This window comes from Pogonomyrmex barbatus, unplaced genomic scaffold, assembly GCF_055798465.1.
Source record: "Pogonomyrmex barbatus isolate J1 unplaced genomic scaffold, ASM5579846v1 scaffold19, whole genome shotgun sequence".
NCBI lineage: Eukaryota > Metazoa > Arthropoda > Insecta > Hymenoptera > Formicidae > Pogonomyrmex > Pogonomyrmex barbatus.
Genome location: NW_028297115.1, coordinates 1762577 through 1906755, shown reverse-complemented (window position 1 = coordinate 1906755; position 144179 = coordinate 1762577). Strand labels below are relative to the sequence as shown.

At 37.3% G+C, this 144179-nt stretch overlaps 12 protein-coding genes and 1 long non-coding RNA gene across 24 annotated transcripts in view; 7 read left to right on the top strand and 6 right to left on the bottom strand.

Annotated features, from left to right (window-relative positions):
• The window catches only part of IKKbeta (inhibitor of nuclear factor kappa B kinase subunit beta), a 9196-nt gene extending 8556 nt beyond the window's left edge, over positions 1–640 (bottom strand). Inside the window, exon 1 of the mRNA XM_089075494.1 lies at positions 535–640. The gene's annotated coding sequence lies outside the window, so the exon portion shown is untranslated. The remainder of the gene's footprint in view (positions 1–534) is intronic.
• On the top strand, positions 32–2164 carry LOC105422128 (uncharacterized). Of its 3 annotated transcripts, none has more exons than XM_089075504.1 (6): positions 32–163; positions 225–415; positions 785–944; positions 1430–1618; positions 1769–1927; positions 2005–2164. In XM_089075504.1, exons 3-6 carry the CDS (start codon positions 885–887, stop codon positions 2113–2115), a joined length of 519 nt encoding a protein of 172 aa, XP_088931630.1. In that variant the 5' UTR covers positions 32–163; positions 225–415; positions 785–884; the 3' UTR covers positions 2116–2164. The 3 variants fall into 3 exon arrangements, with proteins under 3 accessions (XP_088931630.1, XP_088931631.1, XP_011629686.1); XM_089075505.1 differs by having other exon boundaries at positions 34–163; positions 230–415; XM_011631384.3 differs by having other exon boundaries at positions 39–415.
• Positions 2165–2220: 56 nt separating this feature from the next.
• Positions 2221–4933, top strand: LOC105422129 (polycomb protein EED). Of its 2 annotated transcripts, none has more exons than XM_089075501.1 (2): positions 2221–4579; positions 4695–4933. In XM_089075501.1, exon 1 carries the CDS (start codon positions 2221–2223, stop codon positions 3496–3498), a length of 1278 nt encoding a protein of 425 aa, XP_088931627.1. In that variant the 3' UTR covers positions 3499–4579; positions 4695–4933. The 2 variants fall into 2 exon arrangements, with proteins under 2 accessions (XP_088931627.1, XP_011629687.1); XM_011631385.2 differs by having other exon boundaries at positions 4671–4933.
• Positions 4934–5062: 129 nt separating this feature from the next.
• Positions 5063–6589, top strand: sel (canopy family protein seele). Its single transcript, XM_011631382.3, has 5 exons — positions 5063–5280; positions 5374–5458; positions 5543–5658; positions 5834–6040; positions 6115–6589. Exons 2-5 carry the CDS (start codon positions 5374–5376, stop codon positions 6316–6318), a joined length of 612 nt encoding a protein of 203 aa, XP_011629684.2. The 5' UTR covers positions 5063–5280; the 3' UTR covers positions 6319–6589.
• A 736-nt stretch (positions 6590–7325) lies between these two features.
• Ehbp1 (Eps15 homology domain containing protein-binding protein 1) lies at positions 7326–17740 on the top strand. Of its 4 annotated transcripts, none has more exons than XM_011631377.3 (18): positions 7326–7947; positions 8481–8688; positions 8756–8937; positions 9148–9359; positions 9578–9713; positions 9952–10182; positions 10705–10894; positions 11029–11195; positions 11302–11524; positions 11674–11835; positions 12703–12792; positions 12942–13055; positions 13174–13386; positions 13463–13612; positions 13755–13972; positions 14099–14287; positions 14367–14490; positions 14851–17740. In XM_011631377.3, the coding sequence occupies exons 1-17, from the start codon at positions 7844–7846 to the stop codon at positions 14446–14448; spliced, it is 2871 nt and encodes a 956-aa protein (XP_011629679.1). In that variant the 5' UTR covers positions 7326–7843; the 3' UTR covers positions 14449–14490; positions 14851–17740. The 4 variants fall into 4 exon arrangements, with proteins under 4 accessions (XP_011629679.1, XP_011629680.1, XP_011629678.1 ...); XM_011631378.3 differs by having other exon boundaries at positions 11674–11844; positions 13174–13374; XM_011631376.3 differs by having other exon boundaries at positions 11674–11844.
• Positions 17741–17905: 165 nt separating this feature from the next.
• LOC105422123 (unconventional myosin-Ie) lies at positions 17906–51648 on the bottom strand. Its single transcript, XM_011631375.3, has 21 exons — positions 51277–51648; positions 44713–44838; positions 44520–44609; positions 44351–44445; positions 43974–44151; positions 43700–43862; positions 43482–43589; positions 43169–43297; positions 42671–42867; positions 42077–42244; positions 24753–24923; positions 23979–24145; positions 23104–23314; positions 21689–21919; positions 21285–21569; positions 20974–21129; positions 20753–20892; positions 20510–20661; positions 19351–19695; positions 18700–19047; positions 17906–18606 (listed from the first exon to the last, which is right to left on the bottom strand). Exons 1-21 carry the CDS (start codon positions 51277–51279, stop codon positions 18530–18532), a joined length of 3540 nt encoding a protein of 1179 aa, XP_011629677.2. The 5' UTR covers positions 51280–51648; the 3' UTR covers positions 17906–18529.
• On the top strand, positions 30355–41215 carry LOC105422122 (uncharacterized). Its single transcript, XM_011631373.2, has 3 exons — positions 30355–30621; positions 38023–38235; positions 40390–41215. Exons 1-3 carry the CDS (start codon positions 30590–30592, stop codon positions 41093–41095), a joined length of 951 nt encoding a protein of 316 aa, XP_011629675.2. The 5' UTR covers positions 30355–30589; the 3' UTR covers positions 41096–41215.
• A 2775-nt stretch (positions 51649–54423) lies between the features above and the next one.
• Positions 54424–92934, bottom strand: Frmd5 (FERM domain containing). 2 transcript variants are annotated; one of them, XM_089075342.1, is made up of 12 exons: positions 92480–92934; positions 82520–82624; positions 79097–79139; positions 74717–74893; positions 72267–72478; positions 68111–68266; positions 67371–67385; positions 66502–66590; positions 63314–63540; positions 62471–62638; positions 61244–61768; positions 54424–59910 (listed from the first exon to the last, which is right to left on the bottom strand). In XM_089075342.1, the coding sequence occupies exons 1-12, from the start codon at positions 92573–92575 to the stop codon at positions 59483–59485; spliced, it is 2241 nt and encodes a 746-aa protein (XP_088931468.1). In that variant the 5' UTR covers positions 92576–92934; the 3' UTR covers positions 54424–59482. The 2 variants fall into 2 exon arrangements, with proteins under 2 accessions (XP_088931468.1, XP_088931469.1); XM_089075343.1 differs by lacking the exon at positions 67371–67385.
• Positions 72473–74790, top strand: LOC148936873 (uncharacterized). The gene is made up of 3 exons (XR_016138880.1): positions 72473–73599; positions 73703–74354; positions 74654–74790. It is a non-coding gene; the product is annotated as an uncharacterized LOC148936873 (long non-coding RNA).
• Positions 92935–95411: 2477 nt separating the features above from the next.
• LOC105422121 (uncharacterized) lies at positions 95412–122931 on the top strand. Its single transcript, XM_011631372.2, has 6 exons — positions 95412–95557; positions 96023–96074; positions 116680–116738; positions 116982–117319; positions 117688–117996; positions 119663–122931. Exons 1-6 carry the CDS (start codon positions 95488–95490, stop codon positions 119669–119671), a joined length of 837 nt encoding a protein of 278 aa, XP_011629674.1. The 5' UTR covers positions 95412–95487; the 3' UTR covers positions 119672–122931.
• A 128-nt stretch (positions 122932–123059) lies between these two features.
• LOC105422120 (putative SERF-like protein) lies at positions 123060–125154 on the bottom strand. Of its 3 annotated transcripts, none has more exons than XM_011631371.3 (3): positions 124615–125154; positions 123748–123859; positions 123060–123664 (listed from the first exon to the last, which is right to left on the bottom strand). In XM_011631371.3, exons 1-3 carry the CDS (start codon positions 124670–124672, stop codon positions 123583–123585), a joined length of 252 nt encoding a protein of 83 aa, XP_011629673.2. In that variant the 5' UTR covers positions 124673–125154; the 3' UTR covers positions 123060–123582. The 3 variants fall into 3 exon arrangements, with proteins under 3 accessions (XP_011629673.2, XP_011629672.1, XP_011629671.1); XM_011631370.3 differs by having other exon boundaries at positions 125009–125151; XM_011631369.3 differs by lacking the exon at positions 124615–125154 and adding an exon at positions 124165–124569.
• A 381-nt stretch (positions 125155–125535) lies between these two features.
• LOC105422118 (Ribonucleoside diphosphate reductase large subunit) lies at positions 125536–130105 on the bottom strand. The gene is made up of 11 exons (XM_011631368.3): positions 129899–130105; positions 129479–129567; positions 129059–129236; positions 128583–128946; positions 128213–128508; positions 127953–128115; positions 127446–127834; positions 127173–127360; positions 126793–127101; positions 126519–126707; positions 125536–126363 (listed from the first exon to the last, which is right to left on the bottom strand). The coding sequence occupies exons 1-11, from the start codon at positions 130005–130007 to the stop codon at positions 126088–126090; spliced, it is 2550 nt and encodes an 849-aa protein (XP_011629670.2). The 5' UTR covers positions 130008–130105; the 3' UTR covers positions 125536–126087.
• Positions 130106–131268: 1163 nt separating this feature from the next.
• LOC105429340 (fatty acid synthase-like) lies at positions 131269–142467 on the bottom strand. 3 transcript variants are annotated; one of them, XM_089075447.1, is made up of 20 exons: positions 142275–142467; positions 142013–142203; positions 141083–141333; positions 140772–141003; positions 140151–140569; positions 139432–139725; positions 139136–139340; positions 138898–139058; positions 138292–138609; positions 137660–138159; positions 137252–137559; positions 136767–137168; positions 135604–136622; positions 135253–135494; positions 134434–135127; positions 133539–134370; positions 132813–133279; positions 132450–132704; positions 132032–132280; positions 131269–131957 (listed from the first exon to the last, which is right to left on the bottom strand). In XM_089075447.1, exons 2-20 carry the CDS (start codon positions 142176–142178, stop codon positions 131853–131855), a joined length of 7119 nt encoding a protein of 2372 aa, XP_088931573.1. In that variant the 5' UTR covers positions 142179–142203; positions 142275–142467; the 3' UTR covers positions 131269–131852. The 3 variants fall into 3 exon arrangements, with proteins under 3 accessions (XP_088931573.1, XP_088931572.1, XP_088931574.1); XM_089075446.1 differs by having other exon boundaries at positions 142013–142467; XM_089075448.1 differs by lacking the exons at positions 142013–142203; positions 142275–142467 and having other exon boundaries at positions 140772–140999; positions 141083–141202.
• Positions 142468–144179: the final 1712 nt, after the last annotated feature.

Here is a 144179-nt window from a genome sequence, read left to right as displayed (position 1 = left end):
ATTGGCAACCATGATGCAAAACACAGTCCGACTCTGTTTCGTAGCTGTGTTGAAATGTGTTGTGTTGTGTCGTAACAGGAAAGCACGTATAGCGACACTGTGACTTGGTTTATACCCAGCCGTTCAATCCCGATTCACTTCGGAATGAAATAATATTTCTTAAGTATAAACGAATTAATTTTGATCCACTTTAATTCTTTCTTTAATTCTTCTTCTTTTCTTAGCGCAGTAAGATCAATCCGCTGTAACGTAATCCGTGTAAACGCTCCCTAAATCCACTTCATTTTGAAGTGAACCGGGATTAGACGGCTAAGTGTAAACTAAGTTTGTGTTACACTGTATCGCTGGAAAGCTCCCCTTAAATATAAGAACGGACTATGAATACCAGCCTATATGTCAAAATTTGTTTACATAGGTAAGAACAATTTTGAAGCCATAAATAAATCGACCAATCACAGCCAGATATTTTCACATGTAACCAGAATGTTTGATTATAATTGGTTGATTTGCTTACAACTCTACTAAGCTACATACGTTAAAACATTTTCACATGCAATGGTCTTCTGTTTTACAACACTGGTCATAGCCACGGCTCACTAACTCTGGTTAAGTTAGACAGCGCAGTTAAATTTGAGAACTGCCAACTGCAAAAATAAAAATTCATCATTTCTAACCTAATTTCTTGTTATAAACATTTGTATTTATATTTCAAAGCATACATTTATATACTACTTACTTTATTATAATTCACACTCTACAACTACTTTCTCTTTGTTATGAATAGATTAGAAAGTACAAGACCGATTTTGGATTTTTTGCTGTTGGCAATTCTGCTGGCAAATTAACCGATAGCGTTAACCGGAGTTAATGGCCCTCAGTCAATCATGGCCGAAATCTTCAAAAGCGGCTTAGTTCGGAGAGATGAGTGTTTGATTGCTTTTATGGTGAGTTTAGATGGTAAAAAAAAAAAAAGAAGAACACTTTTGCATACTTAATGTATATGTGTTTTTTCAAGTAAAGAATAAAAATTGTCATTTTTGACATATTACATAAAATTTGTAGACTTACATTAATAAATTAATTCATTGATAAACTAACTAATTAATCTGTTTCTTTTTCATTATAAAATTATTTGATGCGCTTTTTATCTTTTTATTATAATTAACGAGAAGCGAATATATATAACTTTAATTTTCCGGCGAATTTTTTAATAAGATTTAAGATTACAGATTATTGTGCATTTGATTTATATAAAAGAATAACATATTTCTTCTATTTCTAATAAATTCTACTATATATTAACGGTGCTTCTTATGTAAAAATTAATAAAAATATGCAGATGAATATTATGATTGTGATTTATTAAATATTTTAGCGATATTGGTATACAATTGTTAATATGAATATATTAAATAGAAAATTCTTTCAGATAGTAGGATCAGCTGAATTATGTGACAAGATATCAAAGGGTTTACATCAAAGTGCAAAGAAAAGAAAGTGGCATATTTGTATACATCAGTGTGAATCTATTGTTGATGTTATAAAAGCAAAATTGGAAATCTCTGTGGATTTTATTATTTTTGCTTTTAATTTAAGAATTTTGAACACCTTGTCAGAAGTAAGTCTTTGATCTTTATGCAAATTATTTTTAAAATCATTATATAAAATTGTTTATCTTATATTTTTATATTATTTATAAATTATTATTAATCATTGTTTATCGTATGATGTGATTAATTACTATTAATGGCCATTAATAATTTTCAAGATAGAAGCTAACATAGCCATAATAGATGAGAACTACATCACTTCTGGTGCAGTTTGTTTGGTGAATTGTAATGGGATATCTAATGTTACGGGATTAATCTATAAATCGAAGAATCTTTGTCATAAATACAATATTCATTTTCTCTCTACTAATATTTCTGTGAGTTTGTTCTCAAGACTATAATCATTTATATATAGTGTATGATTCAAGTATTTAAGAAAAACTTTTGGTTTTAGAATACACAAGCCTGCATATATTTAGGAAGCAGAATTTTAAATATAACAGAAGGAGTATTAGGATTAACCAGTGGTATACCAGTTATTGGAACTGTAGTAAAACACAATTAAAATGTACATACAGAGAGCTGAATAATTTATTGATAATTTAAAAACAGAATGTTATATTTTGTGAACCGTTGCATCAATAATATTTAGATTGATAAAATCAGCAAGATGAAAAAATCGAGCAGTAAGACATATACTTCCAGTCAGGAGGACAGCGAGAATGACAGTGATGTAACAGAATGCAGCATTGGAAGCAATTCCACTGCTGGCACTCATCGCAGTGATACACCTACTCGCAGCGCCCGTTATAAACGGAAAGGTCGTCGAAGAAGTAAAACAGCGAAGTATAAACCTTCTATAGATAAACCATTATACAAATACTGCTGTAGCGTCAAGGAAGATCATGGGCAACCTTTGTTTGGTGTACAATTTAATTATCACTTAAAAGAAGGTGAACCGTTAATCTTTGCCTCTGTGGGCAGCAATCGCGTCAGTATTTATGAATGTCCACAGAGCGGAAATATACGGCTACAACAATGTTATGCTGACCCGGATACAGAGGAGAATTTTTATACATGTGCATGGACTTACGATGATTCTGGAAAACCCTTGTTAGCTGTGGCAGGATCACGTGGGGTCATCCGAGTTATCAGTCCCGCGACAATGACTTGCATCAAACATTACATTGGTCACGGACATGCGATAAACGAATTAAAGATTCATCCGAAAGATCCAAACATTCTGTTGTCTGCATCAAAGGATCATGCTTTACGATTGTGGAACATCAAGACAGACGTGTGTATCGCGATCTTTGGTGGTGTCGAAGGTCACCGAGACGAAGTCTTAAGCGCTGATTTCGACATAAAAGGCCAAAGGATTATCTCGTGTGGAATGGATCATGCTCTTAAGTTATGGTCCTTGGACAAACCAGACATGCAAGAGGCAATAAAGCAGTCTTATCATTGCAATCCCACTCGCAACGGCAGACCCTTCGACTCAATTCTCCAACACTTCCCTGACTTTACCACTCGTGACGTGCATCGGAATTATGTCGACTGTGTGAAGTGGTTCGGCGACTTTATTTTGAGCAAATCCTGTGAGAATTGTATTGTGTGTTGGAAACCGGGTAGACTTGAGGATTCGCAGCTACGTAGTGGAGAAACAAGCGCGACAGTTTTGCATCGTTTCGAGTTCAAAGAATGTGATATCTGGTTTATACGTTTCTCCATGGATTTTTGGCAACGCACGATTGCATTGGGGAATCAGGTTGGCCGCACTTATGTTTGGGATTTGGACGTGGATGAACCTGGGCAAGCGCGTTGCTGGTCTCTTCAACATCCTCGTTGTACCGCGCCAATTCGTCAAACCAGCTTAAGCCGAGACGGTTCTGTATTGTTGTGTGTTTGTGATGATGCAACAATCTGGAGGTGGAATCGTGATCATTAATTTTATTCATTTTATTTAGGATTAAGAAGAAGTGCCTTTGCACATACATCTCAAATCGTATTGGATAATCATACTTTTTGTAGTTATTTTAATTTAGATAAAGCTTGATAATCTATTAGACTAATTCAAAATTTTCAAATCGAAATGTATATATGATGATAAAAACTTGCATTCCTGTCCAATAAATTGTCAAACTTCTTTAACATATGTGCCGTAATCCGACATGTGTTAACGTATCTATTGGAATTTTATAATTGGAATTTTATATTAATATAAAAAAATATTAGAAAGATTCTTGTTAAGTAGAATGTGAAACAATGAGGCAAATGAGAATTAGCGCTGTTGACAGTGCGCAATTAACTCTTTATTACAAACTTTAATATGTAATACGGACGTTTTGACTCAAGTTTGAATCATCTTCAGTGGATGTAAATTAAAGATCCTGTGTTCATCTGATGAGCTCATCAATGATAAAATCGTTGATTAATTATTATGTGTATATATTTATGTCATCTCTAAAAAAAACGAGATAATAGTCACCAACAGGCTGTCAATCATCAGGTGAACACAATTCACACTGAAATGGAGAAAACAGTGCAGGATTACAACATAGTTCGCATCAAGCGGCACCTTGCACAGCGTGTCCATACTTGAGCTCCAGGCAGTAACTGAACACAATGACTGATGATTAAAGTTTGTAATAAAGAGTTAATTGCGCACTGTCAACAATGCTGATTCTCATTTGCCTCATTGAATATAAAAAAAAAATCAGAATAAAGTGCAAAAGTATCTTTAGAATTTTAAGTGAATTAGAAAAAAAGAAAAGTCTTTTATAGCTATGTAAATAGAAAACGTTTTTCAATATTTTTTACTTTATTACAAGCGATATTTATATATAGAGAAATTAATTCTTTTTTTATAAGCTCGTTTTTTTGTAATCTATCATAAAAAATGACAAACTGCCTATGTAATAATAATACAATTTTTACATTAAATGTGACTTAAGATTAGATAATGTGTAATTCGTTACTATTTTTCGATTGTTATAAACAATATTTTAGTTTAATTTTGAAGAAATTATGTACGTGTGAATGTGTGTACATATATATATGTAAAAAGCGAGATCAAGGTTAAGTTAAGGTTAAGGTTAAATAATATATATTTCATTGCAGTTTTTTCCTTTTTCTTTCATACAGCCGTAACTTCCTTATGGACACAGGCCATGATTCATACGAAAAAGTAAATCAAAACGATAATTGCGAGTAAAAGCCGAAAGGTGACGAGCAATAGCGGAAAGTACGTGATGACGCAATACAAGGAAACTTTCTATAGGGATAAAACACGATCCACTGAACGACTCGAAGCGACTATTAGTAGCACTTAAAATTTCATTTTTATATTTTTGTAAAATAATAAAACAAACAAATTACTCATATTGTTTGTATTGTTATTGAGAATCGAATTGCAGTTGCTATATTTATTTATATATTTTGACAGAAATGTGTCTTCTATAATAAAATCATTTCAAGTTGAACAGTTGGCATCATCGGAATTACACGTTACGAACTGTCATTCGTTTATACAAATGTCACAATATATTTTACACATCATCATGTGAGATTAGAAGATGCACATTATACGTGTCGCATGTCGTGGTGCTCAGAATTTTAGTTATATTATTATTATAAAAAAATATCACTGAGAAAGTCTCACAATTTGTTCAATACTCTACACACAAAATAAGAATATTTTTTGACATTGCATACGTATAAAAATCGTACAGTGAGTATAATACATTTATTTTTATGCTATTTTAGCTATCAAATATATAATTCAAAATTTATGTACAATATTTGTACATTTACTTCCTTGTAGATGAAAACCTTGCTTTGTGGTCTGTTTCTGATAATCGCTCGGATAGAGGCAAAAGAAGTTGATTTAAAGCATCTAAAATGTTTAGGTAAAACTCAATGTCAAAATGACAGTTTCATTTTAGCCATTAACAATTCCAAAATTGATTAATGAAAATAATTTTCCTTTACAGTTTGTAGGGCAACTATGAATGAAATAGAGGCAGAGGTATTAAAGGCTAATCCAAACAAATTAGTTGACGTAGGTAATTTTAGAATGGATGCTGAGGGAAATACTATACGTAAGAAGGTAACAAAATGAAAAATATGATCAAGAAAGAATGAAGATCATTGATATTAAATTTACTAGAGATTAGAAATATTTTTGCTTTTTTTTCTATACTTATTTCCTTTGTACAAAATTCAATTTTATTTACTTTGTACATTCAATTTTGATAATGTAATATGGAATTTGATATTTTAAGATTCCATTAGGCCAATCTGAAGTGCATATTTCGATTTTGCTGGACAATATCTGCGATAAGTTGTCAGATTATGTGAGAGCAACGAAGAAGTCTAACAATCAATTAACAATTTTTAATCTCATGTCTCCATCAGGTGGAATGAATCCTATGATGAGTGAAGTAGATATAATTCAGGATGGTGACTTAAATAAAAGCCTTCAACATTATGTAAGTACTGTTTATTATGTTTTATATTGATTGGAGATATATCTTTTATTAACTTACACACTAATGGTTTTCAGTGTAGTACTATAATGGATGAATTTGAGGAAGATATAGTGTCGTTATATGTTGATGGTGTAGAGAATAAAAAAGAAGAACTTTGTACGAGAATTTCAAATATTTGCATTGAGAATTATATTGATGATGATGATTATGATAACAACAATGATAATAATAGTCAAGACTATGATTTAAATTTTGACGAAAAGAGAGATGAATTATAAATGCATTTAGGATAACTTTTATAAGAAGTTTATTGTTAATAGAAATTGTTAAATCAATTCAGCTTCTTCATTGTGTAAAAGAATTTTGTGAATAACAAATATCTTGCATTTACTGTTGTCACATATTATGCAATATATTTAATGCATTAATGTTACAGAACGTAAGCACAATATGTTATACAATTTTATAAAATGAATCAAATATATTTTATGTATATATTGATGGAATATATATTAAAATGTTACGTATTATTACGTATTTTTTCATGAATTCTATTATTATATCTGTATCGACATCTCATGTATTACATTTTCTTTTCAACTGTAATATTTCCCAATAAAACATTAGCGTCAGAGTGTCATATATTTCAAGATTACGTCTACAGATTTTTTAACATTATTTATATGAGGTTTATACGAATCATTTTCATATATGTATATAACATAAACATGTAAATTATAAATTACAATGCGAAGATACAACACAGGAAAAAAATAATTACGATACAGAATATAATACAGAAAAATAATTAAATTTTAAAATTATTAATATATTTGAGTTTAGTATATTGATAATAAAAATAATATTAAAAATTAAAAAATAGTAAATGATATCAAATTTTCACCATATTACATGTCAGGTTCAAATAAAAATATCAATTTATTTTAATTAATTTTATATCATGTATGTATTTATTATACACATATATATCTAAATAAAATATGCTACATATGTATAACAATCTTCTATCCATATAGTTTGCATAAATGATATACATAATTTACGTATGTTACGATATTTTATACGTAGCTTACATTATTTATACGTAATGTAGACTATTTATGTTTTATGTTTACGTGTAGACGTACAACTCTGGTAGCGTTCACCAAATCCTTCAGGCCACGTGGGTTCCTGCAAGACCGACGAATGTAAATGACGAGACAGCAACGCTAAGAGCGATCCCCACTTTTTCAAGAGAGAACCTCGACGTCCGAGTCTCTCGTGGTTTCTCGGCTGATTTCGTCAGAAGGGGACGGGATTCAGGAGCGATCTTGGGTGAGAGGGTTTCCAGGCCTTCCAGCCGCCTTGGTGTATTTCGGCGCGTCGCGTGTACGTGCGTGCGTGCGTGCGTGCGTGCGTGCGTGCGTGCGTGCGCGCGCGCGCGAGAGTGTACGTACGTACGGACGCGTGTGAACGATGACAGTTCGCTCGTTCCGGAAACGTGTGCGCGCGTGAGCCGAGCAGAGAATCCGTCCGTCGAACATATGAGCGTAGCTCGCGGGGGGCGCGCGTTGAGGTGAGAACGTCGTCCGGGCTCCGGGAAGTGCGCGATCGTCCGTCGTCTTCCGCGCTCCGTCCTCGCGGCCGCGACCTCGGCCCTCGACCCTTCCGCGGCCCGATCGCGCGCGTGCGGTTCGCGGAAATGACAAAGCGCGCTCCGCTCGCGCGTCAGCAGCAGTGAGAAAGACCCGTCGTTCGCGAGCCGAGTCCCGATCATCACGAGCGGAAGGAAGAAGCGGCAACATGAGTTCCGTGTGGAAACGCCTGCAGCGGGTGAACAAGCGAGCTGCCAAGTTTCAGTTCACCGTCTCTTACCACGAGGTCACGCTCGAGACGACGACCAAGTGGTGAGTTGGACGCTGATTCGCGTTCCCGAGTCGAGCGCGAGTTTTTCTTTCGTCGCGCTCCTCTCGATCGCGCGGAGCGCTATCGTTCGAGCAAAAATTAACGCTGTGTCCTTTTTCATTTACACAAGCATTTATTTAGCAAGTCGAGAGTCCGGGTATAATTGTTATGTTAATGTCTTATTTTTAAAAACAGAAGCAATTATGTTTACGAATGCGGGGGAGGGAGGGGGGGGGGGAAAGGGAGCTATTGGGATTTTTTTTGCTCTAATGTTAGGCATCTTTGTGTTATAATTGCTTGTCACATGTTTATGTTTATGATAACATAATATGATATAGTATATAATTTAGATATGTTAATTTTTAATTAATTTAATAATTTAAATACATTAAATAAATTTTAATACACATTTTAAATGAACGAGATAATTGCATTCTATTATAAAACTAAGAAGTTTAAAAAATAATTCTATAAAAATATACCAAGCATGCTCTAGAGAAAGAATAAATATACAAAGTTATAATATGTTCTTTAGGAAACCAAATAAACTGAGTGTTGTTTGGACAAGACGCAGTCGAAGAGTTAGTTCAGAACCTTTAGATTGGGAGCCATGTTTGAGCGATCCCTTGAAGGGTATTATTAGCTGGGCAGTCCCTGACAATCATACAGTTTCCGTAACACTGTTTAAAGATCCACGAACGCACGAGCTAGAAGATAAAGATTGGACGTTTGTTATCGAAGATGTAAGCTGATATATTTACAAAAAGGCATATTATAAGATATTTGGATATTATTTCTTTTCTCGAATAGGTATCATCGACGGGAAAGAGACGCCATGTGGCTGCCACCAATATAAATATGAAAAAATATGCGACCTTAGAATCTAGTCAGCAACAACTAAAACTGGACCTGAAGCCAACTTCTAAAAAGATTGTTAGTGCTACACTCGAATGTACTTTGTCATGTGTGTTTCTGCGAGAGGGCAAGGCGACGTAAGTGTACAGTTTAATTTCATTGACACATTGCTAATTAATTTTGTAAGCTAAGCAAAGGTTTTGCCATTTGTATAGCTAAATTTATTTCAAATAAAAAAGATAATACGTTCCAAAGATAGTATGCTGAATGTATATTAATCTTTTTAAAATATTTATTAAAACATTACTTATTTATCAGAAAATATTTAATTGTCTTTATTTTTCTAGGGATGAGGATATGCAGAGTATGGCTAGTTTAATGTCGGTTAATAATAACAGCGATATTGCACCATTAGATGATTTTGACAATGAAGATATACCTGAAGATGTTGAAGAAGTATCGGTAAAAAATTTGGATGAAATTTTAGATATTTCAGCTCAGCTTGATTTAATGACGAGTAGTCTTACTGAAAGTGAATTACCTAGTACTCCTATAAGTGGTGAGTATAATTCTTGCTTCTTATTATTATGAAATTGTGTCCAAGAATAATTATAAAATATGTAATTAATTATAAATAGTTAATATTGTTATACTTTTTTATATTATTATACTTACTATTATAACTTATATTGTTTTGTTAATTTTATTAATTATTAATTAATTATTAATTATTAATTTTATAATTTACAAAATTTATGAGATGTATATTTGCAATAGTGGCAAGTTTATCAAAGGATGATACAACTCCTGTAAACGATGGAGAACATTTTATACGCGACATTAGTCTAACAGGAATTGGGGATTCTTTAAAGGAAAAGTCACCCATAAAAGACAATGTTGCTGTTCAAAATGAGTACGTACAATGTTATATAAACTAACATGCGCGCATATGTATTTGAAATACATTATTAATATAATTGGCAATAATAATTTTTTTATACAATTAGCAATAATTTTATATATTATTTTCACTAAAAATTTTCAATTTTTATTTATTTTACTTATAAGAGACAGCAGAATTGTTACTCTTATTTGTTATCCTATATAATATATTAAATAATGCAATAAGAATGAATTTAATATCTTTATAGTAAAAACATTGAACACAGCACATTGAGATTGCCGCTGCAACCATTAGATCTCAAAAAGAATGACGCAAATGTTCCAAGATTGAAAGAGATCACTCCGGGCCAAGATTTGTTGGAGTGGTGTAAAGAAGTTACAAAAGATTATCCCGGTGTCAAAGTCACTAATTTGACGACATCTTGGAGAAATGGAATGGCATTTTGCGCGATTATCCATCATTTCAGACCTGATTTGATGTAAGTATTCCTATAAAGATTATCTCAAAATATAATTATCATAAAGTGTCTTGTTCTCTTTTCTTGAGATAAAATGTCAATAGATAATCTTGGCAATATGCCGATTATTTTATTCGTGTATTTCCATTAATAAACACTTTGAAATCGTCATTGTCTTGCATCAAGAGACTTGTGCCAACATTGTGATGATTATTTTTGACGTTGGAAAGGTCAATGCATTTGTATATTTTTGTATAATAATATGCAATAATTATTACGTATAATGATGATGAAAAAATGTAAAGAAAGAAGAATACACGTTTTATAAAATAATTGTTAAAAATAAAATAATATAAAATTTAAGAGATTTATTTTAATCAGATAAAATTATGTAAATATGCTTCTTCAATCTTTTCGGCATTAATTAATTCTTATCGATGTGTCGAAAGCTAATTATATAAATAATCTTGTTATTGAATTAAGTCAAACATTCGTGAGATTTTTTCGATTGAATTTAATTGAATACAAAGTAAACACTTGTAGAGACATCGATTCTTTATTGCCGCACGATGTAAAAGGCAACTGTAAGAAAGCGTTTGATGCGGGCGAAGCTTTGGGCATACCCAGAGTTATTGAACCAGCTGACATGGATATATTAACAGTACCTGATAAATTAGCTGTGATGACATATTTGTATCAATTGAGAGCGCATTTTACTGGTCACGAACTGGAGGTATTTCAACCACATTTCTTTATGTGTAATAACTTTATTTAATTATTGCACTTGTTTTTCTTCTCCTTTTTATATAATACTACTACATAATATTACAAAGCATGGTATGATACATTACTGTTTTCAAAATCTAGGTACATCAAATAGGTAAAACAACAGACGAATCCTCTTACATGATCGGCAGATTTAACACAGACAACAATACAGATGTGAGTGTGCAGCTATTTGGTCAAGAGATTATTAACTTACGGAAGAAGGAACAGATCGATCAGAAAAACAATAAAACGGAGAGCAATAGACGGTAAATACATTCAACGACATTGTGTAATCTGTCAAACTGCCAGTTCTAAGCACATTCCCGATAGAATATCAAGATCAAGATTAGAAACTGCGATTCATTCTCGTAGGTCGAATCCGTTCGATAACAAGAAGGACGACATTTGCATCGATTCATTAAAAAACAAGCTGCACTTGAGTCTAAACACGGACAATCAGGATTACGATCAATGTAACAAAGACAAATCACCATCCAGCGTGAAGGAAGTCAAGGACATCATATTGGCTAGTTCAAAGAGCATTTTGGGCAAAGTGCTGTCACCGACCAAGGAAAAGTATTCGTCGAGAGAAAAGGTACGTAGAAACACACGAGATGAGCTCGAGTGAATTTTGATGTTGTGCGTTCCCGAAAATTATCCAGAGAAACGTCGCGTATAATATCCAATGGAATTCGCGCGTAAATTCCTTTCGTTGTGAAGAAATGAAATATCAATTCACCGCAGAGCAAATCTCCACCGAGAGTGCAACAAGCGCAGCAACGTCCGATACTTATGACACGCCGGCAATTAACCGATCCGTTCGGATCCGACGACGAAGAGGAGAACATACAGATTATCGATGACAAATGGTCGCAATCGATCTCGCTTACCAAATCGCAAAGTCCGGTCCGTGATGTCAGTATATACGAGATTGCGCAAGCTGTCGCTTTTTATGCATTCCTTCTGTTATACCTCGCTACATTAATAATAAACCCATAACGCGCACTGTGTTGTACCTATTTCTATTATTACTTCTTACCATCGACGAATTATAACGAAGTGCATTGCCTTCTAAAAAAATCTGTTTCATTACTTTTCGTTTACTACAGGCGAACAAATTATAAACCGTGCTTCTTGACGGCCGAAACGCCTACATTCCATTAACTGCATGTAAAAATCTATGCATGAAGAAATCGCGCGAATAATTTGTTCCGCGATGCACGAAATGTAGACTTGTATGAGCTGTCTTATAAGCTTCTCTTGAAAAATTAGTGTTACTTTAATTTCAACGATTTCATTCTTTTAATCAATTCTAATGTACTCATAATTTTATAATTTCTTTTTTTTACTATCAAAGTATTTAATATTGAAAATTTAAATATTATAAAGAATATTTCTAAGAGATAAGAACTTTTTTGCAAAATCTTGCACTTTTATAACAAAAACGTTCGGTAATATGCGAAGAAAATTATAAATTATTTTAATAATATTTCTTTTCCCTGCAAATTTAAACTATCTTTTCGATATGTTGTTTTTAAAAATAACATAAATATTTTTTACTTTGTAATGCCATAATTATAGCATTTATAATAACTTGCAAGTTTAACAATTTTATGCAATGTAATCACATTGTCGCTTCAATAATTTGCGTTCGTTTATTTTTGTCGCGTGCGAAAATATTCTTGGTCTGTATTGTATATTCATGAAGAAGCTTTGCAACAATACCTTGACGCCACAACGCTCTGCATACGTATTGAGAACAGTCTTTTGTAGGACTCGGTAAACTCTGACGATAGAGGAAGTCGAGGTAGTTCCGAATGTCAAGGTGCATCACCGCCGTACGGAGACCAACGTTCACAACATGTAATTAACAACATTTGTGCTTTTAATATCGCTTTTAATGTCATATATCTCAATAATAATATAGAACCAAAGTTATTCCAAATAAATGAAAGGAAATTTTATAAATGTACGATGGTCGCACTCTTTTACATTTACTTCTCTTTTATTAGCCATTAGTTAGCCGACATGATGAATTGCGAGAACGGGCGAGGCAACTCTTAGAACAAGCCAGGAATCAGACGAAGCCATCCGGATTTGTTTCCGCTGCAATCAGTCCCGTCGAGGTTCTATATTTTTATTTACATAACGTTAAAGAATTTATTTGTTATTATTGTTATTATTGTATCAAGAATATATATATAATTTTGAGCGGCTGTGAGCATATAACACGCATGTTTATAGACACAGAACGACGATGAGAGACAACAGCATCTGCGGGAAAGGGCGAGACGATTGATAGCAGAAGTAAAAATGGGTGTTGCTGTTACTCCGAGTCAACTGAATGACGATAATAACAGTGATAGACGATCGATAGATGATCAGAATAACAGTCCTAGACGTAGCATTACACCGTCGACACCTGGTGATCGGCTCAGTATAAAGGTAATGCAAGAGGTACATGCGATATCATCTATCTTTCTCAACATTTTTTATTATTCACTTGTTAAACAAATTATAACTAACTTTTTAGTCAGAGTATAATGGAAATATACTGGGAAACTCGAGTGTGATAGATGGAGAAAAGAAAACAGGTTCTCCTTTGTATTCCTTCTCCAAAATTATTGAAAGAATCTCACCTGATAAGGGAAGCCCTGACAGAACTCCATATACACTTCGTGGGGTATGTTAATTTGAATGTATTTGAAGAAATTGTGAAGCAATATACAGTACATACTTGAAGTAATCTTATTACTCATGTTTAATGTTAAATTCTAATGATGAGTTATTCATCTCTAACGCTACTTGATAATTCGACGTTCTAGTTGGGCAAAGATATGACGTCATACATTCAAAACGAGCTCGAAGCACTTGAAAGAGAACAGAATCAGATTGACATTCAGGCTGGAAAGCTTGAAAAGCAATTGAGAGCAGCCATGGAGAGCGATAACGAAGATGAAACAGAAAGATTGATGTCTTTGTGGTTTACTCTTGTTAATAAGAAAAATGCGCTCTTAAGGAGGCAAATGCAACTGAACATATTGTAAGCGATTTATTGATTCACAAGTAGATTATTTACAAATCTTTAATCTCAATTTTGATTAAGAATCGGATAAGATGCAATTATTGCAATAATTTCATTTCATTAAATGAAACTTTTTATCTTTAGAGAGAAAGAAGATGATCTCGAGCGAAGATTTGAACTTTTGAATCGCGAATTAAGAAGTATTCTCGCTGTAGAAGATTGGCGAAAAACATCTGAGCAAAAAATGCGTGAAAATTTATTATTGGAAGAATTAGTATCTATTGTGAACAAAAGAGATGAATTAGTACATCATCTCGACACGCAAGAGAGAGCGTAAGTATATAAAAAACTATACATTGAGTTATATATTTTTTTAAGATTATCAAATTTTGTTTTCTTGAATAATTTTTAGCATTGAAGATGATGACGAAATAGAGCGTGATTTGTCTCGCGCTGGATTAGCTCAACGAAACAAAAATTGTGTTGTGCAATGAGAAGTTAATTATCTATTGCGTTTTTCTGATATTATTCTGAAGGTAAATTATATTATATTATAACATTATATAATTTTAGGAAGTGAAAAAAATCAATAAATTTTATTTATTATTTATATATGAAAGTACTTAAATTCTAATTATTTTATTTCATCAAGTTCTGTCAGCAAATAAATTTTAAATGCTTTTATCTTTATTTATTATATTTTTATTTGATAAATTTTTTACTTTTATTATAGTTTTTTATTTATTATAAATAGCTTTTTAATCAAAACAGATTATTTGTTAATATGAGACAATTTATATTAAACTTTTTTTATTTATTTACTGAATCTCATATTTTCTTAAAAGCCTTCAATAAAATAATAATATGCAAAGATATGAATTTTTTTACATTTACAGGCATGACTCATGTTGCTATGGAGTTGCCAAAAGATCGATGAATTTAGATATTGGAGAGTTAAGTGTGATATTTCATGGTTTACAAACAGGTCGTTTTTAGAAACTCATTTTTTATTATACATTGTAGATTAGTTCATCAAATGATAGAGCAAACAAATTATTGCATCTTCTTTGCTTTTAATATAAACTCAACTTTTAATTGGTTCAGCAATGAAAGGAAAGAAAAAATTAAAATCGAAAAATATTATATATGCCTTATCAGACAAATATTAATGATATTTTATATGTCATCGAGCTTTATATTAATTATTTCATATAAATATTTTATCCTTTTAAGATAATGCGCGTTAATAGAACCGCATACAAATATATAAAAATAATATGTGCTATTATGGAATAAGAAATCATGCTGAACAGTTTATAATCAGTAAATAAAAAAAGATCTTTTTTAATAAAAGATAAAGCATTAACAAAAAAAAAAATGAATGCAAATGCAAAGAAGCTCGCAAAGTATGAAAGTTAGTGATAAAGATATGATTTGACGAAATTCAAAATCTAATTACGAAGCTATTTAGTATAAATTTTAAAAGATTCCGTTGAAGTATAAATTGATCATTGGTTCAAGAGAGTATATAAATAGAATGCAATTTTTAATCATTTGTAAATGAACTCTAGACATTTACTTTATATGAAATATTATTTTGTGGCTTAATTACCAAAAGATTTATTATTGGGAAACCAAAGAAAGTTAAGGTGATTTGTTACGCAGGAGTATGCGAGAAATATGTAAAGAGCAATTTAGCATATATATATGTATCTCGCGACATTCGATCCAAATCACAAACGGTTGATCATGATACTATTATGGAAAATGAATTACGTCAACGTTATACATAGTTTTCATATTCGTAATGATCGTTCTCATCGAGCATTCGCATGTACTCTATTTGTGCCATATGAACGTTGATATACTTTTTACATCCTTCTGGACGGATTTGTACGAAAAAGAATGCGCGGGAATGCATTAAAGACAAATCCGACAATCTTATTAACGGTTCGCAATTTTAAAAGGAACCGCAATAAGATTAATTTTTACTAAGACTAATTCTTATATGTGGTATATTTGCATATAATAGGAATATTGTGTTGATTATAAACTTTCTATAACAAAATGCTGCGTTATATCCAAGTGTTTGAGCTAATGTTACATGCAATGAAAAGAAACAAATTCGTCTGCTCAAAACTTTTTCGTTTTAGCACATATTCGGCTTAACGGATCTCGAGAAAATTATAATGAATATTTATTATATTCGTTGTGTAGCATGTTTCAAACTGACTGGTAAATAATTACTATTATTTTATAACGGTTACAAATACGAAATTATTTACGAAGAATACATTTTTAGCATGTTTTACATGTTTACTCCGCAAAATAGAGCATAAGATATCGAATAAGCTTTATCTGCTGGAAGCAATATATATAGGATATAGGTGTATACCTATCTCCCATAATACAAAATAATGTTATTTCTTTATTTTTTTGTGATTTTATTATAAAATCACAAATACAGATATTAAAAAATATTCTAATTTTAATTAAAAATTTGTTTTATTAGATATTTGTAGCATAGTGAACACATTTTTGAAAATTTATAATTTTTATAAAATTCATGAAAAACAAATAATTAAAAACAGCGTGTGGAAATTATGTGTATTATGCTTGACAATCACAGTGAGTGTTACTCAAATTTTCCAACAAGGGATTAGAAGCTATGATTGTGTTTATGCCATTATCTATAGTTTAATGTAGCATAATCTTCGAAAATTAACAATATGTTGTCTCTCTGAATAATTTTTATTTAAATAAATTGTGAATTTTACATTAATATATGTAAATTTCAACATGCATACTATATAATTATTGCTAAAAATTTATTATAGTATATGTATTGAAGATATTCATATCATTCGAATGCTTGAAATATTGAAACGTTGATAATGATGCAATTGAAAACAGCATGACAATTGAGTGAATATAGATATATGTATATATGTTCCAAGCAGATCATATAAAACTCTCCCCTGCCTCCCTAAAGGCATGATGCAATTATCGAAACGTATTTAGAGTACGCAATTAAAGTTTAGAAAACATGGAAGAATTATCTCTTTTTGACATCGTAATATGTATCTATAATTAAATATGTATCATAGTATTTTAAATAATTTTACATTTTTATCTTCTTAACTTTACTTTTCATATGTTTTTTTCGCAAGAAATCCGTTAAGCTAGAGTCATAGAATATTGCTGAAACTGGTCCTTAGCATTACAAAAAAGGAGGAAATATATATGATTGGAGCAATGAAGAACAAGAGATATTCCGAGTTGATCTCTACTCTGTTAGACCGAATAAATCGCTCATAACACGATCTCACTATGAAGTTCAATGCATTCTAAAATCTAAATAGGCAATTGTAAACCAAATATATATATATATATATATATATACATTATACTGGCTCCAACACGGTAATTAAATTTTACGTGATCTAGGTAAACGCGATTAGGGACTATTGATAAATAATTTAGCAATAATTTATTATTCTAGTGCCTATGAATACTTGTATGTTTATAAAAACTGTAGCGCACTGAATTAACTTTAATTTATTTTACTCTGTACTAAAGATAATTATTGTAAAGATAATCGTTCTTGCCAATGCTGTAGTTTTGTGGAGATATGCTCTTCTATTTTCTTTTGCCGATGTTAATTGTAATGTATGTGAGAGTGCGAGCGAACAAAGGAAAAAAAAACGCAATATTCGACATTAATATGGGAAGACTTATAAAGCACTGCTGAAGGACATAATAAATATGATGTTGATGATACTAAAAGTGTCGTTTTATTCTTATTATAGATTCTACATAGAATCAATCAATTCTGGAATAAATCAGGACTTTTATGTAATATCTTGCATAAATAAAATATTAAACTGCTCAAGATAACATATAATCTTGCATAAAGTACAGGAAATTGTTATCGTTAAAAAAAAAAACATATTGATATAATATAATTTTATTAATATATACTTGTGATATGATAATGATATGTACACCATGTATTGTTACGCAGTTATGTAATTTAAATGATTGCTCATCACCTCCATATTGGTAAACGTAACAATGTGTTGACTATATAAATATTCATCGCGCTGTACATTACGAAAAGTTAAACAGATTATGTATCTATCGTACACTAATCAACGACAAGAGCATCATACTTTCCCGACATGTATTGCTCTTAAATTTTATAACGGTAATTTAACCTTATCGGCTAAAGTTTAACAAACGAAACACCAAATTGTGCAACGTGGAAAGTTTCTTTGGATACTTAGGTAATCATAGGTTTGAACGGTAATATTATCGTTTTACAACCATTATGATGACTCACATTAATAATGTTTGCTAAATAATGATGTCTTTACAAAATTATCATGCTTTTATTGAATTACAAATTCTTTGACTTTCCTTGGCTTTGGCATTAATAATAACTTCTGATTAACATACAATTAAAGATTTGCACAATATTATGGTGCATGAAAACAGCGAATAACAGGTACGATGTATTTATTAAAATTACGTTCCGATTTCATGTAATTCGATAGGATTTTTTGATTGGAAAATTCATATCTTTTCTACGTAGTTGGAAGGGAAAAGACCGGTTTTCCCTTTCAGTCTTCCGTGCCACCAACCGCCCTCATCTGAAAAATATATCGACATCAAAATATATCAAAGCTGACTTTCCTACATAAATTTAATATTTATTACACAAACAAAAGATCGTAACAACTCACGTTCTTTGAGTACTTCTACAATGTCACCTTCTTTGAATCCTAACTCGTCCAAATCCTGTGGCTCATAATCGTATAATGCTTTGACTTTTGGTAAACTTGGAGGCGCCGGCTTCTGAGGAGGCACCTTTTTGTTGGCTACCGCGTATGCGACATTATCTTCCTTCGTCCTTTCTCGATTCAACGTATTATTATTTTGTTTCACGATCCATTCTTGGGATGTTTGCATTCCTTTATTGAGAAGACCAGAAACTTGACCATTATGTTCGTCATTAAGGGATGGTAACTTGAATCTTGTAGGCTCTTGCGGTGGTGGTGGCTCCGTGGGTGGTGGAGGAAATTTAAGCAAACCTTTGAATTCAGTTCAAAAACAGATATATTTAACGGAACGCGAACTTTTACAAACGTTAACAGTATTATAACGCATTATAATAAAATATTATCAAGGAATACGCATTAGTTAGATAAGATAAGAATTTTTTTATTTATAATTTTCCTGATTTAATACGCGTTATCCATTTTTTTCCCATAAAAACCGATTAAATATTAAAGCGATTAAATACGCAGCAAATTATCTTCTCTTCCCTTCAATTGGCCAGGTGTTTCGCCAATTTTCTTAAATATTTTTTTCAAATTGTATTTATTAGAACTTACCACGTGGTCCAGCATTGGGATTGATAAACATGCCCATCATGGTTTGCTTATCGCGCAATTTGTTCACATTGTTCGTCCCATTTCTCATATCCTTTTGAAGTTGCGTAGGTTGAACGTTTGGACGATTTGGTGGAATGTTCGGTCTACCGTTTGGAATAGTTCGCGAAGGAGTTACAGATCTAGCAGCTGCCACCGGGCGAAGAGGAGGTCTTTCGCTCATCGTAATCGCTTGATTATTCGGACCCGCGAGAATTGGAGTTAGATTGCACAGCTGCGGTGCTGGACGAGTCGGCCTCGAGGCGTTGCGCAAATGAAGGGATGACATCGATCGATCCAAATTAGGTTCTAAAATTAGGTTGACAAAAAGACATAGTGTTTTCTATATTCTCCAATTATTAAATGTGTTAATTCGATGTCTTATTTTATTATAAAATTTGAACTTTATGAATTAAATAACGTAAACTTGATTATTAAAAAAAATTTCACCATTTTTCATAACTTCGGCTTATTTTTCGACCAATTATTGAATTCCAATGCAAACGAGAGGTAGCGATTTCAATAGGAAATGGATAAATTTAAGGGTCGGTTCTCTCGAACAGCCACTCGACATGCCAATCGAGCACCAACTCGGTTTTATGACGTCATAAGCGAGAAATGCAACAATTTTGTTGCAACGTATAGTTTTAGTTTTTCCCTTAAAAACATAATATTTTCATATTCTTAAAACTTGTAACATATATCAGAAACTAAGATATCTATCTGATATATTATCCAGAAGTGTAAAATAATTCTTGAAATAATGATACTTTTCTCAATTCACACAGCGATTTCTGACAAAGTTTTCACATTTAATTTATCAATTTTCACACAATATTATTATAACTCATTTTCTGGTATATCTTGCATTTCATTACAAAACTAAAAAATAAAATTATACATTGAAAGAAAATTACTACATGTTACTTCTTGTCTATATTTTATGACGTCATAAAACTAATATGCTGCCATGAGAGCCGAGTGGTTAAAGGTATCTTAAAGGTATCGAATTAATTTACACACTTAAATTTAATTCTTAAATATTCTGACGTTTAGCATAAAAATTGAGAATTTATCTATCTGTATATTATTTGTTAACGATTATCGATAAGAAACAACTTACTCGATGTGCTCGGCAATCCTGGACCAATGCTGACACTGAGAACTTTGCCGGACATCTTTAAAATCTCTTTGTCGCCGTAGTCCGTTTGTATAAATTTCACATGCCTCGTTCCACCGCCACCCCAACCTTCTTTCTTAACTTTAAATTCCAAGCTGAAAGTAAATCATTTTAGAATGCATTTTGCATGTAAGCAGCATTAATTAGTGATGCTAGTGGTGTATAAAATATAAGAAATAACCGTACTCGTTGCTGAATCTAATGTTTAAAGGGTGACCGATATCTTCTAGATACTTTTTGCTAAGGGCAGACAAAAATTCCGTTTTGAATACTGATTCTAACAAGCTCGCATAGTCTTCCTTTATGTGAATTATTATGAAATTGTCCTGAAATGGAAAAATGTTGTCAAAACGTTGTCTAACTAATGTAAAAATATATAGAATAAAAATTATTATCATAATAATTACTTGTAGCGTGCTTAATGATACATGACTGATTTGGTTGAACGAAAGTTTTCTTTTAATAACTTCGATAAATTTACCCTTTTCAGGGCCCTTCTTTATCTGCTCCCGACCAATCAAATACACGCACTTCCCGGTAAGGATGAGATCTCTTCTGCACATCTATAAATTATTTGACACATGTTGTAATTTTGCAAAAAACGATCCGATAATTTATTGTTAAATAGATTTTTCTTAAAATTACGAAATTACGAAGTTACAGAGAATGATTTTTACAGAACGCAAACTAAACTGTCGACAAATTAATATATTTTTACCTTGAATCTTCTGTCGTATTTTTTCACGATTTCGGCAAAGAACACTTTTTCCCGTCTTCCAATCAGACTCATCGTTTGCGGCTTGCCCTCCAATCCTATATAATCGCCTACAAAATTTCTATTCAGGCTCGCTCGTCTCCGTTCCTTATGCCCGAAGAGAAGATCGGCGGCTTCCTGTTTCTGCTGCGCCTGTCTCTTCCGGGCGAAATACTTCTTGAAGGCTTTCTGAATGACTCGCGCGTACATATTGTACTTCCGGTCACGAGCTTCCTCCAGCATGAATAGCTAAATTATATTTTCGTTTAATTAACTTACTGGCCGATACCCCGATCGAAATCATCAATTTATTATTACCGAGAAGAACGGAGGAAGCAGATGTGTCGGGAGGGACAAGGAAAACTCACGGTTTCAGGCGCTTTGATAAACAGCTTCGATCTGCCAAGCTGATATTGCGATCGATCGACGTGGTTGCTTCCCAATATCCATTCTACGCCCTGCTTCTCATCGCCGGGCCAACGGGGCCACGTTTCCTTCGTGAGAATTGCGTATCTGTGTAGAAACTTGGCGAACGGCCTTCTGTAAGCGAAGCCAGCCCTGCGCACTCTGATATTTTCCTTCAAACCTAGGTACTCCACCTGAAATATGTTATGTCAGAAACGTTGCGTGATTAAATCGTAGATCTTCCTTAAATGACCTTATGAATCTGACACGCTCGTGAGAAAGCGATTTTTGTTCGGCAACTGTCGATCGGGGGACATTACGTACATTACATGATTGTGTTTCTAGAACACAACCCGTGAACTCTGCATATTAAAGCAACTATCATTCCAGCGCGAGCTAGAATACGGGAAAACTATGCCGTATTGACTTTCTCGAACAAAGCAAATTTCAATGGTACTCGGAGAAGGAAGGAAAGAAACGTTATTGTATAATTGCTCCAGACATATATGTCTGACATGGTTTGCTGAAATGACACACCGTCCGAGATAAACCAGGCCATATATAGGAAATCCCATTAAGAAAACTTGTTTCCTTATTTTTCTCCTTATTTTTCTTCTCAAATTCTGTGCTCGAGGCTCTACAGGTATCAATTTGCGTATCAATTTCGGCGAAGACATAAAACATGATAAATTTTCAATCTTACGCCGACATCAAATTATTTAATAATTAAATTAATTTCAATTTATTCAATTAATTTAATTAAATTAATTTTTTGCCATAAATAATTTCTTACAGGTTTCCAATTATTATTAGCGTATCACTAAGGGGATTGGATACATCGTTCAATTGCTATGTTTTTGGATCCGTAGCAAAATAAACGAAATTTTAGAAATATTAGAAAATGATTTATTGAATTTATTAATTTAAAATTCCTAAAATAGGCGCTCAACATCTTGTCTGAGCGTATATGCATCTGGATTTTTTCTATTATGTTTAATAATTTCTATTATGTTTAAAGATGTGTAAATTAATTCGATGTCTTTAAATATCCATTCCCATTGAAATCGCTATCTTTTTTTTACATTGGAATCCAACAGTTGATCGAAAAGTAAGCTAAAGTTATAGAAAATGATGAGTGAAAACCATCTTGATAATCAAGTTTATATTATTTAAGTCATAAAATTCAAATTTTTATAAAACAAGGCGAATTAATTTACATATTTAATAATGGAAAAATATATAAATACATATGTCTTTAGGTCAGAATCAAATTTGGATCAGTCGATGTCGTCGTGTTCGATATTTTCGGATTTCAACGACAGATAAATATGCAAATAGCTAATAATGCAAATGGCATGAGGCGAGTTATGAGTGATACCTGATGCTTGACTCTGAGATGATCCCAATCGCGCGGCTTCTTCGTTTCATTCGGCTTGATGCAACGGATGTAATGCGGCGTGCACTTCATCAGCTGGCCGACCAAGCGGCTGGCTTGATTTCTGATTTTACTGCCCGCGGTGGTTGGCCTGGACTTAAGAGTCTTTGTTTTGCCGGCGTTCTCTAGCGGATAAAGCTCACGCACCAAAGAACTGAAAGATAGATACCATCCTTTTTTTTTTTTTTTTTTTACCTTTCCAAATATAACCGTTACTTCGATAACGCTTAATTAACATCATTAATTAACAAATTTCAAACGTGGACAAAAGGGGATAAGTGACACTATGTGACAAGAATTAAGTTTATCATGTTTACTTTCGCGGAATCTCGCGCATGCAGCTCTTACGTAAATAAGTGCGCGTAATTGATCGACGGTTAGAATTACGTGATGATTATGTTAAATCGTCGAGGAATTATTTACGTAACGACGTAACGACGTAATGATCTTCATCAGCCAGATAACTAAGCCGACTGCAAATGTTGAAGTGTATTAACTCAAAGTGCCACTCTGCGCGTTCTTTCAAATTATTGAAAAATACATTAATTATCAACAATTAATCTATTATTTCACAAAAAGTCAGCAAACAAATATCACAGGTTTAAAAAATTTTTATATCATGTCGCGAGGTTCTTATCTTCGTTCCGCCATTTCCGATATTTTCTAGTTCCTCGTTGTCAAATTTTCGAAATCAATGGGTAAATGAGTACGGGTTAATTAATCTCCGTCAAGCGTTAATTTATGCAAACCTGCTTTCGGGATAATTTGTCACGCGGACAATCGACAGTTGTACTACAATGGCCTTCGGGATTGCTTACTTTGTGCTGGTCTGCATCAACTCGATCAGGTCCAAGAAGAGGACATCCCTGTTCTTATCACAGAAGCCATCGACAGAGTAGGATACAACGCCGGCGTAATGTAGGATTGCGAAACCATCACCGGTGTCTTGAAAATGAGCGTGTTGTTTAGCCGCCCCTGCCAATTTCTACGACATACGACGATACGATAATTCACGATATATTAATTTTTCTGTAGAACACGTTGCGCATTTAAAAATCATAGTAACTTAGGGTAAGTTAATATTTTTTAACTAAATTAAATTAAAGTTAATAGCTTATGAAATTAATTTAATTACAAAAAAGTTGAAAGTTACACGAACAAAAAAACTAACTCGGTTACGTTAAAAGTAAGTTAAATTAACTTTAAAGACATTATTTATATTAAATTAGAACGTCGTAATTTTTTAAAATTAAAATATTCTAAATTAACAAAATAATTACAATAATGGGTCACCAAATAAATTTAATATTTTATTTATAAATTAAATTTATATTAGAAAGAAGAAATGTTGTTCTTTTAATGCGTTTTTTTCTTTTACAATGTTTCCTTCTACATAGATAAATTTTTAACTTAGGAAAAAAAGTTAAAATTTATCTATTTTAAAGGAACTAGTTGATACGTTATAAATTAATTCATTTAAAATTCACAAAGTTAAGAGTTATTAGATTTTTAATTTCATTTGTTAACTTTCAACTTTTTTGGTGGGTCAGTTATTACCCAACCCTGTTAAAGATAAACACCGCTTTGAGTACCTTCTTCAAGTCGACGTCGGCACCCGTGCTTCCACCGTGCAGCGTCGCGCACACATCGTCGAGGACCAAGAAGAGACCGGGTGGCCTCTTGCCCTCGAGAAGCTCCACCACGACGGCATTGTTGAAGTAGTCTATCGGCGCCCATCTGATGTTCTCGGAGACGTATTCTTCCTGAAACGAAACGAGTCTCGGAGTCTCGTGATATAAAGGACAAAAATATCATCGACCATAAACCAATTAATCATCGTCAACAGGGAGCAGACATCGAGGTCACCGTTTATTGGCTGAAGCAACAGCAGCATTTACGTGGCTCGTAATACATGTAACATGCTAATCTATCGCTATCCATTTACTCCTATCAATTACATAACAAGCCAATAATGCTACCGATAAATGTTACAAAACTCGAAGCGCGTCATTGCTCACACACAACACAATTTAGATAGCCGATCTAACTTTCGTGGAAGACACGCACAGGTGCTCGCGAGGGGCTCGTTTAGTTCGCGGAATGTTACATCGAAAATACGGGCTTAATTATGCGCCGCCGGTACCGGCGGGTATACCGCGCGCGTACGAGCGATTTATATCTCGCTTACCCGAGGCGATAGAAGGGAAAGGCGATAGTAATAACGCGATTGCCCAGGCGCTTTTAAAATCGCTTTCCATTTCAGCTCGGGCTGAGCCCCGAAGAGGTGCAGCGCTCGCTGCCGCCGCGCCGGCCAGCTCCGGAAACCGGTCGCCGCTATTTCAGCTCTTCCCCATCCCGTCTTTCGCCCGTCTTTCGCAATATATTTCATTTGTCCCCCCGACATTCGAGTATAATTATCGCGAACGGCAGGCGCTGGACAGGATATACGGGCGATGCCTCCTTCGTGGATTCTGCCGCGAGAATTATCGCGAGCTCCCCATTCGTCGTCAGCCAGTTTCCAGACTCCGTTCGTCGTTTCCCCCCTCATTTTGATATTCCAGGTGATTCGTTCGTTAGATAAACAATTTCAGAGCTTGTCCTTTGTGCTCACGGAGGTGTGCGATTCGCGGCCAGGTCTAGTTTTTTACTCGGTCTAGTTGCGGTCCGATCGCGCGCCGCATCGCGACACGCCGCCGCGGCCCGAAGAACTGACACGATTTTTTCGTCGTGGCCTTTACTCGAGTTAACGACTCTTTTTTTTTTTTTTTTCATGAGGTCTGGCCTCTTTACGGATGGCCGTGGTTCGGGCGCTATTTCCGCCGGCCGTTCCTCGGAGGACTGCGCCGTATAATAACGCTCTGCCCGATGCCTGCCCCGCATTCGATGCCTGCGTTTCAGATTCAAACTTTCCGCTCCGCGGAATCCGCGAAAAAGCCTTTCGAAAAGGCACCGCGGCGTGTCTGTACGTCGCGCGGAAATTTTTCGCGTTGCGAAAACTTCCGCGTTGCAAATAATACGTCAGCGACCAGACGGGGGGGAAAGGAGGGGGGGGATCGGTCGCGATGGATGGTTCGTGCGATTGGATAATTAATGCATGCCAAATTTGGCGCATACGCGATTCTTGCGAGAAGCAGGTGCTTTCACTCCACGCGGCCATTATTGTTTGTACCTCCGCCGCTTTCGTTCCACGGGCGGGAGGAATAATCGATCGATCTCGTCGAAATTAAAGAGGAATTAAATTAGTCTAATCTCGCGCGAACGGATGTTATATTCTCTTCTTGAACTTGAAATCAATTTCTCGCGCGTTCAAACCCTCGAGCGAGAGAGAAAGATAAAAGAACGGTCACAAGACGTTTAATTAATAGTCGCTTTCTCGGCTCTCTGCCGTCAAGAGTTGCGATTAGCCACGACGCGTTGATCACACGCAATTACTTTGTCGTGTGCACAAACTAATCGCATAAAACACACGGGACAAAAAGAATCATATGTTTCGATGGTGGTTACGATCGCGCGTGAGTGCCCATTAGCGCACTCGCGCCGAAATCGTAATGGTCTGTTATTTCGCACGTCTCTCTTTTGTCTTGATTTGCGTGACGTAATGTCATCCGCGGTGTCGTCCGCGACGCAATTTTTCTTACAAGAAAATTTCGGCAAGTATAAAATTCAAAAAAAAATTTGAAACTTTGCAAAAGTACAAGTAGGGTAGATGGATCTAATCACGAAATCAATTTTTTTGTTGCTGCCGATATATGATTTCAGGGAAAAAATCGATCTTTTCTAAGCAAATATCGTCAAAACAATGAGAAATAATGAGAAAAAATATTTCAAATAAAAGTTTCATAGTTTTATAAATACTTTTACAAAACAAATACAATATACAATGGTGATTAAATTTTTTCAAAATATTAAATTTTTCAAAGTACTCCCACCATCTATGACTTGTTTTTAAACTAAAAAATATTTTTCCTAACTGAAATTGAAGTTCATTTCACGCCGAATTATTTTTTAGTTTAAAAATAAATCGTAAGTGGTGCACGGATTTTGAAAAATTTAATATTTAAAAAAAATCTAATTATACCGTTGTAAAGTATTTATGAAATTGTAAAATTTTTGTTTGAAACATTTTTTTCATATTTCATATGATTTCATTGTTTTGGCGGCATTCGCCTAGAAAAAAAAAACAATTTTATCGAAGGGATATTATCACCCCTAAATATCAGTAGCAACAAAAAATTATTTTGCGATTACGTCCATCTACTTTTACTTTTGCAAAGTTTCAGATTCTTGGAATTTTACACGAATCTTGCCGCACCTCTCGTTAGTCCTCCTCTTTCCGCGGATAATCATAACGGTCGAAGAAAACGCGGAAACTCACGTCAGGGAGAAAAGGCCCCCGGGGAGAACAAAGGAGAGCGCGCGTGACAGCGAGTTGAAGTCACTCGTTTAATCCGCGGACAGTCAACAATCGCATCTTCCATTTGCGTTTGTATGACGGCATCCGCGGCCGTATCCCGCCGTGATTTCCCGCCGACGCGTTTCTCCTCCGACCTTCCATCTTACATGATTACGCGTCACAGACGGCGATCCGACGATACGCTCGACGGATATGCGCTCTGATTTCCGCACGGTTTCGCGGAATGCGTCCACGAATGCGTTGTCGCGCCGGTGTGCCCGGCGTGGCATCCGTCGCGGGCGTCGAGGATGCGGCGCGAATGCGGCACGGATGCTTTGCCCGTAAGCGCGAGCGCGAACAATTTCCGCCCATTTTCTCAAAGCGGATTCCGTTAGACGGGACGATAATTAAAATAGCGCCTCGTTTAACGCACGCACGCGTAGACAATGCGGCACGTAGGGATATCTGTCAACCAGCATTCCGCCTCTTCCTCTCTATCGTTATGTTCGACCATCGTTTTATTTCTCTCATGAGACTAATTCCGCCTGAAGCTGTCGGCGCGTGAAATTCACGTTGGACTTTTCATAGTGGAGGTGCAAAAGATCGTTGCAAAAAGAATTCCACAGTAGAGGACAAGAGCTATTAATTTCTTATTATAATCTTAATAGAAACTAGTTCCCTGGTAAAAAATTTTGTATGCAAAAATATATATATATAATTATATACGAAATATGTTCATAAAACAATAATAATAATGAGAGACTTAAAAATAATTAAAAAGTTAATATTCATATTGTTTCTTTTACAAAAAGTTAAGTTTGAAGAAATGAGAGAAAATTGCCCTTTTAATTGCATTTTTAATTATAAATATACATATGTATATATGAGCAATTTTTTCTCATATTTTCAAACTTAATTTTTTGTAAAAGAAACAATGCGAAAATAATTTTTAATGATTATTAATGATTATTAATTTTTTATGATATAAACATATGTATATATAAAAATATGAACATATTTCACATAATTACACACACACACACACACACACACACACACACACACACACACACACACACACACACACGCACGCACACACACGCACACACACACGCACACACGCACGCACGCACGCACACACGCGCACATACACGCGCGCGCGCGCACGCACACACACGCGCACACACACACACACACACACACACACACACACACACACATATTCTTAAACAAAGAATTTTTTACTGGCTCGTTTTGTATTTTAATTTATCAGAATAAAATTAATTACTATTTATTACTATTTATATATTTACGCTGTTTTTTTAAATTCAAATACTGGTCTCCTTGATTATCCCACATTCCAGAAGCACCCCAGTTTCTACACTTTTACGAGAACAAGTGTCTGATGTACATGACACATACGTGCTTGTTTCGAATTAACATTAATGAGCTAAAAAAAGGTCGCAACGGGCAAACTAATTAGATCGGGAGCCACAAATGTTTCTCATGGGAAACTCGCGCTTCATTGTTGCCGGAATTGCCGGGGTTTGGCGAGAGGAGAAGAGCGTGTACAAAAACGTAGATAATGGAGAAGATGGATGTGTGTATTCTGGGTTAACGGCGGTGAAAATGAAGAGAGGGAAGGAAGAGACGGAGAGAGAAAGAGAGGCCTCATCTTGATTTTGCGAGAGATCGCAGGATTCCTACAACGATTAGTTGCCAAATGTCAACTACCATCCTCGCTCGCAAAGTTTGTTTCTTTGTTTCTTAAAAAAATTTTTCGCTACGTTAAAAGCGTACGTGTAAAGATATACAACTATAATCTATTTATTCATTGTATCAAAGAAATTTCTTACATAAATTTTTCGCATTGATTAATTTTGTCACGAAACAGCAATAAAAAGTTTTAAAACAACAAAAAACTTATTTTAAGGAAAATTTCGCCATGTATAACGATCAACAGGAGGATCTGTATATTTCAATTTAAATAAAAATTATTTTATCAAACAAACACTGGCATTGTGCAAAAGAAACTTTACAACAAAATTAAAGAAGATAGCGAGACACATATCAGCTAGCAGAATATAATAACGTATTATTTCAATTCTTAGAGTCTTGTTGTCTCTAGAATATGAAGATAACTGTATTCTTATCATAACGCGCATCGGGAACACGTGAAAAAGATGTCATCTTGATACATCCGCGAGGAATTCAATGGTCACCACTGTTGTGACAATGTGGGCTTTATTACGAGACGTGCGGTCATTACGCTAATCGTGTATGAGAAATGAAGCTAATTTAGAAGCGTATTCGCAACAGCGGCAACCTTCTCGCAAAATTGAAGCAAAATAACTGACAATTTGCGAGCGCAATTTTTCTAACGCGTCATTCACATATATCGTGACACCGTCACACATTTAAACAACGGATAAACAACGTGAAGATGCAACGTTTATTTTTCCGGAGATACCTCGGGTTGACTCGTCGTGTCGTGTCGTGTCGTAAGGCTGACCTTGTTGCGAGAATGCGAGATGCGAAGATTTGACAGATGCGTTTCCGCGAATGCCGCCACGTGCGCCGCGAAAAGGATCTTTTTAAAAGCCGCCAACGGAGAGATACGCGGCCAATCGAGAACTCCGAGACGCAAAGGAGTGGTGGTAGCCAGCACGTGGGAAGAACAAACGAGAAAGAGAGAGAGAGAGAGAGAGAGAGAGAGAGAGAGAGAGAGACAGCGATCGCTTCACTTAGCTATTTCATTACCTTCACTCGATTCCTCGGCCGCAGTGCATACGGAGCCGCGATCACGCTTTGTTCCTCGCCGATCCTCGCCGCGAATGATCGGCCGATCGGCGCGATTCTCGCGCGCACGCGGACGAATGGGTCGCGCGTTACGTAATAAAAAGACCGAGCGATCCACTTGCCGAGGCGGAGAATAACGGATCGCGGATTTCTGCGGGGAAGAGGAGGCGAGACAACCGAGAACGGGGCGTCGTTGCAGGGCTGCACCCGCACGGGGCGTTGGATCAACCAAGGAAGATGTCGCATGTTTCTCGCTCCGTGAATCTCAGGTAATTCGTAATTACTCAGTCTTATCTTAGGTGACGATCGATTAATATTGATCTTCAACTTGATTCGATTTTATTAGCTTGTCTTTAGTGAAATACCTGTCGGTTGTTTCCAACAGTATGCCAACTGTTCTTCGCGACTTGCGTCGTCGGTCTCGCGAATTTACACGACGACGGTCACGACGAAATGAATTTAAATAGCGCGACGAAGAGACAAGGCAGGGAAGATTCGTCATGTACGATGACATTGGGGATGTGTAAGTGGCGGCATTCAAACTTTATCACCGCGGTTTATCCCCGTACCGCTATTGCGCGCTCAAACCTCGCTCGTAAAGTCAGACGACTTAAATCACGTGTAACATGACAGGTGATCTGTAAAGGCACAGTTTCAGGCTCTTTGGGATGCAACAAACCGACGGCGAGATGGAAACTACGTGACCTATTTGTCACCATTACAATATAACTTGTCGGCGACATATCTCGATTATGGAATAATATAATTATAAACTATAACGAAAATCAGATTCTCAATATGAATGTAATTAAGAAATGGGACAAATGAGAAAAGAAGCGCGGTAAGAAGCGTAATTCATATTTTTGTAACACTTTTTTTATCTTAAAGAATTCAAACCATACGTTTCGGCTCCTTATTGAGCCAGTGGTACATAATTCTTCAGTGGTACATAATTATGAAATATAATTATATTGAATATAATATATAATCATAAATATATTTCGAGAATTTGATAATAAATGTATTCGAGAATTAAATTGCTATAGAAAGAGATAGAGAGGGGATATAATAGGTTATTATATAAAAAAAAATTTTATTTTGTAAACATAGAAAATAGAAGAGAAAAGAGGCGATGACGATCTCCTTGAAAACGACTCTACGCCAACGCGAATTGCGTCGTGATATCAAACATCGTTAAAATCGATATTTACTTCTAGATACTTCGCAATTGTCAATTCGTGCTAGATTAAACCGCTCGCTATCCGCCAATATTCTTTAATGAAACTTAATTGCTCCGCGTTGCGAAATGCCATCGCCGACTGCAGCTCGAACAAAGAGCGGCCCCGCAAAGACTCGTAATCAAACGAGTCATAAACGTTCCTTTAACCGTTCGCACAAGTACATTTACCGCTCTTAATTATTCCCGACAAGCTTGATTATCGATTCGAAAAATAACGAAAGGAAAATAATAGGAAAATAATCGGAGCGCGAAGAGTACAAGTTTCTTTGCCCACGGCGCTCGGACGAAGGCCGGCTCGATCGTTTTCAAAACTTTCTTCGCCCCCGAAAGAATTTCGCGTTTTCTCTCACCTTCCGTGGTATGCGTGCGGAAAAAAGAGGCGATTTCGATTCAACGAGCGGACGGAAAAAAGAGCGCCCGGTTACGTAAAGGACCAATTAAACGCCGCCCGCCGCTCGCCGCTCGCCGCTCGCCGCTCGTTTTTCACGTCGGCTGCGGGACAATCGTGATCGATCTATCAAAGCAGCCCCGCAATGACTCGCGCGTTTTCAGACGGGAGATCATTTCCTGCGCGGAAGGAGAGAGGCGCGGCGTTCCAGTTGCGCCTAGTCTCTTTTTCCCCCCTTTTCCAAGCGAATGGCACGTAACACTTTTATTTTAGCAAGATGCGGCAAGACGACCGGCGCTCGAGTCGGGCGTCGTGCCGAATAATAGTCGTCAATTATCGCCTTCCGCGTCATACGCGGCGAGCGAGTATTATTCCTGTTCACCATTGTGAAATTCCCTCCCCCCCTCCCCCCTCCCCCTGTTTCGTAACGCGCAAGGGGCAAGGAGAGGGAAGGAGGGAAACGACGGCGTCGTTCTCTCAAAGGGGGTCTAAAGTAATTGATTTAACAAGGCAGAACTCTCGGCAAAGTCGTTTTGAAATAATTTTATACGGATATACGCGAGGTAAAGCACTTGGACAATATCCCGAGGGCGGTCTATCCCCGTCCCTTGACCACACTCTCACTTTCGTTCGGGTGTGAATTTAATTGCACCTCCGCCTCCTCCGTCCGAGCCGATCGGCGATCGGAGAACGATAACGCGCCCCGCGAGTATTTACGTAAGAAGAACAAGGCAAGTGCCGGTAAGTATGGCGTGGGAGTCGACCAGTTCGCATGCAACCGACGACGTTTCCTCGACTTTCTAAGTTCCGATACCCTGGCGTTGACCATCGCCGCCGTTTGTCTGTCGTGCGTGATTCAATGTGCGCGGCGACATAATCGCGCGGAGAGCGATTTTTTTCGTTTCGTAGGATGGACGCCTTACCCCAATAATCCCGAATCCATCTCTCAGGAGCACTTCCCGGTGCTCTCCCCGTGAAGAGCATCCGCTGAGCAAGCGCTGGAACGCAACGCTTTCCTTTGTCCCTCGCGATTCCGAAGGAAAGCGAGCGAGCGCGATATTCGCGGACAGGAAGAAAGAAAGACTTTCGATCGTCGATCGTCGTCCGATTGCCATTCCGCGCACGATTACGAATACTAATTAACAGTGAAATCGCCGCGGTGAAGCACGCGTCATCGATTTCCTCCTCTTACAACTCAATTCCTTTATTTACGACCGTACTCCTTTGTTTTATCGTAGACGTAATATATCGCGATATTGCGGCATCATAAATTTTTCATCGTGACCAAAACAATATAACGGTTAATTAAAAACTTGCCGGTGCAATATGCGCGAGAGTTACCGGTTCCCCCACCCCACTCCTCCCCCCCCTCTCCCAACCCCAGTGAAATCTCACGAATAACTACCTTCATAATAAATATTCACAAAAAAGCGTGTAAATTTATACGATGAAATATTACATACGTATTATTTCCTTTGTCATGTATATTTTTCAAGCGTATAAATATTCCTTTTTAGGTCATCCTTGTCCGTTTTTTTCATGGAGGTTTGCTCTCTAGACATTTCTTCCTAGATCTTTCTCGTATGCGGGTATATAACTGCACCTGGTGAATCTATTTATGAATCCGAGTTTTGCATTCGAATTATTCGTTCCAGCCTCGTATCGTACGGGCGGAGGCTGCGACAATAAATTCTCCCCGTCCTACTTCGCCGCCGTTTCGTTCTTCATTCGCTCGTGAGATCTATATACGGACGCGACTCACAGATCGTATGTTTCTCCTGGCATACGACCGGCCTGTGTTTTTTTTTTTTTTTTTTTTTTATCGACGAAACGACGAAAAATCGCGACTGCCGCGTCATTCCTCGCGTGGACTCGCATTCCGACTTCCCGTTGCATTTCGCGCTATTCCGAACGGCGAGGGAGGCGGAGGGGGAGGAGGGCAAGAGGGGGATTTAACGCGACGTCAAGTTTGATCGCGAGCGCGATTGATAGACAGTCCTTCGTACTTTAGCCAGACATTCATTAATTAGAACTGAAAACGAACACAATAAACGATGAGTAATAATTCTGTCTCGTCCTATTTCAACGGGCTCGCCCACGATTCGCAATAGAGCGGCGTATAAATCCATCATTCCATTCGCGCGATTCTTTGTGATCGATATAAAATTTGCAAAGGTAACTGTTTCAATTCGAATCAGCAGAATTTCCAGGCCACACATAAAGGTGATTTATTATTAAAATGTATTGAAATTTGAATTTTTGGTCGAATTTTTTCGTTTGTCGCTGGTCCATCTTGAAAATGGTTCGATATCTGATCACCTCAGTGGATAGAGTCAATCCTCTCTTGAATTTAAATGCCTTACAATTAAAGCGATCATTAGCGTTAAAAAAGAAAATTCATCAAACTCCACTTCCTGCTTTTTTTTAAACTTCCTAGGGGAAATTCTGTTCTTTACCGATTATTATTATAAAGGGAAACCGCGCGATTTCAATTATTCTCCGACCGCAAATGAAGGATTCGATCGAGTCCGCAAACTTTCTCGAAAATTAAGCATATCTGCTTGGATTTTCTGCGCGGGATATAGGGAAGTGAAACGAGCAACGTTCACACAGAACGTTGCAATTAGATGCCCGAGAGTCATTTCAGTTATTCTCCGAATAAAAATTCGGCGGTGAGATTAATCGCGGGAATGCCCGGGGAGCCTCGAGGATCGTAAAGTATCGAAAGGTTTCGTACTAAACCAGGCAGCTTAAGCGAGCAATATCATAACTCAGCCGTCAAGTAGCGACGCCGTCAAGTCGCGCGAATTGCGCCACGGCGAGAGGGGAAAATTGCGCGCGCGCCGGAAGAGGGAAAAAAAAAAATAGACGCACGCGTGCAGAATGCACGCCGGCAATGACGTCGACACGAAATGTCACGGGGGAGGTGTACAGAGGGGAGGAGGGAGGGGAGGGGGGAGGGGGGAGGTTCGGTAAACGCCGCCGGTGAGAACCGCCGCTTGACAGGTCGGCCCGCTCGCGCTCCCCCACGTGGAGAGTCGCACGCTCCGCTTCATCGAGCGTCGGCCGACGCGAGAGAGAGCACGTTCACCAGGGCAACGATTGCACTTGCACTTTTTAAGAGAACCTGTTCGCCACGCCGGGGCCACACCCACGGCGGAGTGCCGCGACGTGAATCGACGAGCGGAGCGGAGTAAGATCTCGCGCGCGAGAGCGCGCGGCCCGGGAAAGAAGGGACTTCCCCGTTATGTTATTCGCGTTGTATTTCGCCTCTCTGCACGAACGGTAACTGCGAGGGACCTCCTGTTGTCCGGTACGACGTACCGTACCGTACCGTACGTTGCGCTCGTGTAAATAACGTCTATCTGCGTACGTCTATCTGTGTTTCGCGAAACCGGTTTGATAACACATCCTCCGCATCCTCCTCCCGGCTGTACATATTTCCCCTCCCCCCTCCTCCTCCTCCTCCTCCTCCTCCTGTCCTTTATGTATTCTGCTAGTTTTCTCGATGTAGGTCGCTACCACGATCGAATTACTCAACGTTATTACATTAATACGGTAGATCGTTGCTCCTTGAATTTATATCGGGGATTTGTCTTACTTCTTGGGATATTATTACCGCCTTTAAAACCTTTCACTGATTGTAAAACTAGTGATCTAGAAAGTATTCAGTTCCAGAAATCCTTGGAGATTTTCTATCCGCGGAGAAACAGTCGTATCGCTGGCCGATTAGCATCTCGGTTAAATTACAGCTTTCAGTTGTAATATCTTGTTCTTCCCCGTGATATTCTCTAATCGCCCGATTGCCTCGATAATTATTTCCGCTTTTTTAATTTCTGAATAAAAAATGATAGAGTTATGTATATGCGTGTCTTAACACACGTTCCCGTTTAATAGGAAGCGATATAAAAAGCAGTTGGAGAATAAAGACAGAGAAAGTAAACAAATTTGAAAAAATTTCCAACGATTCGCCATGAGAATGGAAAAAGGCTGCAATTATTCGGTCAGAGCACGGATACTTTCACGGTCGAAAGAAAAAAAAAAAAAAAGAACAATTTCATTCGCTCTTTAGAAATGTTATTTTTATAGTTACAAATTGTCGAGCACAAGAATTGACTATATCGACTAGATTCTAGAATTATCTTTTGTGCTCGAATAAAGATACTCAAATTAACTGCTCGAACTACTATCGATAACAATAATGCGCGATAATTCATAATGTTATTAAAGCTCGGAAATATGCACATGAAGTTTTACGAGTCATCCTATTTGATTTTCAAAATGTGTGATTTTAGCTATTTTTCTAACGCCAATAATAAAACAAAAGGAAGAATTTTTTATTTAAATAAAGTAAAAAAATTTATATATCGCGACTTTAATTTTTGATGGCTCTAAAAATGCGAAATAACATTTCATGTTAAATATGTCTCGTTTATTTTATTTCTGGCATAAATATCATTATTCGCTTATATTAATATAGGATCTAAAATACACATTTGGTGAAATTATATTCATATTAATTTCCTGTTGAGATAAAATGAAAACAATTGGCCGGGGCTTACCTCGACATTTACACACCTCCTAAAACGTGAAACTTCACGAAAGCGGCTTTCCGAAAGAGTCGACTGATTGAACGTCTCTAGAGAGAGATGAGTAAAATCTGGCGTGCGGATTAATCGGAGAAACGTTACAGAATAATTAAGATGAACGAAGAGGAGAAAGACTCTAATGGTTGCATAAGCGTTGCGAAATAAGTTTTTTGCCGCGTCGTTCAACCTTGCACCTCGATTGTGTGCAAGGTGAGCACATTATAATACGAGGGAATAATCCTTCGATTCCGCTCAAATTATTGCACCATCGGAGAGGAGAGCTGGATGCTTATTGGAACGTATCGTCGTGCCCAGCGGGCAATTATCATTCCGCGGCTGGACCGACGTAGAGGTTTATAGGAACGGCGAGATGATTTCATTCGACGTGTCAAACGCCGGATTTCGTCTCCATTTCTCGTCGTTTGTAACGCACAAAGCGTCGTAGAGAATGCCCAACGTTTTCGCGCGATCGCGGGCGAATCGCGAGCGAACGTCGATCCGTTTTCGCGAATCGAGCGTCGGGCTTTATTGTACGCGCAAAATCGCGAGATTGGAAAATTATCGGGAACGCGCGGGACTATCAAGCGGCAAAAGTGTAACGAGTCGTTATTCGGCTTGAATTCCCGCCGCTTCTCTCTTCGCGCTCTCTTCTAAGGAATTTATGTCCCGCGTCGTTCTCGAAACGCATTTGCGAGAAAATCGCGTTGCCCGGCGTCGATTCTAAGGCAATTGTCTTCGAATGCATTCCCGATCTATATATACGCGCGTATATATACATATATATATATATATATATATATATATATATATATATATATATACGCCTTACGTAAGGAAAACAAGAGAAATTGTATCATTTTGTTCGCCGGGGCCGGCCGCGGCAGTCGCTCGCGCGAGTAAAACTTTCACCAAGTTTATTGCTAACGTGCTCGTTACACGGCGTGGTCGAGCACGTCGGCATCGTCCCGTTATTTTGTCGTGCTTCCTGCCACGGTTTTTCGGCGGTGAGGAAACGCCTCGTGAAATCGCCCGAGAGCCCGAATATCTCGACCATCGGAAAAAAAAAAAAAAAAAAAAAGAAATAATACACGCGTCCGCCGGCAATGATTATGGCAATCCCGACGCTGTTTCACGCAGCGAAACGACTAATCGCACGTTATTAATCCTTTCCGGCCTGGCGATTTCAATTGGAGACACATACATTGTGTCTTACATAAGCGAGTTGACCAATCGCGAGGCGGCCGCAGCATTTTCTTCAATTTCTCTTTGGCGGCGTGCACCTTAATTTGCAAAACGAACGTGGTGCGACTTATTAACGCTAACTCGGAGAAAATAAAATAAGATCTAACGAAACAAAAGTAGTCCGGGAGCGGAGGAAACGTAAAGAAATTTTTGATGAAAGCCATAGGAGGAGAAAGCCTTTCTCTCACGGAGGAAACCATTTTTTTTGCAGGATGTCGCGGAAAATTAACGTCCACGCCACGCTGCTGCTCGTCCTGCTCGAGCTGGCCGCGTCGGCCATGGTCCTGCCGAGGCCACCCTCGTCGCACCCTAATCACATCCACCAGGATCAGGATCTGTCCGCCCGCAAATCGCTCGAGGGCAAGTCTCTGCACGGCATCTCGCGAAACACCAACGTGGAGAGGCCCGATACCGAGGACTACAGGTATCGATTTGCCAACGTTCGCCAACGACGCGGCCTTTTCCGCGCCAAGTTTTTTTTTTTTTTTTTTTTTTTTTTTTCATATATCACTCTATCCGACCGACGCCGATATTATATTCCATGGCCGTGTTGCGCGCTGCTCCAGCAATTCACTTTCGTTGCCCGCCTAGAATTCCGAGCTCGTTCTCGAAGGTGATGAATGATCCGTCAGTTATTATCGCTCGAGCTTTAATCGAATATCAGTTTTTGTGAAAAACTGAGACTTTTATCTGAGACTTTTTTTTAGAAGATTACCTTAACAGATTGATTGTAAAGTTAAAATTTCTAAGTAGAGGAGAAGGTGGTATTGTGTAAGTATTATGGCCATTTATAGTATCTCCGTTATTAGATGACGAATAATTCTAGTAATTACCTGGATGGAATCATTTGTTTAGTAGCCGTTATATAATGGAGCTAATATGCCTGTAAATACAATAGCTGACATTTGTTATGAGACTTTTTTACTTTCGAGCATTTTGTAATTTTTCCAAGATACGTTTTAGCATTCAATTACGGATGCTCCCTCATTTTTTTTTTTTACATTTGAGCGTATTATCACATGGATATATGTACAGTGTTTTTTTGTTATTTAACAAATTATATATATTGCAAAGTTAAACAATAGCATAGCATTTTGTTAATGAAGTCATAAATATGCTGGTAATATGGTTATTTTCAAGATTTTTATATTGAAATAATTCTTCGATAATAATTTAAATTCAGTTAAAACATTTAAATATCTAAAAATTTATTTTGTAAAAACTATCCTTTTCGCAGTTTGTTTGTGATCCATCTTCTAATTGAAGTAAGTCATCTATCTCTATTTATTTTAAAACTTTGCGATTATATATTGTAATTCTTCCTAACAGTTTATTTTAAACAAATATATAATTTTCTAAATACTATGTCTTTCTTAAACAAAACTAATTTCTTAAATTTATTTTTGATGGCCCCTATTATCACCCTTGTTTCTCTTCGACTCGTTCTTAGTGTCGCTACATTTTCATAAATAATATTCACTGTAACAAATATTTCACAATTTTATGAGCCTATTAAACAACACTTTAATGAATATAATCGTTAAGTTTTCAATTTAAAATATTAATTATTGACAAAGTTTTTGTACAAAATGTAAACGGATGATCATAATACCACCTTCTCCTCTACGTATTACGATGTAACATTCAAATTTTATTGCACGAGCTCTCCAAGCCTTTTAATACGTTTCACTAAATATTAGTGGTGCCAACGATGCCAGCATTATTCCACTCTAACTTAACGACTCCTCCTCGGAAGACTCTCTCGTCGAGACTGACTCATAGCGCGATTACGAAACGATATTTACTTCAGCCCCGCGATTCTAAATTTCGCTCGAACAAAAGCGGAAAATCCTACCTGAAACGCCGTTCTTTCCCATCGGCGGAAAGCGGCCCAATTAGCGCGAATGAAAAGCCGTTCCTCGCTGCGCGGCGCACGAGAAACGTGAGAAACTCGATCGGGTAATTGCTCCCGTGTAATTTCAACGGCAAATTTACGTGACCACAATTCGTATCTTCGGGCACCGATACGCCCCCCCCCCCTCCCCCCGTAACCGGGTGCAACCGGGTAATTTCGAAAGCAAAATAGTAAGCGCGATTAGGGCTAGACAAGCCGATTCTCTCTCGAATTTTCTCTCGTGCGGTCGCGATCGCTGCGGTTTAATCGCGAGTTAATAATCCGCGAGATATTCGCGATTTCGGCGAGTGGCGGATGGCAGATGGGGTATTTTCTGAACGAACAATGACACCTGTAATCGCGATCGGATTACAGGTCGTAATAATCCGTCGTGACGACCAAAAAGCAATCTCCTCGCTCGCTTGATGCCTACGTTACCGCTAATATCAGATTAACTTCGATCATTACGCTGTTTCCCATCCGCCGCCTCCCCCCCCCTCCCCTCCCCTCCCCTCCCCTCCCCGTGGTACCGTGTATTTACGGCTGATTGTCCGCGACGTCTCAAAGTTTCGTTCCGTTCGACGTCAATCTTCGTCGCTCGTCTCGCATTAGCGAGAAGCTGTGTAATCTATGCTACAGTAAAATTAAGCGAAATTAAGCGATTCTTCTCTCCTCTCGTCGCAGGCTTTTTGAGATCGAGCTGCAGGGCGCGGACGAGATGGACGCCGCGAATCTGCAGGGCCTGATGCGCACGATGCTGAAGGAGGAACAGCGAGCCTCGGACTCGGGGTATCCGAATCCCGAGGTGATCCCGCATTCGATCCTCGGTGTGCGGGACATGGGATTAAGCCCGAATTATCGTCTGGATGCTTTTGACGACAAGCGCGCCCCGCTGAGTTCGCCGAAGCTGCCGAGCCACGACGAAAAGCTCTACTATCTGAAGAGCGGCCGGCCTAAGGTCTACGTAAATGTGCGTGGAAACAGCGGCTCCTTTCACAAGAACACCGCCGTCCCGTCGTCGACGGTAACCTCCAGCGAGGGCGCAGTGGGATACCTAAGGGTTACGCGACCCTTCGAGAGACAAACCGACTGGAAGACGCGAGACAAAAAGAGCCGGCCGCCCAAAAAGTTCGACCGTCGCATCGACGGTTTGGTTCTGAGGACCGAGGAGTTCGGTAAAACGTACGAACAGGCGACGTTTTACGGGCCGGACGAGCCGTCGACCACGGAGAATTCTATGGTCACGTCGAGCGAACTGCCCAAACAGATACCCGCACCACCCAGCAAAGTTCGCGGACGGAGTCTGATGGCGCAAACCACGCCTGTACAGAGGTATGCGCTTAGGAGGACGGATATCCTACCCGGATATGGCTTTATCGAGGAACACTAAAATCGAATAATCGAGGTGGAAATTGAAATATCCTGATTTTTCCTTGAAAAGTGGCAGATTTAAGCGCGATTCTCGTAATCGTCGTTTCACGATTCGCTTCAAAATCCAAGAAACGCGCGATAAAGAAATCAATTTGACGACGTATTTCGAAATAGGATTAATTATACAATAATCATTCACATTTGATTACGCATACATTTCTATCGTCAAATCATTGATCATTAATCGCTGTTTGCATCACAAATGTTATATGGCTAACTACCGACACCAGATTCTTTTATCACTTGTCACATAATAATATTTTGCAAGCGTCGAGAGGTTTCAGAAATCTCGATGAGGAGCTAGCTGTGATCGCATGAAAAATATTACTTCGTACTTTGTAAAATGAATATCATCTTCAGAATTCGATAAAGTTCTAGTTCTTCTCTAAACTCTTCTAAAGCTTTCGATACATTTCGAATAGAGCTTTGGCAATAAAATGCATAAAACATAAATATATGTGCCAATTTTACATTTTTTGTTTTACGAAAATCATCATTTTTTTTTTTCATTTCAATTAAGATCAATATTTAATATGAGAAGAGCCTTTATTAACTATCACAATTCTGAAAATGGTATACTAATCTTGCAGAGGTAATTGTTATATCTCGGCGAAAATGTAACGTTGCAACGTTAAATTTAACGTTCTAGTATTGGTGTTAAGCTTAATTTACTCTGGATATGACGGCTTACAATAAAAATACGCATTATTATTTATATACAGATTAATATATGTTTGTAATATATATAGTAAACTAATCTAGAATTAAGAGATTATAGTAATATATTAATTTGTAGTTTAGTAATAAAGAGCGAGCAAGCCAGTTAAATAATTTTATTATTTATATTCTTCGGCAATTTGCTTGATTAATGAAAAATATGAACAAATACCGAGAATTTAACATGAATTACAAAGAGAATGATATTAATAGAAGAACTTACCTGCTCTGCCTTTAACGTGAGTTCAATAAAAATCTGTTGCAATTTCTCGTTCACGAAATTGATGCAGAATTGCTCGAAGCCGTTCTTCTCAAAAATCTCGAAACCATATATATCCAAAATTCCGATTTCGTATCCATCCGTATTTGTCTCCATAGCTGAATTAACTTTCTGTAATATCGTCAATTATTCATTAATGGCAACATTAAACATCTTTTAAAATTATACGATTTTTTATTAAAAGATTACATTAATACAACTAAAATAAACATATCTAAAATAAATATATTCTTTTCATGTCAAATAAAAGCAATTTGCTTCTCTTAGTCCAAAAGAAAATAAAGACACTAAATTATCTGTCATGAAAACTAATTAACACATATTTGTATGTGTGATCGACTTCTAATATTGTCACTATACGAAAATATCTATGTTCATTTCTAAAATTATATAAATTTACATAAATATATAAATCTCTAAAATTATATAAATTTATATAAATAGCGTAAGATAAAATTTTTCACGTTTGTATAGCTTTAGATTTAGAATTGTCTTGGAATGAATTTTTAAAGAGTTTTCAATGAGTCTCTGTCACACCTTAACCAGGTAATCGAAAAGCCTTGCGTAGATGTCCTTTGTCAAAGCATCCCTCGCATAAAGCGCCTGTTCCACATTCAACGTCACGTCTACACTTTCGGAATGACTTCCCCATTTTGACTCGAATTCTCGGGAGATCAATTTGTGCGACAGCTGCTCCGCTGAGACTCCAAAGAGGTAGGCTGGAAACTCGAGAACTAAAAGCATATTCATATATATATATATATATATATATATATGAATATATATATATATATATATTTTTATAATGAAAATCATGCAGGTAGAAAATGTGTAAAATAATAATGATACGCACAAATTATATCGAAAATTATCATATTATATCATATTTTATTATCGATCGATTAGCGGCGTCTATATGCGATAAGTTATAAAGATAAATACGTTTTATATAACTTCTAATCCGATAAGAGATAAGTTACGCAACTAATCGTTGTTATATCGTATTTTTAATTTTTAGTATATAAAATGGCTTACACTGTTTATCGGCTATCTGCGAATAATTGCCGTTCTCGGAAAATTGTATATTTCCTACGTGGAGAATTCCAGCTACCAATCTGAATATGTCCATCACTTCGGCATTTTTTATCCCCATAACACTCAGTGCTGTAGACATAAAACAATAATAACATAATTATTAAATAACAAATAAATTTGAATTGTAGTTAGATGTTGAAGATATGGAATGTATCATACTTATTGAATATTATACTATTAGTTACTATTATACTATTAGTTACGAATGTATAGAAATGTAGTTAAAAGATTCGATTTAATTGTCTCTCTGTACCTTTAAGGGTTTCCTGAAAATCTCGCGCGTCGTTAGTGCCATCCACTCTATAATTTCCTCCATAACTCAGATATTGATAATAATCGAGATCCGTCAATCCCAATTCCGCTATAAAATTTAAATTATCTTTACACACATACACACACAAGTGCTTTTAAAAATTGTCCTATATTCTCTATTAATCAACAATGTTTTCATTTGCTCAATTGCTTACTCACCTTTCATTTCCTGATTGACTCCCGTCGCCAACTGATAAAATATATGGAAGTTCCGTTCGCCAGGATTGTGGCAAGTTACCCTCGACTTTTCCAAGAGAAAATTGGAAATTTTGCCACCGTTTGGTTGACCGCCCGGTCCGAATTGCATCTCAACATATTTTCCCTAAAAATTTAAGAGGCCTTCTTTTGTTCCCGTTTAAATAATAATAACTTTAACTACAATATAATTAATGAATGAATTAGTGCGTTGATTCGAGTACAACTGGAGACGTACAAATCTGCTGCTGTTGTTGTTTCTCACTGTCTTCGCGTTGCCGAAAGCTTCTAAAAGTGGATTCGATTCCAAGATGACGTCTTTTACTTTCTGCACCTTTTTGCCTCCACCGCTCACCCTTGCTACATAAGACATTATGTATTTCGCTGCCACCGTTTTTCCCGCGCCTGATTCACCACTGCAAGATAAATATCGAAACATAACAACAAACGCATACTCAATAAATATAATTAAACAAAAATGTTTAAACATAAAATAAATATAGTATTTCTAAAAATTGTTTTATAACGTAAAATTACGTAAGAACTTTTATTTAATTAATTTAATAAAATTAGTAAAATTAATTTAATAAAATTTATAATATAATTAACATTTACCTAATAATGACGCAATGACTTTCCTTGTCGATTAGCATGTTTCTGTACATCTCGTCTGCCAATCCATAGATGTGCGGTGGATTCTCGTACGGCGCCTAAAGTGACGGGATATTATTTTTTATATTTTTTTCAATGGAAAAAAAAAAATAATATTTTTACTCTCACTTACCGCGCCTTGGTATATTTCGACTTCCTTCTCTCCGAAGTACGGCATCTGCTTGAAGGGATTGATCGATACCAATACCGGTCCAATGCACGTCTGATGATCATTAAGGAGCATTTCATTTAACATACGTCTTCAAGGTTGACATTTTATTATGAGAGAAAAATATCAGCTCTTCTAACGCGACGAAAAAGGATACAAATATGTAGTCGTCCATGTATCTCTTTTTGAGATTCTCGATAATGGCATCTTCGTTGATCTTTGGCAGGAGGACCATGTCGTCCACCCCGGAAATTTTGACATTTTGGCTCTGCCAGTGGTACACCTGCATGATGAAAAAAAAAAAAAAACAATTAGCGAGGACTTCGTCGCGGATTTATTGAAATCACGAACGCGGCGGGACACACGAGAAATCAGCGGACGTCGCGCATCGCGAATCCAATTACAATTTCTGTGTCGCGAGCATCAAAAGTGCTTATTCGCTCCGACGTTCGTTTCACGGATCGTCGATTCATCGATCGCTTCCGCTCCTCTTTCAGCGAGAGTTCGGTCTAGCGCTCTTACTATGCCCTTTTAACGCAACCGCTTATAATAGACGCTATACTTGAACACTGAACGCATTATTTATACGTAGCGATTTTTAAACAGACTCGACTTATCAAAGTACGACCCGATCTACATTGCAAGAGACGCGTTCTACAACTTCTTTGTCCCGTTGAATAAATACCCGTTATAAAGAAACTTTATATTTATCTTAATCTTGGATTTTCGTATACTAAAAAAGGATACAATAACAAACGTTGACAGAAACTTTGGCTCTTTGGCTCTTCTAATACGGAAGATTTTATATCTCAAAAATCTCTCTCTTTCTATCCGTCTCGCTTCTTTTACCGGATTAAACAACCGATGATATTTCTCCGACAGTGGTACGAGCACGAGTAAAAAATTCAATACGTTGAGTAAATCGTAGTAAAGAAACTAACGCAAAAGGACGAATGGAAGTACGGCGTGTGAAACGAGCATTCTCGGTTGCACGTAGCGTAGTATTAAAGAGAGGAACGCCAGAGAAATCGAAGTCAGCGTATATGGACACCTTCCGGGCGATTCTCTTTCAACAAATTCCAAAGTAACCAAAGATCGCGTGTAACGCGAGCAATCCTGAGACAGAAACCCTTTCCGTGACGTTCTATCTTAACGGCATTTCAAACGATCGTTTGTTACGATCTATCGTAGGGGGGCGCGTGGGTCGAGGCCAATTGGCGGATTAATACCAGCGATTATAAGCGCGAACATATCGATTATGATTTTGCGTGTTTACCGCGAATCCAAGTTATGCGTGCATTTATCATATACTCGTCAAAATTTTTAATCTTTAATAAGTTAATCTTTTTATAAACCAATAATAATAAGTTGAAGTTAATGGCTTAAAATTAAGTTAAACGTTACGTGAACAAAAAAGTAACTTAATTAAAGTTAAGCTAAAATTAAATTAACTTACATTAATTTTAAAATAATTGTTAAAGTTGTTTACATTAAATTAGGATATACTATGATCTAAATAATGTTTAGAATTTTATAAGGAAAAAAAAAAAGAATTAGCGTTCAGAGAGAGAGAGAGAGAGATAGAAAAATTTAACGTAAAAGGAAATTAATAAGTTAAAGTTAAAAATTAATTTATTTTAATATTATATTAAGTAAATTTAGTTAGTAACTTTTTAATTTTATTATTTACAATTTATTAACTTTTTAAATATACGTAGTTAAAAAGTTGCAAGTATTAGATACCAGTAATATCCCATACCTTAATTATCTGGGTAGTTCAACCTTGATTTTTAGAAAGTTGCAAATAGTTATATATACAGCGGCTAATACAATCTTTTCCACTCCCTCCCGCGTAACGTATCGATCGCGCCATATGTCATCGCATAGTTAACGTCACGGTCCGATTTATGCTGGCGGGGCGAGAACTACTCGCCCACAGACGCGACACGCGAGTGGACTCGCAAAACACAACAACAACCGAGAAAGTTCGTAAGGGGAAAAAGAGAAAAGGGCAAGACGAGAGGGATTTCAGTTCAGTCCGTAGAAAGCGGCGGGAGAATGACGCTCGCCTGACAACGCTCAACGAGATGAACGGACGTGTTTCCAGCTTCCGCCTCCCTCCCCCCCTCCGTCATCGTCGTAATTTGCGATTCGACAGATTCCGCGGACAATGGGGGCGAATGGGGGCGAGTCTTGTCATCGAGTTACTCGATCGGCGGGGCTGTTATTGCCAGGTCAGTTAATTATGACTGATGGGGGCTACTGACCGCGCGATCGATCGCATGACGTTCCCTCTTGTTGCGCGAATCCGAGGTCCGCTCGGGGTCCGGACGCGTGCCGGACCAGAGCAGAGGCATGATTTCACGGCTTCCGCCGCAATGAAACTGTCTGTCCGTTCACCGCAGTTCCGCCGGCGCGACGCGGTGCGGCGCGGCGCGGTGGCGGTCAACGAGATATCGCGGTATACAGCTGTCGCGGACGCCGATCTTTCTCCGCTGGAAACTACTACATTGTGTATCGTCGAAACAATTTCGCGCGATACATAAACGTTGGTCACTTTGGTCGTTCGTAAAAAAAAAAAAACCTGTCCTGGTTCCTGCCTAAAGAGATCGTCGTGAGTCAACGTTTTACTCTTGATTAAACTCTACCTCTTTAGGGGAGTTTAATCTTAGAGTTATTGTTTATCGAATGATTGATAAACAAAGAAAGGATTTAAAAGGTTGAATTTAAAGGAAAAAAAAAATATTGATATTTATATGTATTGTTTTGATAGAAATATCGTGTTTCTTTTAATCAACGTATATTTCCGTTCTTTGTCAATCCGTAATGATATCAAAATATATTTGGCTGTGCAGTAAGCCGCTTCATCGTTAGCCTGATAACACAATCTCTTATTCGATCGATATATCGATAAGCCAACAATATCAAGTAATGGATTCAACCCGGATGTACGAAATCCGTGTACGTATATGTGCATACATATATACATATATAGATCGTCTTACAATGATGGTACGCGATTTCCAAGTTTTTCAAAGAAAGTAAAATCTCGAAAAGTAAAAATAATAAAAATTTCGAAAAGAATTTCTTTATAAATAAAAATGACAATAATATATAGACGATTTTCAATTTTTTCGAAAATCTCTCAGAGAATAAAAATTAAAGAATGATAATTACGAAAAAAATTTCTTTGGAAACAAGAATAGATTTTTATAATAAATTCTATAATAAAATTAAATGATAAAAATCGATATTAACAATTTGATTATCGGATTGTTGTAAAACCGCTACCATTGTAAGCTTGTCCGCTGAAAATAGTGGCACGTGATTGGTGATATAATTATTTAAATATAATTATTTCATATAGATATTTAGCACTTAAGATGCTTCCGAGTAATGGCCTTGATTTCTTTCCATTGTTTATTAAAAATAAATTTCCTTATGAAATAATCAAAATTAAATTCCAAGAAGAAAATCAAATGATCCAACATCGAACGTGTTACACTTAAAATCTCAGAAGTAATCAGTGACTCATGACAGGTGGAGACATCCGCTGATAGTGAACGTACATCCGCGTACGTTCTCAGGATTATCTCTTCTGGCGTTACAGAAAATGCGGATCGTCTCGAACGTGTTAGAACCGTCGATTCTGACGTCGGGTTCAGACAATAAGACAAGCGCGTCTCCCTTGGCCTTGTTATCGCCTGCATCCTTCGAGACGATTAACAATGCCGCGATTATAAGCACGCGATGCAAGAGCATGCGTGCGTACGTGCGGGCGTGCGTGCGGGCGTGCGTTATCATCTCATTCTAGATTCGTATTTGCACGTCTCCGATAACGACACACTGCCTAATCAATTCCGTGATAACGATCTCTCTGTCCTTCCTTTACGAGAGCCGCCGCCACGAAAATTCCGCGCGATCGAGAATAGAGATTGGGCGCGTGCCGCGACCGTCATTCCGCGGTCGTCTCTGATTGAATCGAGCCGAAATAATTACGATTACAGTGACGCTTACTATAAAAGAATCAAAGAACTCAGACCCGTTAGCACGTCCCAATAAGGAGCAATTGGCTGATGGCTCCTGGATGAATCTGACGCTTCTCCCCTCCCGCCCCCCCCCCTCCCCCCAAGACGCTCGCGCGTCTTTGAATAAATATTTATTAGTCCGTACGACAGAATGTCGCAAGAGTCGTGAAGTAAATGCAAATCCTAACAGGATATTCTATTATATCGGTCGACGTACGCAATGTGCACAACCGTAAAATTCCCAGCGCATAATAACAGTTGTAAAAGTGTTCTCAGAAGGTACGGAGGTTACCGATACGCATACCTTATCGGGGAGAGCTATACGTAAGATACGTCATTACACGCATCAGTAACGATTCTCTCTCTCTCTTCTCTCTCTCTCTCTCTCTCTCTCTCTCTCTCTCTCTCTCTCTCTCTCTCTCTGTCTCTCTCTCGCTTTTTCTCTTTACACCGCTACGACTGCTCCGATTTCTAGAATCGGAGTTAGTTCATTAAATAGCCACAATTGGAGAGAATTTCGTCTCGTGGATGAAACTATCGGATGGTCGTCGCGATCGCCGTGGATATTGGAAGAAATTGCAGTTGTAGAGCGTTATTGCGAGCGTATCCGGATTCTCTCTCAGCTGCGATATCTACTACGGCAACAAACATTTGCTAGATATCAACGCTAAGCTCTTCCCCGAAAAGCATATTTGGTTGGCGCGTTCGCCAAGAACGTTTAAACAATTTGAAAATGTGATGTAGGAGGCTTCCCCTTGAGGCTCTATCCTGAGCGTATCACTAATGTAATTGTCGATGGCATTCATGGCCCGAGGTGCACTTATGGAGCTGACGACGTCTAATAAGAATGACGATCGTTCGTTGGCGTATGACGGCAATCGTTCCTTCAACCGTTCAAGCCAAATAGAGATCGCTCATGGATGGTCTCCCAGTTCTCTCGAGATGTCTGTCTCGCGCAAAAGTGAGAGACGGAATGCGGAGGAAAGGAAAAAGGCTCGAACTAGTTCAACGAACCTGTTAAAGTCCCTCGTGGAAAACGTGACTCACCGCGCGAGGTAATGCCGCATAATTCTGTTTCGTAAATTTATTAGGAAACAATCGGAATGTGTCGTATCTCGGGAACACGTCGATTGTCGCCTAGGTGATTTTATCGCGTGACAGCAAAATCCATGTCTTCGAACCATACATACGGCATTTCCGAAAGCGTGAAAAAAGGCCAATGGAAAATTAACAAAATTTCGAAATTAAAAAATTTAGTTCTTCTTCCGAAATTTTTCCACAAAAAAAAAAATATTTCATGGGAAATTTCGTATAAATTAGGGGTTATCGTTAGCATTCCGGAGATCTGCAAAACACGTGACTTGTGAAAAACCTGAAGCTCCGATGATTAATGGATTTCCTAGAAATGACCGGCTCACCGATCCGTATATTAAGCGACGTCACCGTCATAATTATTTTCTCTACTCGCGGATGATTTAAGCGCCAAGTCCTTGTAACACGATGATGGCGTTCAATGTAAAATGAGATAATTATAAGTCTTCAATTAATTTCAAAGTCGCCTGCGATGTCTCCTTCGAGACGCACGTGACGAAACGTAAAGCCGCTGAGTTTCTATAAAGATCGCGCTCGGATTAACAAGGACAATCAATCGCTCTTTCTTGTTTCAAGAAATCACATTTCCTGTACCACGTGCGACATCAGGACACTTTAATCTTGCCATTGAGCCAGAGAAAATGAATCACTTCCCGTTCACGGATTACAAGACAAAGAAAGGCGCGATGCGAGAAGACGACACGAAGATCACGCAAAGCTCACGAATTTTACAAGCGATTGTCCGTTTGCGATTCTTCGTTCTCCGCAAGGTTTACCATTGCGATTTTTATATAAAATTGCGATTTTATAATAAATGTCGCACGTTCACCTTGTGCGATAAATAAGATTCACGCGCGATTGACCTAATCATTAAAAAAAGAAAATTCCTCTCTATAAAATTTTAATTTAATAAATATACTTGCATCCCGAAGGTAAGATGGGGAAATATTTCTGACGTCATTCGAGCACAAGACACTTTATTACTCACGATCCAAGAATCAAAGCAACACAGTACAATCTGGGCTGAATTTAAAGTTTATTCCGAGGTCAGATTGAGTGTGACAGAAAGCATATTTATATTTATATTCAAGTTCTGATAAAATCTCACGATTTCTCACAGCGAGCATTGCCGAAAACGCGATAAAAGATATTACACACAATACTTATCCAACATTCCTTCACGTTTCTCAAATTTCTGTTTCTGTACTTCTTATGTTCAGACAATTATGAACTATTGTTTTTGCTATCTGTGCTATCTCATCGCAACGTCATCACAAATAAATAATAAACAGCGAATCAAACATTTGCAACACTAAAATAGCCTAGTAAGGCTTTCAACAATACTAATGCAATTCCTTATTACTCATCTAACAGAATAATATGCTGAATCTTTCTTTTTGCAAGTTAGGCTTTTACGCTCAGAGCGCTCATTTTGTCCTCGTTGTTCATCAAATGTTCATCAAAAAAGAACAAAAGTCGAAAGTCATTCGTCATCATTTATCCCCGATATCTTAGGCAGATTTCTTATCGAAAGTCAAAAAGAAAGAAAGAAAGAACCTAAATAAACGTTTCACTTGTTTCGATTTAATATTTTCAATTACCATGATCGTTGAAAATTGAAAGCTCCACCGGAAGTAGAAACTCGTCACTAGATAATAATGTCACTTGAACGAGCTTTAAGCCCCGTCGCTTCGAATCATGTCTCCGACACAAGTGACGCACGTGACACGCCGGGAATGATCGCCGATCGCTCGAGCAGCTTCGCGTTTAAATGGCAGCACGCCCCGCGATGCCGCGAGACCGGAAGACGCACGCCCGCACGCACGCACACGTCCGATGTCGACGGCTTCGTAGTCCGCCGAGGACTGAACGAGCACGATGAGTCACGGGAGAGACACCGGTGCGCCGGGACGCACATTGCCTTTGTAAGAGGCCATCCCATCTCGTAAAGAACACGGCGTACGACGCGCCGCGAAGCATTCGACAGATTCGAATTCCGTACGTTTCTCTCTCTGTCTCTCTCTCTCTCTCTCTCTCTCTCTCTCTCTCTCTCTCTCTCTCTCTCTCCCTCTCTCTCCCTCTCTCCCTCCCTCCCCCGTCACGTTGTCTTCTCGCCGCCCGTATAATTTTAGAAGCGTTTTAAATTACGACTCGCCGCACGGAAAAAAAAAAAAATTAAGTCTGAAATCGAGACACATTTTCATATACGAGTGAGGATATATTATAATCTTCTCGAAAAAATTTTTATCCCGATTTCATTGAATTTGTATTGACGCAAGTATTATTTTTGCAAGTATTACTTTTGCTCTTTTTCATATGAAAGATTATAATATTCTTGCTTATATATCAGAATATCTATACTTGCATCAATACAAATTTCAATCAAATCGAGAAAAATATTTTCATACAAAAGCAAGAATGTTATAATCTTCTTGGAAAAATTTTAGTCTTAATTTGATTGAATTTATGTTGATGCAAGCATCACTTTTGCTCTTTTTCATAGAAGATTAAGACTCTTCTATATGAAGATTATAATATTTTTATTTGCTTATATATAAGAAATATATATAATTATATATATATTATTTTATATATATATATATATATATTTATATATTTATTATATATTTATTATATATATATATATTTATATATTTTTTTGCTTATATATAAGAATATCTATTCTAATTTAAGACTAATTTTTTTTTTATGTACGCACGGAAAGAAGAGTTTTACTGGCAAATCTAAAAGTTTGACGGATTTGAAAATAATTTCATTGGGCTTTTAAAATTATTAAGTATGATATTCAAATTTTAATTGTTACACAGAAAAAATTAGTCTTAAATCAAGACTATGTATTCTCTCTCTTTCTCTCTCTCTCTCTCTCTCTCTCTCTCTCTCTCTCTATATATATATATATATATATATATATATAAGCAAAAAATTATAATCTTCTTAGCAAATTTTAGTCTTGATTTGATTGAATTAGCATTAATGCAATGTGTATCGATATTCTCATTATAATTTCATAGAAGATTTTTAATTTTAAGTTGAATAAAAATAACACTTGTATCGATGTCAAATCAAAATTAAAATTTTTTAAAAAACATAAATATATTCTTGCTATATTTATATGAGATTATCTTATTTTAAGGCTGATTTTTTTGTCTATGTACTTTACAAGCCTCTCGGAAGCCAGACCGAGCGACTCGACACTTTTTATAAATTTCTTGCCAAAGCACATAACTCGGATTAGCTCACAGCTCCGTCAGTCTTCTCTACTTTTTATCTCGTGGAGTTGATCAGTCTGGAGCTTCTGAGACGTTCAAACGCGCGCTGCTACACGTCAAATTGGGTCGTCCCGTGAAATTCTATTTACTCAGTCATAATAACTTGTCTGCTGATTTTGTCATTCAAACGGTTAACACCGTACATACGAGGTAGAGGTAACGACAGCCAAAAGGGGAAATCGGCATACATCTCGACGTGAAAGTTGACTCGATACTCGCTCAACTTGATGTTTGTATACACGAGGCGGTAATGGTAATTGGCAATGGTCGTTCCGGTGGTATTAGATCCTAGCAAAAACATCGATGGCAGGTGATACTCTCCTTTCACGGGGCAGGTGTAGCCCACGTATCGCGTTCCCTCCACGCGACTGCCAGGTCGCGTTAATCCAAGGCCGTCGTTAATTCACTTTCCACGGATGAACTCGTCCCAGTTTTCGCGAGACAGAGGGCTCCCGATCTCCGTGCCCGAATCCCGAACGGCTTTCCGCTAAGATAATTAATATTTTAGAAGTTCAATCACAGACAATGGCTTTGCCATTTAAACGTAATTTCATTTACGTTTTCATCGCGAGAATTTTATCTGTTGAGCGTTTTACGTTTGAAGATGACGTTTGAGAAAATCAGCGACAAATACCGCGATACTATTAAAATCACGGCACGATGAATCATGATTGTATCCACATTATGTGGTCTCGCTATTCTCGCTAATGCTATATTGATGAAATGATATATCTCTCTATTTTAAATTGCACGCGTGACTAAGTAAGGCGTTGTTGCGATTTTTCGTTATCATCATCATTGATTAGATTATTCCGCTGTCAACTTTCGTATCTCTATTAATATTATGTTACTCGTGTTTTTAAATAAACTCACGCACCGCTTAAGCACCTATTAGCGATAAAATAAACACACTTCTAGCTTATTTTCGTTTTACGATCGTTTTACGACCGCGTGACTTTGGTTGTCAATTATAATTAGCTGCAAAAATTAATACCGGAATAATATTAGTACTTATTAATAATATTTAATATCGGAATAATATTAATATCTACTTTGTGTTTTATCCGATAGGGACAGAGAAACCAAAGATTTAAATAAAGTGTAGGAATTATGTCATTACTTCGACTGTCAAGGAAAAGCCACAAACCTCTGATTGGTACACTGAGAAAAAAATGCTGTTGAATCAACAGCATAGTTGGATCTAATTGGAAATAATTTCGTTAATTCAATGACATTATTAATGAAACAGTACGTCATGCTCTTGTTTTAATAATCAAGATCTTTGTTCTCAGTGTATTTTATCAAATGTTCTGCTCTATTATCTAATTGGTGTTTTATTCGATAGAGAAACGAAAGGTTCGAATGAATTCGAGGAATCAGCTAGATCGCTACTTCAATTGTTAAAGGAAAGCCACAAAATTCTGAATGGCATTTTATTAAATATTTCGCTTCGCGAGGTTTTTGCAATGAAATGTTTTGTTTATTCATGCATGCGATACAAAATTTCAAAGACTAACAGACCAGAAAAGAAAAAAAAAACGCACCCCTCATACGACTACAACTGTTGGCTACAATTTGCAAGCGTACAAAAAGTGTACATACGAATGGAGATTGTAGAAAGAGATTATCATCGATATTTCGTTTTGATTAGCGCAGAGCCTCCATCCTCGTCGTCGCGTCGGCCGTTTTAATTAACATTGCATTTACACCAACGTCCACCGCCCGCATTTGTACACAACGTAGTATTTAGCCCTCTGTTAAATTATTCCTGCGATCGCGTCGCCGTTACGAAGGTCCGGTTAAAATTTACTTACGTAGCAGCTACAGCGAATAAAATTACTTATCCATTAGTCGTTAAAATAAATAAATATCTAACGAATCAATCCCGAGAATAACGAACCTCACAACGACTATTAAAAAGTAACGCAGTAGGCTAGACATGTACATTTACATGAAGATCCGCACATTTCGGCAGCGATATCGAGTAATTACAGTAAAAATTGACGTACAGTGACGTATTTCAGCATTCGAGTAGCAATCACATCCGATTGCGCGTCGGAAAGATGTTACGAATTTTACGGCTTGACGAGAGAGAACGAACTTTTTGGGGATTTTACATGCGAAGGACGAGATGTTCATTAACAACATAAATCTTAAGTGAGGATTTACCGCAGTCTCGCACCGCATATCGCGTTACGCTGTGATTAAATTTACAATAAAGATGAGACGCGACCTGCAACAATGTCAACTGATAATACAAAAAAATCTTATCGGCAATACGAATATATCGATTAATGGGGAGATATTTTGACTTTGAGTTTCTCACTCTCTTGCGCAACTACGTCGTAACAGTATTTTTAAAACATCGTACATATTAACGTGATTACATATTTTTAAACAAATCTCGAATTACTTCTCGTTCACTAAAGATCCAACGCAAGAGACTGTCTAATAAGGAACTGTCAGCTATTCCAAAATAGCTGAACTTTCCGTTGAGCGATTTCCCGAATCGAAGAGATCTAAATTATCATTATTGATTATAACGTCTGAGACATCAGAGATGTCACCAGTACGTAATTACGTTGTCAACTGGATCTAAATTATCGAAAAAACATACGTTACATTTATCTTTTAGACACGTCCTGTATATCGCTCGTCCTTAATCGTTGCGCAAAGAGCACGTGATTCGCTGTTTCACAATTTTAGCATTACGAATGAATCTTTTTCTTTTCTATTTACAGCTGCGAGTAAATCTATCGATAATCTTAATTTTATTCGGGTCAAGTTCTGTATCGCGTAGAGGCTGTGCCACGTCCCGACGATCTCGAACTTTCAATATCAATCAGTTCTATCCCTCAAAAACTGTCCGCACTTCGGATTTGTCGTCGGATTTTAGACTGAGCGTCTATTCGAAAGTTTTACTCCAGTGAAATGTGATTTTTTTTTTTTAATAAACGAGACTTGCGATAATTGCAAACGGGAATCCCCAATTCCAATTCATCATTCTAGCTCGGTTATATGAATTTTACCGTCAAGAGAGAGGAACAAATTGAACGTGGCATTGTAAGAAATTTTTCTTTATTCTATGTCCATCGAATAATTTCACTCCCAGAAATTGTTCATGAAGCAGAATCACCCAGATCTCGGTTAAGAAGTAATATGTCAACTCTCCGCATCCCAATGCAATTCTTTTACCGCTTCTTCCGTCTAAATCTTTTCTTTCTTTTTTTTACATTGACTGGTCCAGCGAGCGGGTACTCTTAATTAATAACTAGAGTTACATTAAATTGCAATTGACATCCGTTTATTTATACAGTTAGCTTATCGGCGTTCTCCTGCTCCGACGAAATGTGTTTAGCCGTCGAAAACGAAACGTGATCTATTTGTACGCATTAATTTTTGCCTCCGTCATCCGCTTTAAGCAGATTAAATTTTGATTTAAGACTAATCCCATCCCCCGGCTGGCTTATTAGTAAAGCGCGGAAGTTTTGTGATGTTCAAACGTGCGTTTTCCCCGGCAACGCTAATAATAGAGTAGACGAGAGGTTTTGTTAATCGCTCATCTGGGGAAGACGAGACCGAAATCTCACGAACTCCCGAATTGCTTTATTAACAGCGATACGTCGTACATCTCGCACAGTTACCACTCTAATTTTCTAGAGCCGTCTGTACTCGGTCGACAACACTTTCCTCTTCATCAATCGTCGGAAAGCTGCCCCGCGAGCTGATAAATCTGCCTTCCACTGAATTCGCTCTCAAGATCTTATTTCAACGACCTCGAGACGTGAACAGATTTCGCGGACAGGAGAGAGCCGCCAGAGATCGCTTCAAGATCGACATGAGATTCGTTAATTTATATAGTTTCTGTTTTTCTCCTCGCGCCACCCCACTTTTGTTTTTGTTTTTTCAGCTTCAGGGGGCGGATTTCGAACAAATCGAATGACACGAAAGGGTGTAAGATAGCGTAGGCACTTTTAGGAAAAATGGCTGACAGTGAGGCTGCGTGTCCACTCGAGAGTTAGAAGCCCTTCTTCCCGAGGACAAATGTATCAACTGTACAACTCCGTGATTCAACACAGAATCAAGAGGGAGTCACCAACTGGAATTTTCATCGGAAAAAATTTTTCCTGTCGAAATAGCAAAATTTTGCCGCTTTCGACAGTAAAACGCTCCGGAGCGGACATTCAGTCTAAGACGTAAGACGAATCAGGACCTGCCTGTGCAGGCGAACATGTCCGGATAAATATGCAAGTTGAATTTTAATGTACACGCAGTTTTCATAAAATTTCGCAAAAATTGTGTGTTACAATTCCATAAAATGATAAGAGCTCTTTCGAAAATTCACACGATTAAAAATTAACGCATCTGTCCTTTCAAAATTGTATTGTGGTATTTGCGCGCTTCCATCGTGCCTTCATGCATAATGGATCAAGACACAATAAATCGCTGTACAACTTTGAAGAAAATATCCATGAAAGCTTCAAAAGTATATGCACTTTATTGTTCAATCTAGCTTAATCCCTCCTTTTCAATTTATATGATTTATTTACATTTTATATTTTATATTCACGTAAGACATGAGGAAAAAAAATCGGTGTTTAATTTAATTTAATTTCAATTAAAAAAAAAAAAATCAGTGTTTTTTTTCATTTTATAGTTTATTGATTTTATAGCCCATCGCGATACGTATCTGCGAAGGCAGGTCCTGACGGGTCTCACTTTCGTAGGAGAGACATGTCCTTAAGATATATATCGAGAATTTGCACGCTGCGATGAAGGATGTTATACTCTCGCTATAGAATAAGATGACGAGACAAAGTGATTACGCACATCAAGCGTACCTACGCTCGCGCACATCCGAATAAGAACGCAAAGAAACCGACAGCGGGCCGAAATCAGCGAGGAGCCTCGTAAATTCAACGCTGCCACGCAATATCCTCCATCATTTTCGTACTAGAGTTGCACGTATATAGCCTATCTACGATTATCTACGAAACGATTGCTTTTCGTTGACGGTTTAAAATAATCTAAAATTCCTATAATTAGGTAGTGTCGCCTCGTCAGTGATCTGTATATATATATATATATATATTTATATGTATAATATATTACACATTCGCTTCCACGTGTGTATGTGTATATGCTCTTTCTTTCATCTCTTTGCAATGTCAAAATACTTTTACTTTGCCTATTTATACTGGTATGCGCGCATAACGTTGCGTTTCTGCGCGTCTTTTTGAGTTATCCGTGGACACATGGGGAAGGTCTCGTGAAAGTCCAAAGAAAGAGCACTTCTGTTCTCGTCCTTTTCATAGTAACATGATAGGCCATTCGATAACCAATCACCTCGCACTATATATGTATACATAACGTCCATCCGAGTCCGGAAGATATTTCGCACCGAACAAAATCGAGCTCTTCTTATAGCCGAAATTTGTAATCTTTTTTTCCCTCAAATAACATAAGTAAAATACTGTAGACTTCGAGATAACGACCAAAATTTCATGCAATATATATATATATATGTGTGTGTGTGTGTGTGTGTGTGTGTGTGTGTGTGTGTGTATGACGAATTTTCCATGATTGAGCTAATGCCATTTTCAAAATTAATAATTCGTTTAATCATTAAATTCGAATGAGGTTTTAACGTTTTTGAGAGAAAATCTTTTGATCATTCATTGCAATTACAATATAGAAATATTAAAATTTATTATTGAAATATATTTAATAAGTCTGCTATCAGTATTGCTTATTAAACAAGTATATTCTATTACATTGCAAAAATATTTCCGCAAGAGGTTGTTATTTCGTAAGGAAAATTGGCGGGACTTGATATCATCTGCAAGATAAATATAGTTCAGGTTTTTGTGGATTCACATCCTGCCAAAATAGTAGACGAGTCAGCAACAACTCGCATGATAGCGAATCAACTGATGAAAAGTCGGATGAAATAAAACACTTGGCCGTAAAGCCGTTTTTCGTAAAAATGGCGTAAACAATTTAAGAACATTTCCGATAAAATAGAAACGTATAAACACAATTCTATACATACATCCTGCTTACATCCCGATTAAATACAATCTTTGTACAGTTTTTTTTTTTTTTCCTTTATACAGAATTCTGATTTCCTGTCGGTCGAGTTACATTAGAACTCGCGTTTCTACTACGCGAGATTCCGACTTTGTCTGATCTTCCGACAACGCGATATTTCTCGTCTCTCCTCTCCCCTCCAACCTATTTTTAAGCTTTTGGTAGCACTCGGTCTTCTCTCGGTCCGAAGCACTTACGCTCGTGCGACCAAGCTGCGACGCGACGGCGCGCACAGGCTGATGGAAACCAGAGAGACAGGGAAAAGAGATGTGCACCTCCTTCCTTTCTTTTTTCCGCGACCTTGTGGGGGCCGTAAGATTTCTCTCAGTCGAGTCCGAGTCACGAGTCCGTCCTGACAACTTGGCACTGAAGGGAGAGCGAGCTACGCGATGACATAGAACGACCTCGGCCCAGTCATCTTGTCGCATCAGAATAGGCCGAGCTTGGTCCGCAGGAACTCCTTGATCGGAACGTAATATTGGCTCCTTAAGGCCACCATTTCCGGCGTCTTGCGCAGGCTGTTGAAGAGCGTCGTGTCCGTCTCGAACACCAACACCGTCACGATGAACAGCACCGTGATCGTCAGCATGAACGCCGGTATAAAGATCCTGACCACGTGCAGACTCCTGTGTCTGAGTGTCTTGCCACCCGCCGCACGCCGCACGCCCTGGTGATGTTGCTGCTGTTGCTGCTGGAGGCAAAGCTTGGAGTTCTGGAGCTTCTGCATCTTCGGTATCGGCGTGACCGAGCGGCTGTGCGGTTTGCCAGACGCGTCCAGCAGCTGGCTTTCCGACGAGGAGTGATCGAAAGAGTCCCTGAAGTAGTAATCGTTCGCCTCGCCCTCGTGCTGACCGACTGAAACAGAAAGGACGCGATCGATGGCTATTGGATGGCTACGTCAGCGGGTGACTCGGTGAGGAACGAGGACGTTACAGGTGCGGTGGCTCTCTGACGATCTCGCTCCGAGATTCGAGGATCGCGTTCGTCGAGAACTAGCGACTAGATTCTTTCGCGATATTGCGAAATCGACTAAAATAATAAAATGTCTATTCGAGCCAATATCTCCTTTGCTTTCGAAAGCTGTTTTTCTTGAAAGCTGTAGGAGGAATGAAAAGTAAGAAACGATGCAAGCAAAACAGTGAATTTGATATTAAATATATCAAACTCGATATTCTGCGTTTGTCTAATCCAATTGTACGCGTAAAGAAAGAAATATATCTATACTTGTCGCAATGCGGAATTGAAGGAAGTTTACGATATAGAATAAAACGACTTATTTCTTAGATATCCTCTCAAAACAAATGCAAATTTACTAATAATAAGTATCTCAAGCAAACATAGTAAAGTATCTTACTTTACTATCGAGATGGAATAATTTTTGTATCTATAAAAGATGTCTTTCGCGATTTATCAGTTACAATCACCTGATCAATCTATATTGGAAGAAGAATTTCACATCTAATTTCATCCGAGTCATGATCTTATTGAAAAGTAAAAAAATATAAAAAGGTTTTACAATTTTAGCGACAGCTCGGTACGAATGAAAGTTAGATCGATATAAGTTAACATTAATCTCTCCACAAATCCGATCCGTCGTAGAGGAGATCGACAGATGCTTCACGTGAATTCACGTATACGCGTGCATTCCCGTGATCATCGTGCACTCTCGCAATTGCAATCGTTCCTAATCGTCTCCTAATTTGACCGTCGTACTCGCAACTTGGCTATACGACGGGACTCTTTCAGTGGCTCCTAGAATTGATTCTGGACCCTCGAAAAGTTACCCTGTCCGATAGCCGATCCAAAGCACGACGGCCGAAGTATCTCTAAGTGGATCCAATGGGAGGGGGACAACGTGTCGGATGTGTCGGTTTGTATGTTGTACGTATTAACAGGCGCAAGCCCATGCAGACCGCAGTAATCGAAGCGTAACATAAAGGAAGAGGCAAGGTGACAAAGCAGAGTCCAATTCCAACGACAACGACGTACACGCGGGGAACACAGGGGAGGTGGCGGGGGAGTACACGCAAACTGATAGAGGAAGAGACAGTTAGGAGAGTGTAAAACGGGTGGAAAGGAAGTGGAGGAGAGACGATACAGAGAGAGAGAGAGAAAGAGAGAGAGAGAGAGAGAAAAAGAGACGTCTCTGACGTTTCTCGTCATCGTCCTGGGATCTTCCGGAGCTTACCTGCTGTCTCCCGTCGTCCCGAGCGATCGAATCCATTCGACAGCCCCGACCTCACGTTTGCCAGATTCGCGCAACCGTTGGCAGTCTTCGTCGTCGTCGATCCGCGGCCTACCTCGGCGTCGAGCTCGCTTACCTCTACCCGCGTACCTTTACCGTCGTGCTCGTCGCGCGCGGGGTTCACGCCTCTGACGGGGACTCGTCCGTTGGCGCTCGCCGGCGCCTTCGAGCTCTTGATTATCAAAGCAGTCGACCGCACCACCATCGGGCACCGCTCGTTAATCAGGTCGTTAATGCGCTGCCGCACGACGTGCTCGACGTCGCGGCCCGCCAGCTCCTCCGAGCCTATCACTATTTTCTGACTGTACAACGGTTGCGGTCGGTTCAGCGTGCTCTTGGGAAATTTCAGTTTGGCTTTCGCACGGTTTGTGGTGATGGTGTTGGAGGTGGTGGTGGTGGTAGTGGTGGTGGTGATGGTAGTAGTAGACGTGTGGGTGGCACTCGCATGCGTATCATTTTCGTCTACGGCTAAAAGAACAGAAAGAAAAGGAGAAAACAAATCAACCGAAGGTTTCTAAAAAAGCCAAAGAAGCGGCGGCGACGGCGGCGATCCCGTATAAAAGAGGGTGGCTTTCCGGCTTTCCGAACGCCATCGAATGCACCGAGTAATGTTTACTCTTCGAGACTCAGCGGGCAATGTTTGCGGACGACGATTTACTTCTTAGTTTTTACGTTTAAAATTTTCTCTTAATTAAAACAAATGAAAATGGACGTATCAAGTATTTGAGTCTTTTAGTTATCTTCCGACTTCTCGAAAAATTACCTCGCTTTCTGAGAAGAGCAAAATTCCGCATGTTATACGCTTCGTCATGCACTAATTTCTATCAAAGATACTAAACATTTGTTTGTACTAAAATACCTTAACAACCGATCGGTTCGATCATTCATGAGATATGAGACTAAAAATATGTTTCTTCTTTATAGAATTTGATTGCAAGCTTCAAACAAGCTTTCGACACAGGTCAATATATCGCTGCGTTCATTGTCGTGTATACATGCGTCGCGGCGATGGACTCGAATGGACCGGGGAACTGAACAAGATTAGGGAATCCAATGTTTCGAACAGGACAAAGAGAGAAGAGAGAGAGAGAGAGAGAGAGAGAGAGAGAGAGAGAGAGAGAGAACGAGAGAGAGAGAGAGAGGAGAAAAGCAGCGATACGGCTAACTAACCGTTGTTTCTCCTGGCATGAATCTCTTGGTCCTCGGATACAGTCTCCAGAAGAGGCAGGGTATTGTCTGGGCAGTAGGGCGAACTGAGGGGAACCCCCGCGCCACCCTCCAGCATCCCGGTGCCGTCCAAGCCCGCGCTATGACAGCTACGTGGCAGACTGGAATATCCTAAAATGCGTAAAATATCACCTATTAAAAGACAATGGCATTTTGCCTATACATGATTTAACTGAACTAAGGGGATAAACTTCGGGGGTGAGTTTCCAACATAAAAATAGATTCGATTATCAATATACATCGTAACCCCACTGAGATATTGCTCAAAATATTTATCAACACAATATATTATTTATTAATATTACGTGTATCAAATGGGAGACACTTTGAAAAATATTTGTTGTTTAATTAAATTAAAAACTGAAAATAAATAATATAGGAATAATAGTAAAATATTATTTTTCCATTTTCCATTAATCAACATGTGTTTCAGCTGTGTCTCAATAATAGTGAGTTTGCGGATACATGTTGATATGAACACTTTCTCTCGTGCCTTGATATAGGAAACTCACTCCCGAAGATTGTCGTCTTGTTTTAATTACACTCTGTATATGTAATATTTTCCAACTTTATAAAAAGATCAAAAAGTCACAACGCTGCATAAAATTGTGTGATTTTATTGCGGTAATTACTGCTCGACAAAATCTGCCTGAACCTGCCGTTCTACAGAGAAATGCGCGTTTTCATTTCAGCGCGAACCAATGAAAAAAAAAAAAAAAAAAAAAAAAACAAAACGAAAAAACCATATGCAAATTACGCGGTGATAAAAAACAAAAAATTACTCACGTATTTCGACGAGGTCCTGGCTCGGCGTGCTGGGAGTGGCCGGTACGCTGCTGGCCTTTCTTCTCAAACACGTTGTCTGGCAGCGTTGTATCGGCGGTTCCTCCTTCCGGAGTGGACCTGCCTCCTCCAGAACCTCCCTCTCCGTTCTTCCGGTATATTTAAACTTGTATCCCCACGAGAAGATGGAGCCGCCACTCACCACTGGCGCGTCCGACGCCCTCGGCAAGCTGCGCATAGCCGAAATTATTTATGATATCGCTCGTGCTCTAGATTACACGAATGCTAACTAGCTATTATGAATTATTATTCTACTGTTATAAATTACCCGAAGCGCTTTTGAATACTACCGTTTGGACTACAAGGAAGAAGCTCGTTCGGATCGTCGGACACGAATTTCACACGGTACCGCAACAACAAGCGCGACAAAAAGATCGGCAAGTATCGAGAATAGGCCTTCATTCCGGGAACTAAGCATGAAGGATTTATGCCTGCATAAATTTGCCGAACGGAACTAACCCGGAAGTGAGCTGGTCCCGCAATCGAAATCGTCGCGCTCACCGTGGTGGGCAACGCTAACTCGGTAGAATTTCGGTGATCCGCAAAGAGAATTCAATCCCCTCGGAATAATACTCCCGCCCAATTGATCAGATCGTGCGTCCCCTTTAATATTTTTCAAGATCGATTCTAATTTTAATCAATACGAGAATCGTTCCTCGGTTCCAAATATATTTTTTATACGTACACAGAAAAAAAATTAATCTTAAATCGAAATTATATTAAAGATTACAATATTCAAGAATATTATCATATAGAAGATTTTTAATTTCAAATTGAGCAAAAGTAATGCACTTGCATTAATACAAATTCAATCGAATCAAGATTGAGATTTTTAAGAAAATTATAATATTTTTGCTTATATATTAGAATAACTGTCTTGATTTAAAATTAATTTTTAAATAATAATATTTTTGAGCCTTCCACGGTTATTTTATTCAAAGAAGTTAATACATTACGGGTATTACATAACATGTCGTGATACATTGTTAAGACTAATTTTTTTTCCGTAAACAAGGATATTAGAATCTTCTTGTATACAAGTATTATTATTGCAAATATTACTATTGCAAATATTATTATTGCATATAAATATATAAATATTATTGTTACAAATATACAAGTATTATTTTTGCAAATATTATTTTTGCTCTTTTTCATATAAAAGATTTTTAGTTTAGAATTGAGCAAAACTAATACTTGCATTAAATTCAATTAAATTAAGATTAAATTTTTAAAAAAATTATTGAATTATTATAATTAAACAATATTCTTGCTTATATATAACAGTATTTGTATCTGCATCAATACAAATGCAATCCAATCAAGACTAAATTTTTCTAAAAAGCTTATAATATTCTTGTTTATATGAAAATATCTATCTTGATTTAAGACTAATTTTAATAATATTTTTGAGACTTCCGTTACGTTCTTCAAAAAAGTTAATACATTTACGATTAATATATACGATCATAATACGTTATTAATTTTTTTTCTGTGTATGTAACAAGAATTTTCTTAGAAAAATTTTAATTTTGATTCAATTTGTATTGCTGCAAGTGTAGATATTCTCATATATAAGCAAGAATATTATAGTCTTCATATAAAAGATATTTAGTTGAGCAAAAATAATACTTGTATAAATACAAATTCAGTCAAATCAAGATTAAAATTTTTAAAAAGATTATAACATTCTTGTTTATACATATATGAAAATATTTTTTTATTTAAAATAAATTTTTTTCTGTGTAGTTTGTTATACTTTCATATAACGCGTTCTCAATATATTTTCTTTTAATTGAGAAAATGATTGATAAAAATTGATTAAAATTGAAATAAGCACAGGTTGGGTTTCTGCCGAGTGTTCTATCTCGCGGCTAAAACTTCAACATTGCAAATGGACTTTAATTATCTGGATGACGGCCAAATTACCGGCGACAAAACGGCGGTCGCTCATCACGAGTGATTTTAACTTATTTCCAATGTGCATTCGAGACACTTTAGAATCATCTTCATCCAGTAAATATGACCAACATCAAGATTGCGTGCACGTCTCCATCAAAACCCCCCCCCCCCTTGACTGCCGTCGCTGTAATCACGAAATCTTACAAATCTTCATTTCGATGAAACTTCATGTACAAAGAGGAATATCCGCTAAGCAGAATTAATAATTCTCGAGGAGTGAAGTTAATTATTCATAAAAAAATAAAAATGTAATCGATTTAACTCGCGTTTTTTTAATAAATTTGTGAACGATATGCCGAGTTCTAATTCGGAATCTAGATCATATAACGGATAATATAACTGACAAATTACATTTGTTCGAAAATATTGCAATGCCACTTCGTGCCACTTATGCGACCGCAAAATTGAATGAAAAAATAGCATGATATTTGACGAGAGCGACGAAACGTTCGAGGCAACTTTGGTTCTCAAGTTCAATCGCGTTGGAAATTTATATTCATTTTCGGCACGTCATTTAGCTGACGCTCGTAAAATCGCGATACTCTGCCACGTACGAATATATCGCTTACGAATCGGGGCGATAAGCTCGTCGTCTTAGGCACACGCGTTCGTTTCGGCATCCATCAATGCTCGCCCGGTAGAAACGTTAAATTTGACCAGTGCAGTGGTATAACGATAAACCGTGCCCGTGATGTAAGTGCCAGCGATATTTCCAGTGATCGGATGCATCTTTTACAGCGGCGCCGGAGCCGCTTTTACGGCAATTCTTCCAATTACTTATCTCGAAAATTTCGGAAAAGCTGCACGTACAAGCAACGTGGCGCGAAAACTCTCGCGAAAAGACACTCTCGCAAAACTCCACCAAGTTTCAACCTAATGGAAAAAATTCAAGATTCCGATCGCAAAGATCGCATACGAGACAAGCTCGGAAAAGATATACTGTGACTGAAAATGAGAGACAAGCCCTTTTGTTCAAAATTGTAAATTTCCTTTTCGCGCAGGTGCCTCGTTAATATATAAAACATTTGTACTGCAGCGGAAATCTGGGGGTGAGAATATCGTGGATGCTTGAAAGCTTCTTTGTAAGCGGTGAAAATGGTCGTGCGATACAAAACGGGGGGTAAATCTCATACGTGCCTTTAGGAGAACATGTGTAAAGAAGTACTCACGTAAAAAATAGCATCTGTTCGATGGCGCACCTCCATACGTGACGACAGTTCGTTGCCGTGGGACATTTGAACCCGACGAGGTGTTTTTTCTGAAAATTACAAATACGGAGACGCTCGAAAAGTATTCTAACTTGACGATTACGAATTACGTAATCCAACGTTACGTTCGCGATCCGTGAAATAAAGTCGACAAGGGATCATCGTCGAGGAAAATAAAAAAAAGAAAAAAAAAAAAAACACAAGTGAAAAAAGTTGATTAATTTTAACGTTGCAACGATTGTTCCAATGATCAATAGCGACATTCTCTAATGGTTTCAAGATGGTAATCGCTTGAAAATAGCGCAATGTCACGTCGCGTTCATGCAATCGTAAAACAGAATGAATTTGAGTATGGATATTATCGTCTCACGATTTGCCAATTTTCGTGGCTGGAATTTTCAATTTGAAAATGAGACAAATAAAAATGTATAGCTTTAGAAGTGACAAAACTACCGTTTTACTCGTGGTTTTATGGGCAACGAGAAAATAATGCGAATGTAAGAGGGTTCGTGAGATAAGAAAGATTTATTATTCGCAAGGCGACGATAAGTCACGATACGCATCTTCTAAAAGCATCTGCTGTTATCCCATATTTTTTAATAACCGGATCATCTATCCGGAGGAAGAGAGCGACTCTGAATAAATTTCGTAACAAATTTCTGCGATAAATCTATTTTTTTATACATAAAAATCAAAATCGCTTCTCCTCCTCGATGTGTCCCTTTGATTTTTCTCATCGAGCCTCGTAACTTTCCACTCGGGTCTCGATAATAATTAAGCCTCGTTATTAAAAATTTAAATTTAATTAAAATCGTTCCTCTCCGACTCACCTTCGTCCTCAAGTCCTGCGCGAGTCCGGCAGAGGGAAATAAGTAATAGGATTACTTAACTTATAATCACGTATGTGTCTGACGTCACATGCACATACCGCACGCATATGCTGCACGCGAGCGTGTCATGCACGAACGAGAGCGCGCATTTTCATGTGCGATTATCGTAACATAGTACTATATAGTGCGGGCTTCTTAATTAGGAATCGCCGTGAATAAAACAAGTTTCTTCGGCCTGGACTTGCACAAGCAACGTAACGTGAGCAGTAATGCATTTCACGTGGTTAAACAGTTCCGCGGGAAAATTTTAACACGGCAAAGACCTTACTGTTGACCGTCATGCGTTTCAGAACTGAATGAGTATACGATTGTAAATTGAACGGACTTTATAACCAAACGAACGATTCGACTTTAAAGACTTTCGCGTTGACGTGTTGATTTCATGCCGCGCATTGCACGGTGTTATCTAAGATTAATAAGACCACGACCGACGAGATGACATTTCCACACTTGTATTCTCTATAATTTGCGTATAATTTTATGCATCTTAATTTTCATCAATTGGATCCCGATATAATGGACTTTAATATAATGATAGATTTTATAATTAACGCAGTAAAAACTCATATGTAAATTTTTAATTGTCTTTGTATAAGTGATGTCGCGCTGCGTGTGTGATATCGCTGTTTTTCGTTCGACAGATCATGAATATAAAAACGACAAAAAATATGCACGCTCACCTCGTTTATCGTCACATGCACGATAAACATCTTCCCTTCGAAATTGATCTTCTGAACTTCCGACCAGCGGAAATGCTGTATCTTCCGTGAGTCTTGGAATGTCAGGATCCCGCAGTGGTTAATGCCTAGATGAAGCTGCGTGCCCTTGTCAGGATCCTGTAAATGTAACATGTGAACATGTTTATCAGAAAATAGAATCGCAACGGAAACGCAACGTGACATTCGCGTGGATGATGCACCATGCGTGCGCGCGCGCGCGCGCGAGAGAGAGAGAGAGAGAGAGAGAGAGAGAGAGAGAGAGATTAAGAAATTTCCATTTGGTTAATGCATTCGCTATTTCGAAGAAGTATCTTTAAACGCAATCGCATTATTATCTTTTCTTTTAATTTGCGTAAAAACTTGTTCGTTAAATTGTTTTATCGATAGCGCAAAAAAAAAAAAAAACGTTTACATATGTAATTACCGACCCAGCAATTACGTAGACACAAGTTACATGCAAATTATTAATAATGATAATTACAAGGGAAGCTCCTTTTTTTCATTAAAGTTATCTGTAAACGGTTCTTTATCCTTATGCGTCATTGTTACTCACGCTAGTCCATTTTCTCCACGAGTCTTCTCTTTTCGAGATTTTATTCAATGCGAAATTCATTATAGTCGGCCATTTCCGACAAGTATACATCGTGACGGCCAATGAGACGTGCATTCGACACGTAAAACGGATACTTTACGTGGCGAACTGTGGGTACCCTTTCGCGAGTAAGAGTAAGGAGAGCCTTATAGCGCGACGGTGCCATAAAAATGACATTTTCCCTTAAAAGGAAGACGGTCACGCGGTGGTGGATCGCGATTATTTCTTCAACGCGTGAATGTCGGCGATGCGGCCGCAGGAAGCGAAAAACCAATAAACGACAGGTGCTACCGCGCCGCCACGTACTCGCCTTTCGCGACGAGGGTGTAATGAATGCATCATGACGAATAATAGCAGGTTGTTTTTCCTCGCGGCCGATACGAAACGCGAGATTGTTAGTTTGCCGAGTCGGCTTATAATGTCGTAGTTTATTTGTCAGCGAGAGTGTTCCCGACGAAGATAACGACGAAGGTTTCAATGGGCGCATCGATCGACCGAGACATTAATTAAACAATAGCGTGCGTTGCACTAGCAGCACTGAAGATGTGTCGGTGATGGAGTTAATATTAGAAAACGTTTTAGATTCGTTCAGATTATCATTTGGAAGATAGATCGTCCCGTCGCTTCGTCGGATATTTCGCAAGAGACTTTCTCAGGTCTCGTGTGAATAAAAATAATTCGGGAGTTAGACATTAGACGACACGTTGTGAATTTCCTATTGACAGTGTTGTACTTAGATAACTTAAAATCATCTAAATTATTTAAATTTATCTCAAATAAGATAAAGATGATTTTAATCTAAATTTGTTTAGATAAAAGATAAAATTATACGTCATTTATCTAGATAATTTTAAGGTAATATCGCTATTAAGTAAGATATAGCATATAAAAACAAAACTTTTACTATTTTACGCTGGTTAGACGGCATAAGTGAAGATGCGAAACGTAATTAATGCAGGCCTTGACATAAATGATTTATATTACTCTGGTACACAGTCGCACATACTGGCGTGATCGCTCTTTGAATAATATTCGTTGAAAAATATCAGCTATAATTTAACCGGATTTATATTTATACATAAAAATTTCGTAATTACTTAGCTGGAATTAATTGGTGTCTGTTATATAAACGCAAACGTTCATTTTTATTTGAACATGACATTGAACACATCAAATTATGCAACTTAGATAATTTACAAAAAATAATACTTCTTTTATCTAAGCTGAAGATAATATATATTCCAATTATCTAGATAAGATAAAAGATAGGATAAAACCATCTAAAACTTAATCGGATTTATACTTATACATAAAAATCGTAATCGTAATTACTTAGCTGGAATTAATTACTGTCTGTTGTATAAATGCAAATGTTCATTTTTATTTAAACTATAAATTCGATCAAAGCTACTTCAAACTACGCAACTTAGATTATTTACAAAAAATAATACTTCTTTTACCTAAGATAAAGATAATGTTCCAATTATATCAAAGATAGGATAAAACCATTTCTTCATCTAGATAATTATCTAGATTATTTTACAGATAATGGCAAAAACTCTGGTTACATTAATAATTTTTAATTTTTTTCATCTAGATAACTATTTAGATAATTTTATATAGAAAACTAAAATTCTACCTACATTGATATAGTTTCTGATTTTGAAATATTCGCTTTTCGATTTATACAGAGAGCCGAGAGATTAACCGTACAGGAGGTATATCACAATCGGATAAAGATGTTTCGAACGAATTTTCAATCGGTTGTCGACGAAGTATAATAGATGCGCTCTCGAGGAAATCCCGCGGAAGGCCTGCTCCTCGTTTGAATATCAATGAACGCTACTTCATATTCCGCGATATTGGAGGAGACGTCAATGGCAGCCCCCCCCCCAGAATCGGTTATCTCCGAAAGCGTTTCCTATACGATATCGCGCCGTAATTTCAAATGAAAAATGAAATTCGCGCGAGGATTCGGAAACTACCCCCGAAATTAAATGCGAGCTAAATTACGCGCGAATACATTGAAATCTGTATCCGGTGCTCCCGCGCGTAACATACGCGCGAATCAGCTTACATTTATTAATAACATTTATATTGAAATTCGTAATATTCTCAAACAACTTGGGTTTTATCACAGGTACATTCATCGCGTGACGATAATATAATAATCGAAATGCAATTAGACTCGGATACGTTCGAACGTTTCGAAGCGACGAGATATAGGGGGATGAAAAGAAGAAGAGCCGCCGATTTATGAAACGAACACAAAGCGCGATCGTTCCTCTCGCGAAGTAGATAAACCGGTTATGGACTCTTCTCTTATCGACGTATAGGCGAGATATACGACTTTTATCCGCGATACCTACACCATTACGGCTCTGCCGTGCTCGGATTTGTTCATCTATGTTCGATCCCAAAATTCTCTCTCGTGATCGCGACGAAGCTCGTTATTCTTTCGCCCAGATTGCGATCGGCATTTTCGATAAGGATAGGACAAACGTATATTTTCATTGTGTCCCGATTAAAAAACGCGCGAAAATCTCTTCTTGATCTTGAATTATGTAACAACAACACGAAGTAAAGGAAAGGGAATTAATGAGAGTCAACGCAACAAAAGAATAGCGTAACAATTTTTTTGAAAAAGGAAACAGTTATTTAATAAAATAGTAAGGATCAATATAGTAACAACTAACAAATAAACGATAAAAATTATAATAGCCAAATGTTTTGGCTCATATTTGAACCATCTTCAACGAAATAAATTTTTTAATTACAAAAACAACATGTGGAACTTATCACATTTGTGACCCGAAGGCAAAATCTTCTTCTGACGTTAAAAAATGTTATATTTTCCAAATTTTAACAATTTGCAGTAGTAATCAAAACAAATAATCTATGTAAAATTTCGAGTCTCTCGTTGAGCGAAGTGGATCGCCGAAAGTGCAATCGCATCCGGCCGCAACGATAATCTTCATTGATCGGCTTTCAATTTTCGAAGAAAAAGAACGAAAGAACATTATAAAGGGTCGCGTAAGAAGCAACATTCATCCGTAAGGAGCTTCATCAAGGGACGACGGTACATCGCTATTCTTCGGATTGAAATGTACTGCCGGAAATAAAGAAGGGTGTCATTAGCATCACGAAAGGAAACGACCATGAGAGCTCGTTCGTTTCGAGCTGGTCACGCTATCAACCCGTTAACAACGTTCAAGTTTGTTTCACAACAATGTTGTCGTCCACATTGTTGCCGATCACAACTACTTTGCCTAACGAGACGACGTTTTCGGGCGACGTTTCCTCGGGATCTTTCTGCGATAAAAGTTCTTATATCAAGTTTCCTGATTCTGTCAGGTAATAAAGTTAGTCCGATTTTAGCGAGCGAGCAGGCCATATGGAAACCATATGGAAATGAAAGTGAGTCAAAAGAAAGTGACGCAAAGAGCGAGTTTCCGCGAATTGAAAGTCCTTCAACCTCACTCGGTCACTTTCGCGAGAAATATATGCGAGGATAACGAAAACTACCTTGACCGGATGTGGATCGACCGCGTACGTGTCCAATTGCGAGGCTATCCTAAGGAAGTAGTTTTCCGACTGTTCCGGTGTGAACCCTTTCAGCTGACCCTGATGCAGCTCCATCGCTTTCTCCTCGATCGTCGTCGTCTGTATCTTCAGTAATTTGTGCTCGGAGATATAATTCCCTTCGTGGATCTCGGGATCGTAATCCCCCAATTCACCTGAAAATTCACCGGAAAAGAAAAGTTATCCCATTATCTCGAGACAACAGAGAGAATAATGCCAATTTCAACAAAATTATCGTACATTTCTCTTTACACAACTTTTATCCATTTTATGTAATTCTATAATTAATTGTAATTTTTTTTTTTTTTAATGTAGAATATCCTCTTTGTGTTTACGGGAAAAAACAGTTTTTGCTGGATATAATTCTGAAAAATAATTTCGTTGGATTATTAAAATATAATAATTATGTAAAACGTTCAAATTAGTTGCTAGATTATAAAAAGATTTTGCAGTATTTTCGTCATATTTCAGCGTGCATAATAATTTTAATGATTTCCGATAAAATTAATTTTCAAATCTGATTTTTGTCAGATCCTACAACAAAATTGTTCTTTTCGTGTATCTAATCTAAGTTACAAGAAAGAAATACTTGACAAGCGTAATTAGAGTATGCTTTAAAACGGTGCGTGGCAGATAGTTCGAAAAACGAGCGGCACTCATCGCGAATATTACTCAAATCGCAAGAGGATGACTGGATATAAATTGTCCACAATTGAGAAAAGAGCGCTGCTCGAATCGGATGTCAAAGACAAATGACAGGGAAAGCAAACAAATTTGTCGAAATATTAAGCTAATCCGCGGCAGTTCCCATCTCCTCCAATTGATGAGAGAATCCACGTAAAGAAAGTCATTTATTTTTACGAGGAATCTGCATGAAGAACGGCCTAATTTAACAAATGGGGGAGAAGCGACATACGATCGCGTTCAGCTATGAGGAACGTAAGAACCACTATCGTCAAGGTCAGCAAAAAGATCCAGCGGAAGAGCGAATAGTTTTTAGTAGTTTTACAGCCGAGGTTCACCGAAAGGTGAACGATCTGAGAATTGATGGTCAACGGCCGAAGTTGTAATACAAAGAGTCACGATCGGTTACGGCGGAAAGTGGCGAGTCCATTGATTGGGCCTTTACGTGCCTTTCAATAACGAGATCACAAGATAAAGCAATGAGAAAAGAATAGATTTTGCTGATAAATCTAAAAGTTTGACCAGATATAGAAGAGAATTTTATTAGGCCCACAAAATTATTATATACGACATTCAAATTGATTGCTAGAAGGTAAGAAAATTTTATAATTTTTATTATCATTATGCTTAAGTGTCCTGATAATTAATAAAAATTTTGAAAATTATTTTGATATTATTTTTATCCAAATTTTTAGAATTGTCAGGAAAATTGTTCTCTCCGTGAAGGATTGAACGCTTATAAGAGGGTACCAACTCTCGGAAGGTTACTTTTCAGATTAACTTCAATCATAGTCCGAGATTCCACAAATAAATAATTTACATTTCTCGCTAAAGTACGGGGAACTAAATATATGAGTGTGTACCATCAAAGGTACCATCGATTACAATTTTATTGAACCTGAAAATACATGACATCAACTTATTTCGATTCAGTCAGATTGAGTAACCCATTGCATTTGATTTAGCGTCCGTTATTCAACTACTTCGTAATAGGCTTAATCACCTTTCGCGAGAGAGACATGAGAGATTTGAAACATTAGCTGAAACTTTTACTTAAATAAACTTCAAGAAAAATAAACGTAAAGCCACAGAATCGTACATCCTACGGGGGGGTGGATATTGCACGATCGATGGACGACGATCAACGGAGTGGACGGGGTGGATGATAGACGATGACCGTGATAGGTCACTGGAAAGGAAATCCTGAATTATGAGAATCCCGAAGTAGAGATAAAGGAATAAATTGACCGAACGGACACGGAGAGAAACGGAGAGAAGCTGAAACTAGAAATTGCGGCCGGCAGATATCACGCACTGTATTCATTGTGTTCGCGAATCCAATATTAGGTAAAATCATGCTAAAATCGCTTGAAATGTGTCATGCCTATTTAATTTGATTGTTTTTTTTTTTTTTTTTTTTTTTTCTAACGAAAGAAACAAAATTAACGTTCTCTGAATTGGTGATGTCTTAATAGACATCAGTAGAAGATAAGATTTAAATTGCGTGGAAATTGATAAAGAGATTCGAGGAAATAAATTCAACGATCTTTCGCTTACAAAGACGAAAGCGTTTGAATTGCGTAGAGCTCAAAAACACCGGCAGTTAAATAAGTCTCTAGGCTTTGTTGCCTTTTCTGTTTATTAAGACAGGAGTGGTGTAAAATTCAAGGATGGAAACTCGGGGAAAAGATAATGCAAGACAAACTCACTTTGTACGATGCAGCCCACCAGGAGCGCTGCCTCGCCGGGGCTACAACACAAACGTCCGTAAAGCAGGTCCCTCTTGAGCTGCTGGTACACTTGATACCTGGTGATCTCCTCCTTTAGCCGCAGAGGATCTGGAGGGTAGAATTTCACGCGAAAGCAAAGCAAAATCTCGTGCATGTCTGCAACACAAGTGACAGTGAAAGGCCGGATGTTTCCGCGGATCAGCGTCCTCGCCTACGATCTGTGTACTTTTGTCATGGGAAACGATGCAGAGTCGTTTCGCGACCCGATTTTCTGTAAACTCTCAGTAGACGTACATACACACACACACACATGTGTGTGTGTATATATATATATATATATATACACATACATACAGGGTCCCAGAGCAATGGAGACTATTTTCGTGTGTAGATATTCGGGCTAAACTAAGTCGAAAAATCCTCTACTATTTTGCAATTTTTGCAATCGTTAATTAGTTATTAATTCTTAAAAATCACCATATTAGCCCGGTCCACACAAAAATAGAGATCATTGCTTTAGGACATTCTGTATATATTCAACGAATTTGATTAAGATTATGCAAGATATATTTCAAGATAAGCGCATAAAATTACACACACACACACACACACACACACACACACACACACACACACACACACCAAAATTACATACATACACACACACAAACATAGGTCCATATTTATTCACGGAAAGAAACGTTACAGATCTAAAAATAATTTTGTTTGGATTTTCGAAATAATTAAGATATTCAAACTGGTTGTTAAAATATGAAAAATTTTTGCAGTAAGTCGTCATACTTAAGAGTCCTAAGAGTAATAGTCTATCAAAATTATTTTCAGACTTGTATCTAGCCAAATTTTTAGATGTTTCAACACAATCGTTCTGTCCATGTTTCCTACAAACATTTCATCGTATCTGTATAATTTTCCTGTGTATCCTACCTTTATTACTACTTATCACTATTTTAGCATTACTTATCAAACGGTATTATTATATATATATCCTTCCTTCTTCATATATATATTATTTTACATTTATAACATCTGGCTTAATGTACATAAGTATTATTTTATAATGCGTTATAGATCAACATTCTTAACCCTTTATGGCCTTACATGGGTATTTCGAGTCCGAACGATTTTTATTCATAGAAATTTCTCATATATTGGAGGATTCCGGATTTATACTATATTTTAGTTTGTTGCACAGAAAACAGCTAGAGATATCTAGAAAGTTGAAAGTATATCTTAGAATTTTTTCAGATTTTTCGAATCACTTTAAAGACATGAAAGAAAGGGCTGAACTCAAAAGACCCATGTAGGGCCACATGTGATGCTGTTTTTTTACATACACTAAGTTAATTATCAATTTTGTGATGTAGTGAAAATAAAGATAATCTTAAGATGTTTTTTTCTGATTTTCGTGATATTGTAAGAATAATGATCAATTTTTTTTTTATTAATAAAATCTTGCCTATTACATTTGCAAAGTAAGCTGACAAGTTTATAAATAAATTAAAATTTTGTATAAATTTTTTGAGAACGTATTAATTTTATCATCTTGTCCCCATATATATATATATATATATATATATGTGTGTGTGTGTAATTGGATGTAAGATGACTTTTACTAGTAGATTAAATCATAAAGATTGAATTTTTTATGAATAAAAACTAACTTTTAACGATTTTTTTTATATTATTATAAATGGTATTTTTTGTTCATAAAGTACTATTTATTTGTATTTTATTGTGTTATTCTGTTATTATAATGCCTGAATAAAATATAAATAAATAGTATTTATAAATAAAAAGCATTTATAATAATGTAACTTTAAGAAAATAAAACAAGAACAAAAATAATAATTATACTTATAATTACATAATTTAAATGGCAGGACAAAAATAATTATTTACAATTATGTTTTTGATATGACATTCGTTATCTTACTTTACAGTCGCTATATTTATTCATTTATTTAAAAAAATGTTGCAATATGAAAAATGGAAAATAATAATATACTATTGCATGCATTTTTAGATATACCGTATGTAGTTTCATAGAGAAAGTGAAAATATATTTATTATAATTATAATTCCTTATGAAAGAATACCACAAAATTACATACGAGAATACACTTCTTATTATATTATCTATTGTCGTTGATAAATTAAAATCAAATTACATTAGATCATCTGTTATCATTAAAAATTTTTAATAAATTTGGTATAAACCGACTCATTTTCTGTTATTAACTCAGAAATATCAACAAATCAGCATCTTATTCGCTTCGTCATCTTTCTCTTATACTTTCTTTCCCCTGTACTTCGTCATCTTACCCCCTTTCTTTCTCTCCTCGGAATGATAATCGATATCGAGGGAAATAGCATTTCGCTGGTGTTCCACGCGTATAAAAACACCGAGGCAGAAGCGGAAGCAGACGGTGGGAGAGTATTGGCAGACTAATGGCTTCGTATGTGGAAGTGTAAGGACGTTTGTAAGGTGTCATTTCGCGCGAATTATCCTGTCGTACGTGTCTCATCATTCGAGGGAACATTCGAGCGCATCGCGCGGAATCACATCGGACATTTATTTTACACAAACGAGAGAGAGAGAGAGAGAGAGAGAGAGAGAGAGAGAGAGAGAGAGACAGCTGGTAGAAATATGAACTTAATATGAACTATAATGAACGAAACGGTATCGCCGATGCAAATCGGTCTCTACACTCGTCATGATAACGTAAACGTCGCCGCCTTCGTAGCGCGAGGTCGTGATCCCATTCGATAGGATATCATTATACGTCGCCTTCGACAGATGTGAGACATTCCCCCTCGCGAATAGCGCTATCCCCAGTGGCTAACCTTCCGCAAAAACGAGTATCAAGTAAGTCGAATCAGGCCACGTCTAGTCGATTTCGATCTTGCGTCTTTGTAAAGCATTATATATTTTTAACATAAATCTGTATTAACATCGATGCTGTCAATTCTAAGGGCATTAAGATCAACAGGTATCCCTTTCCCCCCCCCCCCCTCCCCGAAAGAAAAGACCAAGTCGCCCCCATTCGTGGTCCACGAATACCTTAAGCCGAACCCACACGTCGGATTCCTTTCGTATCGATTTAATCCCCAGCACAAGGGAAAAATTTCCGCAAGCGCCACTCGTATACTCTCTCGGGATGAGAGCGCGAGAGTGTCTCTTCTTTCCCACGACTTTTTTTTTCCGATCTCCTCGTCGAGGGCGGGATTTTCCGGGATTTGCCGCGGGAAGGAGGGAAAAAAAAAGAAAAATACCCCGACGCTTTCGCACAGGTCTGCGTCCAAGTCCGTTCAAGTTTACGAGAATAGGCCAGCGGGTCGCGACTGCTTGAAACTTTCATGTGACATCGACCCAACGTGATCGGGTCGGCGCGGGAAGAGGGGAGGGAAGGGGAGGGGAGGGGAGGAGGAGGAGGGGGGGGGGAGGAGGTTCGACCCTGCCGCGGTCACAGCTGTTTCGCTGATACCTGCGTTCTCTACGCGGCACCGTCATTACGGTCGATCGACCGTAGCGTCTTCGCGACAGCGTAGAACCTCCGCGGCGGGAACGGAATCGCTCGCGAACGTAATAAGACGTTTACTCCGTTTTACTCCGTACATCCGTCGATTCGGATTACGGCTTACCACATCCGTCGCGCCGTTAATCGCCTCGCGACGAACCGTACGCGAAGACGACTGCCGCCAATTTGAGGCACTGCGGCCTCTCGACGCACGGGAGAATGTTCGGTACGCACAGGAAAATGTCATTCTAAAATATCATCGCTAGGAAAATGTGATTGCTCGGTTTACTTTTCTTCTTTCAAGTAACGGCTACCTCTTTAACGAGGGAGCATTTACTTTTCTTCTCTCGAGTAACGGCTATCTCTTTTACTTTCTCGATAATAGTCTTAAAATCTACATCATCCCAAATTTTAGGAAAAACTTATTATTATCGTAATTAAAAAGAGAATTTTCTTTTAAAGAATATTATGTAATATTTTACCCGAAGAACTGTTAGATTTGAATATTTCACAATGAGCAAATTGATTTTTTTAGTTTAATCTGATATTCTTTATTTAAGCATTACGCTTACTGAGATTTAGAATATATTTTGAATAAATTTGATGCTTATGACAGATTTGCGGATATATGAACTTTGGAAATACTTTGGAAACAAGTAATATTTATTTAAGTACAGTATATATTTTTTTGTGTATACGTTTCCTCGAGAATAACATAGAAAGAATAGAGAAACGACCTTTCAAAATTCTCTATGGAAAGATGTTTGCTTTACATGTTAGACGGAAAAAAAATGCTTATTGAATTTCAAATAATACCAACCTTTCACCTGCTTGATCGCTGTTTTCGCTAGGTCCAACCAATGCTGTAAAATGAAAAAATATTTAGATATATAATATATACAACATAGATTCATTATGGTAGATTTATAAGATATTGCAATATCATTGTGTATAATTAATCATAAAAATTCGTATTATTTATTATTAACTTTTTTATATCACATCTGTATTATATTTTGTTATATTTCTTATGATTTGCTACGTTATAATTGAATATTATAATTTCTCAAGCATTCTAATGTACAAATATTTAAATTCTAATCGTAAATTTAAGATACTTTGGATTATCTTGTTCTCTGCTTCTGAGGTAACGTGTACGTGGTGAGTCAATTCGCGTAAGTTCTTCCACTTTGTGGAAGAACAGGAAGTAGAGAATGCAAAACATAAGGTTCGTCGTAAAATTTTGTCGTAAGATTTTGTCGTCTGATGATACTATCGTGACCCGTACTCGCTCGTGTGTATAACGAGATATTTACCGCTCGAAATTTTGCCGACGAGTGGATGTTCTAACGTAGCGAGTTCAGTGAAAATATTATAAAGTACGACATCGTGCTGTAACTACATATTTCTTCGAGAAAATAAACGACAAATTTGAAAATTTTAGAGCTCTGTTCCTATATGTTTTCAAATTTGTAACTGTCAGGAATCTGCGCATTACAAAATTTCCTTGCGTAATATATCAAAATGAGGTACTATGCAGTTTTCTGATAGTTTGAAACTGGGTTCGACTGGGTTGAAATTCTTGATTTAAATTTTGGAATAGATTCGAAATGATAAAAAATAAAAACTATCTAACTAATCTAACCCGAGTAATTTTAATTAAAGAAATTAAAAATATATATTTAAATATATTTAACACAAGACAAATTATATTTATATTTTATTTTAAAAATTTAACATAGACATTAAACTCTAATTAGAGAAGAATTTAAAAAAAAAAAAAAAAGGAAAATTGAATTTTGAGAAAATAAGTAAACCTAAAGGACAGTTACCTGAAATAAAAGACTGTCTTCTAGAATAAAGAATAATTATCGTAGCTATAACGCAAGTGCGTAAAACGTATGCGGCACTGATAATAAATTATTTATCACGCTCATAAAATATAAATAATTCGTTATCAGTCACTCATAAAGTTGTCGTTTTCCATGTCATTATGCCATTATGTCGCTGTAGTAGAGATTTACGCGATGAGTTTTCAGGATCAATACTTCAAGGGATCAAGGATCAGCTGCACCGCACAGCAATTTCAGATCCCTCGAAACTGTTCGGCGAATCCGTTCGAGAGGATAAAGCGAAGCGAATAGTTCTACAATTGATCGTATATCTCTTTAAGCCTCTCGTTACAATGGCCCCTTAAAAAAAAAAAAAAAAAAAAAAAAAAAAAAAAAAAAAAAAAAAAAAAAAAAACGAATAGAAAGGTCTCGGCAGGCGCCGCTCAGGGTAGTAACAATCAATCTGACGTACGATACAATTTATCATCCTCCGGGGGATTTGTAGGTAACGCGTACCCCTCTTTCGGGGTTCATCGTCACTTATTGAGCATAACGACAGGTTCGCAAATTCTAAAAAAATTGTCGCACTGCGCAAAACGCGACGAGAGATCTTCTTTAATTTCCCATTAAAAGGCTCTCGTTCGCGTGACATTAATTCAATTGTAAGAGAATAGCAAGAGCTGTACCTGAGGGTGCGGCGCGTTAATTTTTAAAGGGGAGACGGCAACGGAACGTTCGCGGATGTCCGGACGGACGATATTGATTTCACCGGGTCTTAACGGGAAGAAACTCGGATGCTGTTTTACGTCGATATATGTCTTCCGTTGAAAGATGAAAAATACAAATTACTCCAACAAAATTACGTTAGAAGTGCCTTAACGGGAAGAAACTCGGATGCTGTTTTATGCCGAGATCGATATATGTCTTCCGTTGAAAGATGAAAAATACAAATTACTCCAACAAAATTACGTTAGATGTTTTGCGCGTATTATTCCGTCTTTCGCTTCATCCCGCGTATGCCAACGATTGTGCAGTTTATTCTGTAAAATGCTAATTTGCGGGAGAAAATTAAAAAAAAAAAAAAATCCCTTTGTTAAAAGCCAATTTAAATACAACGAACAGAGTTACGTCCTCATTGCTGCTCTATCCTGTGAAAGTTGTTTTGTGTTAAAATTAACACGAGTTTCATTCTGGATTAAATCTTTCGTAACTGAAATTAAGATCTATGGTGTTTTTCCGTTCGTTCATTCGGATTTAAGTGAAAGCGCACCTTCGTTTCGAGTAAACGTAGCGCGACTAGTTCTTCAGGTATACTCGTGAAAAATCCAACCACGGATATGAAAAAATTCCAAAGTTTCACTCAACTGAATTACGACTAAATAACATATATTCACCGTAAATAATGATCGACTTTTATTATAAATAACGACTGTAGCACACAAACAACGACTGTATAACGACTTTGTCGTGCAAAACATACGTATTATTCTTTCTCTCTTCTTATAACCTCGATCATTATTGATTTCAATATAAAAATAAATATCGCCCGCGATATGCAATGTAATCGCAAAAAACCGGCGTGTACACGTGTATTTAAATAAACGCTCGCATTTCCAACGCATTCGCAGGTCTTCGTGACGATCGAACGTTTATGAGGTAAATTAGATTTGTACCCTCTGGCCCTGGAATCGCGGCGATCGATGCGCTGAAACGCACCGTGTTGTATGGAACGATATAAATATTATTTCGATCGATCGATAACAAATTTCTTTTTTTCCTCCCTTTCTTGGTCTTGTTAAAGTTAAATTTACAATGGCAATTACCGCGACGGTTTAGGCACGACGGTAGTCGTAGTCATTATTCGTTTCCACGATAAATCTACCGACATTTGGTTTTTGGGAGGGGGAAATAGAAATTGACCCCGTTGGGTGTAAATTTTAATTTTGAGCATTACAGGTGGAGGAGCAGCGGAATGAACGATCAGCCGTTGACGCGCATTCGTGAGCAAGGTATACAACACGGTGTACTCCGGTGAATCGTCGATATTTCAAGGCACGCCTATTTTTAAGTCCTCCGGAATTACACCGATGACCTAAGAATAACGATTACGATGGAGCGTACGGCATGGCGCGCGCCATGCCGTTCCAGGTGTTAGAGCGAATTTAATTGCGTGACAAAGATCTCTCCGTCTTCCGCGACCGCGTCTACTACTGTCATATCTCCCAGAGAGTAATATTTTTTTTTAAACAAGCGGATTTTAATTAGACGGATACTCGACGTCTCGAAAAAAAAAAAAAAAACAACACATTCAACAGCTTTAGTTTCCTGAAAAGGAAACGACGCGAGGGGCCGGAAGTCCCGGAAGCCTTTTCCTATGTATTTATCGTTTGTGTCAACAAACGCCCACTCACCCTTTCCCTTTCTTTATCGACGTAGCGAAGCCCGAAGTAGTCCATCTCCAAAATGTTGAGTTGCTTACAGACATATTCGAGGATGTATCGCCCTTTATCTTGCGGCTGCAACAGAGGAAGGAATCGGGTCATAAATTATCTTATTTTATCCACTTTATTTTTCATTCGAGGAAAGGGACAACGCCGGGAGCGAGAAAGGAAATGGCGCATCGCAATATGTATATATGTATATAGTAAAGATAGCCGTTTACACTCAAAGGAATACTTCATAATACTTCAACGACCTTTCCTCTTTTTCCTTCTCTTTCTCTTGCCTCTTTTACGTAACAACTTTCAATATCAATATTGACAGAAAATTATGTAACCAGGAGATATCGTACGTAATCTCAACGCGTCACGTGGAAAGGCAAAATGCGAATAAATGCTTTACACAATCGACTTTTGTATTCGTAGAAGATCTATGGAAAACAAAAAAAGCAGAAGCCGGTTTTTCAACAACTTTTTCTACTGATCGTTACGTATAAATGCAAATCGGCGACACTTCTTTCCGCCGCGATTCCTGCTTCCGGGGAAAACGAGGTAACGCGTGCAACGCGTGAAACACCGGAAGTCCGATAAAAGATGGCTGAGCTGCACGGAGCTGCACGGAAATCTCCCGTTTCCATATTCGAGTATATCTTGAAACGTGCCGCGTGCGTTTCCACGTCCCTGCGTGTAACGATTCTTACGTGTCTCGAACAATTATATATTCAAAGTTGCATTACGTATGCGTATTACGTGTGAAACGGTGTTCCTCAGATGTGTTCCGTTCTCATCACAGCTTTTAAAGCGTATATAAATAAAACAATCCTTACAATCGCGACAAATGAAAGTTACAAATGAAAAGTGTGAGCTATAAATCAAGGGATTTTGACGCCTTTACGATATATTTTCCCATCTTGCGGGGAACGGGACACGTGTTCTTGCACAGCTTTCGTTACACCAAATCACACTTTCAATTTTGAATGTTGCCATTTAGAAATTGATTCTTTAGAAGTAGTTTTCCACAAATTATTTATATAAAGCGTGTATTTCGCGATATTCAAATTTAATTATATGAAAGTTATTCCAAAAAACGTATAATAAAGATGTCGAATTTTTTGTCACTTTTTGCCGCCAAAGAATTATCAGCGTATTTTGATATAATTGAGTTTAAAATGATACGTTTGGCACAAAGCAAATTGGAAAATACATCTAAATAATATGCAGATATCGTTTGAAGCGTTAATAAGATGATATCGTCTGCTTCAATTTCAAGAAAAAGATAATCAAGACGTGTTATTTACGATATAGATTATGTAAAGAATTATGTAAAGAATGACGATTTAATCATGTGACCTCTGCAACAAAAATTATGATGGACTCGGGTGGACGAAATCGTTGCAATTATTAAGCATAATGGCTTCGTAATCACGAGCTAAATATCAGCTGGTGCAAGGTCGTCGATAAAAAAAAATCAACGACGGAAAAAATGCTATTTTTCGTTTTTATCTAGTCTGTAAACAAGACTTGTACTGTAACAGAATTATTTTCGTTTTTTCGCATTTTAAAATAATGATAATTTCGAAAAAAAAAAACTGTAGATTTTTATAGCAAATTTTGTATTAAAAGAAGCTCTATATATATGATCGGTCAAAATAATTAAGAACCATTATTAAAATAAATCACAATTAAAAATAATTAAAATCATCTTTGAATAATTCTTGGAATGTATTTAATATAAAATAAGAAGAATCGTCCTCTGATTCTAGCTAAAATATAAATTCTACTGAATATGAAACACACACACACACACACACACACACACACACACACACACACATTTCAGATAACCACTGAACAAATGTCTCGAACATTTTGACGTTGACACTTATATGAGAATAAAACTGTTATTAGTCGTTAACACGTGTAGTTTACATAAAGTTCAGTTTAGATAAAGATTACTTTCAGCATTTCTTTTTACAGTTATTTTTTTTTCATACATTTGTCCCTTTTATTCTTTGATATTCAGCGCGACTACTTTGTAGCCCTCGAGCGACGCGCATGCAAATACAATTGGACGCGAAATATTCCGCGAATCCCGCATTGTGTATTTTTGCAAATGCAAATTCCTCCGCTATTGAATGAACTATTCCCGTGGAAGGCGCGGCGCCGAAATGTCACGTCCCGAAATAACTCTCGTATCGTGAACCAAATTGAATATTTCAGGGTAACATTCGCGACGGCCTGGGGCCACTATGGTCTTACTACAAGTCGTAAAATAGTTCGAAATACGAGCCGGGGGGAGGGGGGGGAGGGGGAAAGCCGGAAGTTTTTCACGAGGACGAAGACGACACGAGGTCGTTTGTGCGACGGTGCAACCCCCAAGCACGTCGGGCGTTTCCTCGCGTGTGTCGAGGGCCACGAGGGCACGAGTCGTGCATGTCCAAAGTGCTCTCTCTCTCTCTCTCTCTCTCTCTCTCTCTCTCTCTCTCTCTCTCTCTCTCTCCCCCCCTTGTTTTACACGGAAGCTTCTGACGTTTCGCCAACTACCCAGAACGTACTACAAGGGAGTCGATGTGCTAGCATTATTGTATATTAATAGGAGCGAGCTCCGGCAGCCCCTCGCGAGTTATTTACCCGCCCAAGATTGACGGCGATGCAGGTAGATTACTCGACGAAGACTGTCGGGTAATACTACTCGCTCGATTTGAATACTTATCGCGGTTAAATAATAAATAATCAACTGACAGAAAGCCAATTACTCGGAAGCAAGATCTTAAGTGCTAAAATATCTATATGAAAATAAATTTAAATAATTATACCACCACGTGCCACTATTTTTAACAGATTTATAACGTAGTGGTTTCTATAACAATTCGATAATCAAAAAATGGTCTTTTATTACACCCCCCCCCTCCCCACCCCTAATGGGAAATATATATTGCGAAAAATATCATCTCAGCCAGGGATCGAACCTGGATCGTCTACGCTTCGGGCAGGCAACTTAGCCATAATAAATAATCATTTTTCATAATGTTACAGATAGGAAATTGAAATATGAATGTTATTTTTCGCGCAAGCTCATTAAAGAAAAATAAGAACGAAATATGGCAGATGGTAGGTGCGCTAAAAGTCAAGCTTGGCATTAACATAGCAAATAGAGATGTAAAATTATATTAGCATCCTTCTTAGCGGAGCACACGTCTTATAGCTGCTTTGAACTAAATTTCTAGCATAACTAGATTCGATTCCTGCTTCCCGTGCATGCAGTAGTTCAAGACCGAATGAGTCAGCCTTTCAGATTTTAACACGGCAGGCCTCATGAGCTTTCGAAGGAGGGAACGAGAGAGAGGAGAAAAGGAGAGACGAAAAGATTTCTAAAGCGCAAATTTCAATTTGTAAAATTAAATTCCAATGATTCTATTAATTTTAAGTCGTCAACTCAGTCTCTTGATGTGAAGCGCTCTTTATGTGAAGTACCGGCGCGGTACTTCGCATCACGATGAGAAAAGCTCCACTTACCTCGCCATCCGAACATTAACCGATTTATGGCAATGCGATACGAGTAGTTAAATGGTAAATTAAAGCTATGAATAATAAACAAGCGTGGAACATAATTATGCAATACAGAGTACTGGCGAACGCGTGCATATCAATACAGAAGTATACAAATTTAATTTAATCAGAGGATTTGCGTATATTGGCCGGAAATATATATATATATGTATATGTATAAGCAGTGTCAAGAAACGAGATAATCGATAATCCGAAGAGTCCAAGTGGTAGTCCCACTGTTTTCAGGTAATTTAGTTATACTCTGACGTATGGATCGAGCTTAATAATAAATATTATAAATGTGCGCGAAGCTGCCGATGGCACAAATGCTCATTTCGTTAATCTTGCATTCTCGAAAATTGCTGTGCTCGTACAAAAAAATTTGTAAAAGCTCTTCTCCGACCGATCCTCGTCCGTATCCATTTGTGTTTGACTCGTCGAAAAGATGAAAGAAATAAAAGATACATATATACATATATATATATATATATATATATGAGCAAGTGTTTTCTCGAGCACGCCCGAGAAAAAATTCAAGCTTCAACGCGCAATTTCTGCAGCACGAGGAGCGCACCTTAAGCTTGGTCGTGAGAACGAGAGGCATACTTTAAATTCTTTGCAAAGCTAATCCGAGCTTCGCGCAACTTTCCGAGTTTACGTCTTTATATACCTCGTGTGCTCGCCACATAAATATGACAAAAGCGAACGGTAAGCGATATGAATATATGGAAAGCAGTGTGTCACTGCTGCCCCCCTTGCGACGTCATTAATTTTTACACAACATCATCATGCAAATTTTGATCATCACTTTCGCCCGCTGCGCGTTTAATTTCCTTCATTTTAATTAAAGCTTCCTTTTTTGCTCGCCCGTCGTAAATCATCCGTCCTAGATTTGTCAAATTTTATTTTTAACTCGATCTTAACTCTCCTTCGTTTCGATACCATTCCGGTGTAAAGGAATACGATCTATCTGAAAATTCTAATTTTATTTCTATATAAGAGAAACAGACTAGACTCGCAAAGGCGAGTCTTTGAAAAGCTACAAGTTTCAAAGCACAAAGTCGATCAACAATCAGCCGGCGTCGTTGTTGGAGAATTTGCATTTATCGGTAATAATTTATTAAGTGTCTCTCCGCCACGTCGACAGGGAGTAGCAAGACGACTATAAGAGAACGGCTATCATTGATTCGCAGCCTAGTGACCCTGTACCTCCAGACACGAGGCTCTTATGGACGCCTCGTTATTTGCGAAGGGAGATCTGTTGAACTTCATACTTGCGAGTATAATCCCAACCGCGAGATCGACTTTGCGGAAAACCGCAACTTCTAACCTCTGACCGTCCAAACAAAATCGATGAATCGCGCAAATAAACAGAATTGTTGCCGCGCGTAGAGAAGAATTGTGTGTGTCCATTTTGTACGGTTAAAATTTTATCGCGAGTGATATCGCGCAGGATTGAGGATAACGCGGCGTTATTCTGCTGCGTGCAGACGCAAAATTGAAAAAGTAAATTAAATCCGAATGGCATTCCCCGAAGCGCAGCCATACGGACATTAACCGCGCTACATAACGTATATTTCCACCCGCTTCTGTTGCCGCGGTGTTGAAGTATTCTTCTCGTACTTCTTGTATTCGCCGATCGCGCCAAGTTTCCATTTTCCGGAAACGGAGCTTTGCGCACAAGTATATGAATTAACGCGAAATTTAACGCGCTACACGCTGTTTCGTTCGCATTCGCGCGATAATGGGTCTCGCAAAGTCGTAATATAAACATGTAAACATGATTAAAACTGGTGTGACTGGCGGGAACCTCTGTTGAAATTCACATCGGCGATTTCGAGCGAAACTTCAACCCGCGGTTTCGACAATTTTCCATTTTATTTATGGCGCACATATTTACTTTGGCACGGGCTATATTGTTGCGGTTTGAAGATGATTGAGGATTATTGTCGGCTTTACTTTGCTTGGGACGAGATTGAACGCGACAAGGCGAGCGTGCATAATGTCGATGAAGCTTTTTAAGACCACTTTTAGGCGCGAAATGACGTCATAATTTACGGCTATCGGCGAGTACCGTGCCAAATGGAGCGCACTAATACAGCGAGAACAAATAATACGATGGCTCAGAATTCGTCCGCAAATCCGATTATATCGTTTCCACCGAATGACGTAAAGAAGTCACAATAAAGAGTGAATTTTAATTCCCCGCAAAATTGCGAGTCCATCTGACTTTTCATTAAACCGTGCGATACTCCATGCCGAATGGCGCGGTAACTTTACCTCGAGATATTCCACTTGCACAGAATGAGAAATAAATATGCAAAGATACAAAGTAATAAAAAGCAATAAATTTCCACGACAGACATACTTAATCAAACATTTTCAATTTTATTTTTGGCGAGCTGCAACTATCGCGTGATGTTACAATGGATATACGGAGATCCTGCGTTTTTTCATTGAATTTTGAGATATTTTCACTTTTACCATTACATTCCATGTAAAATATACAGAAATTAAAATATATATATATTCTCTTAAAAGATCAGGAAAATTGAAATGATCGAATAAAAATATTCTCTTCGTGACAAATATATCGTCAATTCTCGTATAGATTTTTTTTTTTTTTGCAAAGAACATTTGAACTACTTCTTAATAAAATCTTAAAAAACAAGATAGTGAAAATATATATATTGTTTAAAGATACATAACGACTCGGCACCTAAAATAATAGCTGTATGTCAACAGTCAACAAAAGCTCGATTTTATTGACTTTTAATAGCAGTTCCTCTCTCTCCAGTTCACATTCGCCAGAGCTTAAAAACTCGAAACTCGAACCGATGGCCTTTTACCCGGCATTTCATTTCGCGTCGATTTGGTCGAATGCCAATTATTCCGTCACAGCATCCACGATGTGACATATCGCTGAAACATGGCAGCTTTTGTTTTCTACGCCCACAAAGGGCGCACCATCGCGCGCCTAATGAAGAGAAACAACCGATCAACATCGTTAGTCGATCCGCATGACTCTGTTTCTGGACATCCTGGCTTGATTTGCAATAACCCCAGGTGAATCCCAGAAGAGAATATTCACGGGGAAAGAGGAGGGAAGGGGGTAGGATCCTAGTTTTCGAGGTTCGCCTTTAGGGGATTCAACGAAATTCGATACTCATGCTGGGAAGGAGGGGGGGGGATATTGCAACGCATAAGCAATGTTGCGAATAATATTAATCTAACGGAGAGTATTTCCAGCTACTTGCGTAACCGCAACGGTGATTGCTAATGGAACACGTAACGAATAAATCGATACAAAATTATAGATTTCAAAAATCTATCTCGCGCGCGTCGAAAATGCAAAATGCTTTGCAAACTTAATCAACTAGACATCACAGACGTGCGCTATTTCTATTTTTTTACTATACTTTCCAATTAAATATACTATATTTTCCAATTAAATATATAATTTAGTCTATTCTATCAATTTGTGTCGTAAATTATATACACATCTACATACTTCGTATTATGAACAACTGTTGCATGACATGAAGAAAATTACTCATGTAATCAGTCATCTTCAATATTTAATTCCTCAATATTTAAAAATATTCAATATTTAATCGATTATACAATACTTCAAAGAAAATGAAATATTTATATACACTTGTAACTTTTTTATCTGTAATGTGTGACACATAATATGTATGACAGATATAAATAGATAGACAAACGTATATAAATTGTCAAAATATACGCATGATTTCCGCAATAATAGCTATTCACGAAATAAATATAGACACCATAAACAAGTGAACTATTTATTTTTTTTACACAGAAGGAGCAAAAATTAATATGATATTATTAATTGATACACAAAATATCAGGATCATAATATAAAATATAACTACTATCAAAACAAAATTTTCGCGATAACAGTGGGTCATGAAATGCAACAAGAAAATCAATCGGTACAGAAAGAAAATTGATTTTTAAATCAAGACTATGTATATATTCTTAGAAAAATTTTAGTCTTGATTTAATTTATATTAAAATAAATTTATAACAAGTATAGATATTTTCATAAAGTATAAGTAAGACTATTATAAATTCTTCATATAAAAGATTTTTAGTCTTAAGTTAACTAAAAATAATATTATCAACACACATTCCATGAAATCAAGATTAACATTTTTAAGATCACAATACTCTTGTTTATATATTGAAAATATATTTGTCTTGATTTAAGACCAATTTTTTTTCTGTGGAAATAAGCAACGATAAACTTCGAGACCATGAGAAATGATCGAACGATTTCATGTGCCTTTTCTAAAAATAGATATGTCGAAAATTGATTCTTAACGATCTTGCGTAAGCTCGCGCGTGAGATGGGAAATGTCGAGCTGGCTCGAGAGTGCCGAAAGTTTTTGACAGGACAGACCGCGTGCACAGGCAATTTTCTGGAATCGATCCAAGCCGTGGGTGCCGTCGGAGACGCCGTGTAGCCACGACTAAAACGTCAAAGGGATCTACGGACGCGATACGAAGTCACGATCCGACCCCCGCGTCCAGCGATGCTCAACTTCAATCACGAATGAGAATTACAAGAGCTGACAGCGACACGTGGAATAAATGCAAAAAAAATCGGTTAGCTACATCTCAAAATGAATAGTACAGTATTGTAATCGATAATGGGAAAAACGTTTATTTTTACAAAACAAAAGTGTGCGTGTGCGTGTGTGCGTGTGCGTGTGCGTGTGCGTGTGCGTGTGCGTGTGCGTGTGCGTGCGTGCGTGCGTGCGTGCGTGCGTGCGTGCGTGCGTGCGTGCGTGCGTGCGTGCGTGCGTGCGTGCGTGCGTGCGTGCGTGCGTGCGTGCGTGCGTGCGTGCGTGCGTGCGTGCGTGCGTGCGTGCGTGCGTGCGTGCGTGCGTGCGTGTGTGCGTGTGCGTGTGCGTGTGTGTGTGTGTGTGTGTGTGTGTGTGTGTGTGTGTGTGTGTGTGTGTGTGTGTGTGTCAGACATAAATATACAAAATACATTTATAATGAATAGACAAAGATGAGATAACGCAAGTCATTAACAATAAAGTCCGCATTGAAGTATCCGTATTGGATATATTAAATATGATCTCTGCCGATGCATATATTTTTTTTTACACTGAATTGTTTTTCTTACGATTATCTTTCTTGCAGAAGCGTTCTTAAATCACGATTTCTGATTCTATGCACATATGCATCGGCAAAGATCATATTTAATATTTTTTTTTTTTTACACTGAATTATTTTTCTTATGATTATCTTTCTTGCAGAGGAGTTCTTAAATCATCACGATTTCTGAGTCTTTCGTAATATCATTTCGAATTTTCGCACGATGCGGTAATCGTCATGACATCATCGTGAAAACAGGAATATGTGGGATTATCTTATGTATTCCTTCTCACTTTTCATCAAATTTCCTCTTTTTTGTTTTAAATATGAAAAAGAAGGAATATAATACGTTCAAAATATTTAATAGTTGTTAGTCATTAGTTACGGTCATTAATTCAGTGCTATAATACGACCAAATATGAAATAATACTATTGATTATGTAATAATCTGTAGAATTCATCAATATTTTATTAACGTGATATTCACATTATTGTGACTTGCCAAAAACTTTGTTCTGAACACGAAAAAATTCATTCAATTTATTATTAAACAAACTTAACTGTAATAAGAAAAAATATAAGGGTAGGTCTTTCACGTTGTCATTACGAATTTATAACTTGACATAACGTTATGTCACGTTATGTCAAGTTAGTTAGTTGTATTTGAAAGCCTATTTCATTTTTTATGGATTCTTCGATTATAGTTCAGAAAAATATCCGGCTAGCGATAGTTTTCGAATTACGACAGATAACAGGCTCATTCGATGACTGATGGCCTCTCTCGAAATTTTCCCCGAGGGAAAACGTCGACATTAAACCGATCGAGAAGTCTGTGATTGAGAAAGAAGTGGGACGATTTGCATACGTAGAATTGTTAAGAAACCAGGCAATCTGTTGAAATCGCGCGCGTTGCGACAATCGCGAGGATCCTTTGACATTGTCGCAGATTCGGTATTGTCCCGGAGCGTTCTCTGGAAAGAGGCGAAGGAGGCGAAGAAAAAGGTATCGAATTTACAGAAATTTAAATGACAAACAGCTCGCGGATTTTTCGTTCGCCGATGCCGATACTCGCGAATGACAGCGCGCAGAATGAGAGAGAAACCCGCACAGGGGGATTAAGCGAGAGGGAAGTCGCGTTCGTGCGGATATCCGCGACGCGGAGCAGAAGCGGAACGGAGCGGAGCGGAGCGGCGCCGAGCCGAGCGGTGCAGGCGGCTCTCTCTCTCTCTCTCTCTCTCTCTCTCTCACCTGAAAGTCACAGTAGATAATTTCGTTGTCGTCGAACAGTCGAATAGTGGCGCGATGCACCACCGTCACGTCGCTCTTGCTGCCGAATTTCAACATTTCTGCCCTCAAGTCGCCACCCAAATTATCCCCCCGGCCGTCATCGTCCCTACCCCCACAGCACCACACACTGCCCGTTTATTAATCGCGGCACGCGCCACCGTCGTTGTCGTCGTCGACGCCGGCTATCGTCGTCGTCGTCGTCGTCGTCGTCGTCGTCGTCGTCGTCGTTGCCGCCGCGGACGCGCAACCGTACTCCGTATTAATCGGCAAGCTAGCACGGCACGGCGCGACGGCACGGTTGCACAGCGGTGAACGACGACACATCACCGTAGCGGAAGAATGCGAAGCTGTCTGTCAACCAGTCCGACCCACTGGTGCGCCGCCGCCGCGGCCGACGCGACGCTGCCACGTCTCCGGCCGGCCGCGCGTGCGCGCCGTTGCCGTTGTCGACGGCGCCGAGTCGCCGAGTGTCATGGCGTCCCGAGACAGGCGCGCCGAATTTCGATTTTCCGTTTCGATGTTCGAGACGAGCGAAATATTTTTCCCGACTCTCGATTGCGAGATACGATTTAATGAATACAACTTGGTGCCTGCAAATGGATATTTAAAGCTCCTGTTTACTCACCGCTGTCATCTCAATCTTGTGGCGTCAGAAGTAATAAGTTCAATTTTTGCAAAACATATTTAAATATCTTTCAATAAAACAACTAATAGGATTTACAACTAATAGGATAGATTTATAAAATATATCAAAAACTGCCTTTTTGTTTCGGGAAGGAATTAAATTATATTCATTTCTATATATTGTTAATTTGATAGTTATTGTAGCTATAAACTTAGTTATTTCGTTTCTGATTATTGCATAATTCACTTTTTCAGATATATAATTATTTATTAATAAATTAAACTTATTTTATTAATGAATGTAATTTAGATTAAACATGTAATTGCGTACCGCGTTTACAGCGCTGATTGTCAGCCATATTATAGCCATATTATTATCCATTTACATCATATCGAGAATATTCTTTCTGTTAATATATAACTATTTATTAATTAATGAAATACAAGGAAAGTTTTTGATAAATTTTATAATCCGTGAAGCATCGATTATCGCCTGCAAAAGCTTTCAGAAAGGTTTCAAAATTGGTTTCATTTCATTTTTCACGCAACAATTCTAAAACCTTTCTGCAATATATTACATAAATATTTTAATAAAATATTTTTAAAACCTATCACATGCAATATTAGTGATTTTTTAATTGTATCAATTCGTATTCACACAATTTATGACAATTATATAATGTATAAAGAGAGAATTTGTGAAAACAGCTGTTGCACAATTTTTTATCAATATACCATTTATAATTATCAACTATTTTTAGAATTTCTAAAAACTATATAAATGTTATTGCTATGTATATATATATATATATATATATATATATATATATATATATATATATATATAGATGTACATAAAAATTGTAAATACTAAAAAGTTACAATAAAAATTATATATAAAATATATTTAATTATCATTACAATTTTGGTTTATATTTGCAATATGATTAATATAAATATAATTTCTAAAATATATTTAATGAAAGGAATCTTAAATATATATATTTACACACACACACACACACACACACACACACACACACACACACACACAATATTTTATATATATATATATATTTATTTATTTATTTATTATATTCTTTTCCCTTTCATTAAACATATTTCAGAAATCATATTTATATTTATTATATTAATCAGATTGCAAATACTAAAACGGGTAATGAAATTTAAATGTATTTTATACATTTAATTTTTAATTTTTATTGTAACTTTTAATATCTACCATCTTTTTAATATAATAAGAAATACCACTTCTGAAGTATTTTAAACTTATTTCAATAAAAAAAAATTAATTTTGTAATCTAATTACATGGCATTACAAAAAGATTTCAGAATTATTTTAATAAGCTTTCAATAAAAAAATTTCAGTAATCTATCAGCAATTCTATTTTCTATAATCCTTAATACGGTCAATTATTGCATCGGATTTATAGATTTGTCATTAACTTTACTACGAAAACAGGCGTCTAAAAAGATAAACATGAAATAAATTTTAAACTTTCGATATAATTTGCTGTATTTGAAAGAAATATTTATATAGGAACATTGGTTCTAAATGTACGCACGTTCAATCCTTTCCAACGAACAGGGGGCGTAACCTGTCAATTGGTCATTTTTAAAGAACTTTATTATCAACCAACTTCACGCTTGCTCATATGTTCAGAGAAACTCTCACTTATCAACCGTCACTTTTCTAATTCGGCCGCCGATACAAATTATAATAAATACCAGAGCTGTACGTTCAGGCGTAAAATATATTTCACACATAGAATATATTCTAAGAAAAAAAATTCTTGTTCAAATTCCATTTTTTTTAATTTCAAAGTTCTTGACGTCGGTAAGTTAAAAAATGATAATTTAATGATAATCTATAATTGCACACTTTTATTATTTGCTTTAATTAGTTAGAAACACAAATAAATTTCTTAAATAATTCAATTGTAACAGAGAATAGTTTGCGATTCAAAATTTATATCTTTCTTTTTATTCTTTTTATGTGTAAATTAAAGTTCAAATCTAATATTTTTTGGAGGCTTGAGTGACGATTTTCTCAGAATATATTCTACGCGTAAAAATACAAAGTACAAATTTTGTATTTAAGTAACAGGAAAATCGGAGGAAAGACTGTCGTTACACCATGCATGTTTATCAACAAATCGTGATTACCGCTCATCGCTTCGCGATTCGACTCGATTGAGTCGGTCGCCGCGGAGCGGCGCTGTCGGAGTCGGACGCGCGCGCGCGGGTGGGGGGCAAGCCCGAGGGCGTCGGACAAAGGTTGGCCGCGTCGAGCGGCCGGCCGGCGGCGCATTCACGATTCAAACATGGCAGCGGCTACCAGCGTTGTCGTGCTCGACAGGGGCAACAACACCACCTGCACCATCAATTTACACGGTGTGTGCGTGTGCGTGTGAGTGTGAGTGTGTGCATGCGTGCGTGTTTGTATGTATATGAGTGAGCTGTCGTGTGTGTATGTGTGTGTGAATGTGTGTGCGCGTGTTCCGCGCGCGAATCTGTCGGGGAAACGCGATCGAGGGAACCGCGACGAGATGACTGAAACTTCCGGAGCGTCTCCGCGAGCCTTTCGCGCGTCGCGACTTCGTGCGTCCCGCTGATGCCGCTGATCCTGACGCGCGTTCGGCGAACCTGTTCACGCTCGTGTACGTGCGTGTCGTGTCATGTCGTGTCGTATAATGTGTGAGTGCGCGTCCTCGCTCCCCGGGAGTCTCGCGGACTGTTTTCTGACGGCGACGTCGCCCGAGTGCTTCCTCACGTGTCATCGTCGCAACGCGCGTCCATCGCGTGCCCACCGTGCGATCGCTCCGATCGATATTCTGATCATAATTTTCCATTTTGCAGGAGCCACCGTGGTGTCCTGGCGGGTGAATAACCAAGAACAGCTGTTCGTCAGGTAAGTACATGCATGAGATTCCGTAACCGCGTGACAGATCTTTTGACAGGCTCTACTCGTGCCCGCCGCGAATTGTTCTCGAAAGAGAAATCTCTGCTTGGAAATTAATTTTATTTCGATTAGCACGCATTTAATATTTAATATTCTGGCCGAGTACGTATTTGCTGTACATCGGCCAGAACTGCCTTGAAAAGATGTGAAAAGAAAAATAAATAATAACAGGACTTATTTACAAACTTGTTTACATAAATATGAACACGGATTTGACTTTGATATATTCATTTTAAAGTATTCAAAGTCTAGGATCTTAAAACCTAAGATATTCACGTGAACATTATTGATTACTAAAATTTATAAATGAGGAAATAAATTCCGAATGATGCAGATCTTTCGTGAGTCGTCCTGTATAAATTGTAAGTATGTGATGTAGAGTCATTGAAGTAAACGTTGACGCAAGTTGTAAGGTTGCGCACGAGGTTACGCATCTTAGATGAGATAGAATGCGTTTAGTTTGATCGCGCAAATTACGATGCAAATTTATAACATCGAAGGAACATTTATGTGAGCGGTTATTCATCGCGAAAAAAATCAGCTAAGATAAGAATAGTAAAATAAGAATAACAAGATCGCAGATTTATATAACGACGTGAAATGTTAAAAATTTAATGAATTTTCGCAAATTACCTCAAAGATTTTATCAACGCAAGAGTGAAGCCTTAATGTTACACGTTTAATATTGAATGATCGAGAATATTCGATGTAAATTTCCATGTAAATCTCAGTGAAAAAAATTGAATTCGAAGAGCAAGATCGATTGGAAGATTTAACAGCCTCCGTGAAATCTCTGATAGACAGAAATTTATCCGAGTTCCGTCAAATTACGTAGAAAAATATAGGTAAAAATCCAACGTGCGCGATTCCGTCGTCGATACCGTCGCGATCTATTGTTCGAGACTGCAAGACCTACTACGTCAGCCACAGATTACTCTTCGAGATTGACACCTCCTAGATGAGAACAAAGTCTACTCGCGCGTTTCACGTGCGCACAGGTTGCCCAACAAATTGCTTTCAGTCGGATAGAAAAAAAGATCGCTATCAAAGAGAGATTCACAGGAATAAAACGTATTGAAGTATCGTCCATAAGCGAGCACACAACGTTCACGCGCCTTCGAATATTTCGTTTCGAAACTCTCTCTTTCTCTCTCTCTCTCTCTCTCTCTCTCTCTCTCTCTCTCTCGCAATAGTTAACCGTCGCTGCGATTTGTAACAAGCGGGCAAGTAACGAATTATAATTCTTACGGATGCAGATCAATGTCAAAATCTGTTTCGCTCGCGCGATGACTCGCAAAAAAGTCTTCACCGCCGTACGTGACCGATTCAAGGTTCTCGCCGCGAAATGTACCGAAACGATACGCAATTCCGAACTGAAATCGGACTGAGAGCAAACCAGATCTGCTCAGTTACATTTTTTACGAGTTTTCTTTTCATTTTTTAACTCGCATTGTGAGTGTATATATGTATTAAACATATATATATATATATATATATATATATATATATATATATATATATATATGTATGTATATATATATATATATATTTTTTTTTTTCACAGCTTCGTTAAGAATGCAGGTATTTATAAATACATGCATTTGTTTGCATTGAAATATCAATCTCGGCTTATTAATTTCTTCTTGGATGCCGTTTTACGATTTGTCATTGGGAATAATGGTCGTATTTCATCACACAGATGTACATCAGACCGCGCGTATCTCCGTTACAAACGCAGTGGCGTTGTGAATGCCTCCGCAAGGTACAAACGACATGTTTTTCCTCTCGGTGTTTTAGTACGAACGTAATCTCCCTTTGATAGGTAGTAATCTCCCTTTCGGGATTACATTGTCCATTTTGCGCGCATCTAATTTCTGAAAATCCACTTAGCCTTTATACCGAGGGAAAAACGTCGCGCGAATCCGTATAAGCTTCTGTTTTCGCAATTCTTGTGTAATATTTTTATAATCTACTCGAAGAGGATCTCTCTCTCTCTCTCTCTCTCTCTCTCTCTCTCTCGAGTGCTATCGTTCTTCGCGACAATGCAGCGCGTAGCACACGGAGAGAAGGAAGAGACAACGAGAGGAGGCGCGCGCGCGCGCGCGCGCGCGCGCACACCTGCCGAGAAAGAACCGCGTAAAAGCGCGGTGCCCGTGACGATCGCTTTAAAAGCGGCAGCCCGAGAGCAGACGATGAAAAAACTGACGGAGAGCGAAGGCAAGGGCGCTCTCTGGACCAGTACATACCTTATACACGGGGTTCAGGGCCCCTCGTCGCTTGCCAGTCATCGGTCCTTCCGACTGTAAAGCCGCTGTCGAGACTGGGTTTTGCAATAGACCCGTGGCTGTCGGAACGATGACAGCGTGAAACCGATGAAAAATCAACGTCTAACACGCGGTCTATCAATCGGCATGGCGGTCGTGCTCTCATCACGAAACCTCGCACGGAAGGAACACTTTTGCGAATCTAAAAATTTCACCAGGCACGGATTCTGAAAATAATTTTGCTGGGTGTTCAAAATTTATTATGTACGACGTTCAAATTGGTTGCTAGAAGATAAAAAATTTTTGCAATATTTTCATGTTTAAGCGTCCTACACGGAAAAAAATTAGTCTTAAATCAAAATAAATATTTTCGTATAAGCAAGAATATTATAATCTTTTTAAAAATTTTAATCTTGATTCGATCGAATTTGTATTGATGCAAGTATAGATATTCTCATATACAAGCTAGAATGTTATAATTTTTATATAAAAGATTTCTAATTTTGTGAGTTGAGCAAAAGTAATATTTATATCAATATAAATTCAATTAAATCAAGATTAAAATTTTTCTAAAAAGATCCTAATATTTTTGTTTATATACATAGAAAAAAATTAGTCTTATTATGATACGTGTAATACTCGTAAATATATTAATCTTTTTAAAGAAAATCTCAAAAGCCTCAAAAGTATCATTAAAAATTAATCTTAAATCGAGAAAAATATTTTCATAGATAAGCAAGAATATTAAAATCTTAAAAATTTTAATTCTGATTTGATTGAATTTGTATTTGTATGCAAGTATTACTTTTGCTCAACGCAAAATCAAAAATTTCTATATGAAGGTTATAATATCCTTATTTATATAAACTATATTTGCATCAATACAAATCAGTTCAATCAAATGGAACCAAAATTTTTTTAAAAAGATTCCAATATTCATATCTACATATGAGAATACATAGTCTTAATTTAAAATTAATTTTTTCTATGTATATAATAATTTTGATGCAACAAAATTATTTTCAGATATATATATATTTAGTCAAATGTTTGCCAGCAAAAGTGTTCTCTCTGTACGCGATTTCGACACAACGGAAATATGAAAAAAATTTCATATTTTTGTAAAATGTAGCGAAATCGTAATTATTTCTCTTTGTACATGATACTTGTCGATATATAATTCGCTTTGTGAATACAATCACACGAGTCATTGTTCGATTCCTGCCGGTACGTGGTCGTCACGAGAACACCGTCAAGGAATTTTAACGATTGCAAGTAGCGCACACATACGCACAATGTCATACGTGTACGTGGCACAAGATGCTCGGCAAACACGCTCGTAATTTACTCCAATTTCCCTCGAAACGGCTATAAAAGTTACGTCGGTATGTCCGGTGGTGGTATCCGCGATACTGATCACGATGCGGTACGTGCGATATACGAGGCACATGTTTTAATGAGAGATACAATTAGATATTAGTACACGAGAAACAAGCAACTTTAATTTGGATGATTAATATTGAACAACTTGATCATTTATCATTTGCAGCGTTCGCTTAACGGAATTAATAATAAGTAACAAGATCTTCGATGAATTTCATCTTCATATTCACATTTTAACGAGATTTTAAAGCCTTCGATTATTTATTAGCATTTCAAAATTTTATGAAGAGAAGGAAAGGCGGCCTTCGAAATGATTAAAAGAAACCGTCGTTCGGAATATGCCTCGGGTATGCGTAAAACGAATAAACGTGAGGATTTTGTAAATAGCATGTGAGCGCATTGATCACCAAATCGTAAAACGAAATTGAATCAGCCGTTTCTCTTAAGCTGACCGGTTATACCGGCGTAACACGAGAGGACCACGTGCAGCATGTCGATCTCTCTGTTCTTACGATCCCGACCGCGGATGTGGACGTGCCTTCATCGAACATCTGCGCGTCCACGGCGGGGCCCAAAAACGGAAATGAAGAATCGGGGGCGAAGCGACGGCGCGTGAACGATGACGAACTACAGCTGGAATTCCGTTAGCGCGATAAAATAATCGGACGAATTGTGGTTTGCCAATACCGGATACGGAGAAGCAACTCCGAATAGAAATGGGCCATTTTTATGGGTGCATCGAGAGATGAGACTCGTATAATGGTGAAAGAAAAAGAAAAAAGAAAAAAAAAAATACAAATTTAGGTATCCGAAATCGGTTTCATTTTGGTCAAAAGTCTGGAAAAAGGCTGGAATATAGAGAGATTGTAAATCTTGTGAAAGTTATAAAAGATTCGGGCGGATTGTTGCAACGGGTTAAACACGGAAGGGTTCGTCCGGCGTGATTGTACCGAGAATCGTAGGCACATTATGAGCCACGCAACCCCTTTCAACTCCAAGACAAGCAAGGCGACCTAACTGTTCTTCAATTCGTTTGGGAACAGACAAAGACCCGTCACGGTCGGGAATGACCCCCGAGAGGAGGAAGAGAGTGAAAGAGGGAGAGAAAGGAATAGTGAGTGAGTGAAAGAGAGAGAGAGAGAGAGAGAGAGAGAGAGAGAGAGAGAGAGAGAGAGAGAAAGGAAGACGGGACGGAGACAAATAGCTAGCGAGTCAAGAAACGCGACAGAGACAGGCTACGGGTGAGCGAAAGGGGTGCGCGTATATAAATGCACGATTCATCTTGGCCGAGGGATGGGATGATGATTAAGGGTCCCTCGTCTATCCTCACCACACCTAAAGACGCACCACGGTCACGTATACACACGCTTTGAGCACTGCTTCTCTCGCGAGAGAAAGAGAGAGAGAGAGAGAGAGAGAGAGAGAGAGAGAGAGAAGAGAGAGAGAGAGAGAAAGGAGAACAGTAGTAAAGGAAAGCGTCATTAATGGCTGCTGGCAAGTCCCGACCATGAAATTTCAGCTCGACTTTTGGATTAGAGGTTTCGTTCGAACCGGTGGAATCGGTGAGGCTTGTCTCGTCGGTCGCGTTGATGTTCTCTATGCACCGTGTTAGAGGATGATTCTCGGCCGGAGCCGAGAATCACGTGTTCTCCAAAAGAGAAATTCATGCGCGCATTCTCGCGCGATGAACGATAATCTGCACGACGAGCGGACAACTTACCCCCTACGTTAACCCTTACGACTTTCAGACGTAAGGGTTCTAATGAGTTATTCGAATTTACTAAATCGAATCCAAATCTCGATAAACTTTAAATTTCAATGAAAATATAAATTAGATAGCAAGTAAGAGTCGTAAAACGCTGTTATTGGTGCGTGTTAACTTATTAAAAAATATTTTATATATTTAATCCCGAAATGAAAAATGTTTAATATAAACGTAAATATAAATTTGGTTTGAACGTTTCGGTTTTATATTGAGCGAAAAATCCTCAGCGAAAAATCATACATAAAAGTTTCGAGCTATTACAAATTATATACCGGCGATTAATATTATGGCGGCCAGTGGTAGACTTTAAATTTCAAATAATCAATGTAATAAGCCGAAATAAGTTTAAAACAATGTGGTAAACAAATGGCATCGCTCCGTAGACAGGATGTCCTAGGTGTCTTATAATTTTTCATTTTTCTCAATTGAATTTATATGCATAAATTTAGAACAATTATATTTATAAATTCAGAACGGCATATAGTTTGCGATATCGAGCAATTGTTCTGAATTTACAGATATAATTTTCAATCAAAGAAGAATAAAAAATTATAAGACATTGGAGATCCTGTCTGCCGATGAGCGATGCCGTCCGTCACACACATCGCTTTAAATTTCAATTTCGCAAATTTCTTCTTTATCGAGATTTCAAGATTCTGAATCGAACAGTATCTCTAATTACGACTGCTCTCAAAAGTTTTCGAGTCATTACACTCCTTCGTCAAAAGCGATCGGGCCAGACTTCCTACGAAGGACAAGAAGAATGTCAAACGGTGCAGTGGCATGTTAGAAATGTTCCGCACTCTCGTGCATTTGACACCACATACGTCTTTGTCGTCGGGGATTGGTTCGTGCTGGGCATATGGCGAGAACGTCTGTTTCCAGCGGTAATGCAAAGGCACTTAGGGGATTCTTTCTTCAACCCGTGGAAACATTACGATTCCTCGCGCTGCTTTGCATATCCTAGCTCAGCTAAAGCTAAAAGCTCTCTCTTTTTATCCAATAAACCCAAGTTAAACATACGATTGCGCGCCGTTCATAGCGCCGATTCTCTTCTAGTTAGCTTTACTATTGTTCACTGTTGAAAATCTCTTGTTGCGTTGCGGACAATATGCAATTTCAAGTGTAACTGATATCTGAACTAATGGAAGATTTAAATATCGTTATTCTAACGAATAATTTGTTAATATTTATACATCGATAACCAATTCTTTTTTCATCGTAGTTATTTGCCAGTTCGAACACAGAAAAATAACGCTGAAAATCAACAGTTTTTATACATTGAAATGACACGTATAAAAAAAAAAAAGAAAAAAAATAAAAATAAAAATCCAGATAACGGAAGCTGAAATCGTCCATTGATTCATTTTGGTCAAAAAGTCTAAACTCCGGGATATGCCCGAGATTGTAAATCTTATTTTCTGAATAGAAGGTCGACGCCTAATATTTTTCATCCTTTTGAATCTAAAGAATAAAATTCTACCGCGCTACTTAACGTCGACGGAGATGACGGGCAAACTATATATATTTCGCGTGCTGGTTTACGCAAAGGTCTCGCGGAAACGAAGCCGCGATGAAGAGAGATACGGAAAAAGCACAATAAACGATGGCACTCCCGTGGAAGGAGTGATGCGGGATAAGGGAAGGAGAGATATTCGATAGAAAGAGAACGCTAATGACACCGCGCCAGCCGTCGTTTCGGCTTTTTGCCGGTATTCGGAACGTAGATTTGTAGGAGGAAATACGAGACGAAAAGGCCGCCGAAGAAGCGAAGCGACCACGACGATAACCGACGACGAACACTCTTGTGCGAGTGCCTCGGCAATAACGCGAGTCGTGTTTGCGCACTTAATTCGGGACGATAATCATCATTCGGGGGGGGGGGGGAGGGGGGGGATCGCCGTGCCGCGCGTTACGTTCGCCGATGGTGGCAAAGCCAAATCGTAAAAACACGCTTTGGTAAAAGCACGTTGAGCTTTACGAGCTTGACCATTGGCCACAGTTGAGTCGAGACAATCGATACTCACATCGTTATTATTTTCGTCTCTCTCTCTCTCTCTCTCTCTCTTTCTCTCTCTCTCTCTCTCTCTCTCTCTCTCTCTCTCTCTCTCTCTCTCTCTCTTCGGAGCTCTTTGTAGAAATCCGAATTGCGAACTTTATTCAAATCGCCGGCTTTTTTGGGTGCAACGCCGCTATTTTCGACGCTACGAAAGAAAATAGATACGAGAGATACGATGAGTAATCCTTTTTTCGAAGTGTTCTCATTAATATTCAATTTGCCTTTTTATATCGTCTTGAAAATAACGCTATAAATGCTCGGCGATAATATCGTCCACGTGGCTCATTCGCAGCATCCGCGTAAGCGCTATTGTCGTCAAGTATAATCGAAACTTTGGCCATCCAGTATCCAGCACATTTACGAGGGAGATAACGTGGCCGCGTGCGCTTATCTGACGTATAAAAAAGCCGTCGTTTTGACGTAAAACATAGGCCGATACGGGGACGCGCTTCCGATGGAGCTCTTCGGAGGGGCGACAACTCGGAGGGGTGACAAACCCGCGAGACGAACCTCGCACGACTGCCATCGACGCCATTATTTATGATTGTATATGACGAGAGAATGCATTTCTGGTCGACAAAAACAGCCTTGCGGAAGCGAACGTTGCTTGCCGGATAAAAGCGCAATTGACTGGGCGCTGATAGTTACTTATCTTCAGAGAACTTTGACGTAGAGAGATTTATGATTCGTTACGTAAACGGCGGTTGATAACCAGCAAATAATTTTTGCGATGACAGATAATTAGAAAATTCTCGTCGCCTGATCGTCGCTCGTGTCAGATGCGTCACGTATTATTCACGATAAAGTTTCAAGCTGAACTTTTGATGAGGCGTGAAAGGGAATCTTTCATCACCTGGGGAAGATTACATCAACTTTCCGCGATGTAGAGGGGTGCGATAGGGTACGCGCAATTTACATAAAAAATTGAAAATTTGCAAATTGGATTCGTCATATTAACGCGAAGACCGCGAAGTAAAAATAGAATACGAGAAAAAAACGTCTGGTTGAAAATGGACAAATCAGAAGATTCTGATTAGATCAATCAGAATTCTGATTATCTCAACTAAAATTTTGATAGATTTAAGCAGAAAATTTTGTTTTGTCCACTTTCTACCAGAATTCCAATTAATCCAACCAAACATTTTTTCTCAGTGTAGGCTCTGCGCACATGATGATCTATTTTGATGCTGAAAATGAATCAAATGTCAGTATAAAAAGACACCTTAAATCTATGATTGTAAACCAAGTTTCCTTCTTGGTTCTTTTGTAATGCTGAAGTCTAAGGCTCTATACACAATGGAGGAAATATTAGGAACAGTAAAAAATAAATATTAAATTTTAGAAATGAAAAGATTAAGGATTAAAGGACACAAGTAAGTATGGGTAAAATATGGCTATGTAAAAATTTAATATTTATTTCCATTCCTAATATTTTCTCCATTGTGTACAGAGCCTTACACTTCGGCATTACGAAAAAGCCAAAAGGGGAACTTGGCTTACTTAATTATATACCGACACTTGACTTATTTTCAGCGTTATTCGCGATAAATCATGTGATGAGAAAAGTGACCGTTCAAATTTCATTATTCTACGTCAACTTTAATCACGTGATCTATTTTGATGCTCAAAATGAGCGTCGAGTGTCAATCATGAATTGGTATCTTTGTCCACATACGTCCATCCATCCCTAAAGTCACGATGCGGCCGATGCAGCCCGGGATGGATGCATCGTGCAACGCTGCGGCCGATCTTGAACTCGCGAACTTCGCGGCGGACGGGAAATAATGCGCGCGGTGGCTCCGGAGCGGAATCCAGTTGAATGGGAATGCTGTAGAATGCCGGCAAAAACCGCAGCCAGCGGGATCATTAGTCTATGCCCCAGCCTATAACCCATCGCTGCCTTTATACCGGGTGGAAAGAAGTCCGAGCGAGCAAACGCTCCCGCTGTTTTTCGCTCCGCGCGCCGCGGAGACTCGGTTGAAATTTCGCCCTCGAAAATGCGACGAGAGACGTCGAAAATGTGCGGGGGGGAAAAAAGCGCGAGTTGCGCCTCCGGCGCAAACGATTTCGAGTTTTCGCGTTTCACGAAAGACGGAGGCGGAGGGTTTTGAGGGTTGAAACTCTGCCGTCCGGCGAATATCTCTGATCTTTTTAATCGACCGCTTAATCCCCACGTTACAAACCGCATAATGATACATCGGCTCAATCGTAAAATACATCTTGAGGGATTTTAATCTCACAAGGGGGACAGAAGGGAATTCCCTCTAAAAGTGATTCAAATACAAATCGATCCGCTCTGATTGACTTTATCTCCTCGACAAATGTGCGAAAAACGAGTGAGAAATCTACCTGAATTTTTTTTTTTTTTCAATAGGCGATTTCGTAAAAAATGAAATTTTTTTTTTCTATGATTAATCTCAAGTTCGTAGATTCAACTTTGTGAATTATTCGTTTTCGATTCTTTAACCCGATAAATGCACAAACAATGTGAGATATCCACTAAATTCATTCTATTTTGTTTTTAATGGACATCTATTTTATTTTTATTTTTTTACATTTTTTATTTTTTTATATTTATTCTTCATTTCTGATTTTCATAAACTTTACACGTTACATATGATTCTTAATTATCGCAAATTTTTTTTTCCCCAAGATTTTGCATCGCAAAGATCTTTATAAATCCCTCCATTAATCTTTCATTTGTTGCGTTATCACGCGAGCAGGTAAATCAAGTTATTTTAATACCATATATATTTATGGAATATATTTTTTTTCTTTTTGCTCACAACTCCGTAGTTTGTGCAAAAAGCAAACCTATTTCTGCTGCATTAATCATATCGTTGTTGTTATATTTAGTTAATCAGTCATCATAAATTATGGATCTGGATCGGATTTGCCGCACCGTAATCGCGCGATCTAATCATAGGCACGGGCAGTAGTGATAGCGCAGGAAATTGCGTTACAAAACTGAAACTTCTGCACGAGTCTAATGAATAGGGAACAGCGATTCAAGGTTCCTCGTCGCTACGCGTGCTGCGCGATCTCGCGCGGGAAAATCCTTTCCTTTTTCGCAAAGCGAGCGGACGCGGGGCGCGCGTCGATCTTTTTAACGGGCCGCGTCCGCGTCCGCGAATGACACAGTTGCCTCGCCTAATGCGGGAGGAGAGCGAGGAGGCTTTTTATGCTAATTGCAAGTTGTCCCGAGCGAATGCGAACGGAACCGGAGCCGGCGCGCAAACGCCAGCGTACTCGACGACGAAAAAGCTCCCGCGCGAGCAAACGCGGGCAAGAAACCCGCTCAAGGCGGAACGCGCGGCTTAAGCCGTAAAATAATTGCGTGTTTTGCGCAAGGACAAGGCAAGTGAAATAGTACACTCAAATCTTCCTCGCGGACGTGGGATTCATCCGCGACGTTGCGCTCGCGAGGGGGACTCGCGCGAGCCTCGTATTCGCGCGGCCTGCGTTTATCGCCGCTTTTATATCCGCTTTTACGGTCTAAAGTTCGCAAAACTGTAAAATTCGCCGCGACCGGCTCCACGGTACAACAAAATTTTTGATTCTTTATCTCTTTTCATCAACTCTCGAAGATCGCGAGATACGCGTTATTTTCCTGGGCATTATCCTTGGCCGTATCCGTAATACGAATTGGAATTGGCAAAAATCGGCTCGCGGTTTCGCTGCTTATCTATCGTCGAGAGCAGTTTTTTGAAGGATTGGAAGGATTGTCGTTCCATTTTCTTTCACCGCCAGAGACCGCCCGCGAATTAATAGTCATTGAGCGAAATTCAGATGTCCGGTCGGCTGTCGTGCGATGAGATTTAAAATCCCGTCTGCAGCGGCAGTGGTGACGGCATCACCACCGAAGAATTCGCTCAATCACGGCCCACTCGTTCTTTCATGCCGACTTATGCACCGCTCACGAGGAACCGCCAAATCAGCTCGGTTATCGCGGCTCGGCAATAAACGCGACGATAATCCTCGATTGCCGTGCTTCAATTCGGCCGCTACTGCCGTGGAAACGTTACATTTTGTATCAAATGACTTGGACAATTATCTCTCTCAGTCCCGATGTCTTTATTCTACGTCTTGTTGAATAAAACTTGAGTAAATTAAATATTTTTATATTGCGATGGGAAATGAAATATCTTCGTCGGATATTTATGTACATATTTATGACCTTGCTTTACATTCCATTACGATTTTCTCCAATTTGCTACATCAACAACCGAATATATCCATTCGTAGCACGTCACGAATTTATAAGCGTGACGTCAAGGGATGACGTTTGTGATGACAATTCGGTCAAATCGGTCATTTCTCGTTGATCTCATTTTCATTTTTTAGCTCTTAAGCTCTTAATATTCCTTGATTCAAAAAAATGAAAAATGATATTCAAAAAAAATAGGTATTTCGTTGGCAACGAGCGATAGGAGTGTGTTTAACCGATACGAATCGGTAAGATTGCACGATAAAGGGTAGTACGTTTAAAGGGTTAAAAAGCTCGTGTCAAGTAACGAAACTACCGGGGAAGTTAGTTAAGGCAGTTAAGGAAGTAGGTAGAATTTGTTTCGTCTCTGAAATTTGAAGCTTCCTAATCGTTTTTAGGCTTTCGGACTCGCGGCGAGCCGATCGGCGAGCGATTCGGCTTACGTGCGCATGGCGCGACGGAAAATTACGCGACGGGCCTTTTTGCCGGGCATATTTCCTCGTTTATCAGCGTCCGTTAGGTTTCCCGTGACCGTTCCGGCTAGAAGCAACTTCGTCCCCTCCCCCCCTCCCCTCCCCCCCCCCCAGCAACACAAGAGCAGCAACGCCCGTGGCCGTGCACCGCGAACGCGTCCGACCTAGTATAAATAGGTTTGCTTCTTGCCGGCCTTAGTTAAACAAAGTTTCACGATGGTGGCGGCGATGGGCAGGCGAGGGTGCGAGGCGACGAGGGGGTTGCTTGTGGGTAAAGAGGAGCCCGTGAACCCTGCGGAGCCTCGCCCTGCTGCTGCTGCTGCTGCTGCTGCTGCTGTTGTCAGTGGTGCTGCTGCTGCTGCTGCTGCTCCTCCTGCAGCCGGGATCCGGGGAAAACGCAAAAACCGCTGGCTTCGGCGGAGCTCGAAGCGGATAACTTCGACACGTACCGGGTGTCCTCACTCGAGCTCGGTGCATGACTAAATACCCGCACGGGTACTTACAATCCCCCCCCCCCCCCGTGAAAACGTACGAGATTAATTTCCGGATTACGCCGCTTCTGCAGGGAAGCGGCGTAATTCGGAAGATAAAGAAAAGTCTCGAGCAATCGAGACGGCCCCGATATTACGAACGAGCGGGAAGACGTAATATATCGTCCGACGGGGGAAAAAAAAAAAACGAACGCGACGAACTTGAATTTTATTTTATTTTATACGACGGCTTCGTCTTCATTTTGCTTGCTTCGACGAGGGAGGAAGTTTCCTCCCTCCGTCCTCTCCCTCGCGCTACGAAGAGATGCAGGAACGCATTTCCGAAGTCCTGGGCATCATCGATAATCATCGTTGTTGAGACCACGGGAATGTTGGGAGTGTCGGGAAATCGCCGCGGACGCTTGTTGCTCCAGATAACGAGAGGATACCGAGTGTACCGAGATTATACGCTCTCCGCGCGGCTTCTTTTTTTCCTTCCTCGTCGTTCAAACCCACAGGCCAGGTTGTACCAAGAATACGTTCGTTATTACATTCATAGAAACGGCAGGGGGGGGCACTCTCGCGTTCGGACTCGGATCTGGACTCGGACTCAGACTCGGACTTGGACTCGGAGTCGGCGACGTACTTTCACTTCCATCAGCGTTTTAGCGTTTCGGCCTTGCACTTACGTGATTTTATTTGCGCTTGCACTCGATGCGCAGTCTGCGAACGTTCTCGTCGTCCGGGACGTTGTTTGCACGATTGACTCTTGAATCATGTATGGACGAAATTTTTCGATTAAATGTAGACCAGTCTGTCGTCAGTCAACCTCGTGATTCGTTAAAAATTCCAGACAACAGCACTTATAAAAAAAAGCGTCATTTCGAACATCGATTTTCGTTTCCAGATTTCTGCACAGAGAGAATTGCTGGAAAGAATTTTGCTGGCAAATCTAAAAATTTGGCTACATAAATCTGAAAATAATTTTGGATTCACTTTTGCTGGCAAATCTATAAATTTGAACAGATACAGATGTGAAAATAATTTTGTTGGCCCGTCAAAATTATTTTGTAGAACGCTTAAATATGATGATAATATTGCAAAAATGTTTGATCTTCTAACAGTCAATTTGAACATTCTATATAATAATTTTGAAGGCTCAACAAAATCATTTTCAGATCTGTATCTAGCCAAATTTTTAAATTCGCCAGCAAAAGTGTGTTCTTTCCGTGTATAAATGAATATAAATAAATAATAATAAAAATGTTTGATCTTCTAGCGGCCAATTAGAATATCGTACATAACAATAATTTTAAAGGCCCAACAAAATTATTTTCAGATCCGTACCTGACCAAATTTTTAGATTTGCCAACAAAAAGCAATCTTTTCGTATAGTCTATCCTTTTTTTTTTTTTTTTTTTTTTTTTTTCGTAACCGTTTAATCGAAACTGATCGATCGAAACATTATGTGTCTAGTCGAATATTCGTACCGATTTTGTAGTGAGCGAAACGACTCGAAATAATGCGCAATTTACGGGGGAGAGGGAGGGGGGGGGGCCTGTTTTTCGTGCACCGCGCGAACACAGTGGCACGATCGGAATTATCCCGGTAGGGGCCCCAACCGAAAGGAGCCCAGTTTTTCGCGATAATTCCCGGCCGCAGCCCTGAGACGAATTCTCGTCAGAATTTCACTGACCGATCGTAAATCGCGACCGTAACAGATGGCCGAGCCGCTGCTTCTCCAGCACGTTAATGCACTTATAATGCGTGGCATCCGCTTCTCGCATTTTGCCCACATCTTTGCGACTGCGGGGCTGGAGGGAGGAGGTTGTCCCTTCCCGAGGGACGTCGAGTTACTCGCGAGGTGAAGTAGCCATAAACCACCCGCAAAACTCGCCAAAGAACTCGCCTTTCGACTGTTAACGATAGCGTACTTACTAGTTTGGAATTAGTTCGAGCCGATTCTAAAGTTTCATGAAGACACCGGTACTTGGAAGAAACCGGATGTCTGGTTAATTGGCACTTGATAATTCAAGGAAATCTGTCTCTATTTTTGCGATTGTCAATCATCACATTTTTATGCTAATAACGTGAATATAAGTGTGATATTTTGGATCAGTAAATTTTCACGCATAAAAGAATGGTTTTGTTGAATATCTATAAATTTAGATAGAGATTTGAAAATAATTTTGTTGGGTCATCCAAATTATTATGTAGAATATTTAAGTGAAATGGTAATACAAAATTATTTTATCTTCTAGCAAACAATTCGAACTTTTAATTATTTTGATGGTCCAACAATATTATTTTCAGATTTGTATCTGGCCAAATTTTTAGATTCTTCAGAAAGACTGCTCTTTTGGTGTATAGATAAAATAAAATTGTAAGATCATTACGCGAGAGACAATAAGCACTTTCGATAAAGGTCTATCATCTTATCAATCTAGGAGACCCCGCATTACCAGGCTTGCTCTGAAATAAATGTTCACAAGCAATATTTACGACATAACATTTAACAATATATCATGACATACCTATAAATGTATTCACCTTTTTCAAGATGATAACCATGGAAGCCTTAAAAAGTACCCATCTTCCATCTTATCTATACAAATATAATTCTGATTGTACAAATAATTTTATCGAAACAAATTTTGAGCGACCTCGCCGTTATACAATATTGCGTGAAGACAATTTTATGTGCGAGTCCACATAATTCCGGTGAATTCATTCTGGAGAGAGAGAGATGCTGCAGCAGCAACTTCCAGATATATTCCATTTATACAAATATAATTCTATTACTAATTAAATATAATTCTGATTGTACAAATTTTATTGAGACACATTCTGAGCGCGGACTTCGCTGTTGTACAATATTATAATACGCGAATACGCGAATACGTGAAGACAATGCGAGTCCACAATAATTCCGGCGAATTCGTTCCAGTTCTGGAGAGAAAGAGAGATGCTGCAGCAGCAACTTCCAGATATAGCCCAGATAGCAGCCCCACCGCAAGAAGCGGCGCGCCGCGCCGCGCCGCGTCGCCATGTAATTGTCTTCGGCCGCAAAAGCGCGCAGTCACACCTTATTTATAATCCTGTCGATTCATGACGCTCTATATATCGCTCTGTCGTGCGGGTAATTAGTTTTCGCGTGCGCGAACGCAGGCGTATCCGCCGCCCGTTTCGCGCGCGGAGAAGAAACCGCGCGAAATGTCGTGCGTTCCACGGTTGATTTTAGCTGCGAGCGAATAAAATGCGAATAACCTTTTTTATGAAACGCGCGGTCGATACCACGGTCGACGAACGAACTTTATCTTTCATCGGGAATAGTGGTATGTATAATCGGAACGCAAGAAGATAATTAAGACCTCGCTGATATTCGCGAACGTACGCCGCTTCTTTCCCGAGGGTAGTCGAACAACCGGTATTGAAATATTCCATTTTTATTATGACGTTTTATATATATATATATATATTATTAGAGACAGGCATCGGAGGGATTTTGCGTTATTTGCAGCGCGAGAATTGAACACCGAAGTGTAATCCTCGTAAGCGAACTCGAGCGAGGATCGACGACAGCTCGATGTAAGTCGAGAGCCACTCGCTGCAACCAAATCCGACGGAGACTAGATTGCGCTCATATTCTGCATACATACGTAATATTTCTGGTTCCTTGAGGGCCCCACCGCGGGACATTCATCAAAAGGAAATTTTTCACGGGTCTATCTTCCATATCCGTTTCTCTCCTCTCCCCTCCCCCCCTCCTTTTTTTTCCTTCCCGTTCCAACGCGTATCGATGATACGCCGGCTGTTTAGCATCTCTGACTTGCTAACGACTCATTAAAGCCGAAGGGTAATTTTTCACTTGCCCGCTCATTAATATTCCTCCTGTGCCGCGAACTCTCGGGCCGTTCACCGTGTGCGGCGCGAGAAACGTCTGAATCGTCATCGAATCCTTCGTCGCCCTCCCCTTTCGCCCTCGCAGATAATGATCGCGGAATGATCCTTCGGGAGACTCGAGAGCGTTTCCGGGACATTCGACGACATCGGGAGGCGAATGTAATTTCGCGTGGCTGCAACCGAGGCTGCAACGAGGAGAAAGAAGTCGATTGAAAATTGTTGCGCTCGTAAAAAGAGCGCACGTAACGTACGTGCCGCGAGAGTTAATTCGCTGTAATTTATCACGCGTTATCGGATATATAGTGTCTATCCGCGAGAGTATTCCTGCGGTATGCAAATCTAGGTGTGAAACCGCGTGCGCGTCGCCGCGCTATTGCAAGAATGATTGCCCGCGTTCATTCGATTATTGCCCTGATGATCGCCCTGGAGATGCGCTACAAAGGATATCATTCTGCCGATGCCATCAGCATCGCCGGCTCCGAACCGGAGTCGTCGAAATTACATCCAGCTGCCGTCTTCCAATCCCTGATTACGAGGCATAGGAGATATATTCTCTCCTTCTCCCCCTCCTCTCTCTCTCTCTCTCTCTCTCTCTCTCTCTCTCTCTCTCTCTCTCTCTCTCTCTCTCTCTCTATTTTTCTTCCTTTTTCTCTCCAAGTGTACACACATGCACGCGCGCGCGCGTACGCACGCACGCACGCGCACACACACGCACACACACACACACACACACACACACACACACACACACACACACACACACACACACACACACACATATATATATATATATATGATTGGAGAAAAAGTTATTTCTACAAACGACTTACCACACGCCGATCGCGCACCCCCAATTACCGGGCACCCTGTATACTCTCGCGGCGCGACGATATCCCGCGGATGTGCCGGGCGTAACCGCGTCGAGAATTGGGTGCCGGGCGTAGCGAGCGGCGGCAACGAGAGATACCAGCAGCTAGAAACGACCAGGAGGAGAGAGAGAGAGAGAGAGAGAGAGAGAGAGAAAGAGAGGTTGGAAACTGTGATGCCCGCAAAAAGCATGGCAGACAGCGCCGATCGTTTTTGCTCGGCGTCAGCCGCGTTCCTACCGCCGCGTCGTCGTACTTCGTGGTGGTACATCGTTCTACCCTCTCGCTCCCTCTCACTCTCCCCTGCTCCTCCCACTCTCGCATTCATCCTCCCTTCTTGCCCCTCTGCCGTCCTCTTCGTCCTCTTCGTCCTCTCTCGGGCATAAGTTCCCTCTGTCTCCCTTTCTCTCTCGCTTCTTCTCCCTCTCGCTTCCCTCCTTCCCTCCCTCCCTCTCCCTCTCTCTCTCTCTCTCTCTCTCTCTCTCTCTCTCTCTCTCTCTCTCTCTCTCTCTCTCTCTCTCTTTCTTTCTCTTTTGCTTTTTCGCCTCTCTCGCCTCCTCTGTGTCTTTCTCCTTTCGCTGTGACATTCGGGTTGTCGCGATCTATCTATCTGTCCATCTCTCCGTCTCTGTTCCCGTGTTCCGTTCGCCTCGGGATCGTGCAAACGGATGGGATTACCTTCTCCTCCTTCCGCGCGGTTTACGCATCCAGGAAAATGGATTACGTTCGTATCGCCGGGAGAGAATACGAATAGCGGCATCCACGCGGTGACGGAGGCGCGCGGTTCCGGAATCGAGATTTCGTCATTGACTTCATCATCGGCTGTCGGGATTGACTCGGGATTGCGCGAAGGGCGATATCGGGACGATCGGGCACCGTTTTCAATCCCGAGCGAGGGGTTTATCTTCACTCGATCGCTCCAATTGTCCTGCCCGGCGGGCCCTGCCGAACGGTTTACTCGCAAACCTCTTGATCCGAGATAAGGCTTAAATCCGGGATATTTTTATATCTGTCTTTGTTCTTCGTGCGCAATTTTGCGCGAGTGCTTTAATTGCTCGAATCGAAGATTACGCAGCCTATCGCATACTCGATAGCTTGGCGTGACTATCGATACGTTTCGATTTCGCGCATTCTCCTCGCAGCCTTGGATTGCCCCGAGTGTATCTTCAAGCTTCTTCTTCTTCTTCTTAAGAACATCTCCGTGGCCCCTGACAGGCTTGACTAATGGTCATCCTGCATCCGCCCTCCGGCTTTATGGTTCTCCGTCTCGTTCTCCTTTTCTCTTTCCATGCTCACGCAACGCGACATCTCTGTCTCTCTCCCTCTCTTCCTCTCCTTCCCCCCTCTCTCTCTCTCTCTCTCTCTCTCTCTCTCTCATATCACCCGAGAGCATTCTAGTTCGCTAACGAAAGGGATCAACGAGTTTTCTAACTTGGCCAAGATGATCCCGGAATCGGCGAATCGTACAAATGCTTCGGTCGCACTTTCTGAAGAAATTTCTTACAAATTTACGCGATTTTTTAACGGAAACTCCAACATTTCGGTTAACGGAAATTTCAAAATATCTTGTACAGTTTTAAATAATGCGCTTTGAAAAAAACATCAATGATTAGAATAGAATCTCTCATGCATCCTACGTCCGGATATTTTTGAGTTGTCAGAATCCCGAGGAGGAATACTTGGGTATTATTACGAAGGTTGGCTATTAGGATAATTAGAAACCAGTGCAAAAAACCTAATTGCCTGTTACTAAGTAAGAGGATTTTTTCCCCCTGCCCGCTGTGTAGCCGTTTCAACCAACCCCCGTACGGTAAAGTGGATTCTCAGGGACTCTTCCACGTCTCTAAAAATTATATTACACAATGGAATACCATAATTACTTGTTCATCCGCGAAGAATGATTGCTGCAAAATAAAACGAGCCGTGAGAAAACGTCACAGAATGAAAGGTTGATTTTTCCATTTTTTTCCTTCTCCTTTCACGAGAACTTGCAACTTGATTCGGCCGATCTTCGGAGATTTCTCTTTCGTCTTCAATTTAAACGATGTAGCTGGCTGTAAAATGCTTTCCTCTTTAGAAAAATTCAACTTGCGAGCCAAATATTGTTTATCGATCTGACTAGACTGTGTCTTCTCCCTTTCCGAGAACTTTGGGCTAAAATAAGTGATGAAAGCGCGAAACAAATATGACGATATTAGCATCGATATATCTTTGAGTCGACGAGGCGCGATTACTAATAACGCCATTTTGTCGATTTGCGAGGCGGAATATTGCAATCGCGCTGCAAGATTAATCGCAAAATGGATATTGGCCGCCGTTTGTCGTCAAGTTTTATGAAACGGTAGTATGCCGTATGATTATTTATACATCGACGCAACCCTGTCTCTATCTCGAGCAGAATACGCGGTCGTAAAATTCTGCACGATCCTCGTAAATTAGTTAAACGAGGAGCTCCGATGAAGCTCCTGGTATGAAAGTCTAAACCGGGAAGAATATAAAGGGCGTAAAAAGAAGAACGAATGCAAATTATTTCTTCGAAGTGTCTTTAGATTGTCGCTTTATTTCCAGTATGTTGAGATATCGAAATTTCAATAAATTAAAATTTTAAACAAGGTTGCGTTAAGCAGACGTTTTATTAGACGCTTTGTCGTAAGATATTCGCTATGTTTTAGTACAAATCGTTAATTTCAACAAATATTTACACCTTCGTATCGCCTACGGACGATTTCATTAATCTGACATGTGATACGTACGCAATTTACAATAACAACGTAACAGACAACGGACAACAGAAGGAAGAGATATTCGTCCGCATATTTTTCGATGTTATCGACAATATCGTTGATTCTCTTTTTTTTTTTTTTTTTTTTCGTTACGGGAAGGGAATAATAATAATAATACCTGCGCTGTTCAACGTAAAACCAACATGTGAACAAATAAAATAAGTTCTCGCGCCGTTTTTAAAATAATATATTTCTTCGATTTTTTATAAACTTTGTCTTATTAAATAATGAAAAATTCTGAAAAGTGAAATGCGATATAAATTAATTATGATAAAAAAATATGATTATCTGATAATGCAGTTTGTGATCAAATATTTTTTATTAATGCGCAAGTATCGTCGATTTTTCTCTCTTTCTCCAACAACCGGACTTTTGTTTCAGTAAGCAAGCTGTGTTCGACGGGAAGAAGGCGATTAGGGGCGGCATACCATTCGTCTTTCGTAAGTATAGCAAAACGAAGCGATTAGAAGAAAAGAAAAAAACCAAAGAAAAAAAAAAAAATAATTTCGAATAAATAAACTTCAAATCTAAAATGCTGATAGGAAAAAAAAAAAAAAAAAAAAACGTGAATATCTCGCTGAAAATGAATTTCGCTATGAAATTCCATAATTGAAAAGTATCTGAAAGCGTCAGCGATATTTATACGGATGATCCGATACGCATTATCTCACTCAATTCGGCAGCACAATTCGGAGCATGGACGTTCGGACCACCCCACGGCTTCGCCAGGATCATTCGTTGGAACGTGGAGAAGTCACCGGAGCGATTGCCCAGCGGGGACATCGAGGCGATATTCTCGATAATGGATAGCGAATTCACGCGATCACTGTGGAACTCGCAGTTCAGGCTAACGTACAGGCTAATACTGCGTGAGAAGGAGCTGCACTTCAATATCGGCGTGTACAACCCCAGCAGAGAAGACACCTTCAGCTTTAATCTGCTCTTACACACTTATTTCAAGGTGCCCGATGTTAGGAGATGCCAAATCACGGGGTTGCACGGCTGCACGTTCGTCGACAAGGTAAAAAAACGTACAAGAGTATTCTGCTAGATTACATAAGCTGACAAGCTTACAAATGCAAATCGATAGAAAGATTTCGCTGGAATTTCCGCGCCGCGAGACGCACGGGAAAGAGAGAGAGAGAGAGAGAGGGGGGGGGAGGGGAGGGGGGGATCGTTTATTTTCAATTAATCATAACTAACTAGTTATTAATGTCTCGATGAAAAATTAGCTTGAAAAAAAATCTATTGCTTTACATTTAAAAGCGAAATGAATCAGACTGGAAAGATAGTGATACGATGATACACACTATACTGTCGAGGCGATTATCGCAATCGCACGCAATCCTGTGTGCCTGATACAAGCATGTATTTTATTCACGCGCACAGACCAGGGACAACCAAATCTTCCAAGAAGGCCGGGATGTCGTCACGGTGTGCGAATGGACCGACCGGATCTACCAGAACACGCAGCCGGAGCATATCATCACGAATGTCGTTTCCGGTAGGAAGATGCGCGTGCAAAAGTACAACTTTCCCGACACGGTCGTCTGGAATCCATGGCAGGAGAAGGCACGCGACATCCCGGACTTTGGCGACGACGAGTTCCCGAACATGATTTGCGTGGAGAGCGGACACGTCAGTAGTCCGGTTATACTGTTGCCAGGAACGGCCTTTGAGGCGAGCCAGATATTACAGGTACTCGTCCCTGCCCCAATTCGTAACGCGAAATCACGCTCGCGCCGGCTTAATTAACCGGTAACCGTAGACATATTATTATACGTAATATCAGTGTAATACGAACCGAAAGTCCGTAATTTATTCGCGTGCGTAGAACAGAAATGCAATGCACTATTCGATATTCGTACCGCGCGGTACGGTCGAATTTTGATTGTCTCGTGACAAGCCAAACGTTACGCGAGGGGACGTATCCATCGATCTTACGCGCCCTGACATTCCTTGACATTCTATAACATTTTTACATCGATACATTTCGAACGTTTCCCGATATATATATATTTAAATTACGGGATACTCTATCGATTGTCCGAACGTACGACGCGCCTCGCTACTCTCAGGCGCGCTCGCAATTAATTACGTGACGAAACCAGACTCTCAACGTAATTCGAGTCGTCGAACTCTTGCCTGAAATCTTACGCTATTACCCGTAATTACGATCGTTCGCGAAACCACTCGTTACGCCGATACCATACGGAATAGAGCTATACGAATAGAGGATGCTCGAATAATTGGATTAAGACTTCTTTTTGCCATTCATTCCTATGGATCCCGGAGTTCATTCGCAAACTAAGGGCTTCTCACGTTTTATAGTTATGATTTTAATTGAGACTAATATCAAAATGCGCGGAATCCTTTCGCAAATATTCTTTCACAAAGTAATTTGTAATAATTTTTACAACGGCTGCATACCTATTGTTAATATTCGTTATTATTACATTATTATTATCAATTTTATCAATTAAATATTAGTAAACATCTAATATTGCGCATATTTTAAAACTAGAATCTATTCGGGGGAAAAAAAAAAAAAAAAAAAAACAGTCGAAGTATCTAAAGATTTGATCTGTAAATAATTTTATTGGATTATCAAATTAATTATGTAAAGCGCTCAAGCATGACAATACCGCAAAAATTTTTTATATTTTTTATATTTTATATTTTCGCAACCAACTTGTGCATTCTACATAATTATTTTCGATTAACAAAATTATTTTCAAATCTATATCCAGCCAAATTTTTACATGCTTTAATAATCGCAAAATGATTGCATGCGTAAAATTGTAAGATTGCTGTGTATGCATGTGTGAGTTGTACGATCGTATAATACGTGAACACGTGTGATGCTAACGTTGTGAGCCTGCTTTATGTACTTCTATGGTACTCTCGTTAATGGTAGGCGTTATAGCAGCGATCTTGCTGCTATCTTACTCTATCCTTTGCATATACTTTTTTCTTTTGTTTATCTCTTTCTAGTTTCACTCTTCAAAATTTTGTACAGTTGGCAATAAAGATAAGCAATTATTATTATTATTATTATTATTATTATTATTATTATTATTATTATTATTATTATTATTATTATTATTAAAACCGACCTTTTCACGTAATTTAGAAGGCTACAAAACTACAAATCTCTTATGGAATATGACCCGATGACATCACGTTGTAGCAATTTTGCATAAATATATACAGCAAAATGCGGTTGCGAGCGTCACGCTATATTTATTCATAACTGCGATAAAAAATTATAACTTGCCTCATGCCTGCGTACGTGCAGTTATGTTCGAGGCAGCGGAATCGAGGATGCGTGTCCGTGAATCATATTTTCTATCAATTTGTTTAGGTGATGTGAGTAGAGAGTGGACCGACGTCGCACGTCAATGCCGGAGGCGGTACCAACGCGCTGCTTCCGACGTCCTCGGCATCGTCCGCGGTCTGGCCAGCCGGCACGGGGTGGCTTTACATGCCACCCCCGCCGCCACCGCCACCGCCACCGCCGCCACCTCCGCCACCCCCGCCGTCGCATCCGTCGCATCCGTCGCATCTACACTCGCATTGCGTTGCCCAGACCTGCACGATATGCTCTCTGAATCTTTAGGGATCTTTAAACCCAAGATGAAGTCTGCAAGTTGTGTGAGCCCTCAGAATATTTTTCGCTTCTCCCTCGACAAGTCAGTTTCTCGAAATTTCGAAATCTGAGGCATCGTACGATGGAGAATGTATCATTTTTTTTTTCTTCCGTCGAAGAAACGGTGATTCGTGCAGCAAAGACATGCAACATAGTTAATTTTATTAAAGAATCTATCTTTCTTTATCTTTTGACTACTTTCTTTACGCTTCGTTCGTGCTTTACGATAAGAATTACGATAAAAAAAATTCAAAACGATCAATTAAATACGCGAATAAGTAAGAAATTAATTGATCTCTTTTTGTTTTTCACACTGTCCAAGTAACAATCGGATAAATTATAAAATTTATAAATTAATAATCAATCATCGCTGCCCTCGTTCGTTTCGATAAAAAACGAAATTGACATTATTTTATTTGCAACCTTTATCTTTTGTTTATTAAAAACATTGAAAAATTGTAAAGACATACTTGCATAGATATTACGCGAAAGAGGATTTTTGTCTTTTCTTAGATTTTTAAAGAATATCATCCTGGAAAAACGAGTGAAAATACAATTCTCAAGTAACATGCGTGTCCAAAAGATATCTCAAAGATGTCTTCAAGATGTTTTAGCATATCTTAGATCCGCCAATGTTCTCTGAAATTCACTCGGTCCGTCACAAACATTTTCATACATTCCATACATAAATGGCAAAAGAAATCTACGTCCCGTACTTTTAACTCATCACGTTTTAGATATTACCACGCGATGTATTGTTTATAGATGTAGATTGGCATTAGGTATGTAAGCGATTTTGTTAAATTTACGCGCGATAAAACTTTCCCTATAGGATTTTCAAGTATTATGACGTAGTTACTCGTTCGTTCCGATAAACGACAATTCGATCTAGTTTACTCGATATACAAGATGTATATTTGAAATTAGCAAATAGCCGGAAATGCACTTGGTAAAACATACTTTGCGTTATATGAGCTATAATAAAAACGTTCTCGAAACATTTTATGTATATACATATACATATACATTCACTTTTTAAAAATGTTTCAAGGCACTATACTTAATTATTTTTTTCAAAGGCAAAAGGTCTGGCTTTTTAAGTACATTTTTTTACTTGCTTAAATTCATTACATGTACAAATTGCTAGAGAGGATTTTTAACAACATTTTAATTCAATTAATTTTTAACTCAATTTTTTAATTCCTGTGCTATATTGTATAGCTTATATAAATTTAAATATTCAATATCTCCATATATATAATTAAGAAGTTCGTGAGATTTGAACATCTTTCCTATTGCATATTAAACGGAAAATAATTCTGAAGTACAAAGCATTTGCTATATTTTAATTAGAAAATTAGTTATAAAGCGATAAAGGGATGTTGCGAAAAATAATTGGATTAGATTTGTCAAATTTATTTAAAGAGGAAAAGATTTTTCTCTTGTAATTTTATAATTTGTTAGCATAAGAGAGAAGCAATTTTTATATAATTTTCCAAAACATTACGGATAAGCTTTACAGCATTATACTGCAGTGTGCGTGAATTTGTTCAACTTGCAATATATAATTTACCTATGAACAATACAAATATGGTGCTATTGTTACAAATATAGTGTTGTAATGATAAATCGCAAACACACACACACACACACACACACACACACACACACAAACTAGATAGAAGCTCAGTCGGCATTTTTCCGTAATGCTGCAATTTTAAACGTAATCGCTCTTCAGAATTTTTGAAATTACTGTCCTGAAAATATCGCATTTGTTTATGTGCAAGAAGAAACGTTGCATCATCGAAATAGACATATAAGTAAATATTTACCATAACATATTGATTATAATATTATCATAAAAATTACATGTGTATACGGAGAACTTTGTAAAAACATTGACTATTTAACAAGAAGACAAAGGAAATAGAAACAACATTTTACCGCCCATTCTTAGACAATTGTATTATTGTTAAAATATCACATAAAAAACTTGAGACATTATTCTGACATTCAGTCGAAATTCAATTTAAATGATAATGAGTTTAATAAGTTAATTAAATTTTATACCGAAAGTAATTAAATTTTTAATAAAGACCAACCACTTTTTCTTTTAATTCAATTGTGAATTTTACACAGATAAATTAATACACAGGATCAGATATTTTAATAGAAATTTTTTTACTTACAAAAGAATAGCTGATTATGATTATCTTAAATTAAGTCATTAATAAAAATATGCGAAATAAATTGACTACATTGTAAAGTTATTTGTATGGGTGAAGAGAAATTGGCAAAAAGATCATACATGTCTCTATTTTATATAAATATATAATCTATAGCAGCGCGTGTGCATGTATTAGTTTTACTTGATAGCCGAATGCATCCGAAGGAATAGTTTTTTACGTTTTACGTTAAATGGATTTCCAATGTCACATACGTAATACTAAAGTATCACATGTAAATTCATCAAATGAACTATCCCATACTAGTAGTGTACTATTATAATTAAGTAAATGCTCAATATAGCACGCTGTTTCTCGCATATTATTATAAACTTGGAGTCTAACAAAAAAAAAAAAAGAAAGATGAAACGTTCCTGCTTATAGATGTCTTATAGAACGCGAAAAAGTACAGCCTAGTTAAATCCGAAATACAGTTAATTAGTAAAAGAATTGAATTTCGACATTTTCGCAAATCGAAAATGCTACTTTCATTTGAGGGTTTTGGTCTTTAGAGGCTAGACAATACGTTCGTCATTTAGCATAGTATACATTCTTTTTTTTTTTTTTCTTTCCCCATATTAGCAATTAAGGTTCGGTCTTCCACCGTGACATTTATCAAATCGTACGTCATTCTCATTCGACTCAATGTTAATCCCCAAATATTTGTGATTAATGCGAAGTTATGAAATCGCGATTAAAATTAGTACGTTAAGAAAGTGTACTCTTTTTGGGAAAGTGCAATAAAAATGTGGGAAATAATTGTATCTCCATTTACTTTTATACTTCAGCAATTTATATATAACATACTTGACATTCAACTTATCAATTAAATCATAAAACGGTATGCCGCTTCCTACAGGATAGGATAATTTACAATTACGTCAGTGTTAAAATTTGAACAGTTTATTACGAGCGAGAGGGAACGATAGTAGTACATGCGTGTCTAGTGATCGTTCCCCTGTTATACATTTAATATATTACATAATATGTTAAATAAGCGAAAGCTTTGGGAATTTACAGATTTGAAATTAGTACTATAAATATATCGTATTATTTAATATTCTTATATCTAGAGAAATCAGTCAAACGTGTGTTTTCTTTGACTGAATATAGGTGTAGGTAACGTCAAGTTTTATACACACTGATTATAATTGTTTTTGTGAGCAATGTATAAATAACAAGATAATCGAGGCTAGGTCCTGAGGCATGTCATAACACCGACACACCCGTGTACGGCCGACAATGGAAAAATTCTCTAACATCAAAAACATGCTGATTCCTTTTTCTGTTCCGAGAAAGCGTTAAACAGCGTCTTGTATTCCTTACAATTGTAAATCTTTTTAGCATAGCCATTGGATAGCGATATAGCCGTTCGTTGTCGTAAAAATGTTATACGCTTTGTCCGTTGAATTATCTCGCTGCCTGTTTAGATTTATCTGCCTGTTCGCCTTGCTGTTTCTTCTGCTGTTTTTCTCTCATTCGTTCCGCGTCGCTGCAAGAAAAATTATTAAATCAAAAATTATTTCAATTTTTTTCAGATAGAAAAAAAAGAGACATTCTATTCTGAAGGCGTACCGTGCTTTACGTTGTTCCAAGGAAAGACCCTTATTACTTTCTTGTTCAGACGCTGCCTTCTTTACTGTTTTTTTCAAATTCTTGGCTCGTGCTAGTTCACGTTGATTTCCACCTGCAAAAAATTCCAGATTTTTTTTTAGAAAGTCTCCAAAATTTTAATACAATTTTTCGATCTGTATTTCCATCCTTATCCATTTGATTCGAACGAGACGTTTACAGAAAAAGCGCTATCTGCTCGCGCATGCGCACACGCATCAAGTCGAATCGCATCCCTTCGACTGCTACAATAAAATACTTATACAAAATACTTGTACAAAAAATTTAAAAAAAGAAAACGAATATGAAAAAAATGGTTCAATTCACGATCAGCTTCATTTAATTATTTCGATTATCCAATGATTCTTATTCGCGTCCCACCTCGTTCGAACATTGCCACTCGTACAAAATGGCGCCGATTAAAATGCGACGCGCATCTTCCACCATATTAACTCTCTCGCAATGGAAGATTGTCAAAATCGATGATTCCGTCACAGATCGGAAAAAAAAAAAAATCGTAGTAGAGGGCATGATTTTCGGTATGTATGGTGCGTTTGCGGTATGAAGGCGCGCCTCCATTGACGACGTCGCGCGCGTCATCGAGGTTAAAAAGGCGAAATTCTCTCGCGGACGGATAAACTATCGCGTAATCTCTTCGAAAACATCGAAGAGAGTAGACGTCGATTTTTTTCCATCTCCCATCTCTTAAAAATCCTCGATTATTCACGATCTCGCGAAGCCGTCGAGACTCGAGAAGTGGGCCAGGACGAGTTGCCCTTTGTTGTTTTCTTTCTTTATCGCGTGTTATCGTCATCATCCAAAAATATTGACCTTTCCTTCGAAAACAGCCTGCAGAACGAGTATATACTCGAGGATACTCGGAGCGCATCGTCTGCCGCGGCGGTGTGCTCCTTTCTTCCTCGACGTTTTCGCGACTCGGCGGGGACGTTCGTTCGCGCGTGCGACAAATCTCGGCGAGAGCACGCGGTCATCCTTATGATCGTTACGCGACGACCTTTATTCTCGACGTTAACGACAAACGGCAGCCGCCCGTAAAATTTTACGAGGCCAACTTTCTCGACTCTCCCGTCGTCGTCGTTGTCGTCGTCTCCCTCTCTCACTCTTTCTCTCTATCTCTCTTTTTCTCTTTCTCTCTCTCGTCGAGTTGTGGTCGCGACGCGATCAGAGGACGACCCGACTTCGGCGATGCCTCGGCTAAACTTACGGGTCATCTTTTTTTTTTTTTTTTCAGTTCTTGATCTCCGATAAGCAAGCACTTCGAAATTTGATCACCCGAAATCGGTGCGAAACGCACGGTACCAACCGCACCAACACGCACACGGGACTCCTGCGGACTAATTTCCAAACCAAAATAAATATAGTTCTGCGTCGTCTCCGTATCCCCTCCGTCCCACCCCACCCCCTTGCCGGCTGGCTTCTCCTTGCCCGTGGCGCAACGAATACAGGGATGCCACGTGTTCCTAGCTAGTGACATTTGATGCGTCGCCACTCGATCCGATTATCGCCCGTTCATGACGAGAGATCGTATATCAAGATTGAATTACTTTGCGTTTGCGGATCGATGAATAAAAATGTAAATTTTAAGAATCACTCCATAAAGTGATAATTTATTTTTGGCTTTAACTTTAATCTCAGTTTAATTTCAAAAATTAAATAAACAGCTCGTATAAAATAAATAATAAAATATAAATAAGGTGATGAATGAAGGTAAAAAATAAGTATCGTTCAAAATAATAAAAATAAAAATATTTTTTAAACATAGCAAGATGCACAAGTTAAATGATACAAAATTAAATTTAGAACTAAATTACATCTTAACTACAGAGTCTTCCTCAACAAAAATGATGTCAATAAACAAATATGAAATTTATAAAGTCTCATATATAATTTCAATTAATTTATCTTTTAGTTTTAAGAACTAGAAGAGAAGATACAGAGTAAATTAAATTAAAATTATAATTGATAACTGTTGATAGAAATAGACATTAGAGTCCCAAATTTGGAGATTTTAAAAATTTAAATTTATGAAAATTAACAAAATATCAGAAAAACATAATCGGCAAAGAGATCGCGCCATTTAAAATTGTCAAGATTTTATTTTTTTCTTATTTTTTATTTTTATTAATAGTTTATATTTAGGATATTGCCTTTAACAATTATCATAACAATTGTAAAAATTAAATTTAGAATATACACGCCAAAAACGTATTTCTTTTTGTATAATTTACAAAAATAAAAAACTTATGTATTTTCAATACAATAAAATTTAAAAATAGTAAACGCTCAAGAGCTACATGCTGTACATGCTTCTCCATTTTTACGCGAGCAAGCAAGCATCGTTTCCAAGTTTTTACTCGCTTGCTGAGTTAATTGATTTCGTTTTTCGTCATCGTTAACAACATCTTTAGTGGGTGACTGAATGGGGCTATCGGTAGGTGTGCTGACACTAGAAGGATTCGATACGGAATCGCGATTTTGTAATTTTGATTTGTCCACTGTAAATTGTATAGGATTTGCGGCTGGCTTTGTTCTCAAATAGTACATGCCAGTCTTTAGGCCCTGTAACAACAAAAACAAAAATATTTTTAAACGATGACTCGTACGATTTTGTACTGTATTCTTTACCTTGTGAAATTATTTTCAAAAATTTATTTGATTACACAAAATATAAAAAAATTTCGAATAAATAAAATAGTTATAGTTATATCACTTACACTTTTCCAACCGAAGAAATGCATCGAAGAAAGCTTTTCAGTCGTTGGAACTCCTATGTGAATATTCAAAGATTGCGATTGATCGATGAAAGCTCCCCGATCGGCCGCCATTTCAATAATTACTTTTTGTGGTATCTCCCATACGGTCTTATACAATACTTTCAGATCGTCAGGAATACGATCAATGTTCTGTAAAGTACATATACATGTACATTCTTTATAATTGTAATAAAACAATTTCATCAAAAAAATTAAAATATTTAAAAGTATTTACTTGAACAGATCCAAAATTCGCAAGTATTTCATTGTGCATGTCTTTATCCCATAAACCTCTGGCAGTTAAATCTCGTAGTAAATGCGGATTGATGATGACAAATTCTCCAGATAATACGCGCCTTATATAGATATTACTCGTATATGGTTCGATAGATTCGTTGTTCCCTAATATCTGTGCCGTCGAAGCCGTTGGCATTGGTGCTATTAAGAGCGAATTTCTTACGCCGTGCTTCGCGATCTTCGCCTTCAATTCATTCCAATTCCATAAAGCTGTCGGTTTGACATTCCACATATCGTATTGAAGAATCTGAGAAAAAAATTGATATATGATTGTAGTATGTAGATGGAACATTTCGCACTAAATCATTAAATACTTACACCTTTGCTGACTGGACTACCTTCATAGGTTTTGTAAGTGCCCTTTTCTGCAGCTAATTCGCAACTAGCTTCTAAGGCACCATAATAAAGCGTCTCAAAAATTTTTATGTTGAGTTCCTTCGCCTCTTTACTCTCGAATGGATATCGCATTAAAAGGAACGCGTCTGCCAAACCTTGTATCCCGATACCTGAAATATACAATTCTCGGTTTTATCATAGAATTGGAAAAAATTGATAGCAAAATCGATTAATAATTAAACGTCACAATCTTACCAATAGGCCTGTGTCTTTGATTAGATATCTTCGTCTCTTTGATGGGATAAAAATTAACATCGATGACTTTATCTAAATTACGGGTGACGATTTTTGCGACTGTTTTAAGTTTATCAAAATCGAAAGTTTTGGTATCTGCATTAACGAACATATTGACAGCGATAGAAGCCAAGTTGCATACAGCGACTTCTTCAGGACTGGAGTATTCGACAATTTCGGTGCATAAGTTGCTGCATTTGATCGTGCCTAGATGTTGATGATTCGATTTTCGATTACAATGATCTTTGTAAAGCATATAAGGTGTTCCAGTTTCTACTTGCGATCTTAGAATGGCAAGCCATACGGTTCTAGCTTCTACTTGCTTTCTAAAGCGACCTTCCTTTTCATATCTATAAAAATATTTGACAAATTATGTGATGTTTATTTAAGTTAGTTTTGTGAAAAACATTCAAGCTATAATGTAAGTAATTTTGTTAAATTAATAGATAAGCAGCTATTAGTATATACCTAGTATACAATTCTTTAAATTCGTCGCCCCAAACATCAGCCAAGCCAGGGGATTCAGACGGACACATTAAGCTCCACATCTCATCATTATACACACGTTCCATAAAAAGATCTGGTATCCAAAGACCATAAAATAGATCTCTAGCTCGCATGTTTCCATCTCCTATGAAAAAGCATATAACACAATGTGAATCAATGAGACAACTTTCTTCTTATTTATATTTTATAATAGAAAAGAATAAAGGAAAAAAAAAAAATACCAATATTCCTCTTAAGTTCTAAAAAATCCAAAATGTCAGCGTGCCATGGTTCTAAATAAACAGCAAATGCTCCTGGTCTTTTGTTTCCTCCTTGATCGACGTAAATAGCTATTTCATTATATAACTTTAAAACAGACACCAAACCATTAGTCGTATTCGTATACTCCGCATTTTTGGCACGAATGCAATGTATATTAAATCCTATTCCTCCAGCATATTTGCTAATGAGTGAGCATCTTTTTAACATGCCATAAATACCTTTTATGCTATCATCCTCAAGGGTTAAGAGGAAACAACTGCAAGAAAATTATTCTAATTAAGATAACGATGCAACAAAATTATCAGGTTAATTAAATTCTTTTGAAATTACCTGGACATCTGCTGATTGTTAGTACAGGCATTGAATAACGTTGGTGAAGCATGTGTAAAGTATCGTCCTGATAAAAAGTTATATGTTTCTATGGCTTTGTCAATATCATTCTCGTGAATACCGACAGCAACTCTCATCAACATATGCTGAGGTCTCTCCACAATTTTACCATTAATTTTCAGTAAATAGCTTCTTTCAAGTGTTTTAAAGCCGATATAGTTATAACTAAAGTCTCGATCATATATTATAGCAGAATCTAATTGCTCTGCGTTGTTCTTGATGATATTATAATAATATTCACTGATTATAGGAGTGTGTTGATTTGTGATGGAATTCTTGGCATAATACAAATCATGCATGACCTCTGTAAAGTGCAAAGAAGATCTATCTTTATAACCATCATTTTAATTTTAAATCTAATATTAATTAAAAACCTTATAATAAAAAATCAACTCAATTGTTAGTGTAAAATGTACCACTAAAGCTCTTTTTGGTCTCTTTGTGTAGGTTAGATACTGCAATTCTTGCAGCTAATATAGCATAATCAGGATGATTAGTTGCCATCGTAGCTGCAGTTTCAGCTGCAAGATTATCTAGTATAACTGTAGTTACTCCAGAATATAAACCACGTATCACTTGAGCCGCTACAGCAGACTGCAAATAACAAATAACAAATTTAAATGTTATACAAACTTTGATATCGCTCAATATATTTATTATCTTTTATTTAGGCATATAAGAATTTTTATATGAATCCCTCTAAAAAAAAATATAAATCTAACATACAACTCTATAAAACTTCTTTTTAAGTTACCACATAGGCATATTCTATTTATATTTCTATTTTTTGTATATCTTTACATTATTATGTTACAAAGTTATATAAAAATACTTACTGGATCCACATAATTCATATCTAAGTTGTAACATTGTTTAGCAATCCTCGAAGTGATTTTATCAAAGTGAACATCCTCCTTATGTCCATCTAATAAAAATAACGTTTAAATCAATTTCCTATTTTATTTTCAATATTTCTTATACTTGATATGTTATATACGTGTGTGTGTGTGTGTGTGTGTGTGTGTGTGTGTGTGTGTGTGTGTGTGTGTGTGTGTGTGTGTGTGAGACATACAATGTATTTATAATATTTACATATATTTTATGTCCGTAGTAATAACTTAATCGTCATTACGAGTTTTAATGATTTTGCGAGGTCTAACAATCACACCACATTGCACAAAAAGAATTGGAAAAAGATCGTACATTTGTAATCAACTCGAAACGCAAAAATATATTAATTTATATTATAAACTTACTGCGCTTAATTACGTGCATCTTTTCTCGCGCCCCCTTGTTTGGCATTTTTAAGGGCGAACGATTACCATTTACCATAGAAAGCTTTCCAAACTTCGTGGACAGATCCATGACGATCAAGCCTGGCAAACGCACCTTTCGCTATGCTTCGTACATCAACAATTTTAAGCGCGAAACGGAAGAACACATGCTCGGCATGCGCGTTGCAACTTGTCGACTCGAGCCAATAGCGAACGCACTCCACGAACAGCGCGGTTTCAGCCTCGGTTTCAAAAATCCTGACACAATGGCTGCGATCCACTTAACGCTCGCAACGTTCGCAGAGTCTTTGACTATGAGTTTATTTTCTATTCCCGCACTAGAGCTGCACTAGAACCGAACTGATCTGGTGCAAGCCAGAACTGATGAGTATAAGCCTGGATCCTCTCATGCGGACACCCAAATAGAACAAGAAATCATATAAAAGTTAAGATGATGCCAAAATGACCAAAAAAACGACCAAAAAAACTCATTTTTCGATCATGACGAAGAATTGATGAAATTATGATTGTGGAACTTATCATATTATTTTAAATATTTCATTAATGCAATAACATGCAATAATATTTAATGCATAATTATTAAACTATTGCATTTTATAGCGTAAATATTCTAGTATCAGAAAAGAGATTAGACTTATCTTATTCTTCTAATAATTTCTTGTTGTATATAAAACAGATATATATTCAAATAAGGTATTGATTAACTGAAAAAATTTATAATATAATTATGATTATCAATAATTAATAATATATTTATAATATAATTGTGATAGACATAATTGAAAAATTGTAAACTATACATATAGTGTATACATAAAACATTATTATGTGCAGATATACACAGATATATACAATATATAAAATATATAGATATTTAAAATAATATATTTCAAAATCATAATTTCATCAATTCTTCATCATGAGCAAAAAATGAGTTCTTGTCATCATTTTGACGTCATCTTGATTATTATATGATTTTTTGTTCTACTTGGGCATCGGAGCTTTGACACAGAACGCTAAGTGGTGAAAAATGATTGAATGGTGATTAAATATAAACTTTTAGTTGAAAACTAAAGTTTTTCTTATATGTAATTCCATTATAATATTTATTTTATAAAATTAATATTTTCTGTTACAATATTTTATTAATTGAAGGAAAGATTGGGGAGTAAAGCACTTACTTCCTCCCAATCTTTCCCTAAATTAAGAAAATATTGTAACACAACATATTAATTTTATAAAATAAATATTATAATAGAATTACACGTAACAAAAAAATTTCAAAGATTATATTTTTAATAAAGAAATCCGCATAATTCTAAAAAGCAGCATAATTGTAACACGTTTATTATATTGGTCAATGTTTATATTGGTCAAAAAGTTAATATTCATAATTGTCACAATCTTCGAAAATAATTCGTTTAACCTCTATAGACACTCAAAGATTCACACATCTTATCGAGTTACTCCTTACAAATCCAAAAGTATGAAAATAATAACACTTTTTTATTAAACGTATCTTTAAGAAAAAAACTTTCTGTTTATAAATCGGCTGTGATAACAACAATAACAGTAACACTAAAATTAATATTATATAATATAACTGTAAAATTACAAAGTACATAGGATGTGTACACATTATAAAAGTGAAAAAATATTTATTATCCAGAAAAATCTAAGATCAAAGCACAGGACATGATAAAAATGCTTTATGCTTTGATTTTGGATTTGTTGTATAGATAATAAATATTTTTTCAGCCTTATAATAAAAAATTGATTGTATTTGGAATTTTTACATACAATTAGACTAACACATTATTACTGTATTGCTGCTCTTATTCTTGTTATCACAGCAGATGTATAAAAAAATGTTCTCTTAAATTATGTTCTGTTAAATTATACATGAATTAAAATGTTAAATGTGCAGCTCTCCATTAATTGCAGCCGGTACTTTCTCATTTCTTAAAATCGTCAGGTGGCTCCCCTCGATATAATGTATTTCAACAACACCTTCAGTTATCTAAAATAATAATGTTTTATTAATACAAAATGTTCATTTGTCAAAAATAAATTAATGTAACTTTTCAGAATTACTTTATGCAAACCATAATCCCCTTCGATTGTTGTATGCGACATTGTAGCTTTTAATAATATTATAGAAGATTTAATACGAGGCAAGGTGGAAGGATCATATTGTCGAATGGCAGCTGAATATTTATAAACCGATGTACACAATATTCTTAAATTTGTAGGAGAAAGCGAAGTATTCATTCCTAAGAATTGTTTCGCGAAAGCATTATATCTCTCTTCCCAATTTTTACAATTTTTCAATTCCATTAAAATCTGTCAAATCACAGTCAATTTGTTTTATTCTTGTTATTAATAGACTTCATTTGGAAATAAAAAAGTAAGATATCGTTTTCACTAATCACATTTAGAAAACCAAAAATACGCAAAAAAATATATTGCAAGTAAACTTCAATATAAATTAAAATAAAGACATGCGAAATACCTCGTCGCTAATTCTTTCCGTATAAATTTCCAAAATATTAGACAAAACAACAGTTTGAAGATCTACTTCGTTTGAGTTTGATGTAAAATCTCTGTACATTGTTTGCACTTGTTCGGGAGTGCCATCAATGAGAACCAATCGACCCTTCAAATTCATAGCCTCCAATTTTCTCGTTAGTTCAATCGCAATAATAGATCCAAAAGAATATCCAGCTATTACAAAATCTCTTCCACCTCTCAATTTCGGTAATATATGCTACAAAATTTTTGAGTATTAAATGAAAATAAAGTTTCTAAACCTAAATAAATAAAAATATTTTGATATGAAAAACATACAAAATTATATGATAATACGTTTACTTACTTTTGCGAGACGATCTACCGTATCTGATATAACGTTTATGGCGTCGATATCGTTTGTGCTATAATGTAAAATCGTCGTCGAATAATTCATACTTGATGCCAAATGATTAAATACGGTTCCACATCCGTCGATGCCAGGTACAAGAAAAACTTGAGTGGCAGTATCTTCCCCTTTAGTTAAAAGACTAAAACAAGGCTCTGAAATGAAATCTTCATCTTTGACAATACCAACTAATAATTTTATAACGTTCGGCATTTCCACATCGATTATTTTGTTATCTTCTATAGTATCAGTCACTTTGGACAATTTATTGAGTTTTGCAAAAGTAAGATTTCGTAATTCCTGGGCAGTAAGAAAGATATCAAATTCTCGTTCAAGAGTTTGCTTGACTTCTACAGTCATCATGGAATCCATTCCGAGTTCCGCGAAAGATACATTTCGACCTACAACTTTTATGTCTTTCACGCCTACAGTAAAACAAAATTATTATAATTTATTATTATGAAACAGTTTAATAAAGTTATGAAACAGTTTATATAAAGCATTTATAATTCATATTAAAGCAATTTAATAAAATGATTTAGTAAAAATTAATTTAGTAAAAAATATAATAATTATCTACTCAATTATGTACTCGATATAATAATTTTATATATATATATATATATATATATATATATAAATAATTATATACGTAAAATGAATAAATTCGTATGCATAAGCTACCTAAAATATTGGCAACAGTTTCAACCAAATCGTTAAATCCGGAAAATCCGGTTTTCTTTTCAGCTACGACCATACTGCTCACAATTGGACGACTCTGAACTAAAAATTTATCAAGCTCATCGAGACAGCACGAGATCTTTTGCTGTAATGTACCACCGATAATCAGTTCTTTATTGTCCTCCTGCATGTCGGCAACTAGACCCACATCACCTATAGCACCCCACTGAATCGCCAATCCGGGTAATCCTTCCTGCACCCTTTTCTCGCATATTCTCTCCATAATGGAATTTGCCATGCCATAATTAGTCTGTCCAGCGTTTCCCCTACCACAGGAAACGGAAGAGAAGACCACGAAATGCCGCAATTTAGGGCAGATTTTTCTAGAGAGTTTATCCAATGTTTGCGTTGCCCAAGCCTTTGATCGGAAAGACTCCATAAAAGTTTCTGTGGTTTGATTTTTTAAAATGCCATCTTTTAGCACTACACCGAGATTGAATATCGCGTCTACTGGTGCTTGTCTTTCCACAGATTTTAAAAGATGTTGGCAATCTTTGGGGTCACTAACATCGATATTTTTGACGATTTGTACATTTACACCGTACGATTCCCATAATCTAACTTTCACGCGCTGGTAACCATTTTTTATTCCAGTTCGCGAGATGAGTACAATGTTCCTGGCGCCACGAAGTATCAACCAATCGGTTAACTCCAAACCAAATCCACCCAGACCTCCTATTATAATGTAACTTTTGTCTTTGACACAATAGTAACGGCGATATGCAACGACAGATTCACATGAAGATTTATCTTTCTCTTGAATGTTTATAATTATCTGTGGAATATTTAGATATTAAATTAGCACATTGTTACATGTAAAATGTTTTAAAAGGATTACCTTTCCCATATGTTGACCACTCGCCATGTACCTAAAAGCTGCTTCAATGTCCGATTTCGAAAAAATTGTTGCTCGAATTGGTTTGATGGCTCCATCCTCAAGACCATCAGCAATCATATTCGACAATAACGATTTACTTTTGTGTTTGCTAGTGAACATATTATCAAGTAGAACGCCATAAAAACTAATACCCTTCTGAAACAAGGACATGCTTAAACAATTATTAGAAACCATATCAAATTTGCCAATCTCCAGGAAGCGACCGTTTTGTGCTAAACAGCGAACAGATGCGATTAATTTTTCTTCTGCCAAGGAATTCAACACGATGTCAACTCCACGACCGTGCGTTTGTCGCATTATCATTTGTTCGAAACTGACGTCTCGAGAATTTCCGATGTGTTCATCGAGAATAGTCGGAAACAGCTCTTTAATGAAATCTCGTTTCTCGTGTGTGCCCACGGTAGTGAATATTTCGCATCCTTCATGAAGAGCGAGATGGATCGCCGCCTGTCCAATGCCACCAGTACCGGAGTGTATAAGTATTTTATCGCCCTTTTTCATTTTTCCAAGTATGTACAAAGCGTAGTAAACCGTGCTATAAACACACGGGACTGTCGCTGCCTCCTCAAATGTCCAAGCATCAGGTATTTTCCAACAGAAATCTTTATCTTTAGTAACGATATTTGCTAGACAACTATAACAAAAAACAAGTGTACTTTATTTTTAACTAAATGATATATATTAATTAAGAGATATTAGATATCAGCATAGCATGTAACACAGCATATAACTGAAAATCTTATCAGTTTATCAGTTTACTTGGTATCACGTAATCCCATTACACGTTGTCCGTCAATATCAAATCCTACATATTCCATTCCAAGAGGCATATGTGTGAAACGTTGTACTTGAAAATTCAATTGTTGTTGTAATTTTCCAGTGGCCAGCATTACGTCCTTAAAATTTAGAGATGAATAAATCACACGCACTAGATCCTCATGACGAGAGTCAATGACCTGATTGTTTTCTATCCAACAGAATGAACTTAGATCACCCTTGACCTACACAAAAAATTAAAATAAAACAATTAATAAAAATTACTTTAACAACAATAAAAATAATTTTTAATATGATTTATAATATGATATCATCATCTTTGCCACTACATACTGTCTGACAGATATGGGCGGATGGTACAAGTTCGGCTGCTGGCTGCGGTAATCGTAAATGTCTGTACGATCCCCAAGTTTTATTAGATCGTAATACGTTAATGGCCATATCTTTTTGTAATTGTTGTAGATAAAAAGAGTTTTGTAAGGAGAACTTAGGCGCTTTTTCATCTTGAATAAGCACACCTCTGACGAGCTCTCCACCCGGTTCTTTTCTCAAGCAATTGATAAAACCCAACAAACCGCACTCAAAATCATTTTCTCCTACAATTACAATTCTACTATTTCTGTCACGATTAATGTCATTGTTCACAAGCAACTTTAGATCTTCCAGCCAATTGAAATCATCATTATTTATGTAAACTGTAATCATTTTCCCTGTTTGAACTTTTTTTTTGAAAAGTACAATTGTTTCCTCATCGGTGCGCTTTTCTAGAATAACATTTAATTTATATTGCTGCAGATATTTGTCGTAGTCAATTACATTGCTCTTCTCGCGAGAGAGCAGATAACCATCTTCTCTCAGAAATGACAAATATCGTTGTAAAAATATTTTTTCTTTTGTTAAAAGATTAAAACCAGCAACTATTAAAGCTTTGTCGTCTACGGATGGCGTGTTTATGTCTCCGATTAAAATATTTGACGATAGATCTGTCGGATTAAAGCGATTCGCAGATGTTAATAAATTGATATTTGCTTGTATCAAGGGCATATCACCAAAAGCCTCAAGCAACAACGAAGATGAGAGATCGTTTACTGCAACATTATCGATGTCTTCTACCAGCTCGATAGTTTTTACTTTCATAATTTGATGATCTTCTAGTGCAAGTTGTGCGATTAGTCGTATCACTTCGTTTAAAGAAATCCTAGCATAATCATGGTGAGCTACAAATACGTGCTCTTCCAGAACAGCATCTTCGGCCTGTTTGCGACGAGAGACTTGGGTAGCTTGAAGACCTCGAATCTCTACACCTCCGGCTATAATTGTATCCATCTCTCTATATACTCGTATCGGCAATTCTGTAATAACAGATTTATAAATAATATATGCTATTTTTTTTTTAAATTTTTACTTAGGCTATATATATAAAATTGTCCTGTGCAAAATTGATAACTACTCATAAGAATAAAATAGTTTTTTTTTAATAATTAAGTGATATTTACGTTTTTCTTCTTCCGTTACCATTTCCTGTAGCTTGCTTGTGTGAAGTACAGGATTAATTATTAATTTTTGAATGCTCGTCGGAACATATAAGTCCCTAGTGTCGTATCCAATAATCTTCATTTGTAGCATGGTATCCATGAATGTTACCCAATTGCCTGTCCAAGCAATATGTCCTTTAGTGCCCGAAATGGACGCCGTTTTTAATCCACGGAATCCGCCACTATATTGATAACCGCGTAGTTTTAACTCCTTGTAGATATCTCGAGCAGTCAAATATTCTACTTCGTCGTTATTTTCCTGTAATAAATCCGTAGGAGTCATATCCTGTTCGGGATTCAATGTCTCGTACGCTGTACCTGTTACTACAACGCTATCTTCCTCGGTTACTTCAAACTTCCCGTCTATAATATTTTATATAAAAATATACAATTAAACACATTTTGTGATCATGTTTGAGTCAGTTTTAAATTATTTGCATATGTACCTTTATAAATCGAAATTATCAATTTGACGACTTTATCTTTCGACAAATGTACAGCACGAATAAAGCTTACATCGTGAAATATTATTGGTATAGTTGCGTACATTTGCCCTTTTATCATTCCGATAGTTTGCCAAACAAGTGCAAGATAACCCGTAGCAGGTAATAAATTCCTTCCGTCGATTACATGATCTGTCATGTAATCGTAGTCTTGATCGTTCATCGCAATTTCAACGTACCTTTTTCTAGTACCTTTCATAATTTCCCGTATTCCATAAGTCGGTACAAACCAGTTTCCTTCATGATTCCATCTTTTATGATATTAAAACGTTTGTATATTATACAATAATGCCAATTTTTATATTTATGCTACTTACATAGTTCCTAGATCATAGTTGGAATAACATATACCTGATTGATGGTGAGATCATAGGAGTTCCCCTACTAACTGGAAATTCCACTGGGGGATACAAATTAGCTACTTGTGGCTGTAAGCCACAGTTGTAGAGCTTTCCAATTCCTCGAAGAATTATATCTGTACTTTGTTCACCGCGTTCTGTTAATGTGACAGTTGTTGTTGTTGGATGCAATGACTCATTTAAAATATTCTGCAAAACACCGTCAGGTGCGATTTCGATAATCACAGCGTTATTTTGAATTAGATTCATCGTTTGTTTAAAGAGAACAGTATTTATTATGCTATTGGTGTGATATTCCGCCGACGATAACTTTGATGCTGAAGTGTACCACTTGGATCGAGGTACAGATGTACTGATCCATTTTGAGCTTCTTTCTTTTGGCTGTGATATTATCACATTCAATTTAAGCAAAATTTGATTTTTTACAGAAGAAATGGAATAACTGTGGTACGGTATGTTACAATAGATTTCCTTCACGTAAATATCGTTATCCTAAGAATATAAAAAAGTAATTGTCTATGTGAGATAAAAAAATTCAATATTTCAAATATATATTTATAAGAAGAATTTGACATTGTCATTCTGTCTATTTATTGACTTATTGTAATAATTAATTTATTTTACCCGCAGTTTTGTCATAAACTCTTGAAGGGATTTGGTAGGCCCACTCACTACGTTATTATATTGATTATTGCAGCATATTATTTCAATATCCGTCGGACATATATTTTTGAGACAATCGTAGTCAAAATTGATAATTGCCATTGAGCTACGAATTATTTCTTTATCTGTACATGCCACACCAATAAAGTAGGCTGATAGTATAGTTTGTTCCATGGTGAGACATTTATCCGCGTACGCGCAACCAAGTTCACCAGCAGAATGACCAATTACGTAATCCGCAATAATTCCTATAGATGTCAAGAGATCTACTAAACCAATCTGCAAATATTTTCAAAGATAATTTTAAGATTGTATTTATTTACGTATATTAATTTTTACGTAATTTAATTTAAGTGTTATTTAAATTACTGTTTTTGAATTGTTTTATAGTTATATGAGAAAAATGTACTCTAGAGAAGCTAAGATTATTATTATTAATATACTAGGATAGATCGACATAAAACCATTAATTTTATTTACCTTTATTTTTTTATATATTTTGGATGAATTATTTTTAAATACATTTGTTTTTTTTCAAAAGTAGCTTAAAAAAATATTATACTTTACCTGAACGGCTACGATTCCAACAAGCGCGTGTAATTCATCTTCGTATACTTTCTCATCTGTATTTGTCAAAATGTCTGTTACATTTATATTATACGGTTTCAAAATAGCATCGCACATTTGTATTGTATTTGCAAAGACGTGAAATTTCAATAAATTTCGACCTGATAAAAGTTTAATATAAAAAAATTTTGTTATTAAATCATTTTATCATAAATAAGATATTTATATTTATATGTACCCATTCCTGGCGATTGCGAGCCTAAAGAAGAAAATATGAACCAAACAGGTCTTTTCGTATTACTATAATTTTGAATTTCCCTTATCGATTTTTCTTGAAAAGTATTTAATATCGCATATCCTCTCCATGAATGACCATCTATATCGTCTGCATAGACGTCGTGTAGTAAACGAATATATTCTACATCTATTTGAGAATTAATAATCTGCAATTAAAAATTTTCTTAAAGTGACTGATTACGATGAAATTTTATTCATAATTATCGAAAATTAAATAAAATTGAAATATCTACTAACGTCGTTTAAAAATAATTGTATTGATTTTTCACTACTTCCGGATAATATTACGAGTCTTGGCAAATCGTCATTTGGTGCTCCGTTATTACTTTTTTGTTTCTCATTCCACTTTAATAACATATGAGCGTTAGATCCTCCAAAACCGAAAGAACTGATACCTATATAACCATTTTTAAGCGGCATTGCTTCTTGGACAACGCAAACAGTACCATTTATCAAGGCATCTATATCCTTCCGCGGTGATGTATAATTGATATTTGGTGGAACAAAACCGGTTTCCATTGCTATTATCACCTTTCAAAATCAGTAACCGTTTTAACATTTATGCTTTGATTAATTTATTAGACGTGATTGATTAATGATGTATTAAATAATTAATTCTTCATATGTGACATTGATGTATTAAATATATAATAATAGATATATTAATTTATTACTACTCTAATAATAGATATACTAGTTTACTACTACTAATACTATTGTATTAGTTTTAGCGGAAAAAAAGCGAAAAAAAAATTTAATTGAAGTTTTTCAAATTCTCTCTCTCTCTCTTTCTCTCTCTCGCTCTCTCGCTCTCTCGCTCTCTCACTCTGTGTGTGTGTGTGTGTGTGTGTGTGTGTGTGGGGGGGGGGGGGGTAGAGATGTGTCTAGAGATATATGTGTGTAGATGAGATATGTATGTATGTATGTTTGTATAAAAATAGTATTAAATTTTGAACCTTAGCAATTTGAGAAAAACCACTGGCAGCTTCAGCATGACCAACATTGGATTTTACGGAGCCGATCATTAACGGATTTTCTCTATTTTTACATAAAGCATTATTTATGGCATTGACTTCCACAGGATCACCAGCTTTGGTAGCGGTTCCATGTGCTTCCATATAATCTAAACAAGATGTCGGTATTCCGCATTCGTTATAAAATTCCCTTAATAACATACTTTGTACAAGTGCCGAAGGAAATGTTATTCCTTCTTCTTTATAACCATCGCTGTTTATTTTAATGTGCGGACATGTAGCATAAATTCTTTTCGCATTCTTCGCCTTTTGGAGGTATAACGCAGCCACTGTTTCGCTACGTGAATAACCATTTGCGGCACTATCAAAAGGTCTGCAGGAACCATCAGGTGACAAAACACCTGAAGTTATACATGATGCATATTTTAAGAATTAGTAGAGTATATATATCTTATTAATAAAAATATATAATATTCAAGTGCAGCAGAATTTTATAATGATCATCTTTATTGAAAATTACAACAAATTTTGCCTCTTTTTAATAGATGGAAAAAATTTTAATTTTATTCTTAATATATTATAAATTAATTTATTTTTTAATACCAAGCCGTGAGAACTGAAAATTCACTGATGGATGTAAGCATAAAGATGTAGCCCCAATTATCGCATCTTCGCATTTGCCTGACATGATACAATGATAACCAAGAGCTACGGCGTGAATTGCAGAGCTACATGCAGAATCCATCGTGTAAGATGGCCCTTTCAGGTTCAGAAAATACGAAATCATGTTTGCTATTGTGGCTCTGCTACATCCAATAATATTTATGCCGCCTATCTAATTATAAAATGTCATTGCTTATAATTTTTGCAGTCAAGAAATTAATTACTGTGTATTTATCAATAATGTTCTCTACCTGAAAATCCTCATATAGAAGTTTCGCTTGTGATTCATTATAAGCTAATCCTACTATTACTGCAGTATTTTTTCCTCGTAATTGCTTCGGATTAATTCCCGCATCGATAACTGCTTCATAAGAATGTTCCAGTAACATTCTCAACATTGGATCACATGCGTGTGCTTGCTCAACAGAAAATCCGAAGAAATCCGCATCAAATTTTCCCAGATTGTTGATTGTTCCCATACGCTTTGGTACGTCTTCATACTCTAAAAAGATAAAATTTGATATAAAATGTTACGCTTTTTGTTTATTTGTTTCAATAAAATTTTGTACTTCAACAAAATATATCCCTATGATGACTGCAGTATTTATTCCTTGTAACATTTTAATTAGTTTTTATTTATTATGGATTTGCTTAATATAGCATATATATTAAGTTCATTTAAATAAAAATGTGAGAAGTGATCCTTTACACAAATTCAAGATGAAAACTTCATATGTCTGAAACGGCTTAATTTCAAAGATACAGATGTCCAAGTTAAAAAAAAGTTTTGTTTTCCCAAAAATTTTGGTATCTTGTGATCATATAAAGTTTCGTTTTGAATTTGTGTGAGGGATCATCCCATAAATTCTTTTAGCATATTTAAGATTTATCCTAATATAATATAATATTTTTATGATTGTGATGTTATTATGATGAATTATTACGATTGTATTATAATTATTTTAAAAGCTATAAATTATATAGCTTTTGAAATAATATTCCATGGATCTACTTTATCTATGAATTAAATATAATTAATACATGAATTACGACAAATGAAAACAAAATAGCTATAAAAGAAACAATAAGTATGTAGAATGCTGATAATCAAATAAAAATGCTCATATATTTTGCTCATTTGTCGATCTTCTAATAACATAATTATTATACGAATTAATCACCTATTTCCCAACGACCATGATCCGCTCTAACGAGATCAACTTTATTGAAAAGATTTTCTCGTAACTGATTTATGTTGTCTGAATCTGGAAATCTACCGGCAATGCCAGAAATAACGATTTCATCTCCCGACTCAGCACACGGTTTATGTGTTTCCTTTATATCCATGATTTCAACTATTTTGTTAGATAATCTGTAAAAGTATTATGTATACTTTATACAATAATTTTACTTTTACGTAACACAAATTGAAAACACACTGACAAATTTGTTTTTTATTCTACTGCTGCTATATTCTAATTGTAAATGTTAAACGTTGTATTAGCCATTCTAGCTCAAAGTTATTCCTTATATAAGCATCAATATTGCATTGCAAACTTTTATGACTTTTAAAATTATCATTAATGTTCTACTTGTCGTATTTTTGAATTTTAACTTTTACTTCATTTGTAATTCAGAGTTTCCGTTACAAAAGTAAAGGCAAGGAAAACAGAAAAACAATCAGAAAGATAGAGCATATTTAAACTAAACATTTTTATATCTAATTTATAACATATTTTGAAGTTATATATAAATATGAAGTTATATATATATATATATATATATATATATTATATATTTTTATATATAACTTCAAAATAGATTATAAATTATAAATAAAAATATATATTATCATATTTTTTATTAAAATATTTAGTACTATAAAGTTAGTAGTTTAGTACTATACTAAAAAATTTATATAAAAAGATGAAATTAGTCACAAATAGTTTCAAGATACATTACTTATATAAATGATATACATTTTTTCGCAAAATTTATTAGCTTAGTATTTTATTTAATCTGCAATTTCTTTTATGATTTTACACACACACACACAAACACACACACACACACACACACACACACACACACACACACATTAAAATTACTGCAGAAAGAAATTTAGAAAAGGTTTTATATAAAAAGTATTTTATACACACACACACACACACACACACACACACACACACACACACACACAAATTTATTTGATTTTATAAATTAAAATTAATTGAAGGCTAATCAAATAAAAAACATATACATCTTAAAAAATTATACATTTACATATTTAATGTACACGCGATGTACTATTGTTAGTATATGTTAGTATATGTTAATTAGATTCAGTCTACACTCACAGAAAAGATTTCTGGATCTAATGCTATTACTCTTCACATTTATTATAAAGAACAGAATATTTTAATCTTAATTGGAATATTCTCAAATCTAAAATGATCTTGGTGCTACAATAAATAATAGCACAATCTTACATCAAATATTGGCGCTAATATTGGGCATTATATCGAGCGGGATGATTTATTCTACACGCAAGAATAAACAACCTTAAATTTGCATGTATTATTTTTAATTCAAAACAAAATGTCAAGCATATTTAATGCGAGGCAAAAAAATAGAAATTATTAATTTAATCTTAAAATGGTTTTAGTTTTATATTACATGAGATTAACGATAAGAATAAATGAAGATAAAGAATAGTTTTCATTACTAGAAATCCTTTTTGAGAGAGTAAGAACAATGAATGCCCCGATGGGCCTGCTTATAAAATCTTGTAGGAAAACATGTTAATTCTATTTGAAAAAATAAATATTCTTGAATTTATAATTAAATTAATAATAATTAATCTAATTATAAATTTAGATGATATATAATTTTACGAAGAAAATTTCTATTAATATTTTTCTTCAAGTCTGTTAATTTTATCCAGCTTCTAGTTAATGCTAAAAGTCTAAAGAAAATCATGAAAATTTACACGTTCATTATTATGTCAATGTTTTTGAATATATTTATTCAATTTAATTCTGTATTAATATTTATTGAATGTCGTACACAATTAATTATCACTAACCATAAGCCTGTTTTACTTTTAATTAAACATCTTGCTAATTATATCTAGCTATTTTCCAAAATGTATGCTTATAATATATAGTAGACATTATGTGAAATATAGATTTTCAGTGAATTCATAATGAATTCTGGTATACATTCCAAGAAGTTCAACGAAAAAAAGACAGGTCCTTATATCATGTTTCGCAACTCTTTTGTGTAAAACACAGAATTGCTTACCAATTCTTTTAAACTCATCTAAATATACAAGTTTTGAATATCATA

Bases quoted from the DNA above. Each gene is read 5' to 3' on its own strand.
- LOC105422128 (XM_089075504.1), top strand. From the start codon at position 885: ATGGCCGAAATCTTCAAAAGCGGCTTAGTTCGGAGAGATGAGTGTTTG. The intron at 1,619-1,768 runs GTAAGTCTTTGA...ATAATTTTCAAG, and splicing joins TTTTGAACACCTTGTCAGAA to ATAGAAGCTAACATAGCCAT. The intron at 1,928-2,004 runs GTGAGTTTGTTC...TTTTGGTTTTAG, and splicing joins TTCTCTCTACTAATATTTCT to AATACACAAGCCTGCATATA.
- LOC105422129 (XM_089075501.1), top strand. From the start codon at position 2,221: ATGAAAAAATCGAGCAGTAAGACATATACTTCCAGTCAGGAGGACAGC.
- sel (XM_011631382.3), top strand. From the start codon at position 5,374: ATGAAAACCTTGCTTTGTGGTCTGTTTCTGATAATCGCTCGGATAGAG. The intron at 5,459-5,542 runs GTAAAACTCAAT...TTTCCTTTACAG, and splicing joins AAAGCATCTAAAATGTTTAG to TTTGTAGGGCAACTATGAAT. The intron at 6,041-6,114 runs GTAAGTACTGTT...AATGGTTTTCAG, and splicing joins ATAAAAGCCTTCAACATTAT to TGTAGTACTATAATGGATGA.
- Ehbp1 (XM_011631376.3), top strand. From the start codon at position 7,844: ATGAGTTCCGTGTGGAAACGCCTGCAGCGGGTGAACAAGCGAGCTGCC. The intron at 11,196-11,301 runs GTAAATACATTC...TCATTCTCGTAG, and splicing joins AAAACGGAGAGCAATAGACG to GTCGAATCCGTTCGATAACA. The intron at 12,793-12,941 runs GTAATTAACAAC...CTCTTTTATTAG, and splicing joins GAGACCAACGTTCACAACAT to CCATTAGTTAGCCGACATGA.
- LOC105422122 (XM_011631373.2), top strand. From the start codon at position 30,590: ATGTCGCATGTTTCTCGCTCCGTGAATCTCAG. The intron at 30,622-38,022 runs GTAATTCGTAAT...TTTTTTTTGCAG, and splicing joins TCTCGCTCCGTGAATCTCAG to GATGTCGCGGAAAATTAACG. The intron at 38,236-40,389 runs GTATCGATTTGC...CTCTCGTCGCAG, and splicing joins CCCGATACCGAGGACTACAG to GCTTTTTGAGATCGAGCTGC.
- LOC105422123 (XM_011631375.3), bottom strand. The intron at 21,920-23,103 runs GTATCACTCATA...AACATATTTCAG, and splicing joins ATCTCAGAGTCAAGCATCAG to GTGGAGTACCTAGGTTTGAA. The intron at 21,130-21,284 runs GTAAAAATATAT...AATAATTTATAG, and splicing joins AATACGACAGAAGATTCAAG to ATGTGCAGAAGAGATCTCAT.
- Frmd5 (XM_089075342.1), bottom strand. From the start codon at position 92,575: ATGTTGAAATTCGGCAGCAAGAGCGACGTGACGGTGGTGCATCGCGCC. The intron at 79,140-82,519 runs GTGAGTGGGCGT...TTCATTTTACAG, and splicing joins TCGATAAAGAAAGGGAAAGG to CATTGGTTGGACCTAGCGAA. The intron at 59,911-61,243 runs GTAAGCTCCGGA...TTTCTGTTTCAG, and splicing joins GGGACGACGGGAGACAGCAG to TCGGTCAGCACGAGGGCGAG.
- LOC105422121 (XM_011631372.2), top strand. From the start codon at position 95,488: ATGGCAGCGGCTACCAGCGTTGTCGTGCTCGACAGGGGCAACAACACC. The intron at 95,558-96,022 runs GTGTGTGCGTGT...TCCATTTTGCAG, and splicing joins CTGCACCATCAATTTACACG to GAGCCACCGTGGTGTCCTGG. The intron at 116,739-116,981 runs GTAAGTATAGCA...TCAATTCGGCAG, and splicing joins CGGCATACCATTCGTCTTTC to CACAATTCGGAGCATGGACG.
- LOC105422120 (XM_011631371.3), bottom strand. From the start codon at position 124,672: ATGCGCTCCGAGTATCCTCGAGTATATACTCGTTCTGCAGGCTGTTTT. The intron at 123,860-124,614 runs GTCAATATTTTT...AATTTTTTGCAG, and splicing joins AGGCTGTTTTCGAAGGAAAG to GTGGAAATCAACGTGAACTA. The intron at 123,665-123,747 runs GTACGCCTTCAG...TTTTTCTTGCAG, and splicing joins TTGGAACAACGTAAAGCACG to CGACGCGGAACGAATGAGAG.
- LOC105422118 (XM_011631368.3), bottom strand. From the start codon at position 130,007: ATGGATCTGTCCACGAAGTTTGGAAAGCTTTCTATGGTAAATGGTAAT. The intron at 127,361-127,445 runs GTAAGATTGTGA...TGTATATTTCAG, and splicing joins TCAAAGACACAGGCCTATTG to GTATCGGGATACAAGGTTTG. The intron at 126,364-126,518 runs GTAAGTGATATA...TTGTTGTTACAG, and splicing joins ATTTCTTCGGTTGGAAAAGT to GGCCTAAAGACTGGCATGTA.
- LOC105429340 (XM_089075446.1), bottom strand. From the start codon at position 142,178: ATGGATATAAAGGAAACACATAAACCGTGTGCTGAGTCGGGAGATGAA. The intron at 136,623-136,766 runs GTAAATATCACT...CTGTTATTACAG, and splicing joins GGTAACGGAAGAAGAAAAAC to AATTGCCGATACGAGTATAT. The intron at 135,495-135,603 runs GTATGTAGTGGC...TTTTTTGTGTAG, and splicing joins CCGCCCATATCTGTCAGACA to GTCAAGGGTGATCTAAGTTC.